The sequence below is a fragment of the Hyaena hyaena genome, unplaced genomic scaffold (genome assembly GCF_003009895.1).
Source record: "Hyaena hyaena isolate Hyena2069 unplaced genomic scaffold, ASM300989v1 scaffold_383, whole genome shotgun sequence".
Classification (NCBI taxonomy): Eukaryota; Metazoa; Chordata; class Mammalia; order Carnivora; family Hyaenidae; genus Hyaena; species Hyaena hyaena.
The window spans coordinates 1,081,228-1,222,678 of record NW_024081014.1 but is presented as its reverse complement, the minus strand read 5'-3'; the positions used below and the strand labels follow the sequence as shown (position 1 = coordinate 1,222,678).

The 141,451-nt window shown below is 49.5% G+C and overlaps 2 protein-coding genes and 1 pseudogene across 9 annotated transcripts; 2 read left to right on the top strand and 1 right to left on the bottom strand.

Moving 5' to 3' along the window:
- The first annotated feature begins 30,821 nt into the window (after nucleotides 1-30,821).
- Nucleotides 30,822-93,515, top strand: BCORL1 (BCL6 corepressor like 1). 3 transcript variants are annotated; one of them, XM_039250786.1, is made up of 14 exons: nucleotides 30,822-30,934; nucleotides 48,384-48,513; nucleotides 53,744-53,834; nucleotides 54,123-57,395; nucleotides 63,189-63,354; nucleotides 64,446-64,526; nucleotides 66,500-66,889; nucleotides 70,540-70,763; nucleotides 75,058-75,279; nucleotides 77,645-77,811; nucleotides 78,771-78,916; nucleotides 86,484-86,561; nucleotides 87,590-87,743; nucleotides 91,249-93,515. In XM_039250786.1, exons 2-14 carry the CDS (start codon nucleotides 48,428-48,430, stop codon nucleotides 91,529-91,531), a joined length of 5,361 nt encoding a protein of 1,786 aa, XP_039106717.1. In that variant the 5' UTR covers nucleotides 30,822-30,934; nucleotides 48,384-48,427; the 3' UTR covers nucleotides 91,532-93,515. The 3 variants fall into 3 exon arrangements, with proteins under 3 accessions (XP_039106717.1, XP_039106720.1, XP_039106718.1); XM_039250787.1 differs by lacking the exon at nucleotides 30,822-30,934 and adding an exon at nucleotides 31,020-31,063; XM_039250789.1 differs by lacking the exon at nucleotides 66,500-66,889.
- A 4,833-nt stretch (nucleotides 93,516-98,348) lies between these two features.
- ELF4 (E74 like ETS transcription factor 4) lies at nucleotides 98,349-139,056 on the bottom strand. 6 transcript variants are annotated; one of them, XM_039250767.1, is made up of 10 exons: nucleotides 138,815-139,055; nucleotides 138,528-138,669; nucleotides 112,340-112,620; nucleotides 108,078-108,249; nucleotides 107,551-107,643; nucleotides 105,738-105,929; nucleotides 104,520-104,603; nucleotides 104,251-104,443; nucleotides 103,301-103,678; nucleotides 98,349-102,423 (listed from the first exon to the last, which is right to left on the bottom strand). In XM_039250767.1, exons 3-10 carry the CDS (start codon nucleotides 112,409-112,411, stop codon nucleotides 101,631-101,633), a joined length of 1,977 nt encoding a protein of 658 aa, XP_039106698.1. In that variant the 5' UTR covers nucleotides 112,412-112,620; nucleotides 138,528-138,669; nucleotides 138,815-139,055; the 3' UTR covers nucleotides 98,349-101,630. The 6 variants fall into 6 exon arrangements, with proteins under 6 accessions (XP_039106698.1, XP_039106701.1, XP_039106700.1 ...); XM_039250770.1 differs by lacking the exon at nucleotides 138,528-138,669 and adding an exon at nucleotides 111,937-111,977 and having other exon boundaries at nucleotides 138,815-139,054; XM_039250769.1 differs by lacking the exon at nucleotides 138,528-138,669 and having other exon boundaries at nucleotides 98,349-102,420; nucleotides 138,815-139,056.
- LOC120244340 lies at nucleotides 123,868-124,329 on the top strand (annotated as a pseudogene).
- Nucleotides 139,057-141,451: the final 2,395 nt, after the last annotated feature.

The window sequence follows — 141,451 nt, the reverse complement described above, 5'->3', positions numbered from 1 at the left end:
ATCTCCAAGGTTCCATCTAGTTCTGAGAATGTACTACTCTAGGTCTGTGGGAATATTTAAAAAGTTGTTCTGTAGATCTTGTAGTGTTAAAAATAAGACAATCTAAGGGAAAAGAATGTGAAGACATGCAAAGTACCAAAAAGAAATGAAATACTACTTTTCGTCCATTAAAAATATCGAAGTATCACATGCCCATTGTAGAAATTTTGAAAATACAGGAAACTATAAAGATCATAAAAATCATTTGTAATCCCACCAACATAATTTACCATCATTAACATTCCAGTCTTTTAGTTGTATTTATTATATATTTTAAGTAAGAATGGAAATACGCTGTATATAACTGATCTGTAAACTGCATTTTTCAAATAACATGTATATTGCATTTTTAAATGTCAGTAAATATCTTTGAAAACATGATTGTTAGGAGCACCTAGTGGCTCAGTCAATTGAGCGGCTGACTTTTTTTTTTTTTTTTAATGTTTATCTACTTTTGAGAGTGACAGAGAGAAAGTGAGTGGGGGAGAGGCAGACAGAGAGGGAGACATAGAATTGAAGCAGGCTCCAGGCTCTGAGCTGTCAGCATAGAGACCCACGTGGGGTTCAAATCCATAAACTCCGAGATCATGATCTGAGCCGAAGTCAGATGCTTAACCGACTGAGCCACCCAGGCACCTTAGACTGACTTTTGATTTTACTTCAGGTTGTGATCTCGAGGTTCGGTTCATGGGATTGAGCCCCATGATGGGCTCTGTGCTGTCAGTGTGGAGCCTGCTTCGGATTCTCTCTCTGTCTCTCTGTCTCTGTCTCTCTCTCTGCTCCCCTCCCCCAATAAATAAGTAAAAACTTTTTTTTAAAAAAACATGATTTTTATTTTTTTAATGTTTATTTTTCATAGAGAGAGAGAGGCAGAGCGTGAGTGAAGGAGGGATAGAGAGAGAAGGAGACACGGAATTCGAAGTAGGCTCCAGACTCTGAGCTGTCAGCAGAGAGCCTCACACGGGGCTCAAACCCACAAACCGTGAGATCATGACCTGAGCCAAAGCCAGACGCCTAACCAACTGAGCCACCCAGGTGCCCCGCAAAAACATGATTTTTAGAGACTCCATACTATTATTCCATTTGAGGGTGCCATAATTTATTGCCCTATCGTTTGTTGGCTATTTAGATTGTTTATCCGTTTTCGTTATTATAAATGTGTAAATGTACTTCCTTGTGAACACCCTTTGTGAATATCTGATTTTAGGAATAACTGTATCAAGACGTATGCATATTAAAATTTTATGATGGAAACTTTCAAACATATACAAAAATAAAATAGTATAACAGACTCCCATATACCCATCTCCTAGTTTCAATAATTATCAACTAATGGTTACCCATTTCCTTATACCAATGGATTATTTTTGAAGCAAATCCTGGACATCATGTAATTTTAATATATATATTTTAAATATTTTGATATATAGTACCAAATTGACCTATTAAAAGATTTTACTAGTCTCCACTCCCACCACAATATTCACACCAGCTTTATCCACAATATACCAGTCACCACACACTAGAAACAACCCAAATGACTATCACCAGGTGAATGAATTTTTAAACATGGTATATTTATTACAACAGAAAACCTCCCAGCTATGGAAAGGAACAAACTACTGATACATGCAACAAATATGGATAAATCTCAAAAACGTGACGCTAAGTGAGAGAAAGCAGACCAAAATACTACAAAGTGTATAGCTCTATTATATAAACATCTAGAAGATGTAAGACTTCTTTATATATCAAATCTACTGCGGTTTTGTCATATATTGCAAGTGCTCCTTGCAATTAGTCCTTCTAATTTTCCTTGGAATGTTATCATTTTAAAAAAACAGAAGTTTAGGGGTGCTGTGTGGCTTAGTCCGTTAAGTGTCCGACTTTGGCTCAGGCCATGATGTCACAGTTCATGAGTTCGAGCCCTGCATCAGTGCTGAGAGCCTGGAACCTGCTTCAGATGCTGTGTCTCCTTCTCTCTCTGTCCCCCACCCCACTCACACCCTGTCTCTCTTTCTCTCAAAATAAATACATATTTAAAAATTTTTAACAATAATAAAATAGAAGTTTTTCTTTCTTTTTTTATTTATTTCTGAGAGAGAGGTGAGCCGACTGAGCCACCCAGGTGCCCCAGAAGTTTTTCTTTCTTAAGCCAAACAGGTAAAGACAAATATCATATGATCTCCCTTATATTGAAATCTAAAAACAAAACAAAACAGACTCATAGATACCAAGATCGGTGAGTGTCAGAGGTGAGGAGTGATGGGTAGGAAAAATGGGTGAAGGGGATTAAAATGCAGAAGTTTTACATTTTTATATAGCCAAATCTATATTTTTGTGTCCTTTATTGTTTATCTCTTTTTAATGTTTATTTATTTGTTTTGAGGGAGAAAGAGTACAGGAGAGAGAGAGCAGGCATGCATGTGCATGCAGAAGTGGGGTAGGGGCAGAGAAAGAGAATCCAAAGTAGGCTCCAGGCTCTCAGCACTGAGCCCTATGATATGGGGCTCGGGGCTCAGTCTCACAAATGGAACCATGAGATGATGATCTGAGCCAAAATCAAGAATCGGATGCTTAACCAACTGGGCCCCACAGTTTCTTGATTTATCATTATGGCTAGAAACTTTCCCTCCTCTCAAGATTACAGGAATATTCACCTATTTTCTTGTAGGTTGCTTATGGTCTTATTGTTTGTCATTCTTGTCAAGAATTTGACAACTTGAGCATTGTGGATAAACCAAGTTCCCACCCTGGGACCATATCTCAGCTCCACCCCTTATTTACTAGCTGTGTGACTAAGGGCATCTCCAGATTCCTTCTTTAAAAAGTGGGGACAGGGGCGCCTGGGTGGTTCAGTCTATTAAGCCTCCGACTTCGTCTCAGGTCATGATCTCACAGTTCGTGGGTTCGAGCCCCGCATCGGGCTCTGTGCTGACAGCTAGCTCAGAGCCTGGAACCTGTTTCAGATTCTGTGTCTCCTTCTCTCTCTGACCCTCCCCTGCTCATGCTGTCTCTCTCTCTCTCTCTCTCTCTCTCTCTCTCCCAGAAATAAATAAAACATTTTTTTAAAAAGTCTTCTCTAGATTTTGAGTAAGAATCTTAGAAAATAGGGGCACCTGGGCGGCTCAGTTAAGTGTCTGACTTCGGCTTAGGTCATGATCTCACAGATCGTGGGTTCAAGCCCCGCGTCAGGCTCTGTGCTGACAGCTAACTCAGAGCCTAGAGCCTGCTTCGGATTCTGTGTCTCCCTCTCTCTCTGACCCTCCCCTGCTCACACTGTTTCTCTCTCTCTCTCTCTCTCTCTTTCTCTCTCTCTCTCAGAAATAAATAAAACATTTTTAAAAATTTAAAGGGACAAATAATAGTTTCCAACTTGCAGGGTTGTTTTCAGGATTAAATGAAATAATATATGGAAAGCAGTTAGCCCAGCACTTAGCATATAGCTAGTACTTGAGAAATATTAGAGACTGTAATTGGACATTTTTGGCTTGGATTGCTCCGTATACAAACAGCCTGATGATTTGAAGTAAATCTCCATAGACACGGAAGGTAGATAGATGTTCCCTCTCATTATCCACCGGTGGCTGGGGTAGTGGGGATGTGGCCCATCAGATGCTATCACTCCCTTTGGATTTTGGAACGTCAGCATTATAGCACTGTAGGGGAGAGCAGCAATGGTTCCTGAAGGTCTCAGTAGCCAGGCATCCAGAAGAGCAGCACCAGGTCTCTGGAGGGGACCACACACTTTCAGCATCCTAAGCAAGGCAGTCCTGTGGCATGATCTTGACTGTGCTTGCTTCCCTTGGTTCCTACCCTTTTCCTGAGGCTGGTTCTTTACAGTTCCACTCACAGTGAACTCTCCAATAGCCTTCCAACAAAGTCCTTTTCTGCTTCAGTTACAATTGGATTCTATGGTTTGCAACCAAGAACCTGATTAGGTTACTAGGATTTAGCTCTGGGATTTACTTTGGCGGACGGCATGAGGTGCTAACTACCCCCCCCCCCCGCCGCCGAATAATCAGCTATCCACAAATCATTCATCAAATAACCCCTTCTTTCTCCACTGATTTGAAATGGGTGATATTTTCTGTTGAATGAGCTCTTGCCCTTAGGACTGTCCTATTGACAGGAATCCCACACCTTTCCTAGAACCCCAAAGGGGTTTGTATTCTCTTCTCCCCAAGAAAAGTGTTATGTTCTAGAACCCCAGACTGCCTGCTTGATACTGAATCCTCTGGACACATAAGGATTTCCCTGTCTTGAAACTGGAGGACTGTGTTTGGAAACATGGCTACTGACTTTAGGCCTCCCCACAGCAAGCCATGTATTTGACAAGTTTGGCTCAGATTTGGAAAAATTCAAAAGGGTTAGAGTGATTTCCCTGATGAAAAAAAAAAGAAATGGCCCAAGACAAACACCCTTTCTCACCCCACCCCCTCCCAGGCTCACTATTCTGTAATTATTCTCACCTGCGAAAAGGGGACCTATTAACCTTCCTCCAGACACAGGAGCTTAATCTGGCCTCCAGAAGCCTGCCAGTGGCTACAGTGTGTGCCTTCTGGCCTACTTTCCTGGTAACATCAAAACTGAGTTTGTAGGCCAGTGGCAGTGCCATCTCTGGCTGGAACGGTAGAAACGGGACTAGCATCCGGAGAGTCCTTAAGAAACCTCCAGCCCAGCCTTAAGGGGCAGCCTAGGGAGTGGGGAGAGGCAGAGAGAGAGGAAGATGTTGAAGGGAGACAGGAGGAGTCCTCTGAGGCAGTTGTTGTGTCCTCACAACAGGGTACCTACCACAAGGTCTGAGAATGTGTTGGCCAGCAATGAGTGGATGGTAGGGCAGAAATGCCCAAGGGAAAGGACCAATCCCAATCAATGTTGCAGGAAATAACTGGATCTGAATGGGATGGGGATGGGAAACATGTGGTTCCATGATTAATTGTATTAGGTAAATACCTAGTACTTCCAGGGTGGTGATGTGTAAAAGATAAAAGATAAAGGCGACAGTAGGCTAGAAAGCTCTTGCTCTTTATTTGTTCTCCAGCTTTGAGATACAACTGACATATAACCTGGGAGCTTTTAGAAAGGAACAGGAATCAAAACATGGAAAGAGCCTAAGTGTCCATCAACGGACGAATGGATCAAGAAGGTGTGGTTTATCTATACCATGGAATACTACATGGCAATGAGAAACAATGAAATCTGGCCATGTGTAGCAACACGGATGGACCTTGAGGGTGTTATGCTGAGCGAAATAAGTCAGGCAGAGAAGGACAGATACCATATGTTTGCACGTACAGGAGGATTAGGAGGAACTTAACGGAGGACCGTGGAGGAGAAGAAGGGGGGAAATAGTGGGGGAGAGGGATAGAAGCAAACCATGAGAGACTCTTGAATGCTGAGAACAAACTGAGGACTGATGGGTGTGGGAGGAGGGGGGAGATGGGCATGGAGGGGGGCACTTGTGGGGATGAGCACTGGGTGTTATATGGAAACCAACTTGACAATAAACTATTTGTAAAAAAAAAAAAAGAATTTCAGAGACTCATAAAATTTGTAAACTAATAAAAAAAAGAAAGGAACAGGAATCTACACAAAGAAGTATTACATGATCACTAAAATGATGTTTTCGGGGAACTTTTTTAATAATATGAGGAAATTCTTGTTATAATTTTAAGTAAAACTGCAAAGCCAAGGTATAAAATGGTATATACTGAGTTGAATAACAAACTGCATGGAAAAAAATATGCATTTAAAAAAAACGGAGGGGGGGGCGCCTGGGTGGCTCAGTAGGTTAAGCATCCGACTTCAGCTGAGGTCATGATCTCACGGTCCATGGGTTCAAGCCCCACGTCGGGCTCTGTGCTGACAGCTAGTTCAGAGCCTGGAGCCTGTTTTAGATTCTGTATCTCCCTCCCTCTCTGACCCTCCCTGCTCACGCTGCCTCTCTCTCTCTCTCTCTCTCAGAAATAAATTAAAAAAAAAACTGAGGGAAATGCGCCCAAAGTGTTAGCAGCATTTCGTTGTTTTTTTTAAAAGCATATTTATTTATTTACTTTGAAAGAGGAAGAGAGAGAATGTGAGCAGGAGAGGGCAGAGAGAGAATCCCAAGCAGGATCCATGCTATCAGTGCAGAGCTCAACGTGGAGCTTGATCCCACAAACCGTGAGATCATGACCTGAGCCAAAATCAAGATTCAGATGCTTAACTGACTGAGCCACCCAGGTGCCCCAGCATTTGATTGTTTTGGATGGTAGTTAAGTAACATCACTAGGTACCTGCAAAGTATTAAGAACCTATTATGTACCAGGCTCTGTCTTGGCATTTTACGCACTTAAATCATCACACACCTTTGCACAACAACCCTGTGTGGCAATTCCTCCCAGTTTATAGGAGTGAGAAAAATGAGGCTCCCAGAGGCCAACTAGCTAAAATCCACACAGCTCAGAAGTCGCATAATTAAAAATTATTGATTAAAAGTCATGTTTCTGCTATTCTCTGTTTTCCAGATTTTTGACAATGACCATGTGCTTTCTACCTTTTCCCACCTGTCCCTTTCTTCATCTAATTAATTGTTCTTGGGTGATGAACAAAGGGTAGCATTCTCTCCTGCTCCTCAGAATCTGTGATCTCCTTCTCAGTCCCCAGTTGTGAGCAGGGAGAGACACCGGTGATGCTGAACAGATGTTTGTGGAATCAAAGAGTGAATAAAGAAATAAATGAGTAACAATCACAAACAAATTTAATTGTGATGATGTTAACACCTTGTATATACAGGGTGCCTGAAGAGGGTTCAGCCTTTTCACTAGAATGTTGAGAAGGGCGTCATTGGGTCTACAGTCTTCTTATGAGGCTTGGGTCCCCTTGCCTTGAGGCCAGCCAGCCATATCTCAAGCGATATCCCTAGCGTTGGGGATTCTATATACTGGGCCTGCCATCCAAGCCTTATTGCTATCATGTCCCTCCTCACACTGAAATACTCCTTTGTTTGCCAGGCCCCAACTCTTAAGCAGGCTGGAGGGGAGAGAGGTTTAAGGTCTAGGAGATACTGGAAACTTAGAGCACCCTGCTAACCCTTGTCGATAACAGAGAGTTAACTGTGTTTTGCAAGCTAAAAAGGATAACAGATAAAGGAATTCACATGATTCATATGCCAATAAGAAAGGACCAGGATGGCCACAGAACACCTGATCTACTTCCAGGGACTTGGGATCTGGATTCAGAATCCCTGCTCAATGACTCCAATGGTGAGGCCAGGCATGTGATGAGAGGGAAGGGCAGGGCTACAGCAAGCCTCTGGGTGCCCCTGTTCTATACTCACCGAGTCGGTGGCCACCTCCTATCCGTGTGGGGCAGGGGGACAGGGAACAGGATAGTGACTTCATTTCCTCCTGGCATGAGCTTCCCCAATGGAAAAAGTGGACTGAGGAAAGTTTTCATTGAACTGGTAGCACTTTGGAAAATTATAGCCAATTCCCAGTAATCAGCACCAACGAGGAGCCGGCAGTAGGACCTGCAATTAGATAAAGAAAAATAGCAATGTTTACAATTCAATTTGTTTTAAAACAACAGATTTACCTTTATAATTATAAACCAGTGCAGGTTCCTACTAGAAGGCACTGGCCTGTGCTCTGGGCCTTCTGCTCAGAATAATGCCTCCACCTGCACCTATAGCCCCAGAATCGAGAGCTCTCCTCAGCCCTCCAGGCCTTGTTCAAATTCCACTTCCTCCAAGAGGCCTTGGGGTTCTTCAGTCATTTCTCTTTCCTCCATACCCCCTCTAGCACTTTTCCTAGCACTGGATAGAGCCCCTTTCACAGCTAGCCATTTCTGTCTGTGACCTCCTCTCCCTCCAGAACATAAGCTTCCAGAAGGGAGGCCACAGCCTTTCAGCTGTGTTGTCCATCTCAGCAGCACCCTGGACCTAGCACAGTGGCTGGCACAGTAGGCTCCTAGCCTTTGCCTCATTTCTTCCTGTCCGATGGAATCGACTCACCGACTTGGGGGTTGGGGGAACTCTAAAGAATGGGAGAATCCGGATTCCCAGGGCCCTGAGGGAGCCCTTGCAGCTAACAGGGAGTCGTCCTTATTTTGTAAGCTAGAAAGAAGTGTGTACCAGGCCTAATTATAGCTGTTTTTGTCATTCCAGGAGTGGGTTAGCGTCAAACCTAGCTGCATGGGTAAAGTGAGCACAGCAACAAGGGGCCCCTTTGGCAGGGGCATAGGGTCTCCAGTCCCTATTCAGTCATTGGGCCCCCCAAGTGTGCGACCAGAGAGTCGAGGCTGGGGAGGAGAGGGAAAAGGAGGGGGAGGGCTGGGCCGCACCGCCCTTCTCCCTCCCGCTCCTCCTTTCTCTCGCTGTCCCCGCTGGCCTCCCTCGCAGGCTCTTTGTCTGTCGGTCGGTCTGTCTGTCGGCTTTCTCTAGCGCTGGCTCTCCGAAGCGCTCTCTCTCTCGCTCTTGCTCTTCTCGGTTCACGTGACCGCCTGCTCTCAACGGCTCTGATCACCTCTTCCTGAGGCTGCACCTTTCGGTTGGTAACAGGAGACACTGGGTGTTGGGGGCAGGATGGGTTTCCTTCCTCCGCTTTTTCCTCCTCGCCTTCACCGGCAGCTCCGGCCACTCCTCTCCGCTCGGCCCCTGGCCCTCCACCCCTCCACCCCTCCAGCCTCTCCCAGCCCCCATAGTGCTCGCTCCGTCTCCCCTCCCCCCCCCCCCGCTCGGGGCTCCCTCCTCCCTTACTGCCAGACCTCTTTGGGGAGGGGGCTTCGGCGCGGGGGACAGACAAAAGGGCCCAGACAGACTTGGGGGCACCCTACTGCAGCTCCCCACCACGTGGCCCCCACCCTCCAGGGGCGGGTGCAGCTCCTCCGTTCGCTTTCCAACCAGAGGTCCGGGGAGTTCGCCTCCCCCTACCATCCTTTCCGGGCCTGCTTCGCGCCAATCGCTCGGCCGCGGGTGCTGAGCCTCCGGGCGCCTCCGATACCAAGGAATGTACCGGTCGCAGGGTGGGGGGACGCTCAAAGGACAGAGGCAGCTCTCTCGGTTCCCAGACTGGCGACCTGGCGCCTGAGCGGGAAGACTCGGGCCTCGCCGCTGGCAGGTTCCTGGTCTGTGAGGATGCCGAGGTCTCCAACCTAAGGAAGCTTGAGTTTCATGGGGGAGACAAACTCTTCGTGGTAGAAACTCAATAAAAAAGGATGAATCTAAAAGTGTCATAAAAGTGCCGTGCAAGAGCGGGGCTGGACCGACATCTCCGTGAACTTCTGGCAGAACTACATCGTGTTTCCCTGCCCATCTTGCCTGTCACTTAGCACTTAGCCCAGCACTGCTTCTCCCCATCCTACCAACCCCCACTGCCAAAATTTGGATTTAAAAGTGAACTCTCATTCCACACCAGGATAAAAATTTAAACAAAGGCCATTTAAGATGAAAGTTACCTAGTAAATCAGACAAAACATTTTCAAAGCTGCCTCATTGTAAACGCACACTTAGCTATTGGCTGGCGCCATGGTACTAGCCTGGCTCTAGAGACCATGAGTGTGCATTTTAGACCCTCTGTAGGGAGAGTTGCCCTGAGTCCCCCAGTTGACCACTTAAAACCAATATAGTCAATGAAACTAAACCCCCTTGGGATATTGACTGTGGCCAGAGACCTACTTGCTGCACCTTAGGCATATGCCAGGTCAATCCCACTAACAAATTACCCAAATGCTGGGAGAGGATGGGTGCCAGAAAGAATTCTATCTTTCCAGGATTTTAGAGAGGAACTTAAGCTGAGAAAGGCCCCAGGCTTGACTGGTACCAACCAGAATGGTACTTGCTTGCAATAAAACGTGCTAAGAATGGTCACCACAGCTACAATTTATTGAACACTTACAAAGTGCCAAGTACATGGTAGGCATCATATTTAATCCCAATAACAGTCTCATGTGATAGACACTATAATTATCCCAGCTTAATAGATAAGGAAAATATGGCTCAGAGAAGGTAACTTGAAGAAAGAGGTCACACACCTGGTTAGTGGCAAAGCTGGGTTTGGAATCCCGGTCTGGCCGATGTTCAAGTCCAGGCCTTTAACCACTAGATTGTCCCACCTCTTCCCCAGAAGGAAAGATTCTCAAACTCTCCCAAAAGGGACAAGGACAATTATTGGCCAGGGCACAATCTCGCTGAAATTCGCTTTTTACCAAAATGCAGGTCAACAGGGGCCCAAAGTCATCCTGCTGGCGTTGTAAATGCCGCAGCCTCCCAAATACAAGTCTAGATCCTAGATTTCTATCAGAGAATCCCAAGGACCTGTCCTATCTGCCCGTCCCCACGGAAATCCTCCCACTTCCGGTTTCTGTCTTTCCTGGGTAGTGGTGAGATTTGCAGGATGCCAGGCTAAGAGTGAGCTTCTTGGAGGCAGTGTTATGCAGGGTGGGGGTGGGCTTGATAATGGACCACCACTGCCCTACCCCCAGTCCTCCCTGGAGGGAGGACAAATAGGCCCATTGATTCGAAACTCTCCCAGAGGGCATCAGAGTAATGACGGCTGGACTGTGTGATGCCTACACCCCCGTTGACCTCCTGACTGACCCCTGCCCTGGGAGGTTCCAAAGGCCACAAATCTCTGTTGCTTGTGGGCCATGTGGTTTGTGGCTGTTTGTAGTCTCGGAAGGGAGGGGGAAATGACAGGGATAGGGGACACTGCTTCTCACTGTGCCGGGCTCCCCAAGAGAGCTAGCAAGGGGCGGGTGGGCAGGGCCCCTTCCAAACCCTGCCAAGACACACTGCAACTACTGATACGGCTCCATCATTTATTTTTGAAAGCAGCAGGGCTCTTGGCTCATTTGCATAAATGTTTGCACTGCCTGCTATATTTTGGTTTGGGAGAAGGGCACCAGGGCAGAGAACATCACATACATAACAGCTTTGTAACTGAGCCGCTTGAGCCTGCCCCTGGCTAGGTGAGCTGGCCAGCCAGCCCAAGATGGCCTTTCACCTTCTGTGCTCACTTTTGAAATCCCCTCTAAATGCAGAATCCAGCACCAGTGGTATGTAGCAATAGAAAGAGCTTGCCCCAAAGGGTAGTTCTAAGCCAGGTATGTAAGTGGATGGGTGGATAAGAAACATTTTGACTTGAAAAGGGCCAGAATCTGGACTCCTGATTTTTATTGTTCAGTAAAAACAAAAAACAAAACAAAACAAAACAAAACAAAAAAACCCAACCAAACAAAGGAAAAAACACCTATTGAGTGTCTCCTATGTGCCCGGCACTTTACTAGGCACTGAGATAACATGTATAAAGACCCTGTCTCCATCATTGAGATACTCATAGTCTAGCATGGGTGACAGAAACATTAACAGCCTGGTTTGGTGTGCCATCAGAGGGAGGATAAGAGAAGACTGCTGAGGTAGCAGTGGGAAGGGAGTGGGGACTTGGTGGGGGGGTGTGATTGTTTAATCAGAGTCTTAAGCATCAACCTCACCACCAACCACCGCCACCATCTCCAAGCTGTGTTTTAACCTCTATTACTAACTCCATGTGTGAGCTCAGCAAATGTTTAAGCTCTCTGGGCTGCTTCGGTTCTTCATCTTCAAAATGGGAGCCATAATCTGTGAAGCCAGCCCCTGTGTGTCCTGTGTGCCTTACTTCCCACCTTGCTTGGTCCTATGTCAAACATCGACCCCAGAGTGAGGGCATAACTGTTTCCTCAAGATGCAAGCAAACTTCTGGCATAGCCGGGGAGAGTGGGGAATACTGAGAGGTGGTGGGAATGGGAGATGCACTTGTGCACAGGGGATGAGGCCTCAATGGAAGATGCGGGTAGAGGTGGGGTTTAACCTTCTATTCTGAGGTAACCATCCTTACGTATCCAACCGTCTTTCCACAGCCCCTTCACTCCCCTGCCGTCTTAAAGTGGGAGCAGCACTGGGGGAGGAAAGCGGGCTGTTGGGGAGAAGGCATCTCCGGAATCGGAGTCAGGTGTCGCTTGCTCGCCGCCCCCCCGTCGGCCACTCCTCCCGCCGCATGCAGTCCATCTTGAGGACGGGAGGCACTGAGGGACCCGCTGTCGGTCCCGACCTCCACCCCTCAGTGTCTGGGATCGCCTTAGTTTTTCTCTAGAGTCGAGCATTCGCCCGCACTTTTTTTTTTAATCCTCAACGTGGCCCACCTTTCGGGTGGAGGTCACCAGTTCCGTTTTCTCCCCGCTGAGTAAAGAATAGGCTCCTTCTAACTCATCCCAAAAGACCCCCTTAGGGCTTCGGGGGGGGGGCGCGAAAGCTCGGGGCCTGCCGGGGCCGAGCCGGCCCCGTTGCCCCTCCAGGATTTCCTGCACTCTGCGCCGCGAGGTCGGCTCGAACTTCGGCCTCCAACGAAGGCAACTCGGCTTCCCCTGAAAATGCAGAAACTCCCGGCCCACACCGCCGCCCCTCGGGCCGCCTCCTCCCTCTTCCCCCTCCGCCCCCGCCCCGGCGAAGGCTCCGCCCCGAGCCCTCGGCGTGGGGGCCTCCCTGCCACCTGCCCGCTGCCCATCCCACATGCAAAGCGTGACCGCCGGGGAAGGAAGCCGAGCGCGCGCCCACACCGGCCCTGCGCCGCCGCGGCGACAGCGAGCAGCTCGCCTACTCCGTCCGTCTGCGCTTACCCAGCATGCACTTCCAGGCCCCGAGCTATCTCGGAGCTGCAGCCCCGGGGTCAGAGCGGCCGGAAGAAACAGGAAGTTTGGGACGGTCCTAGTCGTGGGGCCGGGAGTCCTAAACTGCAGGCCCTTAACTCCGCGCTGCCTCTCCCTTTCCCCCGCCCTCTCCCTCTGGCGCACTTCCCTGGGGTCCGTTTCGGGGGCTGGCCTGAACTCCAAAAATCCAGATGTGTTTGGGGGTCATTCAAGGCACACTCCCAGGGTTCCCTTCGCCTAGCATCTCCCGGCTTTATGGATCGAGCGGTGGGACGGGGAGGGAGTTCTCCCGCCCTGGTGGGGTGGTAGGCCCCGAGGGTGGTTCGCCTTCTGCCCGCGGAGAGGGAGAAACACGTTAGATTGGGTGGAGGTTGAGGGCTGCAGGTTAGTCCCCCACGTCCATCTCTTGGGCAGGTAGGTCAGAGGGAGGAACCTGGTGCCGAGCCCGGGGTTATTGTCTCCCCTCCCTCTGCTAGATAGCTTCGCTCTAATCTGCCCTCCACACTGACTAAGGCTGCCCCATTATCCTCAGCAACCATCTCATTAACGGGCACTGCTGTTCACCAGGGGCACCGGCAAGGGAGAGGGGTGCCTAATGCAGCCCTTGCCTGGGGCAGAGAACGCAAAGGCATGCCCTGCAGAAGGTGATCTCCTTCCTTTCTGCACACCCGTTTGGCCAGGTAGGTAACACTGAATTCTCAGTTCTCCTGGCCTCCCTTCTCGGTGTCCATCCCCATCCCAACCAGAGCTAAACTGGTACCAGAGACAACCTCAACTAGCACCTCTCGGCTATATAGATCAGGGTGGATCCCAGTGGGCCATGTGGATCTTAGTATGTCAGGTTGTGAAGACATCTTCCTAGATTTCCTGAGAGGAAGGGGGAGAGGAGAACGGGATGAATATTTGGGAAGTAGGAAGGTGAAGGGAAAAGCTCACAAGCTGTGGAGCATGCAACTGTCCCAGACAGTTTCACCCCCAGGCAGAAATAATTGGTCTTTCCTCCATGCTCCCGCAGCACAGTACGATTCATACTTCTATTATCATATTGTATTGTAACTACTTGTTTACATGTTTCTCCCCCTTGCTAGATGGTGAGCTCCTGGAGGGCAGAAACTATGCTTTATTTATCTCTGCAGCTCCCTGCACAGATCCTAGCTCACAAAAGGACTGTTGAATAAATGAACTAGAAATGGAAGAGATTCAATTAGGTGACCTCCAGGATCTCATTCCGCTCTAATATTCTGTGCTGCGATTTAAACATGCATCCATAGATGCACTTGCACATGTGTGAACACACATACAGAGCCAGGAGAAAAACACCATCATGGCACAGTCCCCGTGTCAGTGTAAGACCACTCCTTGGAAAGCGAATAGATGTTACATGATGGCAAGTAACTGGCCTTTTGAAAATTGAATCTCCAAACCTAAACATCTGAAGTGTCGACAGCCAACGTCAGAACTGGTTTGGCTGATTTTTTTTTTTTTTTCACTGCCCTGACTTTTTAAGCGGCCACAGCTTTGCATGTAGAAACAGTGAACATTCAGGCTGAGAGAACCCTCCGAGATGCTCTGGTACAACTCTCTTTATTTTACAGATGAGAAGGTCCAAAGTCACACAGGAGCAGAAATGTCAGTCCCGCGTTCTTGCCACCTGGAGCACGCACATGTATGACACATGTTTGTATGCGGACAACTGCCTGGATCTGCACAAGTGGCTGCTGACATGCAAAGACGTGGGTGTATGTGCCACAAAACACGTGCCACCTATATACCCGGGCACACCCTCCCCCAACATTCACCTAGCGAATGACGATGGCCCCACCCCTATGAGGCTGCCGATCTGGGAAGGGAGGGCAGGGGTCACCCTGGGCCTGGGCAGCCCTCGCCAGAGCGGGAAAGGGACAGAGAAGCCTACAGGTTTGCAGCTGTCATTTAACGTTCTCAGCTCGTCCAGCTCCCCTCGTCTCTCCTCCGTCTGCAGAGGGCGAGGAGAGGAGACATTCCGGGCTCATTCCAGTGAGCCGTGTGCACGCTGCAGGCGTGGTATGTGAGTAAGCGGCGCGCTTCCAGCTGCTGCCTTACACTTTGAGGGCTGACAGGCAACCCCCTCCCCCCAAACAAAACTCGTTACCCACCGCTGGCCTCTCTTCACATGGGCATGATTAAGGCAACCGGGACCGTTCAAGCTCTTCTCAAAAGGAGAGAAATTATGGCTTTTTCTCCACCTCGCCTGTCCACCTTTCCCTAGGGGCTCTCCTCTCTCAGACCCACCTCTAACTGGAAGCTTAGGCAGACTTACCCACCCCCACCCCCGCCTGTGGTAGCCTCATTACAACGTGCTCCTTTAACACTCTTGTGGAGAGCCTGCACCCTAATCGTTGGTGCCTACTTGTTTTTTCCCCCATCAGGGTCCTTCCTCCCACCTCCACCCCACTTAACAGGAGCATCGTCCCTTCCTTGCCTTCATAGAGTGCTTCAAAGCTCTCAAAGCGCTTTCCCATATGTGTCTTACTTTACCTTTACCACAACCTTGTAAGTCAAGTATTAGTAGCTTCATTTTACACATCAGGAGACTGAAGCTCAGAGAAGATAAACAACCTGGCCAAGGTCACACAGCTAATACCACAATCTCCATCTTTGACTACAGAGCACACACTTTGACTCGCCACTCTAATGCCCAGTTGATGTCTGGCCCTGCCTTTGGCGAGCCACCTATCTGCTTCTTTTGTACCTCCTGGCTACCTGCTGGAGGACTGGCTCTGTACACAATGGGCACTCCAAGGCCTGGGTAGACAAACCAATGATACAAACAGCTAATCCTGGGATCTGCAGGAAGGGAGAGGCGTTTACAAACTCTGGTGCTGTGTACCACCAGAGTCTTTTCAGCAGCCCCCACCCCTAATGTCTTCTCTCTGTCGTAACTTGTTCAGAGAGAGCAGTGCCAAGGCCAAAGAGAAGATCATCCCTATGAGTGTAGACCCCAACTCTCCCCTCCCCCTCTCCTTTGGGGCTTCGGAGTGTTCAGATCTCATGAATAAAGCTAATATTGGAACTGGTCATATACCAGTCGGAGAGGGACACATTGTGCCAACAGACTGCCCGGAGGCCCCAATCCTTTCGTCCTGGCTGGCTCGAACTGAGGGCACCCCCCTTCCTTTAAGAGTCTCAGCTGATTTCCCTTGAGAGCTGCCCTGCTCTGCAGCCCCCCCACCACCAATCGGACTCCCTAGCTGTACCTGGGCCCCGCCCCGACTGTCCTCAAGGGGCGGGGCCGGCCCTAGGGCAAGCTGGGGCAGGAAGTGGTTGCAATTACACACTCCCGACCCCGCACTGGCTGCCACTGCCTGAGCGACAGTGCTAACTCGGCTTGCCCCAAACATCAGTGTAGGGGGTGAAAGAGGGCTTGGCCAGGGGCTCCTGGGCTGGAATGAAGCTCCTTTCCTGATGCAAGGGAGTTTCCAAGCGTGCATAAAGCTGGAAGCCTCAATTGTCTGCTGGTCACAACCAGGGATAAAGGGAGGAGTGGGTAGCGGGTCTTTATCCCCAGCCCAGCATGGCAGCCACTCAGCACCACCATCCCTTTTTAACCTGGCCACTAGCTAAAAGCAGCTTTTCCCTGCTGTTTGCCTCCCCCCACCTCCTGCTTGTGATTGCCAGGACAGACAGCCCTGACACCTCCTACCAAAGAGGACAAGCTTTGATCTTCTACTGCTGCAAACCACCAGAACACAGTGGCTTTATATGTGCTATCACTCCCAAGTTTCTCAGGCATTCCCATCTGGGGCCAGCCCTGGGCCAGGTGGAGAGTGTGACTGGTGTGGCCATCACTATTCGTGAAGTACCTAGTAGAAAAAAAGGATAGGGGAGTTTGAGAATATTAGGCTGGGGTGGCTTGAGAACTCTCTGGGGTGGCCTTTCACTGAAAGCATCTTTAGCTCAGAAAATTGAGGCTACATTAGAGGAATGGGGTAGATGGGGCTCAGTGAATAGGCCGGAGGAATGAAAACTATATGGAGGTATGGAAGGTAATGGGGATGAGTGAAGTAGTTAGGTTAAAAAAAAAAGGGAGGGCCTACAGACCCAGTGGATATGATGTGGGCTCCTCTCGCCCTTCACTAGGATCTTCTCCTGCAAGCACCAGGTTCCTATGGTATGTCTGCACCCTGCGAAGCCTGCCCTTAGCAGTTGCCTCTGAGCTTCAAAGCCTCATTTCACATCCTACTAAAAGCTTCACGGTGCACTCCTTTCCTTGTTCTATCAAAACTCTTCCCTTCTGTGGGACCTGCCCAATCTGCTGGGTGGGTTGGTGCTCACTTTAGGGCTTTTCTCCCCATGGCACCAACTCTGGCAGAAGCCAAAGGCTTGGGGGGGCTACTGATTGGCAGCCCTTTTCCCTGGGGTTCCAGGTTCCCAGGAGTCTGGGAAGCTGAGTCATTGGCAACTTCAGGCTCCACAGACAGCACAGCAAAAGAAAGAGGGAAGAGAAAAAGGAAAAATGTGCAAAGAACAAACCAGGGGGCTGACTTTGTATTGGTTCACTCACAGCTGGAGATTACAATCAGAAGATGGTCTTTGCATATGAGATGATGATAGGACAGAGGCTCAAATCAAGGAATAGAGATGGAAGTGTTTTATAAATTATTAAGTTCTATACAGATGTGAGGGATTACCATTATTATTACCATGCATTACAAATTTTCATTTTGCTTTCATGGATCTGTTTTATTCAATACTCTATCTTTTTAAAAATATTTTAAATGTTTATTTATTATTGAGAGACAGAGAAAGACAGAGCATGAGCAGGGGAGGGTCAGAGAGAGAGGGAGACACAGAATCTGAAGCAGGCTCCAGGCTCTAAGCTGTCAGTACAGAACCTGACACGGGGCTCGAACTGTGAGATCATGGCCTGGGCTGAAGTCGGAGGCTTAACGGACTGAGACACGCAGGTGCCCCGCAATACTCATACTCTCCTTAATAGAGGTACATGACACACACAGGTTAGCCTTGGGGCTTTTGAGGTCCTGAGTAAAGTATCGTGTGTGTGTGTGTGTGTGTGTGTGTGTGTGTGAGAGAGAGAGAGAGAGAGAGAGAGAGAGAGAGAGAGAGAGAGGCAGAGAGAAAGGGAAATGGATGGGAGTGATTAGGTGGAACCCCTTCCCTCAACATTTGTCCCCTGGCAAAATAGGGCTATAATGAGCAAGAAGAGACTTGAAGGGGAGACCTCATGAATCATATGGCCAGAGAGGTCTAGGAGACAAGTCTTGTTTGCTTCTGTACCCTCAATACTCAGAACAAGCCAGGGGAAGGAGCTCAAGCATCCAACATCTGCTCATCTAATGACTGATGGAATGAAATGAGGGAGGAGTGATCCAAACCTTCTGCCTCCTTTGCTGTCACGACAGTACCAATCATGTGTAAATGCATCTCAGCTCCTTTCAGCTGCAAGAGTGTCATCCCATCAGCCACATCCCCCAAGTGCTGGTACATCCTTGCATGTCTGGGGCAGCAAGTCACTGTACCCCTGATGACTCTGCCACAACAAGAAGGCTGGTGTTCAGAAGCTCAGCACACAGTCAAGTCCACTCGCACCACACATTGCTATTTGCTTCTTCACAAGGCTCCCCAGACTCTTGCAAAGCCTTGGTACCATTCTGAACATCAATCAACAAACAAATGGGGTCATGGATGGGGAGGCACTTTGTGACCTGCAGAGCCTCACATGAATGTAAGGGATTATTGCACTGTATTGCAAAAAGAAAATTCTGATTCTCTGATGGTTGTTGTTATTTGGATTTTAGCAAACAGGAGTTTGCTACATTATAAAAAGTGTATATTAGGGCAGGGGTGTCTGCACAGGTTCATGTTCAGTGATAAGACTCATAAGTAGAAAGCTACCTAGCCAAATGGCACAAAGGGTCATTTAGATCATGCAAAGCCAGTATGGCTAAGTTAATAAAAATTCTTTGGATCTCTATCTTTTTCAATATGCTTTTATATAGGTGCTCTCATCAGATTCTCCCTACAACACTATGCCACTGTTAAGTTACTCTGACTTGAGTTCAGTAGAATAAACCACACAGTGATCTCAGAGGAATCTACTTTTGAGATTTGCAGGCTCTGAGAACTTTGCCTGGGAGAAATTTTCAGGCAGAGAAAAACATGGTCTGTGTAGGTCCTGGAAGGGCACTCCAGACATGCCAACCTTGCTCTCCATTCTCTGTCCCCACACACAGCAGCTCTACAATGCCTCCATAATGACCTCCAGACCAACAAGAAGGTTCTCTTTCAGTCATTCAATCAACAAACATGTTTTGAGTGCTTTCTCATCTGTGCCAGGCCTTCTGCTAGGCCCTGGGGTTACAAAAATGAAGAAGCCTTCATCGTTCACCATTCCTCTTTCACCTGTCAAACAACATGTTTTGTGGAATCTTTTCCCCTTCAAGACTCTCCTTGATGTTCATTTTATTCTGCCTAGCGAAGCCAGGGCTAATGGTTTTGAATCTAGTCTGGTTGTTTAATCTCTGATGGGGTAATGATGGACCCTTTTAGAGGAAGAGGCGTTCAGAACATCAGATGAGGCTCTCAGACATGGAACACAGGTGTCGCAAACTGTAGAGGAGACACAAGCCTTTTTTTTCCCCCCACACACTTGTAAAGTCAGGAGAAAAATCCTGCGATCAGTGTTGTATGGGAATGGTGTTCTTACTTCAGGTTCTGTCAGAGCAGATACTTCGGATCTGTAAGGCCTCTCTGTTAAGTCCAACTTAGGCTGTCACTTTGCAGGGGGCAGCTAAAGGGTTGTCTGTTTTTTTAATGTTTATTTTTGAGAGTGGGGAGGGGTAGAGAGGAGAGGGAGACACAGAATCCAAAGCAGCCTTCAGGGTCTGAGCTGTAGCACAGAGTCCGATGCAGGGCTCGAACCCACAGACTGTGAGATCATGACTAAGCCGAAGTTGGACTCTCAACCGGGTGAGCCACCCAGGCGTCCCGCTACAGGGCTGCCTTGCTTGTCCTCACTATATGGCCATGTGTATCCTTGCTGGGAAAACTCTGGTTAGTTAACTAGTACATTCAAGCAGAATGACTTCCTGGATTTTGGAATTTTCTAGTTTACTGAAAGGTTAATCTCCAGCTCCTTTCTTGTTTAGCTTGTTAGTGTGGAAAATCTTTCTAACACGCATGAGCCCACTTTCTAGATTGTCAGTAGAGTCCATTGAGAAACTTGATGGAATCTCTCAGTTGACTGGTGCGTCTTGCAAGATTTATCATCAATGGATCTCAAACCAGGGTCTCCAAACCCATAAAAGCCTGGGAGAGAGTCTATGAATTATGTCTGTATTTCATAAAGTTTAGTGAAACATACCTGCACAAAGCTGCAGGGGTTAACTACAATGAAGTGTTTTTGGCTTTAGCTGGAATTCAATGGCCTCAGTGTGACTATTTTGGGCTGATCAGAAGTTCTGGCAAAGTTATATGTGTATTTGATACATTTTATCTTTTTAAGTTTATATATTTAAGTAATCTCCACACCTAATGTGGGGCTAGAATTCATGACCCTGAGATCAAGTGTTGCATGCCCTTCCAACTGAGCCAGCCAGGCACCCCATATCTGATATATTTTTAAATAGCAAATTATTACTTGAAAATACATCCTGTTTAAGCAGATAAGTATTTTGAACACAGAGGGTTAAAGAGCACCAATTCTGGGATGCCTGAGTGGCTCAGTCGGTTGAGCATCCGACTTTGGCTCAGGTCATGACCTCACAGTTCATAGATTTGAGCCCCACATCAGGCTCTGTGCTGAATGCTTGCTTAGAGCCTGGAGCCTGTTTGTGATTCTGTGTCTCCTTCTCTCGCTGCCCCTCTCACGCTCTGTCTCACTCTGTCTCTCAAAAATAAATAAATGTAAAAAATATTTTTAAACAAAGGGCACCAACTCTGGAACCAGACTGCCTGGATTCAGATCCCAACTTAAAAAACTTATTAGTTAAGAATGTATAAACAAATGGTGGTATATCCATATGATGGAATATTATTCAGCCATAAAAAGGAGTGGTGTACTGATACATGTTACAATGTGGATGAACCTCAGAAACATTATGTCGGGGTGCCTGGCTGGCTCAGGTGGTACAGCATGCAACTCTTGTTCCAGGGTCATGAGTTTAAGCTCTGCTGTTAGGTGTGGAACCTACTTAAAACAAAACAAAACAACAACAACAACAACAACAACAACAAACCCACATTGTTCTAAGTGAAAGAAGCCAGAAACAAAAAGCCACAGATCATATGATTTCACTTAAATCAAATATCTGGAATAGGTGAATCAATAGAAAGCAGATAGGAATTTTCTCTGGCAAGAGGCTGGGGTGGGGAGGGAAAGGGAGCAGCTGCTTAACAGGTATGGAGTTTCATTTTGAGGTGATGAAAATGTTTTGGAACCAGGGAGAGGTGGTGTTTGCACCCAGCTTTTTTTTTTCCCTTAAAAAAATTTTTTTAAATGTTTTATTTATTTCTGAGAGAAAGACAGTGTGAGCAGTGGAGGGTCAGAGAGAGGGAGATACAGAATCTGAAATGGGCTCCAGGCTCTCAGCTAGCTATCAGCACAGAGCCCAACGCAGGGCTCGAACACATGAACCGCGAGATCATGACCGGAGCCAAAGTCAGATGCTCAACTGACTGAGCCACCCAGGCACCCCTGCACCCAGCTTTAAATGTACTAAATGAGAATGCATTTTATATTTTAAAATGGTTAATTTGTATCACATGAACTTGACCTCAATTATAAAAACTTAGTTGCTGCGTAACTTTGGGCAAGTCACTGAACCTCTCTGTACCTCAATTTCTTTACCTGTGAAAGGGGAAAATAATAGTATTTACCTTATGATATTGTTATGAGTATTAAATGAGTTACTATTTGTAAAATCCTCAGAACAGTGTCTGGTACATTCTAAGCAATGTATAACTATGTTTAATGGGGTCCATGAGGGGAAAGAAATAATAAAACCTTTGGTAGTAAAAAGTTTGGGGATCCCTGGTGAAGATGAATCAAGTGTATTCAAGTATGAATCATGTATTTCAAGGTGTAGTCCAAGAGCCCTCTAGTTTCTAATTGCCAGTAAACATTGTTAGAAATTCAGAGTATAAGGCACAACCCCAGAGCTATTCAATAAGACCTTGGGTGGGAAGGTGTTTTAGAATTTGAATTTTAACAAGCTCCCCTCAGTGATTCTTATGTATATTAAACTTTGAGAAAATTTGGTGTGAGAGGTTAGGCCGAGAGGTTAGGCCAAATGGTCATGGAAGGCGAAACAATGTTCCCTGGATTTTTAAAAAATCTAAATCCCAGGTCTTATTTTTTAATCGTCTTGTGACTTTCTTCCCAAGATGGACAATTCTTCCTCTAGAGCTCCTTGCAGTTTGATGAGCAAGAATAGATACACAAGGATACATATAAACATACAATAGCAATGTATTTTTACCAAGTTATCTCCAGCAGCAAAACTATGTGCTTTCTGCATTCAGCAAATGTTGGAAGTCCTATACTGGGCTGTGTGGAGGACACAGTAAAAGGTGGCCCTTGCCTTCCAAATGCTGACGAATTCTAAGAGACAAAATGGCTCCTAAAAAGACTGGGGCATCATGTGAGTGGTGGGTCTGAGAAGTGGTGAGTATGTGGAGAAAAGGGGGTTGGGAAACTGCATGCTGGGCAGTACTTGAGGACTCATGCCCCCATTGAACGCCTACTGTCAATCAATCCCAAAGTATTCATGGAGTGCTATCTGCTCAAACACTGCCAGGCATTGTGGGGGATGCCGCTATCTATGGCAAAGTGCCTGCCCTCAGATGGGGAGGTACTAAGTCACAGAGCACAGCAAATCACTAAGTGCTAAGCAGTACTTACCTACAGGGCCAAGAATTCAGAGGCAAAAGCATTCAGAGAAAGCTTCGTGGAAGCAGGGCTTGAGGGCTTTGGTCAGGTGGAATGGGACACAGGTGTATGCTTATGGAGAAGAGGGAGCATAGTGATGTGTAAGTTCAGTAGGCCATCTCAGCCCCATGCCAACACCTTTAAGCCCACACAGAGTCACCACCACACGCAGAGGATGTGAAATTGGGTGAGCACCCACTGAATGTGAGTCACTGAACTGGGCGCCATTCTCAATATTCTTTAGCCTCTTTGGGGAAAGAGATAATAGTTTTGCTGAAAGGTCTTGCTAAATTTTATTCTCTTGTCCTTGCCAAAAATACACCTTTCTTTTTCATTATGTTTGAATTGTGCTTTTATTCCGAGGCTTGAATTAAGCAGGTACTCCCAAGTTCTGAACTCTAAAAACTCCTCACGTTCAAAACAAACAAACAAACAAACACACACACACACACACACACAAAACAAAACAAAACAAAACAAACAAACAAAAAAAAACCCCAAACAAACAAACCACCCAGGAATGTGTGCCTGGGTGGCTCAGTGGGTTAAGTGTCTGACTTCAGCTCAGGTCATGATCTCACAGTTCGTGAGTTTGAGCCTGGCATTAGGCTCTGTGATGACAGCTTGGAGCCTGCTTCAGGTTCTGCGTTTCCCTCTCTCTTTGCCCCTCCCCCGCTCATGCTCTCTCTCTCTCTCAAAAATAAATAAACATTTAAAAAATGAAAAGAAACCTCAGCAACTACTATGGGGCATCTACTAGGTGCCAGGAACTGTTTTAAGTGCTTAACATACAAGAACTCCTTTTGATCTTGTAACATTTTCAGGAAGTATTTATTAGCCTCCATTTTATAAATGAGAAAAGTGAGGCTCAGACAAAAATCAAGGGTCTAAGGTGATACCTCTAGGAAGTGGAGGAGCCAGGATTCAAATCATGTCTGTCTAACTTTAGAGCCAGTGTGTATCCACTAAGTGGGAAGAAAAAGACTAAAGGAGGCTAAAACTTAAAACCAAGCCTTTAACTGGCAGGAAGGGAAGCCAGTTCTGGGCCTCAATTTCCCCACTATGAGATAAAAGGATTAGATTAGATCATCCATCCATTCATTCATTTACTTAACAAATACTTGTAGAGGGGTGCCTGGGTGGTTCAGTCAGTTAAGCATCTGACTCTTGATTTTGGCTCAGGTCATGATCTCAGGGTTCATGAGATCATAGGATCCAGCTGCATATCAAGCTCCGTGCTGACAGTGTGGAGCCTGCTTGGTATTCTCTCTCTCCTTCTCCCCCTTGATCTCTCTCTCTCAATAAATAAATAAATAAACATTAAAAATAACAGCAACAGGGGCGCCTGGGTGGCTTAGTCAGTTAAGCGTCCGACTTTCGCTTAGGTCATGATCTCGCGGTTCGTGGGTTCGAGCCCCGCGTCGGGCTCTGTGCTGACTGCCAGCTCGGAGCCTGGAGCCAATTTCAGAGTCTGTGTCTCCCTCTCTCTCTGACCCTCCCCTGCTCACGCTGTCTCTCTCTCTATCTCCTAGATATAAATAAAAAATATTAAAAAAAAAACAGCAACAAATACTTGTAGAAAACTTACTCCATGCCATAGTAGGGGATGTTGGGGGTGGGAAGCACAGAGAGAGAAAGGAGGCTGTAATACACAGTTGAAAAATACTGGGTTCCTTTATCCAAGGAAGTAGAGATCCAGTTGGAGAGACAGAGTGTAGAAGTGCTAAGTAAAGGGCCAAGCTCAGTGTGGTGGGGGAAACCCCTGAGGAGCAGTTAACTTCCATGGGGAGGGAATAGGGGTTCAGGGAAAGTGGCATGAAAGAGCCAGCTTGAGTAATGGTTGAGTGGAATTTCAACAACCCCAGAAGGGCATAGAAAATGATGAAGGAGCAGTCAAGGAAGCCCCTGTCTTGTTCAAAGAATGGTAGAAGGCTGGTTTGGTGAGAATGGAGGCTTTGTGAGGGGACTGGAAGGTAAGGAAGCTGGAACCAGGAACCAGGTCATGGAGGGCCCTGGAAGCTAGGTGAAGGCTTATACACTTGATTTTGTTGGCAGTGGGCTGTGACAGCCAGTTTTTCAGGAGGGCAGATGATTTCTTAGAGTTTCTTCCACCTCTAACACTGTCTGTATGATTAAGAACCTTGTTAAGTGCCTAGGGGTCTTAGGGAAGCGAGGAGGCTTGACCTCGAAAGGCCTCTGGGGTGATTTTAGCCCCCTTCCTCATTTCCCGCCTTTGGCTATAAAATCCAGAAAGGCTGTTAGTTGTTTACAGAGTTAAGTTTAACCAGACACACTGTCTCCCCATCTAGACCCAGGGCTCTTAGGGGGCAGAGAACAGGCCTTCCTTAGCATGCAGTGGGCTGTCGGAATGCATCTCCAGCAGTAATGTGCTGCAATAGGGTTCCTGCGCTTTGAGATACATGAAAAGGAAACAGAAGTAATGAATTCTCGCCCACGGCCCCTCCCAAAACATAAAGGGAAACATTGTAGAGCACATAGTGTATGTAAGTGTGTATAATTCGTGGTCAGCCCTGCTAGCCTTAGTACCAGCCTCCTTCCCCAATGTGCAAGGTTCTTTCTGTACCCTTCTCTCCCCCTAGTTTGCTTTCAACTGAGGTGGCTTAAAAATGAGCGCTTTGGCAGTCCTGAGACTCTGAGTTCTGAATGTGACTTCACCTTCAACTGACTGGGGGTCAGGGGATGAAGGGAGGACCGGAAGCTCCAAATTTGCTTCACTGACATGGTTGTCGTTGTTGTTGTCATTGTTGTCATGGTCATTGTTGTCACAAGAGCGGGCTGTTTTACCAGAGAGACAAGGAAGGCCTCTGATTTTGGAACAAAGCAGAGAATTGGAGCAATTATCCTCTGAATTAAGTCAGAGGTTGGTTTAAGGCCTCAATTAGCCGGAGAGTGCCAAATGCCCTATTTTGTTCGGTCAGCTTCATGAGGACAGAGCCCAGGCAGGTGTCACCCCTAGGTCTCTGTGCTAGGGAGGCTGGTGATGCTGATGCTGATGATAGTAACACTCGCCTGAGTCCAGTAGTTTATGGTGCACAAAATTCTTTCCCATCCATTATCTCATTTGATGCTCTGGGGTGTGCTTGTGAGAGAGTAGGACAGGTGAGCTGGTTTCCATAGTTTAGACTTGGAAGGAAGACCCAAAATACAGTACCTGGAATTGGGCTGGCACTACTCAAATGTTAGGGCTCGCTTGAGGTCCCCCTGCTAGCCATTAACAAGACAGAATTAGGATCTGGTTCTTAGAACTTTCCAAACAATCCTCTTTCAACCTTACACCAAGCTGGCTCTCTGACACTCCAGGCCTAGGCCAAGAGCTGTTATTGATGGAAGAAACAATTATTTAAAAATCTGCATGCAAAGGAACATTTTGGTATTAAATGGAGGTGCTATACCATAGTGAAAAGAACTCTGGATGTGGAGTCAGGATTACTGGGGTTGAGTCCTCGTTCAGGAACTCACTAGCCATGTGACCTTGAGCAAGCCACTCATAGATGCCCATAGACTCAGTTTCCTCAATTACAAAATCGAGGGTTGTAGTGAGAAACACATGAAATAACACAAGTGAAAGGCCTTGGTAGACATCCTGACATTGTACAAAGGTATTATTATTATTATGTTGTGGTTCTAGCTTCAAATAAAATAATCATTAATCTCTACATACTTTACAAGATTTCCCACAGCTCTCCGTACCCTGCTCCTTGATTTCCCATCACCTCCTGTAGGGCAGGAAGCGTGGCCCCCAACAGGAAAGGGCTCAGAGAAGCTAGAGCTTCAGCCAGGAAATAACCATCTTGCCCCAACCTTCATTTCGCCAGATAAATGATACAGCCAAATGGTGAGATACAGACGAGTGGGAACAGAGGTGTCCAGAATCTATTTCAGCCTCTGACCAAAGAGCAAAGTAGCCCCAAGGCCCTAAGGCCCGTAAGAGAAGTGGAAATTTAGTAATTGCCAGATGAATTAAAGTCAGTGAAGACAGCCAATTTAAATCAAAGGAGAATTGGTGGGGCCTGCTTTATCAGGCCCAACAGAGGTGATCCCCCACACCTTAATGATGCCTTTTGATTCATATGCTGATTAAAGAAATCATTTCCAAATTTTCACTTTCCCTTGGTGCAACTTAGGCCAAACACTTTTTAAAGTGTGTGTGTGTGTGTGTGTGTGTGTGTGTGTGTGTGTGTGTGAGGGGGGGGGATGCACAGGAAGATGGGAATGGCCAAATAAAACAACTAGTGAAGAAGTTCCCAAAGTAAAGTAAAATGGCAAGTGTTACATCCACATTGCTGGCAGTAGATTTTGAGGTTGGTGAGGACAAGCAAGAGTGGTCATAGAACGCCAGGCCTGAGACAACATCAAAGCCACTGCTACCTTAGTGGCTTGGCCTCCTCCGCAAAGTCCTCCTTTAAACCAGGTGAGGGAGACATACCAGGCAGGTCTCACCTGCCATCTCTAAAGTCTTTCCACTGGAGAGAAGACACCCCATAGCTTAGAGATGGAACCTCTGGTCCTGGGACAAAGGAGGGGGACAGGGAGGAGGAGGAGGAGGAAGACATTAATCCTCAGGGTTTCCTTCTAGTTCAAATGACCCTCTGGCTTCCTTAGTATAGATAAATATATAATAAATAATACCAATATATCTGAACGTAAAGATTTTTTTTCAGATTCCTGCTATTCATTTCATATTCCGTGTTTACAAAGCCCTGAACCCTCCAGGAACTGCTGGGCACCTCCCCTAATACCCTCTAGGCTGAGGCGATGCCTTTGAAGTCCCAACCGTGGGCTCAGGGTTGGAGCTGCTAAGAAACACCCTAAGACTGAAAGCAAGTCTGCCAGCAACTTCAGCTCCTTCGCAAGCTGCTCTCCTCGGAGTTAATGTAAAGTCATCAGAGTTTCAACGTGGACCGCAGTCTTCTTAGCCCTTCAGTCCTGGGGATGGCCTGGGATGTAAACACATACGAGGATTTATTCCTGCGGCCAGGCGGGGAGTCGTGAGAGTAGAGGGTAAGGGTCAAGGGGCTCAGTTTGGTGACTGAGGGGCCCGGGAAGTGGCGGGGGGCGCGGGGGAGGGGGCGGGCAGAAGTCGAGTTTTCCTGGAGTCAGGTTTTAGGGCCCCAAGTTGTGCAGGCTTCCCCCTTTACAGACCTTTCATTCCCCCCGCCTCCTCCTTCCTCCCTAGGGCCTCTCGCTCCACGCAGCCCCCCCCCTCCCACCGAAGGATGCCTCCACGCCCAGGCTAGGGGCTGCCCTTTGAGGGGGGCCCAGGGGATGTGCAGCACGGGAGGTTGCCACGAAGGGTGGGCCGCCCAGGAGACGCGAAGCGAGGCTGCGAGCCCCGGCATTTTCCCTTCCCCAGCACCTGTCCCACTTGGGCACCCAGGCTGGGGCTGTGCCTGCAGGCGGCCTCAGTGCCCGAGAGCCAGAGCCTTGCACCGAGGTCGCCCGGGTTAGGGAAGTGGGGGGCCGGGGAAGGGGCGGGGCATCTGACGGGGGCGTCCCCCCGCACGCAAGACCCCACGCCCCCAAAAACACGGAGGTTAAACGGAGAGAGAGAGTCATACATAAAGCACGAGTGAAAACGCTCACTCTCCGACCCCGAGCGGCGTTGCTCGCCACCCCCCCTTCCTGGAGCCGGGGGCTGGCCGGGGAAGGTGGCTCCGTTCTTCACCCGTGGCCAGTGCGGGGTCTGCGGCTGCCCGGAGAGGTTCCGGCTTCCCCGGGGCTGGCAGGGGGAGCCCCGAGAACTGCAGGCCCGCCCCCCCTTCCTCCTCCTCCTTCCCCTCCTCCCCCACGTGTCCTCCCGGAGCCCAGCGGCCTGATCCCAGCACCCCCGCCACCTCCCTCCTCCTCTTGCTTCGCCTGCTTCCCGGCGGCGTGGAGAAGAGCAAAGTTGCGACAACGGCCGGGGGGCTCTGCCCAGGTGAAGGGGGCGCCGCGGGGGGTGGGGGATGGCGCAGCCCTGCGGCGGGGGCGGAGGGAAGATAAAGAAACTTGCTTTCAGCCGCCCCCACCCCGCGCGGGTTCGGATCTTGCGTGGACGGAGCCCTCGTGGCGAGACGCGACAACGCCGCTGGGACCGAGGCCGGCACCGGGATCCAGACCGGACCGCGCGCCTGGGCCGGCTCGGCGGGCGCAGGCAGTGGGCCAGGCCAGCACCCAGGCAAGGGCGGGGTGGGTGGCCATACACCGGACCGAACCGGAGACTCTGGTGGCCTGGGCGCGGGCCGAACCCGGACCGGGCCGAGTTGGGTGGCGAAGTAGGACGTGGATTCGGGGGCGGGGCGCGGCTGGAGGGGGAAACCAGGCCCCGCCGGACTGGCCTGGGCGTGGGGGCGGGGGGCGAGTTCGGGGCACTTGCTGGGCTCGGGACCCAGCGGTAGGGCGGGGCGCCGCTAGGGGCTGGGCCGGACCCGCGGGGAGAGGGCGAGGGGGGGAACCGGGGGTGGAGTAGGGGCGTGGAGTTGCGAGCGGGGTCTGGCCTCGGCCGGGGGCGAAGGTAGATCGGCGGGGCCGCCAGCGGAGGGAGGGAGGCCCGCGGCAGCGCGGCGGCGGCGAAGGCCAGCTTCCGCGGAGTTTGTGCCCCGGCTTCTCGGGCTCCGGCCGCCCCACGCGCACAAATGGGGCTAGGGGACGCACTGGTAAGCAACTGCGAGTGTTAGACGGTGTTCGGCGGCGATTCCGGGAAAAGCGAGGAAAGGCACCGTCTGCAATTATGCCGCACCCCCCACCCACCTCTTAGTATCTGGATTTTGCTTTGAGGGGGCCACCGACCCTCCCCGCCACAACCCTTTCACTCTCCGGCACTCCCACCGCCTCCCCCCATTCCTAGGCCATCTGATTCTCCTAGGGGTACGTGTTTGCGGGGTGGACGACGGCGGGGCGGGGGGGGGGGCGACGGTATACATTCCCTCCCGCGGCAGCAGCCTAGTTCGTATCTTATTCCTACATGTAGCGTTGCTTCGAGTCATGTGGACATTGGGGTTTAGATAATCTAACCCCATATCCCCACCCCAAGCGATTTGATGGTTTTTAAGGAAAGGAAGGAATCCCTGGATTTCCACGCCTAGGACGAGGTTTGAGGATTGAGATTCACCCCCAGCTCACTTCCACGACCAACCCCTCTTTCCTTGTAAGCCATTTCCACGGGGATCCGAACTTTGGGGGGTGGTATTAACGTGCTTCTCTATCTCTACACAGGGTCGGCGTGGCCAAGGACGGCTAGTCTCTGAGGGAAAGTAGCAACCAGTCCAACTCGGGTCGCCCCCACCATTACTTCGGTGAAGGGGGCAACGCTAAGGAGATACTGGTGGGCAGGGACCCAGTATAAGGGAGGGGGCTGGGTAGTCGCCCCCGGAGGGACTCCATTTCTAGTAAGGTAGGGAGAAGCGAGCTTGGGCTTCAGGGGAGAGACTCTGGGGAGGGAGATGGGGGGGTGGCGGCGATGGGGGGGCGGGAAGAAGGGGGGGAGTCACGCCCTGCTAGCAAGGGGAGCCTCCCTCAGGCCCCTGGGAGACGGGGACTGAATGTATCCGTTCTGTGCTGCCCAGCAGGGGAGATCGGGGGTCTCTGGATTTGCACACTGGATCGGGCACCAGTGGCCTGAGAAAGTCAGGTCAGGGCATATGGTGGAGAGCGTTGGGGGAAAGAGACAGAAACCCCTAGTCTTGGCGCCCTGATATTTTCCCTTCCTCAACCTTCCCATTCGAGGGTCGTTGAGGGCGGGGGGGGGGGCGTGGGGCTCTTGCAGCCCCTAGGATTGAGCGCCTCCGCCTCTCCTGGGAGTCTAGCTTTTTGCCCAGCTTGCTGCAGCCACTGCTGCTGCCTCCCTCTCCGGAATCCGCTTGGTCCTCGGAGCGATCCCCTCCTCCTCCCCTCCCCTTCCAGTGTCACCGGGGCTGCTTGGCTCTGCCCCCTTCGCCGCCGCTTGCTCCCTGCTTTCGTCCCTCCCTCTCTTGCTCGCTCCCTCCCTTCGCCTCCACCTCCCCATTCCTCCCCCCTCGGCGGGTGGCATTCTGGGAGTTGTAGTCCCGTGGAGCGGCGGCTAGCGCCGCCCGCGAACTCCGCCGGACTCCACTTCCCGTCGAGCCCTGCGACCGGCACCCACTCCACCAGGCTTCGCTCGCACACACAGACACACACACACACCGCTCTCCCCCTCACTCTTTCGCTCGCCGCGGCTGCTGCCAGTGTGTGGCTCTGTCTCTCCTCCGCTTTGCCGAGCCCTCCCTTCTTCCTCTCAGTTCCTAGAGTCCGACCGCCGCCGCCGCGGAGAGAGAGGAGAAGGAGGTCGGTGGCGATAAGGGGCGGAGGGGGGGCACCAGATCGGGGCAGTATTAGGCGGGTGGCGGCTCAGAGTGGGTAAGAGGGAGCCCGGGTGGCGGCCTGAGCCTCCCCGCGGAGCCGACCCGGGAACAGGTGCGTCTTTTTTTTCTCTCCCCCAACCCCTCCACCCCTTTTGACTCCCCGGCTTTCTCGTATCCCCCCACCCGCTTCTTTCTATCTTAAGCCTTTCCCCAACCCTGTCCCTTCATCGCCCCGCGGCCGCTCTGCTTGCCCCCCGGGGGCGCCGTCCTCTTCGTGTCCCCGGACGTAGCGCTCCCTGGAGCTCGCTCTGTCCTCGCCCCTCCCTTCGGGACAGCTCCCCTCCACTTCCCACCTTCGTACCCCATCGGTGCCCTACCCTACCCCCTCCTCACCCCCTTCTCCCTTAGCCAGGTGAGACTTGTTCGCCACGATCTGAGAGCCTTCTTCCTGGCTGGGCGGGGGTCTCCATGGAAACGGGGGTCGGGTTTATCCTGGGGGGGACCATTGGAATTACCCCACTCCTAGGAAAGGGAGGTGGAGGCTACGGTCTTGTTAACTACCTGGCCCTAACCGTCCCCCCTCCAATTCAAGGATCCAATGATCGGAAAGGAGGCTGGCCAGGAGGGCAGGGCGAGAAAGGGCTTGTTTTTTTTTGGGGGGGGGGGTGGCTGTCCGTGATGAAGTCTTGAAGAGACCTGGAGAAAATACCCTCCAACCTCAGAGGGGAGGTGCGACGGTTGCTCTTCAGGGCTGCTTTCTCCCCGGTGTTGGGGTGCAGGAACCATAGGGTAAGGGGTACCCCCTAGGTGGCGGCGGGGCCTGGGTTCGGGAGTGGGAGTGCTGTGATGGGGGCAGGGGCAATTATCCGAGTCCCTGGAAAAAAGGCGGGGGATGACTTCGGAGCGCCCTGGCTCCGCTGCCCTCGCTCTAGGGGCGGGGGCCGCCGGGCCGGGCGCGGCGAGGAGGGGGCTTAAATTGAAGGAGGATGAGACGGGGGCAATTCATACTAGCCCCGGCAAGCCAGGGGGAGATCCGGCGTGCAAGCTCTCCACCCGCTTCGCGCCAGGCCTGGAGGCAAGGGGTCTGAGAGCGAAGCCGAGGGGTGGAAGGAGGGAGGCTCCGGTTACGGGGCCGGGTTTCGGGATCAGGGGCAATCCCCTAGCCCTTGAAGGAGGGAGAGGGATGGCCGCGAACCCCAGGGCTTCCTCTACCCCAAGTCCTAAGGGGCGTGAGGAACAGACAGCAGGCCCAGCGGAGCTGGATTCGAGCGGATCGTGGCTGGGGAGTGGGGGGGCTTAGTGGTGGGCTTCGGGGGGAGCAGTCCGGCGGCGGGGCGGGCGGGCGGGGCGTGGGGCTCCGGCGGGCGGCGGGGCGGGGCCGGGGCGGCGCTGCTGCCTCCGCCGCCGCTGCCGCCGCCGCTGCTGCTCCTGCTGGGGCCGCCGCAGCCGTTGCTGCCGCCGCCGCCGCCGCTTCTGGGCGGGGAACAGAGGCCAAAGGGAGTCCCGTGCCGGGGCAGAGGGCGCAGGCGGTGCGTGGTGGGGAGGGGGCCGTCCTGGGGGCGGGGGCAGAAGGGGGGTGGAGCCCCCGACGGGGGGCGGTACGAGTCCGGACGACGACGACGACGAAGAGCCCCGGGGGCCGGGTGCATGGAGGACGGGGTGCTGGGAGAAGGAAGGGGGGAGGTGGGTCCCGCGACGGGCCTCGTGGGCATGGCTCCTCGAGGTTCTGCTTCGGGACAGAGCCCTGCAGGGGCGCCCAGAGGCCCAGGAAGGAACAGAGAGGTGAATTGGACGGTGGAGGGGGCCCTCCTCGCCGGGGTCCCGCGGAGGGGAAGGCTGGGCCAGAGGGACGTCCGGGATAAGTCTGGGAGGAGCCGACCGCACCTCGGCTGGGGATTTCGTGTTATGGAGGGGCGGAAGATTGTTCTAGGGAAAGATGTGGTAGAGGGGAAAAGAAGAGGGAAGCAAACTGCAAACCCGGGAGGCCAACAGCCCAGGCCAGTGGAGGTGCCCTTCTATTTCGCCTGCACCGCCCCCTCCCCCAGTGGAAGCACTGTTTTTGTTTTATTGTTTTGAAATTTTCAGTGTTGGCTGTGGATGTGGTGGTGATACTTCTTCATTCTTGGTGTCTCCTAGAGTAGACAGTAAGGACAGGCGTCACTTGGCGAGGACGAGTCCTCGCCCAGGGTTTAGGGGCTCTTTACGTGAGAGTGGGAAGGGGGTCTGATAACTTTGTGCAACAGCCGAATACTCTCAGAGTAGTTTGGATGTCGTCCTCATAGCGTAGAAGTGGAATATAGTTGCAAAAATCTTTGGCCAGACTTCTGGAGGTGCAGTTGTAGGTTAACTGGTTGGCCGCATGGCTCTTTCAACTTAGAAAGCTATTTCTCAAAGTCACACTGCTGAACACTGGGGAGATGAACAGGGGATGCATTTGGTATTGGAAGTGGATTAGGTTGATGATAAAATCCCAAGGTTGGAAGGGACTTTAAAGGTCATCTCATTCTCTGTTTATCAGACCTGTCCTTGAATGTTGGGATAGGGACAGCTTTGTTTTGGGGGAAATGGAGCAGAGTTTAGGGGTACTCAAATTGGATGGGCGATGTCACCATGTGGTACTGAAGAGGATAGTACACAGGAAAGAAATTTGGAGGATTCCACTGGTGATTAAATGGGATAACCCAATCCCCCGAATCACCCGGAGGCTCCAAATAGAAGCAAAAGGTTGGGAGTGCAACCTGTAAAATTTTGATGGAGTAGCAAAGTTAGTAGGAAGGACTTGAGGAGTCAGGAGGAGCAAGGGGCTTGATGACTCAAGTTCAGAGAATCTGAAGGTTGATAGAGTTTAGGAGGGACATGGTTGTTTTGACTAAACCTTGTAGCTGTTGATAGGCAGACTCATCTTTTGATAAGGCAACTGGAGCGGCTGCCTTTGGGATAGATGGGGAGGACAAGAGGCCCAAGCCACAGGGCACAGAGCCTGACTCAAATTGACTTTGAGAAGGCTGGCCCTGTTGCAAGCTATGCAGCAAAGGTAGGATTCTTTCTGTTCTGGCTCTGAGAGTCATTGATGGAGGAAAGGGTTAAGGAGAACTGTTTCTTTAGAATAGGCCATAAGGAAAAGACAGTAAATTATTGGGATAGGGCAGAGGAAAGCTAAGTCCCTGGCAAGTTCTGTGGTTGGAGTCTGGATTGGGCAGAGTGGAGGGGAGTTCCAGAGGAAATGGTGGCTGCACCAAGGGCACTTGGAGATCTGGCTGTTTTGATTACCGAGAGCTGGAAGGGCATTGACTCTCAGTGGCCTAGACTTTTTTGGGGAAGCAAAGGGGTTTCCTCCAGGGGTCTGTTTGCCTTATTCTTGCTGCAGTTCACTACATAGGAAAAAAAATGTTTAGCACAGATAGCAGAGAATCTCACATGATGAGTCTGGATTATGGGTTTCAGAGAGGGGCTTCTTTTAGGGGAATAGAATTATGGTAGAAAAGGACTTGAATACTAGAAAGAAGGAAGGCAAAAACAAAAGTCAGGAAGAGGGTTTTTTAGGCAGTGAAGGGGGAAGAAAAGTGATCATCGCTGGTTTCACGTCAGGGCCAACTAAGGAAAAAGTGGAACCTTGAAATGTCCAGGCTAATGTTTTCCGAAGTAAAGTTTGAAGAACCTTTAGGTCTCTTTACACTTTCAAACCAGAATCACTAGGTTTGATGCAAAAGAGAGGATGATCTTGAGTAAAAATAGGGTATTGGAGAGAAACTGGCATGTAGGAAGAAAATACATATATTTACCCATAGGGAAATAGAGAATTTAGAGATAGTATATAGGCTAAAAAAATGCAGAATGTCAAAGAGGGTGGAATTAGGATGCAAAGGAGGAAGCTGTTTACTCAGATGTCATCTGGAGCTAGTGTCAGAGAAGGTAAAAAATTGCCTTTGATAGCCTTTGCCCTGAGAGGCCCCAGGAAGCAGAGGTTAGCTGGGATCCAGTGCTTACAAGTCTAAGCATTAGTTGTAAAATTAAGACTAAAATAAGGATACTGAATGGGGGAAGGAATTCATAGACCTAAGTAGAATGGCCTTGAAAGAAGGAGAAAGTGGGAATACACCAGTTTTTCCAGTCTGCAAGTGGGAGAAATCCTAGATATAGGGTGGTGAATTATGGAAATTCCAGAGAGAAACAGGATAAAGAACAGTGGCCTTAGAGCCTTGGGCCAGAATTGGAGGGTGGGGTGAGGGCATGGAGGAGAGGCACTAATCATGGGTTGGACATCTGGACTGGTTCATTGATTCTAGGCTGAGAGCTCCATTCGAGATAGAATAGAATGGCCACAGTGGGGTAGAGAGTTGTTTTCCAATGTCAGCCAGCATCTGGGATTGAGAGGGGAGGAGTTCATGGTTAAGTTGAGTGGGAAAGTGAACACTAACTAGAGTGAAACAGAGAGTGGGCTGGGGAAAGTGGAAATTGTTGGGGTAAAACAGATAGGAAAGGGGAGAGGCCACTGAGAATTACATAAGGGGGGGCAGGAAGACCCTAGACCTTTGAGTTTTCAAAAGGAAAGGAAATTTCTTGATGCTGGAGTTCCAGTTAGGTGTGGGTCTATGCTTGCAGAGGGTTTAGCTTCAGGATGGCCAAAGAGAGAAGTAATAAGAACTAATCTACCTCTTGGCCACTAGGATGCTAGTACAGTATTTTACATAATCTCACATACTAACTAGGCTTTATTGTCAGTTTTGAATAGTTATCCTTAAAGCAATGTAGAAACTGCTCTCTTTCTAAATTGTACCCTTTCCACTGTTCATAACTTGAAAGCAGTCTTTTATGATGAAAACTTTCTTTGGTGAAATCTGGTCAAGAGTAAAATTTAACTCTGTTTCTATTCCCATAATTCAAATGTGCTGTTCTGTTTTCCTCTTTTTCTTTTTTAAGCAGAAGCCACTCTTTCCCCATAAAACATTAAAACATGGATAATTGTTTATAAAGTGGCTGCAGGCTGCATGTCAAGGTCATAGTTTCCCTGGTCAGTGAATTGTGATGAATTTGAAGAGCAATGATTTATTATTTGTAAAATGTGGTAAATTTCAGATTTATTCATTGAGAGTATGTGAGGCAGGATATGTCTTCATTTGGATTTTAAGAAGATCTTAAGTTAAGCGTCCGTGAATAATTGAGAGTACTGAGGGGCAGCAAAGCTTTGTGTTTCAGGCTTCTTTACCGACTGTCAGCTAAGAAACAAAATTTGGTTACCTCATTGCTAAGGTATGTCTAGAAATCTTAGTGTTAGTGCCATTTAAGGGTATAGTCAAGTTTTTTTATAATGTTGGTGTCCAGGGACAAGAAAAATAAGCAGACTTTCATTTTTCCAAGTTCTATAAAGAAGTGCACAGTACGTGACTCTGATCCCCAGGATGAGTCAATGTACTCTATACCTGATCCATGAGATGATTAGGTATCTCATGATGACAGGGCTTTACTCAGTTTAACTTGGTCGCACCTTGTGTACATTAGTATCTTGCAGTGGTTCTCAAACTTTGGCATGTCTCGAATTAGCTGGAGGGCTTTAGAGACATACTGCCTTAAGTTAGAGTCCTTGTTCTTCTACTTCCTGGCTGTGTGGCAGGAAGCAATCCACTGAACTTTCTTGAGCCTCAGTGTTCTCATCTATAAAATGGAGATGATAATCCCAGTCTCACAGGGCTATGAGGATTGCACGAGATGATATATACATGGAAGACCAGCTCCATAGCAGGAGTCCAGTAAATGGCATCTATTATTACATTATGGTCTAGTTTTGCTTATTCAATGTAGTCTTTTATTTTCTCTATGGTAAACATGGTGTCAAAGTAAAAACTATCCCTAGCTCCTAAGCACTCCCCATGTATCTTGATTTTCTGTGCTCTTTCTCCATATTCCTATTGTATTAGTACATATTTAGCATTTACAATGTGGTAGGAAGGAATAATTTGGCTCACCACTGCATTTTTCCATCCACCTTTGAGGTGGAAGGTGGCAGTTTCTCTAATAGCTATGCTGTAACACTGCTCTCTCAGGATTTTAGGGTGGAAACTGAAGAGTCTATATCCAGTTGAAACTTCAGGGGACATTTTGGGCCACACGTAAAAAATGGTCCAAACCTAGTTTACTAGGGTGACATTTTAAAAAAACATTGCTTTCTGAAAAGGGCTGCTGTGTTTAATTACGACTGGTTGGGCTTTCCAGATGTCTCTTAACATCTGGAAGTTCTATAAAGGCTGGTAGATAGAGCCTGAGTCTTGCATGGGTCTATGACAAGGATGTTCATCAGCAATTGGATGGGAGAAAGCATGTCTCAAATACCTCAGGTATCACCAGACCAAACTTCTAAACACCAAAAAAAAAAAAAAAAAAAAGGGGGGGGGCTATAAAACAGAGATCCTCTCTGCAGCCAGAGTGGACTTTGGCCAACAGTCAGCTATGCCAATATAAGGAGAGAGTGATAGCTGGCCAATTTAAAACAGTACATCAGTTAACAAATTAATAATTTCTTTTTGGCTTGGAAATGCATTATAATTTTCTACCTGCCCTTCCCCAGCAGATTTACCTTCCTATTTATATTTTTCTTCAGCAGATAATAAAAGGAGTTACAGTACACACCTACTGTAAGTAGTAGTAGGAAGTCCATAAGTTGGCTGGGTTTAAAAATTAGCTGTGGCTAAACCACACTCAAATAATTGGAAGTTGACTTTGTTGTTTTGCTCTGGCCCAATTTTATTTCTATGATTGTCTTTATTGTGGAAGTAAGGAAAAGAAAGAAGAGAGAGTTGATAAGAGACCAAGGGAAGTAAAAGGCATCCAGAGACCCAGTGCTTTTTATGTGGGATTCTTGGTTTCCATAGGACCTAGAGAGGATTTTAGTTTTTCCCAGTAGTTTATTTACTGAGCACATATCGTATACATTGTATCATGCTAGACACTTGGGGGTGGCTATTAAAAGAAGTAGAAAATATCCTTTCTAGCCTTGGGGAGCTGATAGCATATATACACTCTATATGTATATCTTTGGTTTTTTTTATGTATACCTTTGAATGAGTAATTTATTTTATTTTTTAAAGTTTATTTACATTAAGAGAGAGAGAGAGCATGAGCAGGGGAGGGGCAGAGAGAGAGCGGGAGAGAGAATCCCAAGCAGGCTGCGCACTGTCAGCATGGAGTCCAGTGACGGGCTCAAACTCATGGACTATGAGATCATGACCTGAGCCAAAACAGAGTCAGACATGGAACTGACTGAACCACCCAGGGTCCCCTGAATGAGTAATTTATGTAAAATGAGTTGAGCCCATAGTCTGGAATGAGAGAATAGAAAAAAATAGTGTGATAATGGCCTTTCCAAATATTTGTGTGAGAGGTCCAAGACACTTAAAAAAAAAAGGCACAAGTTTAGTGAGGAGGAAACCTCTTTAGATGAAAAATTCCTTATCATGAGTGCAGTATACTGAAATGGAGACATCCAAGGGCCACTCTCACAGTCCATGGCATGGAAGACACAGAAGCATCACAAAAGGGATTCAGATTATAAATTATAATGATTCAACTTTGGAGTGTGAAAGACACACCAAATATTCACATGGTTCTGCTGAAGACCAAGACGGAGGAAAGTCAACTCTTATCTTTGATCTAGAAGAAATAAGAAGGGCTTTAAAAAAAAAAAAAGACCCTAGTTACTTAGCATGCCATTTTGAAGTGGCTATGCATTTTGAAAAGGACTGATTAATTTCATGATGATCTCTTAGGTTTTCTAGATATCAGTGACATCTAGAAGTTGTATAAAATCTTGTAGCTAGATCCTAGGTCTCGTATAAAGCTATGATGAGGTATTTTCCTTAAATGGAGTAAAATTACTTCCCTATAGCAGGAGATGCAAGTACTGTTTGAATAACAGGAAAAAAGTATAGTTAACGGGTAGAAAAGCTAAATGAACTGTTGGTATGAACATGTGAGAGATTAAAACTTTTGCTTTTGCCTCCCTCATTGTTGGAATTGATTACCTTTGGTCCTTTTAAGTGCTTTTGTGCTATTCTCAATTTTATTTTATTGTTATTATTTTTTTAATGTTTTTATTTATTTCTAGGAGAGAGAGAGAGAGACAGCATGAGCAGGGGAGGGTCAGAGAGAGAGGGAGTGACAGACTCTGAAACAGGCTCCAGGCTCTGAGCTAGCAGTCAGCACAGAGCCCGATGCGGGGCTCGAACCCACGAACCGCGAGATCATGACCCAAGCGAAAGTCGGACGCTTAACCGACTAAGCCACCCAGGCGCCCCTGTTATTATTTTTTTAAGTAAGCTCTACACCCAATGTGAGGCTTGAACTCACGACCCTGAGATCCAGAGTTGAACAATCTACTTACTGAGCCAGCCAGGCACCTCCTGTTCTCAATTTTAAGTAGGGACTCTTTTATTTCTGTTTTGCACATTGGAATAATCAGTGTACCTAATGAGGTACCTGAGATGGCTAAAAAATAGGGGCTGAAAATGCTCTTCCAAATCCCCCCACCCCAGCTTAGGCTTTGGATACTAGACTATATCACTCTTCAAGGGTATTGCTGCCATGTGAATAGATGACTATGAATGGATTTTGGCGGTTTTTAAACATCAAATCTCTGACTGAGTGGGGATCCAACACTAGTGGGGAGATTAAGAGGGGTATGGTTTGGATTAGAAAGGGTTTGGGTGGTTATACTCACTGAAGAGCTTCAGGGAGATTGCAAGCTCTGGTTACTCCATCGAGATAAAGGTCTCACCTCCCAAGGTGACTACTTTGGAGGTAACTACATTCATTTGAATGAGTAAGCTCTCATGTGTTTAACAGGTAGTTAAAATTCTTTTCTATCCAGTCTCATAAATGTTTATAGGCCAGGTTTTTAAACATGGAGGTACCAAGGAGTCTATGAAGCTGTCCATGCTATAGCCATGTGCAGGCAACTACTGAGTCTTCTCGCTAAATACAGGAATTAATGTATCTGGGAACAGGATGCAGTGTCTCCTATAAGACTTATCCCTTGGGGTACAACCAGTAGAAATATTTGGGTAGAAAAAAACCCTCAGGGGAACTAGAGAGTACCACAATGGATTAGTCATGCCGAAGGCTGGGATGAACAGTGCAAAGGGCCCCTTCCTCCTTTCAGTTGCCCAGCAGATTATTTCCAGTTGATTGTGTGTGGGGGGGGTGGGGTGGGGGGGTAGCATGTAGTGATAGAGAAGCCTGTTTGCATGAAGGAAAGCAAAGTAAGGTGATTGGGACTTGTATAAGGGACTCTTGAGTTTCAGGGAATGATATTTGGTTAATGGTACAGAAAGGTGAGGAGATATGGATATTAGAGGGAAAGCCCGTGGAGAATATTAGAACACCTTTATACGGAAAATCCTTAGATTGGGACAGTTTACACTGAGAGAACTTCCTCATTAGGGGGTGAAGTTTGGGATATATGATTAAGTTTTGGGATATATGAGTTGAGGATGCATGGTCGGGTGCGGCTCAGGCCTAGGGTTTGGATTCTGGAGCCAGAAGATTGTGTGGGCCAGGGTTAGGTAAGGTCTCATGATCCCCTTTTGCAGTTCTGTCCTGGCCCTGGAAATGTCATGGTGAAATTCTGGCCTCCATGCTGAAATATTCCACACTGGTCATTGGCCCCAAATCCATCATTTTCTTTTCTTTTCTTTTTTTTTTTTTTTTCGGACGCTTAACCGACTAAGCCACCCAGGCGCCCCATAAATTTTCTTTTATTTTTATTTATTTATTTTTTATTTTTTTTTTTTTACAAATAGTTTATTGTCAAATTAGTTTCTACATAACACTCAGTGCTCATCCCCAAAGTGCCCTCCTTCATGCCCATCCCCCCCTCCCCCCCACATCCATCAGTCCTCAGTTTTTGTCAGCATTCAAGAGTCTCTCATGGTTTGCCCCAAATCCATCATTTTCTCAGACCTCAATGGTGGGCTCCGTTAGGGCCAGGGCCCTGGCTAGGATTAAGGTTAGGTCCCAGGAGAAAATAGGCTGAACCCCCAGCAATGCAGTGGTCTCCCCAGAGGGCTGAGTGGAGGGGAGGGCTGAGTGGAAGGCACATGGAAGAAGGCAGAGAGTGACAAGGAGGGTAAGATCTGTGGTAGGGGCTCCATATCTAAAAGCCAGGTAAAGTTATCTTTGTTGAGTATGTGTACACTTTACTACTGAAAACACCCATTTTGTGGGACACCTGGGTGGCTCAGTCGGTTAAGTGTCCAACTTTGGCTCAGGTCATGATCTCATGGTTTGTGAGTTCAAGCCCGGCATAGGGCTGTCTGCTGTCAGTGCAGAGCCCACTTTGGATCTTCTGTCCCTTTTTTCTCTGCCCCTTCCCCACTCACATGCTTGCTAGCTCTCTCAAAAATAAATAAACATTAAAAAAAAAAGAAAACACTGATTTTGAAATATTTTGACATCTCTCCTGAGGCATTTCAGCAAGTAGGTGGGAGTCCTGGCCTCTTCACTTTGGCACATTGGACGTAAATGCCAGTGGTCTCTTGGAACTCCTTGGGGTTGTTTTAGGTGTGCTTTTCCCAGAGTGTGGTAGTGGGCTGGCCTCTCCTTTGATTCCGTGAAGTTTGAATGTGAATAGCTCTGTCTTATGGGAGCTTTAACCAGAACTCTAGATTTCTGTTGGAGCAATAGGTCCCAAACTTGGTTTTCTTTACACATTAGTCATCACTGACCCAGCCCTCCTCCTTAAACTGTCTACTGGCCACGCCTATCCTCTTGAGGACAGATTCAGGGCCAGGCTTCAAGAAGAATATTTTCCGGCTCTTTCATTTTTTAAAATTATAATTGCTTCCAGGTCACCAGACAATGTGAACCAAAAGAAGCCTGAGAGAGTACTACCAGATTTAGTTTGAGACCTTCTTAATCTTGAACTTTTAATTTATTGGCTAGATGGTAAGAGTCCAACCATGAACAAACGGGCAGGTTTCATGCTATGCCTAAAGGGCCTGGTTGTATCCCGTATGTTGTTCTGCACAGAAGGGGTCTTTGGCCACAAAGGAAGCTACATGCTTCTGGGGAACTTGTTCACTGGACAAACACACCATCTGGCCATTTTCAAGGTTAATGTTTTACCAAGGTAAAAGGCATTTTGTCAGATAGATGCTGTATTACCTTCTTTTGCGTCCTTCTCTTCCTCATATGCACAATGACCATACTTTTGCTTGTAATTGTTGTGAAATCTGCTTGTTTTGGCATCTTCATTTCAAAACAAAACAGAAAATGTCTACCTAATCTTCAAAATCTCCTTTGAGATTTTAGAGCTGCCTATCCCCCATTACCAGCTCCCCCTAACCCTGACATGGATTATAATTTGATGTTCTTCCCCTTTTGATAACATATTCTCTATAAACTTTTCTAAAATGTCTGTGTTCAGTGCTTCCTCACAGTGTTTCAGTTTGGCCCATGATGGTGAAATATTTCAGGTTCCCCTATTTCACTTTTTCTCTTTTGGTTGCTTTCTTCTGTGGGCCTGTTACGCCTTTTACACCTGCCCTTTCTTCTGGCAGTTATTTTTTTCTTTTGGATTTTTGGTGGGGGGAGAGATCTCTGCCTCATTATGGTTTGTCTTCTACTACCTGCATGCCCTCAGCTACTGTTTTCACCATTAAAAATTTTTTTAATGTTTTTTTAAAATTTATTTCTGAGAGAGAGATAGAGACAGCGTGACTAGGGGAGGGTCAGAGAGCAAGGGAGATACAGAATCTGAAGCAGGCTCCAGGCTCTGAGCTAGCTGTCAGCACGGAGCCCGATGTGGGGCTTGAACCCACGAACGGTGAGATCATGACCTGAGCCAAAGTCAGACACTTAACCAACTGAGCCATCCAGGTGCCCCTATTTTCACCATTTTAAAGTTATTGTTCTCCTATTAGTCCATTTTCTTTTTGGTTTCCTCTGTTTTGTAGTGTGGTGATTATGGCTGACTACCTCTTCTCTGCTGTCCACTTGCTGGATTCATCCCCTTGGATGTTGGTCAGTCCTCCTTAAGTGTGCATCGGTATGCCTGCTTAATCAAAAAATTGTATTTATTTTTTCAGCCCCACTATCACTTTGTGTTGGCAGAGCATGTGCTCTCCTTTGTTCTCACTATGAATTGGATGTGTCTTTTGAGTGTCTACTCCCAAAGTAGGGGTTGCTCACAGTGGTCCCACTGCCTTCCAGGCAGTGACCGGCATTTGATTCTGGGGCCATGCAGCTGTTCATTTCTTAACAATTACATGGCTGTGGTATCTGGTAAAATCCTTTGAGGTATTTCATATCCTTGTACCCGTGCTTCCTGGGTCACTCGGGATTACCAGGTTTCTTCCAAGTTCCTTTTAGGAACTTTGCCTTTAGCCTTTGATGTGATGGTTCCCATCAGAGAGAGCAAGAGACGGATTGAGAATGCACACCACACACAAGTGCAGGCTATGTGAGCAAGAATAAGTCGGCACACAAGTGTGTATGCCAGCAGAACCTACCAAGTGTGGTATGTCTAAGATTTTTCCTTTTTGCTCACCTCTCCTGGAAGGCAGTGTATGGTAAAGTGGTTACTAATTTGATTGGACATGATAATGATAAAACAACACCCTGGGCCTACCAGATTAGAATCTCCAGGGCTGAGACTTATGAATCTGTATTTGGAACAAGGTCCTTGGTGATTCTGGCTTGGGAAACATTCATGTACATTGGACATCTTGACTCTTCCAGTCCTATGTGGACATTGACACCATCAGTGCCTCTTTGGAAGTTCCCTTTGCTTACTCTCTGGCTTGGGAGGACCAATTTTGCCTTCTTGTGTAGACCACTTACCTCACTGCCCTCTTGCCCGTGCTTTCTGCCTCTCTCCTCCCCTCCTTCGCAAAGACTATAGTTAATAGCAGCTGTAGGCCTAACATAGGAAGAGGGGTGCTCTGACAAATTCATAACAGAAGAGTGGGAAGCCAAGAGTTAAGCAAATATTCTGTCTTCCAGATCTCATGAAAATAGGGCTGCCTTTAGGTAGTCCTAAAGTGTGTGACATTGTCTGGTAATTATTTAATTTTCTTTTATTTTGTTGGCTTTCTTGTTTTTGTTTTGAGGGATCTAAAAACTTTATCTAGGTGATGATATTTTATATGTTCTGTTTTCAAATGCTGGGATTCATTCCCCCCCTCTGATTTCTGCCCCAGGCCCTACAAACTACTAATACCCTTTAAATAGAACAAAAATAAACCCAAGAGTGAAAAAGCAGTAGAGACTGACTTGTATTTGCTTTCTACAGATATTCAGATAGGCACTAAAACTCAAACTTTGTGTTAAAACTCATGGCAAATGTGACCCCTTTAATTGCCTGATTCTTCTAATGCTTCATAGGGCAAAAAGATTTTTAAAAAGTACATGGTGTATCAGTCAACGGGCTGAGCTGTTGTTTCTTAAACTGGGATATTACAAGTTAGTCTAAGCAAAAGTCACAACTTGATTGACCAGGATGTGCAGGGATGGGATGGGATCCTGGTGAACTGATGTGAAGCAGATAGTCGATCCATTTGTCTTACCACTTGTTGAAATCTTTCTAAAATCATGTGTTAACCCACATAGCTGTCTTAGGAATGTTAAGGATAGTTTTTAGAGAAAGGTAAAATCATGAGTCTCATACAGATGTAAAAATGAACATGTGTTAAAAATTTTATTTTACTCATTTGTCATCCAGGGAACCAGACAGATGTTCTAGCTGGTTTAGAGAAAAAGTCCAAAAGAACAAATTTATATGGAGTAAAGGAATTGAATTGCAAATGGAGGCAAAACTGGTTTTTCCACAATGGGGAGGGAAGTCAATCCAAACTCTATGGGACAATACAGAGTTTGCATATCCATCAGTTACCTACAATTTATAGAGGTGCAAAACAACTCCAAGACAATGAAGTGTGCTGGAATCAAGCAGCTGCGAACAAAGTGCTATAGGTAACACATAGTGTTTTCACTGAAGTCCAGCCTTCTTTCCTATAGTAAGTAAACACTTTCTGGGGGGTTGATTTTGCTTGTAATTTGTCAAGGTCATCACCTCAATTCTCATCCAGGATTCATGTCCACATAACATTCATTTACTGAAGTACTTAGTATATGTAGGACATTGCAGAGAAACCAGAGACAGAAATGATGGTATTTCTTACCTTAAATAGTTTGATTGGTGGGGGAGACAGACATGCCACACTCTCAACTAACCACACTGAAGAGGAGAGTAAGAATCAGTGCTGTGGGAGAGGTCCGAATGCAACGAATGCAGTGTTTGAGGAGAACCAGAGAGGGAAGAGTTAACTGACCAGGGGCTAGGGCTGTGGAGATGACATGATGACATTTAAGCCAGACTTTGAAGGGTGACACAGAGAGGAGGAAGGGCACAGGAGAGGCCATTGCAGGGTAAAGAAACAGCAAAGTCCTGAAACTGGATGGTCTGTTCAGGGAAGGGTCTGGAGCTGGAACAGGGAGGTGGCGGGTAACATCAGAATGTGGCCGAAGAGGAGACCAGAGGAGGTTTGAGGCCAGGTCTTGGAGGGCCTGGAATGCTGTGCTAAGAAATTTGGGCTTGATTCTGAAGACAGGAAAGCTACTGAAAGCTTTCGAGGAGGTGGGGGTGGGGGCAACATGATCGAACTGGTGCTTTAGAAGATAAATTGATTGTAGAATCAAGAAATTGGAGGCAGAGGGACGGACCAGTTAAGAGGCTATTGTAATATTCTGCGTGAGAGATGATGAGGGCCTGCATCAGGGTGGTGGCAAGAGGGGCAGGAGAGGATGGAGATGGCATTATTAAGGCTTGACTCCTGATTGGCTGTGGGAAGTAGTGGGGGGAGAGAAGGAGTTGAAGACAACACCACTGAAATTTCCAGGCTGGGGGATAGTGGTGCTATTAACTAAGATAGGAAACACACTGGGCATGGAGGAGCAGGAGAGCAGGTTTATGGGAACAGATAATGAGTTTGCTTTGAGACACATTGAGTTTGAGGGGCTTGGTGGACATCCAATTAACAGCGAGTTGCTGGCAGCTGGAAATTCTGGTCCAGGTCTAAGGAGAGAGGTCAGGGATGGAGATACAGATTTGGGAGTCTTTGGTACAGGAAGGGGAGAATTGCAACTGAGGGAGCTTAGGAGCTACAGAGGAGAAGGAGCAGGGTGTGTGCATGCATACACACACACACACACACACACAAACACACACACAAGTGGAGTAGGGGAGAGCCAATGAGAGCCAGACCAAGCTGGAGAGACAGAGATAGAAAGAGGGCAAGAGAGACAGAGGGAGACAGAAAGACAAGAGAGGGACACTGAAAGCTGAGGCGTGGACAAAGAGCAGAGGGGAGGAGGATGCAGGGGGAGGGAGGAAGGGAAGGAGGAGGAGAGGGGGGAGAGAGGGGAGCCTGAGGGAAAATGAGGATGAGGAGAGAAAGGGGGAAAGGACAAGGGCAAGAGAGGAAAGAGAGGAAGGTGGAGGAGTGCAGACTAAACCAAGAGAGATTGGAGAGAGGGGAAGAGGCAGGGAAGAGGGGAAGAGAGAAACAGCTGGGAGAAGAATTGGGGAAGAGGGAGGTGAGGAGGAGTAATAGAGGGGAATAGGAAAGAGAAATTGAAAGGGAATGGGAGAGGGGGGAGAGAGAGAGGGAGAGGAGGAGGGAAGGAGGAGGGTTAGGGAGAAAAAGAGGGAAGGAAGGGGAAGAGATGGGGGCTTGCAGGGGTGAGGAGAGACCAGGAAAGATAAGTGCTAGATTTCTAGTGTAGGTGAAGAGAAGACCCTGGAGAAGCCAGCAGGCACTGTGTCAAGAAAGCCAAGAGAGGGGCAAGTACAAAGAAGGCAAGGGCAGAAGTATCCTGCAACACAGACATGGGGAGGAGGGTGAGCACAGGGAACATAATGGGGGGCTGTGGCTCCACTGTCCTTGTACTGCCTGTCTCCCTTGCTTGGAGCCTCTGCTGTACCAGCCACCGGGCCTGGCTCTTTCTGATCTTATTATGCAGCCTCCTTCTCTAGGACCTTTGCATAGGCTGTTCCCTCTGCCTGGAATGCTCTTCTGCCAGATATCCACACGGCGCACTCCTTTGCTTCCTTCAGGTTGTTTAAACATCTTCTCAGCAAGACCTATGCTCATTACCCACTTACAGACTGTAGCCCATTCTGCCCCCGCCACTGTCGCCATGGTCCTTAGCTGGTGTTATACCACCTTGTAACATAGTATAACAGGAATCATTTCACATGTGTATTGTCCATCTCATCCCACTAGAATACAAGTTCCACGAAGACAGTGATTCTTGGTGTTGTTTGGTAATTGTTGAATCCCCAGTACCAAGGACAGTGCTGGCATAGAGTAGTAGCTCAGTAAATATTTGTTGAATGGATAAGTGCTATTGTGTTGAATGTGGACAGTCTCTGAAAATTATATAAAGAATGAATGAAACAAACCCCTGATGTGACTGTATTTTACTGACTTCTTGGCAAAGTGGAGAATAGCAGAAAATTCTGATCACTAGAGGGTTCTGTTCAGTTGAGCTGTGATAAAAAAGACCTTAGCTAATAAGTTAATTCAAGAGTTTAAGGGTCTTAAGACAAGCTCATTGGGTAAACCTAAACCTCTTTTTCTTGATGCCTTGTTTTCTCTAGAAGGTGAATTGGCTGTGCAGTGGTTGTCAACAGCGACAGCTGGATGTTAGCTGCTGAAGGGGGTGGTAGGTCATGGGGATGACAAGACCAATAGAAAGGGACAAGGACAGAAATGTGTGGTTTTTCATGGACCATTTTTTTGTTTGTTTGTTTGCTTGTTTGTCACCAGAGTACAAGGAGTATTGCATTTGATTTCGAGGGAACTTTAAACCAGCTTAGATATACGTGTTATATCTATATAACTCCCAAGTGGAAATCAGAATAGAGTATTTTTGAAGGGCTTATAAAGAAATTGTGTGCTTCCTCTGGAGAACTTAAATTGGTACGTCACTCAAATACTTCAGTACCCGTGGATTAGAGAGGTTTGAGAAAAAGATCCCCAGTAGTCTTTCAACGCATTGTTCATATATGGGAACAAACCTCTAATTGCAGTTGGTTAGGCTAAATGTGTGTGGAAAAATATACTGTCATCTTGTTTGTCTGGAATAGATTGAATTTCCTCGAACACTCAAGCATATCTGTCTTTAACGTAATTTAAAAATCGCTCTAGGTGATTAACAGCATCTTCATCAGCATCCTGAAACCTATGGATTCCTGGAAAGCTGGGGTGCCCTCATCCCCATTTGGACCTTAATTTTCCATGGCAGGCTGCCTTGTGGGAGAGACTGCTTTAACGTTTTGGTACTATAATTGCCTTCATTTAAATGTTTCCTTATTAAAGGTGGTTAAAAGCAGCTGTCCCTGTTACGAGTTTTGATTTTTCGGAGTTCTTTTTCCCCAGGGGGAGCGGCCACAGCAGGTCCTGTCTGGTGGTGAGTGGCTGTCATGATCTCGACAGCCCCGCTCTACAGCGGCGTGCACAACTGGACCAGTTCTGACCGGATTCGCATGTGTGGCATCAACGAGGAGAGGTGAGGACGTTGGGAAGGTGGCTGTTGCTGGCTTCCAGTGAGTGGTACCTACTCACCAAAGGTGCAGCTGCAGCGGGGCCCGGGGAGGGCCCCTGGGGAAGAGGCTTTGGTTGCTACTTTTCTTGAGATGGGATGGTGCTGGGACTGTGTAAGTGCCCTGCTTTGCCATGCCGTCCCTGTTCAGATGAAGGTGAGGAGGCCAGCAGATGACCTTTGGCCAACTTCGTTAAGAACCGTCAGATTGTGGAGTAAGGGGAAGCTCAAGCGATTGCAATTTTTATTTGCTGCATCCATGTTCAGTGCTCAAGGATACGCATAGGATATTTTTGGTCCTTGATCTAAGCCTGGAAGAAAGGCAGTTTTATTATTCAGCTGTATACTGGAAACTGTTAGTGGGTATTCTGGTGATCAGCGCTTTCCTGCCTCATGAGGCTAATGATGATTCGCAGCGAGATCCTTATGAAGTATCTCAGGAAGATCAAACTGCTTAATGTAGTTGTCATATGAAACGAGAGTTGGTGATATGTGTGTCTTAAATTTTCTGTTCACCAAAATGTTTGGTTGACCAAACTATGCCCTTTCTGATCACTCCCCATAGGAAAGACACTCAAAATGGCCTTCAGATTTTATATTTGACTTTTGGGACCCTAAGCCAAAGAAACAGCCATGTGTGATAGTTGGAGTGCCTCTCTCATTTTTACAAAAGCCATGCTTGCTGGTGTTTAGTTGTTGTTTCAATCCATCAACTGTTCAAATCCAAAAACATCAGAATCAGATCAGTCCTCTAGAATGAAGAATGCTATGGCTTTTACTGGGATTCACATCTGGTGTCTCCTTGGGTAAATCTTGGAAATGTGTGCATGGGTGTGTGTGCATGTGGGGGGATGTTGGTAATTTCGAAGGGTAAAGGAAAGGACGTCTTTGTGTGTATCTTCTTTTTTATTCTGCTCTTGACAGAAGTGTGTACTTGTCTGAGGTTCAGGTTAGGAGAATAGACCTTTTTATTTTTTTTAAAGCCATTAGTGCCTAATAGTTTAATGTTCTCTGTGCTGAGGAACAAGTTAGAGATGGACTTAAAAGGAATTTAATTTTATAATATGAAAGACAGGACTAAGGAAAATAAGACAAAACTCCTCTCAGATCTGCATTAGAAAGATATTTTCTTTTGCATGTGAAGTATGTCCTTAGATAATTACTCAGAGATGAACTGGGGGAAGGAGGGTGGTGGTTTCGATTTGTGTAAGCATTCACTGGCAACTCGTTATAAGTAGTTGAGGCTTGGATGCAGAGATCTGGATTAGAGCCTTTAAAAAATCAGTGGACAAGTTACCTTGCTTCATTGTCCATTCTAAATCCTTGCTGAGAAAGGAACAGGAAGTGAGTCCCAAACCTGACTTTCCCTCTTTATGGACCTTTCTTGGGATGTTAAATTACCAAATATGCCTAGTGGTTAAGATGACCTTTTAAGCATTGTCACTTCTGATCTCATCTACCCTTTATTGTCACCTTCCTCTATACAGTCTAGGCCATGCTGCAGCTGATTTCCAAGATGGGATCCCACCTTATTTAAAAACCATCTTCCTCAGCCCTTTACAACTGGTAGAACTTAGAAATTTCTGGTGTGAAGCTGCACAAGGGGGTTAACTCTTAAAATTGTTTGAGAAACCTGCCTAGCTTCCTCAGGTGCAGTTAAGGACTATAGGAACAGGGGCAGGGTCTTTCTGCGAGCCCCAGATAGCTGACTCTGTTTTCTTGCTTGCTTGCTTCCTTTCTTGTGTCCATTCATTCCTTCATTCAACAAACATTTATTAATTCCAGCAAGAGCAAACCAACAGTCATGGGACACTGATGATGAGTGTTATAGAGTGGCATGTACAGGTCTTGTGGGAGTCTAGATGCAATGGCAGACTTCCTGGGGGAATAAGGGAAGGAAGGAGGGCTTCCCAGAGGCAGTGACATCTGAGTGGGGGCTTGAGGGATGAGTAGGAGTTTGAGGTGAGGGTTGGTATTTCCCACACGATGTGTTTGGAGAAGACCCTGGCTGGAATGAAGGTGGTCTTGGCGTGTGCTGGGACTCAGGCGGGGAAAGTCTGCAGGGGATGGAATCTAAGGAGCCTGATGTGTGTGGTGTGGCCAGGGCCCAATGGGAACTGAAAAAGGTCTGGATGGACAGTGGTGCCAGCCCTTAATAATTAGGAAAACGGCCCTGAAAGGTTATGGCCATTTCTGGTTTAAGTTCAACAAAGCCTTAAGCACAATTGCCCAGGGTCATCTCTGTTGGGAAGAAATGGTGGGCTTTTTTTTCAGTCCTGATTGAAGTCTGCTTTGACCCCTGCCCCCTCCTCCCTGCCGCCTATACCCTCCTAACCTTGCCTGGTTGACCCACTTCTTTTTGTGCACCCCTCCCCTGCAAGCTATTCCTGTCCCAGGCTCTTCTCTCCATGGAGCAATTTAATGTTTGCTTAGCTTTGCATACCCCTCTCCTCTGAGGATTTGAAACGTGGCCACACGACATTTTCCCAGAGCCTCAGGGACTAGCACTCAGGCACGGGTATGGCCGAAGTGGCCAGGACTGCTGCTTCCACTGCTGCTGCCACCTTCAGAGTCTCTGGGCCTGCAGGCTGGCTCTTCTGGTCTCTGGTGGCTGCCTTTGAGGGTGGGGTTCCGGCATTCAAGGTGATTTTATTCAGGGGGGTGGGGGAGCCCAGCAAGGGCAAGGAGTTGGTATACAGCTAGATTCCCTTTCTTTGGTTGGCAGCCCCTGCCAGTGGGCTCCCCAGCCCCTCAGGTGGGGTTGGCAAGAGGAGGGGCACTGCTGTTTGTTTTGCCTTGCCACCGTCCTCCTTCCAAAGCCATGCTGGCCAGTCCAATTGAAACATGTTTCTCCCTGGCCCAAGGCTGGGAGTAGGCCTTGCTTTTCTGGTCTCCCAGGAGCTGATGTCAAAGTATGTTTTCCCTTTCCTCCAGGGCCCCCTTCCTCCCCTTCCTCGAGACCCCTGACTGCATCTCCAGCCCTTGTCTGTCCTTACAGTCATTTCTGTTTGTCACCAGCAGTCTTTGCCAGCAGTGGAACCCTCCCACTTCTGCCAGCCTAGCGGCATTTTAAAGGGACCAGACGGACCTTTCCCCCCTGGTTAGCCCCATCTGGAGCCCTGAAACGATGGGGAGACGCTTATGGTGATCGCCCTTGCCTTTTTAGCCTCTCTTGTCCCAGGTACAATTTTGGAGTTCATCACCAATGCCCGGTTCCAGTGAGAGGAAGGGAGTTAGTAGGACCCTCCCCATTTTTGTGGGGGTTGACTGCAGGCTCTCTGACTGTCCTAGGTTAGGGTGGCTTATGAGGCAGACACTGGCTTCTTCCCGGGCTGTTGCAGAGCTAAGACCCAAGGTGGTCCACCTCCCCAGAGGCACACAGAGCATTCCTGTGCTTTTCCCCTTGGAACTGCACCCCGGCACTTCTGCTGGAGCTTTATTCTTGCACCCAGACCTTCCATTCAGCCACTCACATGGGCTCTTGCCCCATTAGTGTCTTCCCTAGGGTAGAGAGTGAATGTACCCAAAAAACTACATTTCTTTTTTTTTTTTTTTAATATTTTTTATTTATTTCTAGGAGAGAGAGAGAGAGACAGCATAAGCAGGGGAGGGTCAGAGAGAGAGGGAGATACAGACTCTGAAATTGGCTCCAGGCTCTGAGCTGGCAGTCAGCACAGAGCCCGATGCGGGGCTCGAACCCACGAACCGCGAGATCATGACCTAAGCGAAAGTCGGACGCTTAACCGACTAAGCCACCTAGGCACCCCCCAAAAAACTACATTTCTGGTGGGTATTTATCCTCTCTAGAGTCTTTTTAAAAATTTTAAGAGGGAGAGAGAGAAAGAAAGAGAGAGAGAGAGAGAGAGAAGCGCAATCAAGCTTCTTGCTGTCAGTGCAGAGCCCACTGCAGGGCTTGATCTCACAAACTGTGAGATCATGACCTGAGCCGAAATCAAGTCAGATGCTTAACTGACTGAGCCAGCCATGTGCCCCTATTTTCTAAGATTCTTACTCAAAATCTAGAGAAGACTTTTTAAAAAAAATGTTTTACTTATTTCTGAGAGAGAGAGAGAGAGAGAAAGAGCAGAGAGACAGCATGAGCAGGGGAGGGTCAGAAAGAGAGGGAGACAGAATCTGAAACAGGCTCCAGGCTCTGAGCTAGCTGTCAGCACAGAGGCACAGAGCCCAACACAGGGCTTGAACCCACGAACTGCGAGATCATGACCTGAGCTGAAGTCGGACACTTAACCGACTGAGCCACCCAGGCGCCCCTAGAGAAGACTTTTTTAGTAGGTTGGGGTTCAGTTATGTTCTTCTCCTTTGGAACTCAGCTCCCTGGTGTTCAGCCCTTCCCTTTCCAATATACCAACTTGAATTTGGAGTCTGTGGCCTTGCAGGCCTCCCTTTGGGATGGGAGTGGATGAGGGGAGAGTGGGGAGCTGGCAGTCATGGCGTGCAGGCAGGGATAGAAATTTAGGAGGGCAGGCACTGGCTGGAGTTCGGTGGTGCTTTAGAAAAGGAGAAGAGGTGCCCTGGAGGGAAAGAAGTCGTGCCCTTGAAATGCCCCCCAGCACCCAGTGACCTGGTGGCCTCAAATCAGTATCATTATGTGTCCTAATAAACGTGTACCTGCTCTCGGCAACCCCACCGGGTGAATAGGTGATGATTCACATTTAGTACATGACACACAATGGAGGTGGTTATTTGTTTTAGAAAAGGATTACCCTTATGATACCAGCAACCAGCTTCCCTTATAGACTTAAAATAAGAGTGTACTTAAGAGAAAACTCGTTTGCACGCCTTTTGAGATCTTCTGTGATTCACCTCTCCCCCTTTTGGCAATGCCCAGTACATCCTGGACAGTCACTTTGACGTGTAAGCTCCAGGGACAAAGCAAAGGTGCTGGGCTGTCCTCCGCACTCCTGGTGAAAGCCCCAGAAAAAAAAGGATACACAGCCCAAAGAGGGGAGTCCAGTCAGATTGGGCTCCCTTGCAAGAATTTGCAAAGCCGGGCATGGAGACTCTGGCTTATGACTTTGACCCCTCCAGTTCCTTGTGTTGTCCTCCCAGCCACCAAGGGAAGTGGGACAGGAAGGTTTTATGGGAACCCAGGCAGACAGGAGGTGTTCTGCCGAAGGTGGTGGTGGCCCAAAGGCTAGGCCTCATGGCTCTTCTCTGGTTGTGTCTCCCATGCTAGAAGAGCACCTCTTTCTGATGAGGAGTCCACGACAGGTGACTGCCAGCGCTTTGGATCTCAGGAGTTTTGTGTCAGCAGCAGTTTTTCCAAGGTAAGGGGCCATGTGGAGCCACATGTCGCCCGCCAAAGGGTGGAGCCAAACTGCCCGGGCAACGTGCCCAGTCTGCCATCCCAAGAAAGGGGGCAGGAAGGAACAGGGTATTTCCCAGGAGTTGCTGTATGTGAGACAGAAATTGGCCAGCTGCTCTTTGCTTCTGCTGAGACCCGGTTGGTCAAGTTGCAAAGAGGACCAGCAGTCACCTCTCGCGGGCCTTGGGACACTTGCACCATCCACAGCGAGCTAGCTAGCTAAGACGGGCACGCTGCTCTGTCGTTGCAGGTGGAGCTCACAGCAGTTGGAAGTGGCAGCAATGCCCGGGGGGCAGACCCAGATGGCAATGCAGCAGAAAAACTTGGGCACAAGTCAGAAGACAAGCCTGATGACCCTCAGCCAAAAATGGACTATGCTGGGAGCGTGGCGGAGGCCGAGGGCCTGTTAGTGCCACTGAGCAGCCCCGGAGACGGGCTCAAGCTTCCCACTCCCGACAGCGCTGACGCTGCCAGCAGCAGGGCAGACTGCTCTTGGGCTCCCCTCAACACCCAAATGAACAAACAAACAGACTGCTCAGCAGCTGGGGTGAAGGCTTTGGACTCTCGGCACGGTGTTGGGGAGAAGAATACTTTCATTTTGGCAACTCTGGGGACTGGAGTCCCTGTGGAGGGAACCCTGCCTCTGGTCCCCACTAACTTTAGTCCGCTGCCAGCCCCCATTTGCCCCCCAGCTCCCAGTTCGGCTTCCGTCCCCCCATCTGTTCCAGATCCATTCCAGGTTCCCCTCTCCGTCCCCACCCCTGTGCCCCACTCTGGGCTCGTTCCCGTCCAGGTCGCCACCTCGGTTCCAGCCCCATCCCCCCCCTTAGCACCAGTCCCAGCTCTGGCTCAGGCGCCACCGTCAGTGCCCACGCTCATCTCTGATTCGAACCCACTTTCGGTTTCAGCCTCCGTCTTGGTGCCCGTACCAGCTTCTGCTCCCCCCTCAGGTCCAGTCCCCCTGTCGGCTTCAGCCCCTACCCCCCTCTCGGTCCCGGTGTCGGCTCCTCCCTTGGCTCTGATCCAGGCCCCCGTGCCCCCATCCGCCCCAACCCTGGTCCTCACACCTGTCCCCACTCCAGTTCTGGCTCCCATGCCCGCGTCCACACCTCCGGCGGCTCCCGCCCCTCCGTCAGTGCCGATGCCCGCCCCAACCCCATCTTCTGGCCCACCTTCCACCCCCACCCTCATCCCTGCCTTTGCTCCCACGCCGGTGCCCGCGCCCACCCCAGCCCCAATCTTCACTCCGGCCCCCACACCTATGCCGGCCGCCACACCGGCTGCCATTCCCACCTCTGCACCCATCCCAGCCTCCTTTAGTTTGAGCCGAGTATGTTTTCCTGCAGCTCAGGCACCAGCTATGCAAAAAGTACCCCTGTCCTTTCAGCCAGGGACAGTACTGACCCCGAGCCAGCCGCTGGTATATATCCCACCTCCGAGCTGTGGACAGCCGCTCAGTATGGCCACACTGCCAACCACCCTGGGAGTCTCCTCCACTCTCACACTCCCTGTCCTGCCTTCCTACCTTCAGGACAGGTGTCTCCCCGGTGTGCTGGCCTCCCCAGAGCTACGGTCTTACCCATATGCATTTTCTGTTGCCCGGCCTCTGACTTCAGATTCTAAGCTGGTCTCTCTAGAGGTGAACAGGCTTCCCTGTGCTTCCCCGTCCAGCAGCACCAGCACCCAGCCTGCACCTGATGGGGTCCCCGGGCCTTTGGCAGATACTTCCCTGTCTACTACTTCTGCCAAGGTGCTTTCAACCCCACAGCCTTTGCTGCCAGCCCCCAGTGTGAGCTCAGCCCCGCCACACCCTGCCAAGATGCCAGGTGGTGCCGAGCAGCAAACAGAAGGGACTTCCGTCACCTTCTCTCCCCTCAAGTCACCTCCGCAGCTGGAGCGAGAGATGGCGTCTCCACCTGAATGCAGTGAGATGCCCCTCGACCTCTCCTCCAAGTCCAACCGCCAGAAGCTTCCATTGCCGAACCAACGCAAGACACCCCCCATGCCCGTGTTGACCCCTGTGCACACCAGCAGCAAAGCCCTCCTCTCCACAGTCTTGTCTAGGTCTCAGCGCACAACCCAGGCTGCTGGTAGCAATGTCACCTCATGCCTGGGCTCCACTTCCTCTCCCTTCGTCATCTTTCCCGACATCGTGAGGAACGGGGACCCAAGCACCTGGGTGAAGAACTCAACTGCGCTGATCAGCACCATTCCTGGCACTTACGTGGGGGTGGCCAACCCAGTGCCCGCATCCCTGCTGCTGAACAAAGACCCTAACCTGGGCCTCAGCCGAGACCCCCGCCATCTCCCCAAGCAGGAGCCTATCTCCATCATTGATCAAGGAGAGCCCAAGAGCACTGGTGCCCCCTGTGGCAAGAAGGGTAGCCAGGCTGGGACTGAGGGACAGTCAAGCACAGTCAAACGTTACACCCCAGCCCGCATCGCCCCTGGGCTACCGGGGTGCCAAACCAAGGAGCTCTCTCTGTGGAAGCCCACAGGGCCAGCAAATATTTACCCACGGTGTTCAGTTAACGGGAAACCCACCAGCACCCAGGTCCTGCCTGTTGGCTGGTCACCATACCACCAAACGTCTCTGCTTTCCATTGGCATTTCCAGTGCTGGGCAGCTGACCCCCAGTCAGGGGGTGCCCATCAGGCCCACCAGCGTTGTTTCTGAGTTTTCTGGTGTGCCATCTCTCGGCCCCAGTGAAGCTGTGCATGGACTTCCAGAGGGGCAGCCGCGGCCTGGGGGCCCCTTTGCTCCAGAGCAGGACACTGGCACAAAGAACAAAACTTGCCGGATTGCTGCCAAGCCTTATGAAGAACAAGTCAACCCTGTCCTCCTGACTCTCAGCCCTCAGACAGGGACCTTGGCACTGTCTGTCCAGCCTAACAGTGGGGACATAAAAGTGAATCAGGGGCCTGAGGAATCAGAGAGCCACCTCTGCCCTGACAGCACTCCTAAGTTGGAAGGTCCCCAGGGAGCTTGTAGCCTGAAGCTGGCAGGAGACACGAAGCCTAAAAACCAAGTGCTGGCCACCTACATGTCCCACGAGCTTGTCCTGGCCACCCCCCAGAACCTGCACAAGATGCCCGAGCTGCCTTTGCTACCTCACGACAGCCGCCCCAAGGAGCTCATCTTGGATGTGGTCCCGAGCAGCAAGAGGGGCTCTGGCGCAGAGCTCTCACAGCTTGGAAGCCAGGTGGACCTGGGGCGGGTGAAAATGGAGAAGGTGGACGGTGATGTCGTCTTCAACTTAGCCACCTGCTTCCGTGCCGATGGCCTCCCAGCAGCTCCCCAGAGGGGCCAGGCTGAAGTTCGGAATAAGGCCGGGCAGGCTCGAGTGAAACAGGAAAGCGTGGGTGCCTTTGCCTGCAAGAACAAGTGGCAGCCAGACTCGGTGGTGCCCGATGGGGCAACTGAATCTCTGCCGCCCAAGAAGATGAAGTTTGGCAAAGAGAAGGATGCTGAGGAGCAGCAGCCACAAGCCAAGATCATAGTCCGGAGTTCCCATGGACCCAAGGTGAGTGCTGGGCTGAGGTCGAGGGCAGGGCTGGGACACCAGAGGTCTACTTTGTCCTGCAGATGTCAGCCTCCCATGGCAGTATTCTTGAGTAGCTCTGTGAACTGAACTGATTGGAAGACGTGTAAAGTGAATAATGACCTGCTGTCCCTTTCTAAGCCACATTTTCCATATATGGTCTTTTAGTGTCACGAGGGGCTTGTATTTTATAGGATGTGGGAAATGATTTTGTCCCTGAGGCCAGGGAAGCCATTGTCCCACACGACGTTGGAGAGCCAGAAGGGATTGATGAGGGAAATCAATTGATAACAGGCTTTTCCCACATGACCATTCTTCCTTTTTCTTTTCTGAGATGACTGCTGGCCTTGAGAACTTGGGATTCTCAAGGGGAGGGAAGGGGCCTTGTACAGGGCTGTCCTCTGCACCACTGGGGGTGCCTGCTTAGAATAGGCTGGGAGTTTTGTGGGGCTGGAGCCAATTCTGCTTCTGGGCTCATTTGCCAGTTTCCTACCCGCCCAGTGCTTGGTGGGAGGAGCAGCTTCAGGTTTCAGCCCATTGCGAATGCGGTTTGTAAGGCAGATGGGTGTCTGCATCTGGGTTCTTAATGGTGGCAGCGTTCTAGGCAAAAAGATGGGCCAAGAGGATTCAGTTTCGATCCAGTGGTACCCCAGAGGGGACCCAAAGGCTGCTGGTGATCCAAGAAAATTCTTGAAGCACTTGAAGATAGGGCTTGTCAAAAATATGGAGCAATTTAGGGGTGCCTGACTGGCTCAGTCAGAAGACCATGTGACTCTTGATCTTGGGGTCTGGAGTTCGAGCCCCACATTGGAGGTACAGATTATTTAAATAAATAAAACTTTTTTAAAAAAATAAGCAGTGATTTCAAGTTATGTTAAGAAGCCTTCAAATTGAATGTTGATACACACTAATGAACAGATATCTAGCCAGAGTGCCATGAATTTGGGTTTGTGGCAGAAACTCTTAGTCTTTTTTGGACTGTAAAGCATTTTGAGAAGCTTGTAAGACCCTGTCCACAGAAACAAGACCTCAGAATTGTGCCAATAATTTCAAGGAGTTCTTGGGCCCACCCCCTCCACAAAGCCAGCCCATGGACTCTGAATTAAGAACCCCAGGGATAGAGCTTGAGTGGGTTTTCTCAGTGACCACCTCTGTATGGCAGACATGCCAAGTAGGAACACAGGTCATGACATAGTAGAGCATATGTATAGCATTTACTCAAGTAGCTGTGATTAGTTCTTGGTAGTAATAAGGATAATAATTCAGGGGCACCTAGGTTGCTTAGTTGGTTAAGCGTCCGACTCTTGATTTTGGCTCAGGTCATGATCTTACAGTTTGTGAGATCGAGGCCCATGTCGAGCTCCACCCTGACAGTGCAGATCCTGCTTGGGATTCTTCCTCTCCCTTTTTCTCTGCCCCTCCCCTGTTCATGCGTGTGAGCTTGCATGCCCCCCCTGCCCTCTCTCTCTCAAAGTAAATAAATAAGCTTTAAAAAAAAGAACAGTAGGGGCACCTGGGTGGCTTAGTCGGTTAAACGTCCAACTTCAGCTCAGGTCATGATCTCACGGTTCATGAGTTCCAGCCCTGCATTGGGCTCTGTGCTGATACCTCAAGAGTCTGGAGCATCCTTCAGGTTCTGTGTCTCCCTCTTTCTCTGCCTCTCCCCCACTCACACCCTGTCTGTCTCTCTCTCTCTCTCTCTCAAAAATAAACAAATATTAAAAAATATTTATAAAAGAACAGTAATTCTTGTCATTATATGTATTATTGATATATATGTATATGTATATATATGAATATATATGTATATATGTATATGAATATATATGTGTATATCTATCTATCTATATATATATACAATATACTGAATGCTTTCTACAAATATCATCTAACTTAATCCTTACAATAACTCTATGAGGTGAATGCTATACCCAATTTAGAGACAGGAAAATGAAGGAAACACACTGAATGGGTAAGTTACTCAAAGTGAAACAGCTACTGAGTGGCAGAGCTAGAACTCAAACTCCAGTCATTGGCTCCAAAGTTCATGTTCATCTTCAGCTTTGCCACACTATCTTCTCTCCTTACGTATAGCTGTTTCACTAGCCACTGGCAAGTGTTTGTTGAGTGATTGCTACATGCCAGTCCCTCCCAGGCAGTGCGATACATCTTCAGGAGGGCGGCACAGTGTTTTGGTGAGGAGTATACTTTCTGGAGCCAAGCACAGTGCCCAAGTTTAAATCTTGGTCCTACTTTTCCCTAACTGTGTGGTTTTGGTTTAATGACTTAATCTCTCTGGCCCTCAGTTTCTTCATCTGTACAATGAGACAGTAATAGTGCCTCCTCATAGGGCTGTGTAAAGATTAAATGAGATGATGTTCTGAAATATCCAGAATAAGCAAATTGATAAGGGCATAAAGTAGAATAGTGGTTGCCTAAGTTTGGAGGAGACAGGGAAATGGGTATGGGGTTTCCATTTGGGGTAATGAAAAAGCTCTGGAACTAGATGATGGTTACACGACTCTGTGACTACTAAAAACCATTGAATTGTAAACTTAAGCAAATGAATTGTATGGTATATCTGAATAAATTACCTATCAATAACGTTGTTTAAAAAAAGGGTAAATGAGGTGACATATATGAATGCTTAGAACAGTGCCTGGCACATAGTAAGTGTTCAGTAAGTGTTTGTGGATGCTGTTGTTGTTGTTAGTATTGCCAACAAAATAGATGCAGTCCCTGCTCTCATGGAGCTTATGTCTTGCAGGAACTGTGATGACAGGCTGGCACTGCCCCCTATTATATTAGATGAACAGTTCATTGCACCCACTGACAGATACCCAGGTCAGAGAATAAAGTTACAAGATCAGGGGCCTTGCAGCATCCCTTAGCAGCTTCCTATAATGATTTACTAAATATCCATTTTAAGGGGAGACTAAGTAACTCAGATCTCTATTTTCTTGTCTTCCATTTTCCTGAGAAGGAAATTGTTGATAAACAAAGTAAGATCAGGGCTTCATTCAAAACAGCCCCTGTCAGGGTATGGCCAAGAATCAGAATAGTCTCCTGTCTCCTATACCACCTGCCCCAAGGCCTCATGGAATTCTGAAGGGCTGGTTGAATCATCAGCAAAGGAAGAGTTATGCTTCATCTGGTGCTGCGTGTGTTTTATTGTCTTGTCATCCTTTGGAAAATTCTTTGGAAAACCTTTCAAAACTCTGTTAACCAGAACATTCATCTTACATGGTTTCCCCAACCACCCAACTTTTTGCCTAAGTTGGAGCATGCAATATATTTTTACTCTCAGTGCTGCCCTTGCAGAACCTACAGACAGAAATCCATTCTAGATGTTCTGTTTTACTTGTTTTTGTCTGTCTTAGGGAATAAAAGTTAATGATCTGCACTTGAAAGAGCCAGCTAAAAATGATATTCAGAAATAAATAGGACATGTTCAGATTTATATGCATTTAACTTTATTCCCCCAACTTAAAGTGGTCTTTCTCTGGCCATTCCTGAAGGTGCGATTTTAAGCCAACAGTTCCCCATCTTTCTCTTTCCTCCTCCCCATCTTTTCTCTTTCTTTGTCCTAACACTTTGGTGTGTAGGAAGTAGCAGCGAGCAAAAGGGGGGAACTAAAACTTGAATGTTTAGCTCAGCCCTCTGCTAAGTAAGAAGCAGGAGTAGTTCACAGGATAGTAGGAGTCCCTGGAATTTGGTGGGGAATGGTGACTCCCTGACCCTGGAGAATTGAGACGCCCCCACCCAACACCCCAGAAAATGTTCTATTGATAAGACATCTACCATCCCCATAGCTGGAGCTAGACAGTAATAACCTTTTAGAAGGTGGCATGTGAGTCTGCTTAGGGGAAAGACTACTCTTCCTTTCTTCCTAGGGCCTGCTTTCATTGTTTCAATGTTTTGCTTATTCTGCACGCCCTGGATGCTAGAATACTAGAAATCCCTACCTTGCCCTATTTCTTGTTTGGTGGCATGGAGAGACCTCGAAGCTTGTGAGGATATGTGGCTGTTAGGCTGAGAGAGTTCTTGCGCTGTGTAAGCACATCCATTGTGCCTATCCAAGAGAGTGGGCTGAGCAGAAACAGTGGAGGACATGAGCAGGGAAGGAGAAGAGCGAGAGCTGCTGTGGAGAGGCCCAGGTGGGAGCCAGGAGCCCTAGGCCCCAGTCCCATTTCCACCAACTTTCTCACTGCAGACACAAATGAGCTAATTTTTTTTTTTTAGACTTTTTCACACTTATTTTTTTTAAAAATGTTTATTCTATTTTTTTTTTTACAAATAGTTTATTGTCAAATTAGTGTCCACATAACACTCAGTGCTCATCCCCACAAGTGTCCTCCTCCATGCCCATCCCCCCCTCCCCCCCACATCCATCAGTCCTCAGTTTTTGTCAGCATTCAAGAGTCTCTCATGGTTTGCCTCTCTCCCTTTCCCCCACCATTTCTGCCCTTCTTCTCCCCCTTGTTCCTCCGTCAAGTTCCTCCTAATCCTCCTATATGTGCAAACATGTGATATTTGTCCTTCTCTGCCTGACTTATTTTCGCTAAGCATAATACCTTCAAGGTCCATCCATGTTGCTACACATGGCCAGATTTCATTGTTTCTCATTGCCATGCAGTATTCCATGGTATAGATAAACCCCATCTTTTTGATCCATTCGTCCGATGATGGACACTTAGGCTCTTTCCATGTTTTAGCTATTGTAGAGAGTGCTGCTATGAACATTGGGGTACATGTGCTCCTATGCCTCAGCATTTCTGTATCCCTTGGGTAAATTCCTAGCAGTGCTATTGCTGGGTCATAGGGGAGTTCTACTGTTAGTTTCCTTAGAAACCTCCACACTGTTTTCCAGAGGGGTTGTACCAGTTTACATTCCCACCAACAGTGTAGGAGGGTGCCCGTTTCTCCACATCCTCGCCAGCATCTCGAGTTCTCTGATTTGCTCAACAAATGAGCTAATTTGTAGATTTGCCTGGTACGTGGCAGTCACACATGGGGCTGTGTGTTGCCCTGGACAAATTTGTGTAACATCTTTGTCTTGGAGCCTCAGTTTCCTTGTCTGTTCAATGGGGATGATAATAGCTTCTCCTTTTGGGGTTATCAGGAAGATCAGATCAAATAACAGAGAAGAGAACATTTTGAGATGTTGACAGTGCTGCGGCACGTAAAGTAACATTATTAATAATACCTCGGCCTTTTCATTGTCTTTCGTCAAGTATGGGGAGATTTGAATTGCTCCTTTATCATGCCTTTCTTCTCACCTTCATTGAGTCTATTTTCTGGTATTAAATTACACATGGAAATAGACTGTTTTTCTTCAGTTGGCCTGGACTAAGAATTGTTTTCAATTGGTGATAGTACCATTCTCAGTGAAGTTATTTGAGCAATGTAGTCAGTCACCCATCTTGCTAAAGAGGCATTTTTGTTTTCTGCCCATCTCTATTGCTGTTTGCATGGACCTCACCTTCTGGCACCTTTGAAACTGACTTCAGGTGTTCACGGTGCTTATGAATGCAGACTCTGTAGACCTGTAAATACGATGGGGTGTGGATATCTATAGGGATTAGCTAAGCCACTGAATTCAGTCCGGAAAAGCCTCTGTAGCCCAGTGTGGAAGGCAGCAGGTGGCCCCTTCCCCTTGCTCCCACCTGGGCAGCTCATGTCCACGTGTCCAGTGGGGGACCAGACTTCCCATTGGGAAGGCTTTCTTAAGAAGCAACACTGACCTCAGACCTAACTCTCTCTGCCTTTCCACAGTGCCGGAAGCCACCTAGTGACCCCCAGGAACCCACCAAGAAGAGCCCCAGGGGGGCTTCAGATTCAGGAAAAGAGCACAATAGAGTCAGGGTAAAGCACAAGCACCGGAAGCCAACAAAGCCGGATTCCCAGTCTCCAGGAAAACGAGCTGATGGCCACGAGGAAGGTAGGCTCCACAGGTCCTGGCCCCCCCTGGGCTGAGCTGCAGAGGGCTCCCTGGGGGCAGGTTAGTGGTTGGGGGTGGATAGCTCTGGACTGCCCAGAAAAGTCCAGAGAAAGACTCCCTCACTATGGAAGGGAGTTGTAATTTATACCTCTGAAATCAGAAGGAAGGGCAAAGGGAGAAGGGGCTTATTCTCTTCCCCCTGGTCACTAGAATAAGGTACACTCTGAGGACCAAAGAAAGTGGTTTTCAGACAGACAAAAGTCAGTCCTACAACAGAGTAGCCAACCCATTACCCTGCAACGGGTCTAAGGTTAGAGAAGAAACAGGCTTCATGAAGACTGAGACTGAAACAGCAGGGGGGAGGTTCATTACACCTTTTTCTCTATCTTTGGTATATTTGAAAACTCCCATTATAAAAATTTAAAAATTAATACCTAGCTAACTAGCCATAAGGGAAATCCTAAACCCTTTACTTAGGGACACACAGTATGTTTGGAGTAGGGAAGTATGTACTTGACCTGTACGCTCTGTCACTCCTAGTTCCTTGGTGCCCTCATCAGAGAGAGCTGCCCAGGCAGTGCCGCAGACAGTAGCCTGTTTTCATGGCCTTGCCTGTCTGACATGACCCGCCTCTTCCTACTCTGTTCTTATATGGGAGTGTTCCCTTGTCCACTGCTCCCTGCTCCCATCTTCCTGCTTCGCTCAGTTCTCTAAGATCCGTTGAGGTTGCCCTTCTCTGGGACCTGCTCCAGCTCACTTATAACTTGGTGGAGGTGCAGAAGCCCCGTAGTCATGCAGGCAGCCAGGCCTTCAACTTTTCTGGCATGCTGGCAAATCGATTCTGTACACAGCCTTTTTTGGAGTCAGCAAAAATGACCCAACTCCCAGTTTTCAGAAACCACCGGGCAGTGCTCCTTCTCTAAGAGATGCATGTAGGTGATAGCACAAAGAGAGCTAACAGATGCGACCTGGGGAAAACACAAGACCCGCTCCCCCTTGATGTTTCCATCTGAGGCCCTCAGGGTGCTTTCAGTCCTTTGACTCTGATTGTGATATTTCTACCTTCTGCCCTGCAACCACACATTGCTCAGGTTCCTTGGAGAAGAAAGCAAAGAGCAGTTTCCGTGACTTCATCCCTGTGGTTCTGAGCACGCGGACGCGCAGTCAGTCTGGTGAGTGAGTGAGTCTGAAGCCGTGGCCCATCTTGGCACTTCTCTGCAAAGAGAGATAGAAATCTGGTGGAGTCATTTCACCACTAGTCCAGGTGGAGAGTTGGGAATCTGGTTCACTGTGCTAAGATGCCCTGCTCCTTGCAGAGACAAGAGAGCCCAGGGTGGGGAGAGGGTGCATTGCCCGCAATTTTAGGACTGTTTGCTTAGCTCTTCCTAACAGGGATTTGACATCTCTTGTTGGCAGCCGATGGTGGAAAGAGGAAAGGCCTGTGCCGCTCAGGAAAATTGACCCGCTCCACACTTGGGCCTCTCATGATTATTGGAGCCAGTCTCAGGCACGGACATATAACCTTTGGGTTTATTGCCCTATGTGACAGGCGTCAACAAAATTGGAAATGGTCGTTGAGTTATCAGAACCAGTAGAATCACATTTGGTCCCCTGAATTTGTATTCAGTGTCTAAAAGAAGATAGCTGCTCCCAGCTACCACTATTGTCTGCTAGCCTCCATGTTAGTTCATAGCCCTGGAAGTGGTTGCCCTGGTTCACCCATATTTCCATGCAAAGTGGATAGAATGGGGAAGCAGGGCACAGTGTAAACTCATCTATCTGACATTCTATTAACTGGCACTCAGCACATGGAGAATGCAGTGATAATTGGAGCTCATAATGACGACCTGGAGGCCTCGCAAAATCCTGAAGTGTCTTCTGAATCATCAAAGAGTGATTACATTATGCCCAGTCCCGTTTTACTGTTAAACACATTGTACTGTATTTGATTCTTTGGAAATTGGTGATCCCTGTGTGATCTCTATGGTGATTCCATATTAACCAGAATATTAGATTAACCAGAACACTTCGTTCCCTGCCTGGTCTGTATATGGAAAGTTTGCTGGATATTTGCTGTCTTTGAGTGGTCTGACTGACTTGAAGCTTTGGTTGAGGGATGTTCTCTTTGCCTCGAACCATTTCTTTCTTCTGCTGACCTCACTTGTGTTTGGGGATTGTCAAGTTAATAGTGAGTCCTTGGGAGAAAGATGGTGGTGTCTCAGAGCTGCTTCTAAAGAAGACTGTCAGATCTGCAGTTGTGCTAAAACCAGGCCAATTTAGGGTTGTACTTTTGTTGTTAGCAGAGTTGAAGGAAGGGGTGTGGATGAAAATGGCCTCTCGGCCAGGGGGTGGGGGAAGGCAGGAAAGGTACCCTCATGCTGGGGTTGTCTGGGAGGAGGGGGATGTGCCTGCCCAATGGTGAGGAACAGCTGCAGAAGGGAGGAGGGGGGGCAGGGAGAGAGCTCCACCCCTGGACTCTTGGCCACTCAATAGGAGGTGGGGTCAATGTAAGGGAAGAGGGCCTGGTAGAGGAGCATCTGGGTGGGACTAACTCAGGCTGTGTCACAGGAAAGGACTCCTTGCTTTGCTTTTCCTGAGACTCTTCTTTTGTGACGATTCTGCTTGTCCAGGGTGGCTTTGTCAGAGAGATTGGTGGTCACTTAGTGGGCAGGGGTGGGGGTGCCATGCCGATCTGCCCTCCCTTACCCGCCACTGAACCCTAATTTCCCAAAGGGCAGAGACCTGTGGCCCCCACCTGTACCTCACATAATGCTTGGCGTCTTGTAAGCACTAAGAGTTTGTGCATTGAATTAAAGTCACAGCAACATGGATGAGGAAGGGCATATGTTTTGGATACTCGATATTTGTGTGGTATATTGAACTCTGTAAAGTGCTTATGGGCAAATTATCTCATTTGAGCCTCAAAACAGTCCTTTGAGGCCAGTAAGGCAGAGAACAGTGTCCCCGTTTTAATAGAGGAGGAAACAGAAGTGAAGGAACTTTCCCAGAGCACACAGCTAATAACTGGCAGAGCCTGAACTTGAACTCAGACCTTCAAGCTTCTAATCCAGGGCACTTGCTTCGACACCGTACTCTTTGTCCTTTGAAGAGGTACCTGACCGTCCTCTGTACATCCCGTCCACAGGAAGCATCTGTAGCTCCTTTGCTGGTATGGCAGACAGTGACATGGGAAGCCAGGAAGTCTTCCCCACAGAGGAGGAAGAAGATGTGACCCCCACCCCAGCTAAGCGTCGAAAGGTGAGAAAGACCCAACGGGACACTCAGTATCGCAGCCACCATGCCCAGGACAAGACTCTCCTGAGCCAGGGCCGCCGGCACCTGTGGCGAGCCCGAGAAATGCCCTGGAGGACAGAGGCTGCCCGGCAAATGTGGGACACCAATGAGGAGGAGGAGGAAGATGAGGAGGAAGGCCTGGTGAAGAGGAAGAAGAGGAGACGACAAAAGAGCCGAAAATATCAGACTGGGGAGTACCTGACAGAGCAAGAAGAAGAGCAGCGGCGGAAAGGGAGAGCAGGTAAGGCTGGCTGGGGGCTGCTGCCCCAGTGAGCTGCTGTCACTCGTCCCCAAACCACAGTGACTCTGGCTTCTGGGGACCCTCGGGCATCCTGGGTGTTCTCACCTCTGCCTTCTCTTCGCCAGCCAAAAGTCTCTGCACCCCTAGAAACCTGGTGCTATGAGCTCCAGCTGCCAGAGGTGGTCACTCAACTCCAGTCCCCAGGTTTTGGCTTGGGGTTGAGATTGAATGAGTTTGGACTGACCTGCAGGTGAGCAGAGGGCATGAAGGCCCGAGCCCTCCAATTTCGTGTAAAAGTCTGAACCTGTGAACAAGGCCACGGTGGCATCCTTGGCATGGGACAAGTTGATACCAGGGAGTTCCCTGGTTGGCTTGAGGGAGCTGGGTCTTGGGAGGCTGGGTTCTCTGTCCTAGAATCCTGGGTTCAAGAAGAAAGAGGCATTCATTGGCTGCCTTTCCTGGGATACCTTCAGCCCCTTCACTAAAAAGAAGTACAAAGTTTCCTCAACTTAACAGAAGAACTTCAAGTAGAAGCGGGCACATTACTTTCTCAATTAAAGCTACAAAGGTTATTAAGAGGCAGAGTGAAGCTTTGAGGTGACCCGAGGTGGCATCATTTTTGTTGGACCTGAGTTGGAAAAGCAGGCAGCCCAAGGAGAAAACCAGGCTCTCTTTGCCTACGTCACATACCATAATATGCAATCATGGACTGTCACCAAGGCTAATATCAGTATGTTCTGCTAAGTACTGTTCGGACTCATTTCTTTCTTTCTTTTTTTTTTTTTTTTTTTTGGTCGGTGGGGTGGGCCCATTTCTGTAGTGGATTTCCAGATGAGCAAGAAGTGTATCTCTGGGTTCCATAAGAGCATGTCTGTCTCTCACTGTCTTTCTCTGACTTCTGCCCTTGAAGCAACAACTGATTGTCTCTGATAAGGTATTTATCCTGAGCTAATGGGAAACATCTACATTCTCCCTGTTAGTGAGCACTGAATACCTGCCTTCTGAGGAGGCAGTAGATTCTGGATTTACTGTCATGCAAAGGAGGCCAGCCGTCATTTCCGGCTCTGTTTAAGCAGAGATATATATGGTACCATTCCTATGCTTCAGAGAGCAATTGAGCTAATTTTCCTCAACTGTGTGAGAGAGCGGGGATAATTTTCCCTTTTTCCTGCCAGAGCCATAAGGGATTGATCAAGAAAGAGGTGTCAAGCTGTTGGTCTCAGCTGCTTGTGTTAGGATGAAGAAGAGCTTTAGTATCACCCAGTCTTTTCTAATGAGAGCTGGTTTCCTAGAAGATTGGGCAGTACTTATGGAACCTACTGCCTTTGGAATCAGAAGAACCTTCAAGGCGACCTGGTCCTGTTTTCCACCCAAAGCAGAGATCTCTACAGCACTGTGGACAATAGCCTTTACTTAAACACCTCCAGGAGTATGGAGAACACCACTTAGCAATACATCTTATTTGATTTGGGGGAAGCTTTAGTTGTTGGAAAGTAGGTCATTCTCCCTCCGTGTGTGTGTCTAACGGTGTTGAATCGAGGCTCTTGGCTTTGGCATACAGTTTGGATACCTTCTTCCAGATCTAATGGTGACCTCTTCAGGAAGGGATTGCCTGGCAAATGTCTCTTCTCCAGAAAGCTCTGATCCCTCCTAGTACTACCTATCTTTCAGGTTGACATCATGGAGTCAGGCAGAAGCCAAACTAGACAGGTCACCTTACTTCTGTCTGAGTGTCATGACCTTCCCTTTTGTTCTGGACTTGGGTATCTCCCATCTTGACCTGCAGAGGAGATAGGAAGAGCCACTTCCACTCACACACCTGCTACTTCCACTCTGTTTCTTTCCTGCTACTGTGAAGTTCTTGCTCCACTACAATTTATTCAACTCCAGAACCCTCCCTGCCCTGGGTAAATGGGTTAAGGGGCTGCTGCTTTCCTGTGGCAGTGAATGCTGTAATACGGCTTCCCCATGTTTGCTGAGGTCCTCCCTCATAAGGCACCATTCTGTTCCTTCCTCTTTTGCCTCAGCCCGGGCTTGTTGCATCAAAAGTCCTGGTTTAGAATGTTCTGGTTAGAATTGCTGTTAGAAGCTATCTAACACCATAGTTCATGGATAGGTGTGGGGACCCACTGGTGGGTCAGGGCTAGTTGGGAGAAGGGGGTTGCATGATAGCTGGCCTACGAGCTGTGTGTAACCTGTAGCCAGTTCCTCATACTCTAGTGATGGCTCCCACATCTGGATTTGCCCTTGGTAATGTCACATGTGAGAGCACATGCCAAGGTCAAGGGAGGTGAGTTAGAACTCTTGGATCTTGCTCAACCCCCTTGTTTTCACAAATTGGAGAAACTGAGGCTGCAGCTATTTGTTTCCAGACATACTGATCTTCTGTCGTGTACTGGACATGGTGGTCAGTCCTGTGGGGGAAGTAAAGAACACATGGGCATGGCCCTCCCTAAAAAGCTTGCGATGAAATAATGTGGTAAGGATGCCTCACTCTTTATAATACCTTTTAAAGGGGTTTTGTGTATGTTACTTCATCTAATTTTCCCACCGGTCCTCTGATGTGGATTATATTCGGACATTGAAACTGAGGCTCTGGGAGATTGTGACTTGCCTCCAGCCAATTATACAGCTAGTGGTCAAGCCCTACAGACCCTACAAGTCTGTCCTAATGCTCATGTGTAGGGGGGATAGATTGGGTCTACCCTTACCTCTTAACTAATATTACTGTTATGTGCCTCTCAGGGATTGGTGCTCTAGATTTGGAAAGAACTGTCAAAATCACAACCACACTTTTCTTTAATGTTTATTCATCTTTGGAAGAGAGGGAGGAAGACTGAGTAGGGAAGGGGCAGAGAGACAGAAAACAGAGGATCTGAAGTGGTCTCTGAGAGCAAAAAGCCCAATGTGGGCTCAAACTCATGAATCCCAAGATTATGATCTGAGTGGAAGTTGGACGCTTGACTGACTGAGCCATCCAGGTGCCCCACAACACTGCTTGAAGCAAGGAAGTACTTCGTCTAGTGAGCTGTGGCTAGAATTAGAGATGGCGCCCAGTGTATTCCAGTGACTTGCGACTGCCCACCAGCTAAGTAGGCCTGCGGCACCTTCTGGTTTCAGGGAGTTTCTGTGGCTTTGATATTTGTGTCCTCAGAGAGTGACCAACCAGGCTGTCAGGTGGGTGAGCTGAGGCTATGAAGGAAGACATCTCTGGTTACTCCCCACCCGGGTGTGCTTCATACTTTGGTGAAGCAGAGCCACTAAATTTGCTTTCATAATGGAATGGAGAAAGAGACAAAGAGTATGGGGGAAAAGCTGAAAAGAAAGTTGTGACTTGCTCTGGGCTATGGGGGAAATCGTTTAAAACTACCCTCATCTTCGGTACAGCCAGATGGGCCGCCCCCTGCTGGCAGGTTTGGGAGTCATCAGCTGCTTGGAGTGGAGGGACTTTGATGTTGAAGTATGGTGTCCATTTGAGAAGCATTTAGTGGAATCATCAGCACCACACTATCACATACTGGTAGCTGATAGTTACACAACTTTGCACTGAGATTCTAATCCCCAAAGCTTCTGATTCATCTTAGAGGAAGGCATCGCTTTTCTGTGTTCCATTTCCCTGACATCCATTCTTTCCTGTTTCTTGCCTTCAGATTTAAAGGCCCGCAAGCAGAAGACTTCCTCCCAAAGTTCGGAGCACCGCCTCAGAAACAGAAACCTTCTTTTGCCCAGCAAAGCCCAGGGGATCTCGGATTCACCAAATGGTTTCCTCCCGAATAATCTGGAGGAGCCAGCCTGCCTTGAAAGTTCAGAAAAGCCATCAGGAAAACGAAAGTGCAAGACCAAGCACATGGCAAATGTCTCAGAAGAGGCAAAGGTACGTTGCCAGTGAGGGAAGTTGGGGTGAGGGGAGCAGGCTAGGGCCTCAGGCTTTCCACAAGCTCCTTGATGAATGGTCCTCTGAGTGAGTGACTGGATGGAAAGGACCAAATTAACCCATATTTATTCCAGTATTTTGAGCTAGTCCTAGAAAAATTGGGGGTTGCATTTGAAAAATGGAAACTAAAGTTATAGCTAACAATAAGAGTCTGTAAACTCTCAGGTTTGGCTCATGATGGCTTTTCTTCAACAATCTTTGGATCTCCTTTGAGTTAAGGAAGAGTTGAAGAATATGGCAGGATGTTAGCCTGAATAGCTTGTTAATATCCAATCAAGAAGCTTTTGTCTGGGCTTAACTCACTTGAAACCAATCAGAGAGCTTTCTGAATCAATCAAGGTAGAAAACAGCTTGTAGAAGCAAGGATGTTGATGTCCAGACAAAGGTTGCTTGGGGGTTGGGCTGAAGGAGCTCTAGCTGCCCTTCCCCACACCCAACTCTCCAGTTCCTTTGCTTCTTGGCCCCTCACCAATCAGTAGCCAGGCCAGCATTCTAGAACCCCTATTCATAGTTGACATCTTTTTTTGGTCTGATGTTCACAACATTGGTTTTAAGTTCCACATTGTACCATTCGAAGAAAAACCACGTGGTCCTCAGTCTTCCATGAGCTTTACATTTGAGAGAAGTGAATGGGGTGCCTGCGTGGCTCAGTCGGTTAAGCGACTGACTTTGGCTCAGGTCATGATCTCACAGTTCGTGGGTTTAAGTCCCGCGTCGGGCTCTGTGCTGACAGCTGGCTCAGAGCCTGGAGCCTGTTTCAGATTCTGTCTGTATCTCCTTCTCTCTCTGAACCTCCCCTGCTCACGCTGTCTCTCTCTCTCTCTCTCTCTCGCTCTCTCGCTCTCTCTCAGAAATAAATAAAACATTAAAATTTTTTAAAAAAAGAAGTGAAGGTCCAGGTTCAAACGTATAACCATTATATATATTTGTCATCGGCAACCAAAAAAGGGTCATATTGGGTTTGTTTGGTGGTTGTAACTTTAACAGCTCTTTCCAGCTCCAGAGCAGGGATCCCTGAGTGGCACTGGCAAAAGGCAGGAGACTCAGGGGCTCATCTCCCCCTCCTTCCCCTGTCCCCCTCCCTCTCCTGGAATCTGGTTCCAGCTTAGACAAGGTACTCAAGCCTATTTCCTCATCTTTAAAAATGGAGATGATACTCCATGTCCTTTCCATCTCACAAGGGTGCTTGGGGAACAAAAGGAGGCAATGGATGTAAAAGGCTTTGATAACCGTAAAGTGCTCTTTGAGGTTGGTGTGCATCCTCAAGCTTCAGGTTGAGGCAGGGATGAGAGACCAGAGGCACAGAGTGGCAAGGTAGCAGTGACCATTCCCTCAGACCCCCAGAAGGGCGGGGTGGGGGAAGGAATAAAGAAGTCTGGTCTGTGCTGAGTGTTTCCGTTCACATGGTTGTTCTTAATTCCCACAGTGGCTGTAGTCACTGTTGTCCTCATTTTTTGGTGAGGACACCAAGGCTCAGGGAGGTTAGGGGACTTTCAGGAGGTTACTCAGTGGTCACGAGTGACAAAGTTGGGACATGAAGCAGGCCTGACTGCCGCAGCTCTTTCCACATGCCTCTACCCTGTGAATGGGTAGCTTCAGTCTGTACCTGGGAGACACCAGGGGAGGGTGTGGCCAGGCAGGGATACACGGCAACCCTGAGCAACTCTGCTGAAAGGTGGGTATCCCCTTCCTCTTCCCTGCTCCTCCCCAGACACTCAGATGGCCCTGTCCCACACAAAGGTGACCAGCCGCCTGACGTTCAGCAGCACACGCTGATAGTTGTGCCTGGTTATTCTGCCTGGCAGTGTCCCTCCCAGAGAGGTTTTGTCCCTTCACGGGACCTCCCTTTCTCCCTCTAGCCTTTCTTTTTCTCCCAGTCACCACCACCGGCTCTGGTTGCCCCCATGGCATAGTGCTTTGTAGTGAGAAGCAAGGCGGGGGGAGGGCGGGGGATGTGCCCGCAACACTAAAGCTGGGGCGTTGGCCGAAGGCTTCTTCCTTCTTCCCACAAGGGCTCTGAGCCAGGGAAGGGGAGGGGGACCCCATTTGTTCTTGCTCCCCCCCTCTCAGGCAGCCTCCCTTGTCTCTGGCAGCTCTTGCCCCCAGAGGAAGAGTTACCCTTTGGCTCCTGGCTTGGCTTAGCAAAAACCTAGGCACTTTACCCAGCATCTTCCAGTATTGCCATTATATACCTCTACCCTCATGGCCATAGAGCAACACTCTACACTCATAGCCAGTGCCTTCCCACTAGTGACTGTACCTCTCTGCCTTTTTGAGATGGGGATGGATAGCAGCTCTGGTTGTCTTGGGATTTACCAGAAGAAACAAATTGCCCTGGGTTCTCAGCTTTTCCCTGCTGACATTCCTTTCCTGGCTTCATGATTTTCTAGGCAACTTTTCTGTGTGCTTAGGGCCCTGCACATAGCTGGCTTGAATCAAGTCAACAGATGTCTGTTGTGGTGATGTGTCCAGCCATGGGTTAAGTGCTGTAAGGAACAAAATAGAAGATAACAATATGAACCCTGCCCCCAAGGAGCTTAAAACCTAGCAAGGGAGGCCAGACTTGTCCATGAAACAGTGGAAAGAAAAGTCAAGCATTAGGCACCAGATTATTTGTTTCAGGCTAGGTGTTCTGGGTGTACAGAGAAAGAAGTCTAGAGCATTGTAGAATGTTTTAGAAGACATAGGATTTCAGTGAGACCTTGATAATGCTCTGAGGGATTTGGCTAAGTGGTGTGTATTAGTTATCTCTGGTGGTGTAACAGATTACCCTAAAACTTAGCAGCTCAACACAACAATAAATGTATTCTCTCCCACAGCTTCTGGGGGTCAGGAATTCATGAGCAGCTTAGCCAGGCCTGGCTTGGTGTCTCCCACGAGGTTGTAGTCAAGGTGTCAACCATGGCTCCATTACCCTGAAGGCTTGACTAGGGCTGGAAGGTCCGCTTCCAGGGCGGCCCCCTCACGTGACTGGCAAATTGATGCTGGTTGTTGGCAGGAAGTCTCTTTTCCTTGCCCCGTGGGCTTCTCCCAAGGACTTTTTGAGTGTCCTCATGACATGGTAGCTGCTTTCCCCCAGAACAAATGATCCAAAAGAGAGGAAGGCTGAAACCACATTTTGTCTTTTAGGAAGTAGCCTTGGAAGTCACACACTGTCATCTTTGTAGTCTCGTATTTGCTACACAGGGCAACCCTGTCCAATGCAGGAGGGGGCTACATACGAGCACAAACATCAGGAGGGATCATCAGGGGCCATCTTAGAATATGATGAAGGCAAAGTCTGCTCTCTGGTCACCCAGTGATTAATGTCCCTCTCACATGCAAAGTGTACCCACTTTGCCCAAGTGGGTCTCCCAAGGCCCCCCAAAGTCTTGTCCAAATATGACATCAGCTCCCAGTTTAAACTGTTTTTTAAATGTATTTATTTTGAGAGAGAGAGAGCAGGGGAGAGGCAGGGAGAGAGGGAGAGACAATTCTGAGCAGGCTCTACATGGTCAGCAAAGAGCCCACTGTAGGGCTTGATCTCACAAACTGTGAGATCATGACCCGAGCTGAGATAAAGAGCCAGATGCTGAACCAACTGAGCCATCCAGGCACCCCAGAATAAGGTCTTAGTTTAGAATCTCATCATCCAACTTAAGTCCAGGTGCAAATGAGGCTCCGGGGGTCTGGTTCCTTGAGTACAGTTCCTTGAACACATTTCCTCCCCATTGAAGACCCCACAAGGGAGAAAGGGAAGCTCAGAGAAGCTAGGCCTTCATGCAGGTCTTCGCACTAGCGAGTGGCAGAGGCAAGATCCCAAACCAAGATCTGTCTGACTCTTGCACCCAAGTGCTTTCCACCACCCAGGCTGGGCTTGAATGCAACCTCGGGATGTGATGTGGAGGAAGGTGAGAAGAGGCTGGGGAAGGTTTGAAGGCAGGTTGCAATAAGAGTGATGGCCTTGGCAACCATGCTTAAGTCAAAGAAGTCTCCAGTTCTCTTTACTCTCAGTTTGCTTTTGCTTATTTAGAAGTAGGACTTGTAAAAACCTCATCAAAGGGATATTGAGGCAGGTAAAGAGAGCATGCAGAGTGCTTGAAGGAAGCTGAGATATCCTCTCAATTTCTGATTTCTGAGCCCTTGGTCAATCATTGGTTTATGTGGTTGAGGATTTGAGCTCCTCAGCATCTGCTCACTGGATAGGAACTGGTGGGGGCCTGTGCTGATATGGGACTGCATCTGTGCTTTCCAGGGCAAAGGTCGTTGGAGCCAACAGAAGACGCGATCTCCCAAATCACCCACCCCAGTGAAACCCACCGAACCATGCACACCCTCCAAGTCCCGAAGTGCCGGCCCAGAGGAGGCCTCCGAGTCACCTACAGCCCGGCAGATCCCCCCAGAGGCACGTCGGCTCATAGTGAACAAGAATGCGGGCGAGACCCTCCTGCAGCGGGCAGCACGTCTTGGCTATAAGGTAGGGAGCTCCACGCCAGCAGGATGCCACTGCCCAAGCACCTGTGGAGAAGCTTCTCCTCATTGGCTCTTCTGTGGCCTGGGCAGGGCTTTGTTTGGGGTTTCAACCTCGACTGGACTCCTTCTACTGCCCAGATGGCCTCTGGGGCCGGCCAGCGTGGTATGTGGGAATGCAAGCTCATGTGAATATCAATTGGGAATGAAAATAATTGGAATGGTAACACAATATCGATAATCCAACACATTCCTAGGCCAGAAGTGGGATTTTGACATTGTCTTGAATTTCTCTTTGTGCTGGCTCCCCAACTCAGAGAAGAACAAGGATGATCACTGCTCTTAACATTCTCCCGCTGCCCCCATTTTGGCTCCCAGTAGAAGAGGAGGCAGTAGTGTATGGGGGGGGGCTAGGTTGGGCTCTCCTACCGTACACTACTTCCCTATGGATTGGAAAGGAAGCTGGCATTTATTGAGTACCACTTTTGTCCTATTAATAGCTCTGATTGCTTCATATCATTTCATCTCACCTTTAACCTGTGGAGGTAGGTTTTATTAGCCCCGTTCTACATGTGAGAACATCAAGGATTAGCAATGTGAAATGATGTGTCCCTTACTTACTACTTCATCTGTATGAGCTTGAATTCTCACCAAGGTCTTTTTGATGCCCAAGTACCAGGGTAGGGTGGAAGCCTGACTCAGTGACCATAATTAAATTTTGTTGGACGTTTGTGTTGATAGGAACTCCTTGACCATGTATCTTTGCCTACCACACCAATTGTTTCCTCAGGATTTGCTCTTAAGGGTGGAGCTGCTGGGTTATACAGTAGACCCTGATTTTTTTTTAAGGCTTCGAATAATCTACAACTGATGCATATAAAGACAGCTGCACTTCCAGCCAGGCTGGCCGTCACAGGGGAACTGCCTTGACAGCGTCTCACTGGCAACCTGCCCATCTTTCTTGAGCACCTAGTGTGGGGGCTGGGATAGGTGCCAAGGGAGATCTAAGGAAAGAAGATGACCAACACCTGACCTCAGGTTTAACCTTGTACCTAGAGCCAAACTAGCAAATCGGGAACCATAGGGGAACCAACCAGGGCAGGGTAGGAGCAGTCTGGGCAACCTGTCATGGAAGGGAGGGAGGAGGAATATGAGGCCTGAGAGAAGAGGCAAACCTCTGCGCTGGTGAGGAGGGTAGGGGGCCTTGCGCTCTCCTGGGTACGGGCAGCCTGATAGTTCCTGTATCCAAGAGACAGCACCTCCAACACAGGCACACACTCACTCACATGTTCACTCACTCACTCAATTGTCCTAGCCAGACAGCCTGCGAGCCAGCTGTCAGTTGGGATGCCTGGGAAGACCATGTCACCAGGACCTGACAGAGGCCTGATGATAGGCCCCTGGTAGCTGCTGCCTGCCTCTTCCCCTCAGAAGAGGGGCTGCCTCTCCCCTCCCCCTCAACATATTCACTAGCTTCATTTCAGACTACCTTGGATGCTTCCAGTGTCAGAGTCCCATCTCTAGTCCTATCGTGTAGCCCAGGGACACTGATCATTACTATATGTGAATGAATGACCACACTGGATTATACTTGGAGCAATCCTGATTGGAGAGGAGGCTAGAACTGAATGCTCTGGCATAAACATCCAGGACTAGTGCTTAAAACAATTAAAACTAGCATCCAAGGATAGTACTTAAACCAATTCTTCTTTCCTTATTCTTGAATCACCAGAGACTGTGCTTGCCACCACATGTCTCATTTCTGTGGTCTGGTGCTACCTTGCAAATCTCCAGACTAGGAAATCAGTGCTCAAGGACTTGAGGCCTGAGAGTACGAGCTGGTGGTAGGCAGGTAAGCCTCTCTGAGGACCTCATTCTAACAACCCACACCCAGATGAGGGAGTATCCTTGGTGATAAGAAATGTCTTCCCGCTGCTAAGAAAATAGCACAGAGTCAAGGCCGTTAGAATGGACCTCAGGATTGACTTTGGTAACAAACGATTTTGACACTTGTTTGTTAGTTACCGCAATAAGACTTACTCTTTGGACATTTGGAGAGCTTCAAAACTAACTGGAGTGATGTCAAGAATTAGGCGTCTCTTGGGGCACCTGGGTGGCTCAGTCGGTTGAACGTCTGACTTCCACTCAGGTCATGATCTCACAGTCCTGAGTTCAAGCCCCATGTTGGGCTCTGTGCTGACAGCTCAGAGCCTGGAGCCTGCTTTGGACTCTGTGTCTCCCTCTCTCTGCCTCTTCCCGACTCATGCTTGTTCACGCTCTCTCTTTCTCTCTCAAAAATAAATAAACATTAAAATTTTTTTAAAAAAGAATTAGGCCTCTTTTTGCTCATGGAGCTCTCCCTGTCCCCACAGGACGTTGTTCTCTACTGCCTTCAGAAAGATAGTGAAGATGTGAATCACCGCGACAATGCTGGCTACACAGCCCTGCACGAGGCCTGCTCCAGAGGCTGGACGGACATCCTGAACATCCTGCTGGAGCATGGGGCCAATGTGAACTGCAGCGCACAGGATGGCACGAGGCAAGAAGGCTGCCCCCTGCCCTCACCCCCACCCTCAGCTCTGCCCCTCACTCAGAAGAGCTTGCTGCAGCCTAGACCTTCACAGAACACCAGGCTACACATTGCAGAGAGGCCTTGTCAGGAGGTGTTTGAGGAAGACAGCTGCAGACTGTAGAGGGAAGTGGTTTACAGCAGGGGTGTATGAGTTCCTGGCTGGCCTGTCCACATTGGTAACTAAGGGCAGGTTGGGGTCATCTAGGGATCATCCCATTAAATGCAGCTTTACCAGTAACACCACTCAGGCATCCCTCAAATCCTCCTGGTAGCACATCTATCTCAGGCAGCATCTTAGGCTCTAGGAACCAGGAGGCTGACCTTAGGGTAATGCCCCAGATTTGATTCTTGATTTGATGTCTGTACACTTGAAAAAAGATACCTGCTCGGTCTTAAAGAAATTGTACCCATTCCCTTCTATCAGAGGGCCTACCTCCTGAGGAACATTGAGACATGAGCTGCATATCAAGTGGGGGGCTTGGGTCAGAGGACGCAGGCTCTGCTTGGCTGCCACCTGGTGCGGGGAGCCACTCTGCTCATCCCTGCTCCAGAGTAGTCATCCAGATCTTTCTGTTCATACCCTCACCATCTGCTTTAAGATTATCCTTGCCCTAGGGCCCCGTTCTCTCCCAAATTCCAGAGCTACAGTGGAGCTACATGGTACCCGAGGGACTGTCCCAAAATGTAGGGGGAACCTTGGAGAGCGAAATGGGAGTGGGGGGAGGAGAAAGAGGCACAGAGAGAGGAGAAGGAAGTAGGAAGAAATGATGGGGGGTATAGGCCAGAGGTGGTTTCTCTGCTCTAAGTCTTACCCACATTATCCTAGGATCATCTTATTTTATTTTCCCCTGATGAAGTAGCCTGAGGCCTAGACACCTAGGCTCCCGCTTGGGCTCTGTTGTCCTCATCCTGTTTCACCTCTACAGGCCAGTTCATGATGCAGTGGTCAATGACAACCTGGAGACCATCTGGCTCTTGCTCTCTTATGGGGCTGACCCCACACTGGCCACCTACTCGGGACAGACAGCCATGAAGCTGGCCAGCAGCGACACCATGAAGCGCTTTCTCAGTGGTAAGCACAGCCCAGGCTTGAAGCCATCATCCTTGGGGCTAGCCTCCAATTCCTAAACTCGTGAGGAGATATTCTTCATCTCCCTCCATCTCAACTCCCATGAGAGGCGTCAGCCCTCTGCAGGCTTTCCTTGAAGTGTCTTAGAAATCTCTATGCACTTTAAAAAGCCTAAAGGTCTACTTCCTCTTGTTCCAGTGCTATGAGTATCCATATCGCATGCATCCTCTTCAGGGCCATGGTAGCTCACAGGGACCCACTTCCTAGCTAGGTATGTCGGGTAGGCCTCCTTGTGAGGCAGCGGCCCGACTGATGGATTGAACTGGGGGCAAAGTGTATTGACCCATGTTTTGAACGGGTGTTAGTTACAAAGAAATGACACTTAGCATTTTGCTTTTGTTCTTGAACTTTCTCCTTGTTGGTAATCACAGTGGAACCCTCAGGACCCTTCCTGATGCTGTATTTCTCCCCCCCTGCCTATGGTAACTGATGTTCCCTCTGCACCCCCCTGAACCTTTTTTCTTCCTCTGTCATCTGGCCCCTTTGGAAGAGTGTGTGGTGTTCAGGTCCATGGCAAGGGCCACAAGCCAACATGTATTTATGTTCTTATTAGTGGACAGCCAGTTTGCCTGCAGTTAGGTAGCTCTGCTGAGTTGGGCAGCAGGGACATGGGACGGGGGGAAGTCCAGTGTGGGCATGCCCACTGGAAATCTCCTCAGACCTGACCTCTGAATGATGGAACTCTGCCTCCTTAGTGATATCACAGGTCAGCCCTTGCTCTAGCAGTTTCTTCTTCAGACTGCCAGAGTGCCCGACAGAAGGAGCTACTGGCAGTTGTCTCACTGACCCTCTGTAGAGGCCTCATTGTTTGCTGTTGAACCCCTTTCAGACTGGGAGCTTATGGGACCAAGGGTTTGCTCAAGGCCACTCACTCTCACTCTGGCTGTGGCCTTAGTTAGTCCTGAATCCCCACCTCCCCATATATAGTTCTGGGCTCCCAACCAGGAAGGAGATCATTTATTCGTTGAACAAAGGTTAACTAGGTAGCTGATGATGGAGGAAGAAACAAAGGAACGTGAACTAAAGGTTCCTGTGGAAGGAGGACTAGGTGGGAAGCATCACCTTGATACTAATAAAAGCCAAGGGATAAGCAATGGGAAGCCGTGGACAGAGGCCTTGACTCCTCCCTCAGCCATCCTTCATCAGGTCCCTAGTCAAGCCAACCAAACCCTGCAGTCACTGGTCACTGCATATAGGCCTCATGCCTCCCAGTGACACCCAGCCCTTCTAGCTAGGGGGCAGGACTGACTTTTCCCTCCCCTCAGCTCTGGGGCTGTCCCAGGCCACTGGCCGTGAAGGGCCGAGCAATTTGGTAATGCTCATCCAGTCATTTGTCCGAAGCCAGTCATGACTCTTGCTCACTGTAGCTGCACCATCATGGGGGCTCAGGGCCCCTTCTTAAATACCATGTGCCACATGCACTGTCTTATACATACACGTCTGCAGTCCAGCTGATTCCCAGAAGAAACTAGCACAGATGAACATCCAGAACTTCCCGACATGATAAAAGCACTGCATGAAGCTCTGTCTCTGACCAAGAGGTTTAATCCAGGCCCTCTCTGCACTAGAGACTGTCCTCCAGAGGGGACCCTCTGGATCCAAATAAAGCCATCTCTGACCACCTTAGTGCGCAGATAAACTCTTTTCTTTCCCGACCTCTTCTCCAGAATTCCAAAGGAATTAAAATATTGAGACCATTTTCAGTAACTAAAAATTTAGAAACAAACACATTTTTATCTCTTCTTCCCATTTCTGTTAGCTAATCCCAGCTACTAGCCAGCCTTTTGATGCCTCCTTCAACTAATCTGAATGCCGGCTCACGTTGCAGAGTCAAGAGAAGACTTAACTTTTTTTTAAATAAAGATTTTATTTTTAAGTAATTTCTATAACTAATGTGGGGCTCAAACTCACAATCCTGAGATCAAGAGTCGCATGCTCCACCAACTGGGACAGCCAGGAACCCCATGAGAAGACTTCTCTTAATTCTGACACTTTGTAGCCTGTCCAGGCCAAACACCTTCACTCAGATTTTGACATTGTTTCTCAACTTCATAGGCACAGAGCTACAGCTTCATAATGGGGGGCGGAACTGAACAGAGTGTTGGAACAGGGCTACCTCTTTTCCATGCAAATACCAAGTGTGCTCAGATGCAGATCTCTGTCTCCTGTTTGGGAAAGTGCTAGCAGCACCTGGCCCTTATGCCCCAGGGAGGTGCTGGCAGGGGTCAGTGGGCTCCTGAGAGAGGGAACTTGGGCCCATAGGCTGTTTTCGGGAGATGAGAAGACAATACTCAGTTTTTGTTTTTGTTTTTTTTTAATTGAGGTGAAAATCACCTAATACAACTGTTTGGAAGTGAATGATTCAGTGGTACTTAGTGTATTCACAATATTGTATAACCATCATCAGGGGCTCAATTCCTTAAACTGAGTATTTCTCTTTTTTATTAATCACAGCCACCCCCCACCCCCACCAGATGTCACAGAACAATTGGACAGGATGGTCTAGTGCCTGGAGGAAGCACCATGGGCTTGGAAGTGTAGGAGGCATTTCCCTCACTGCCCACCTCCCCAGCCCCTAAACCTGGATGCATTTGGGTGGACCTCTGGATTTATTTATTTTTTTAACTTTGCCTGTCGTGCAAAGGTATTTAAAAAACTTTTTGCTTTTCATCCCCAAGCATTTGCCTGACCAGACTCTCTGTAGATTAATTGTCTTCTCCCTCCCCTGGTGGAGATCCCACTGGGCAGAAAATGAAGGTGAATCCCTGTAGAGTGCAAAGGGCTCCATTTTCTGCAGGTGGAAAAGATGAGTGAGAACGTCAGTGTTGTTCCTGGTGTGGAGCTTCCTTCTCTTTGTGTAAGGCTCCTGTTCTGGAAAAGTCTGGGAATGAAACCTTCTTTTAAATACACAAAAGAATGTCACTATTTACAAGTATCCTGTAGTGAATCCTTTAGCAAAGCAGAAGATGCTCGTAATTCATCTGGGTTGTAAATATGTACTTTTCTGTATTGAGTTGGCTTAAAGTAAGGCCTGTTTCTCCAGAAATCATGAAGGATGCAGTGGCACCCCTTCTATTCATCCATCTATGCATTTATTGAGCCCCAGTTAGGTTTCCGGTACAGTGCTGGGTACTGGAGGTCAAAAAGCGAACCCTTTCTCCCTCATCCTTGGGCTTGGGGCACCATGCCATGCAAACTGTCCAAGAAGCCTTTGGAAGACCTTCTCCTTGGACCAAATTACAGGCAGGCATGTGACTGATTTGCCTTTGACCCTTTGAAGAAAAGAATAATACCCAGGCTAGTCAAGGGAAAACAGATTCGTTTTCATCTGTCAGAAAGAATGTGGGGGCCGAGGGGAGTTGCTGCAGTTTGGTTTTGGGGCATCCGAGGAAGGATCAGTACTGCTTTTTCTTCCACTGATGAAAGAGTTAGCAGTTTACCACCCAAGGTCACTGAATCACAGGTTTTTGTTTTTCCTGCCAGAGACTTTTGCCGTATCACCCCATGTCGAGGACCACTTGTTTTCTTTCTTTTCCTCTCTCCTTTCGAGTCTCTCAGTTAGTGACTTGGTTGGAGGACATAGGGAGTGGTATGATGGGACCCTGAGAAAGACAGAAACTCTGCCAGGGTGACCACTCACCTTGAGTACTTAAAATTTTTCTTTTATTGAGGTGAAATTCACATAACCTAAAACCAAAGCTATTTAGAAGGGAACAATTCAGTGGCATTTAGTGTAGTCACAATGTTGTGCAACCACTGCCTCTATCTAGTTCCAAAACCTTTTCATCACCCCCAGAATGAAACCCCAAACCCATTAAGCATTTGCTCTCCATTTCCCCTCCCAGCCCCTGGCAAACACCCATGTACTTTCTGTCTCTATGGCCCTGCCCATTCTGGATATTACGTATAAATGGAATGATACAGCATGGGACCTCTTGTGTCTGACTTCTCTCATGTGGCATCATGTTTTTCAAGGTCCATCCATGTGGTAGCATGTTTCAGTACTTCCTTCCTTTTTCTTAAAGTTAATTTATTTATCTTGAGAGAGAGAGAGAGAGAGAGAGAGAGAGAGAGAGAGCTGGAATAGGGGAGGGGCAGAGAGAGAGAGAAACCCAAGCAGGCTCCATGTTGTCAGCATGAAGCCCGATGCAGGATTTGAACCCATGAACCATGAGATCATGACCTGAGCTGAAATCAGGAGTCAGAAGTGTAACTGACTGAGCTACCCAGGCACCTTGTACTTCCTTTTTGATGCTGAATGGTATGCCATTGTACGGATCTACTCCATTTTCTTTATGCCTTCATTGGTTCATGGGCATTTGGATTGTGTCTGCCTTTTGGCCGTTGTAACTCGTGCTGCTATGAACATGTGTGTAGAAGCATCTGTTTGAGTACCAGTCCTCGGTTCTTGTGGATATATACCCAGGAGTGGGATTGTGGGGCTGAGGGCACTTTTTGGTGGAAAGGAGAAGAATAAAGGACTGAAATTTATTGGAGGGGCAGGGGACAGTCAAGGGAAGAGGAATATCCCTCTTTGTCCCTATTGTACTTGAAGGCTTATAAGGAAATATGACTGGAAGGTGCGCCATCAAGCAACCGTGGGAGCTTCTTCGGGCACGCAGCTCATAGGCCTTCCCAGACAATTGCATCTTTGCTCATGCCCATGCACACTGGGCTGCCTCAGAAAGGCAAATTCACCTGCAAATGACAAAGACTTGTTGTCAGTGAGGAGAATTAGTGGAATGTGCCAGGGGCTCTGAAGGCAGTCCCTAGAGAGGAGCCCCAAGAATGTGGTGAACCAGGGCTCTGATGGAATCCTCGTGTGACCTCCTGGGAGACAGCAGTCCTTGGAGCACATGTGTTTTGGCATGCTGGTTAAGCAGGCTTTAGGTCTTGCCTCGTAGTAATTCCTCCCTCCCTCCCTGTCTTCCCCATATGTTTATTTGCTCTTACTAGGTGGCAGGCACCTGGGCTCAGGCCATGGAAAGACAATGATGAACAACACAGACATATTCCCTGCCTCTTGGAGACTTATGATCTCATGCCTTCATCTCCCAGGACACCTAGCACAAGGCCAGGCACAGAATAGGCACCTACCTAACTGACAGATGCTTTCAGGAGAAACTCCTTCCAACTCTCAAGGGACACGGGGTCCAGAAGAGCACAGAAACTGGCAGTCATGACCTCAAGAGTTTTTTGTGGAGTACATAAAAAAGATCTAATGTGCGTGACTAAAGGTTTTCCACTGTAGCTGCTCAGCCATTATTTTGAAAGCTTTCTCTTGCTGCCTTTTCCTACCAGAAGAAGCCCTTCATCTCCTAGAAGGTTGCTAAAAAGTTAGTTCTTTTCGTAGCTCACAACAGCTAATAGGCATTTTTGCTGACAGACTGTGTGACCCAAAAGGGAAGTATATTGGAGTGCGGTGGTGCCTTTCATCGGGGGGAGACTGGCTTTGTGCCTTTAGGAGTGGCCACCAGCTTCCTCCTGGGATTTGGTTTCCAGAGGGCACCCTCACATCACCTGTGCCCTTTGGACTCTCTCCCATACTTCTGCCCGGGTGTCACCTGAGGGCTGGTAGCAACCATTATAGAGCTAAGTCAGCTTGCCAATTGTGCTGGGTGGCATACTGCCAACCACTGGGGCATGTGCCTACAGATACCACAGTTGAATTTGTCATGAAAACCTGTCTTTTGTACATGTGGGGCTGAGAGGTGAAGCAGTTCCACTAGATGATGCTTAGCTAGGAGACAAGGAGGCAAAGGGTGACCTGACGTCTAGCCTCTGATCAAGTAAGCAAAAGGTGGTTAAAAATTTGTTTTTTTTAGTGTGGCAAAATACTTACAGCATAAAATTTATCATTTTAACCTTTTGTTTTATTTTGCTTTTTTTTATTATTTTATTTTGTAATTTATTTTTGAGAGAAAGAGAGAGACAGAGAGCAAGAAGTGGAGGGGCAGAGAGAGAGGGAAGCCCAGAATCTGAAGCAGGCTCTAGGCTGCACACTGTCATCACAGAGCAGGATACAGGGTCAGAACTCCCAAACTGAGAGATCATGACCCGAGCCGAAGTCAGACGCCCAGCCAACTGAGCCACCCGGGTGCCTCTTATTAACTCGTTTTAAAAATTTTTTTTAATTTATTTTGAGAGCGAGATTAGAGAGCAAGCAGGGGAGGGGCAGAGAGAGAGGGAAAGAGAGAATACAAGCAGGCTCCACACTGTCAGCATAGAGCCCGACCTGGGATTCAATCTCACAAACTGTGAGATCATGACCTGAGCTGAAATCGAGAGTCAGATGCTTAACCAGCTGAGCCACCCAGGTGCCCCCTACTATTTTAGCCATTTTAAAAAGTGTACAGTGAAGTGACATTAAGTGCATTCAGAATGTTGTGCAACCATCACAACTACTGAGTTTCAGAACTTCATCACCTCAAAAGGAAACGCTGTGCCCATTAGGCAGTCACTTCTTGTTCCCTCCTAACTACCCATATGCTTTCTGTCTCTAGATTTTCCTGTCCTGGATATCTTATATACACGGAATTATATAGCATATGGCCTTCTGCGTACGGCTTCTTTAATTTAGTATAATGTCTTTAGGGTTCATTCATGTTGTAGCATATGCCATTACTTTGTTTTTTATTATAACTGAATAATATTCCATTATATGGATGGACCATGTTTTGTTTATCCCTTCATCAGCTTAACAACATTTGGGTTGTTTTCACTTTTTTGGCTATTGTGAGTAGACCTGCTATGAACATTCATTTGTGTATAAGTTTCTGTTTGAACACCTGTTTTCAATTCTTTGGGGGTATATACCTAGGAGTGGAAGCAAAAGGTTTTTATGAGGGTAAACTTGGCCCTCTTCCCCATGTTTTTCAAAGATGAAACAGAAGGAATTCTGCTTCCTTATCTTACTTTGAATTGGAGAGATCCTGATTGGCTGTATGAACACTGTGACCTGCAGGGAATTGAAATCTTGGGACAGGTCTGAGATTGTACTGGGAGAGTCCATTCCCTACAACATTAAAAGCAGGGATCCCAGACCTAAATGCCTCAGGCTTATCATGTAAGAGAGCAGAGCAGGCTGGGTGGGGATTATTGAACCGGAGAACGTACATGTCGCCTCTCCCTCCGGCCAACTGTTGACATGCAGGAATGTGGGACGCTGTGTTGCCAGATTTTCTGATATTTTTTTTCAAGAAGAGTTGGAAATCCAAATTTTTTGGTGAAATCTCTCAATTTTAAAATGTTTGACATTTTTTATTTTTATTTTTTGGTTTAAAACATTGGGGCAAACCCCAAGTGGTCAGTGGGTAGATTTGGGTCCTGGCTGCTGGTTGGCAACCTCTGATTGACAGCAGGAAATGTATCTCTCCCTGTTAGCCCCCAGACACGCTAGTGGTCCTTCCTTCCCTTCTCCCATTCTCCTAGCCCCATATAGACGTACTTTGTTTCTAGGCCCTTCTCCAGCCTACCCTCCTTGTCTCACTGCCTCCTCTTCTTTCATCAGATCACCTCTCGGATCTTCAGGGCCGGGCAGAGGGTGACCCTGGAGTGTCCTGGGATTTCTACAGCAGCTCTGTGTTGGGTGAGCTTTGAGTCGGATTCCTCCCATGCTTGTCTGTGGCTCAGAGATGGGGGATTGCTTTGGGTTTCACGGATTCTTCTCAAAGACAGGAGTGACCCTGTGGGGGCAGCCTTTCTCCACTTGTTAGTAACTTATAGACCCTTTCAACCAAAACATTAGCCCATGTTCCCCCTAGACTCAGAATACAATGGCCTAAACCAGGGATGCCACAAAGCCACCCCTCATTAGCCCTCCACCACTTATGCCCTGGTTATTGTTTTTATTCTCTCTCTTCCAAGTGCCTTTCTCCTCCCTTGCTTTGTCCTAACCCTGCCACAAGCCACTGTATTGCATTGTCATCTCTTGTTCACACTCAGGAGAGACCCAGCCCGTTACCTGGTCATGATCATTCTTTCCCTGCCCTGCCCCCACCATGCACAGTTTCTGAGACAGCTGCTGCCTCCCAAGCCCTTAGCCTCTACCCAAGCTTTCCTCTCTTGGAAGCATCTTTCTCTGTGGCAGTCAGCTAGCACTCATGTCTGGGGCTGGGGCTGCAGGTTGGGGGAGATGGTCAGCCCTAAGCTCTGGGGAAGCTAGAGCTGGGGAAGGTTGGGATGGAATGAAATATGCCACACCCAAACACGTAGCCAGGGAAGGGGACTGGCTGAGCAGCCCCTCAGGGCTTCTGAGAGCCCTGCAGGCACGGCAAGTGTTTCTACCTTGCCTTTGACTGCTGGTAGTATCATTGGGCTCCATCTCCAAAGGCCAAGCGGCTAGTCCTTCATATCAGCCAGCTGTTTTCCAACCAAAAGGTGGAGTATGATGAATTTCTGGCCAGAAACTACTGTCTTCCAGGGACAGGACTTTCACACGCCCTCCCAAGGATGGGAGCCATGGGATCAGCAAAACTTGGCCCCAACTAGGGGTCTGTGAGCTTATTGTTTATGTCCTGATCACCCGTCTCCATGCCCTTTTATCTTATTGGAGCATTTTTTCTTCAGTTTTGTGCATGTAGCTAAGTCCTCGTATCCCATGTGCTCTCCTTACAGAAGAAAAAGATGGCTTTGCCTGTGACCTCCTACATAATCCTCCTGGGAACTCTGATCAAGAAGGAGATGATGTGGAAGAGGATGACTTTATGTTTGAGCTCTCAGACAAGCCTCTTCTCCCTTGCTACAACCTCCAAGTGTCAGTGTCCCGTGGGTAAGTGTCTAAGGGATCTATAGGGACTGAATGCCAGGATCCTGGCAACCCCTGGCCTGCCTACCTGGGAAGGGTGGTGTTCTCCAGAAGGAAGCAGACACCTGGAGAGCACATGCTGGAGCTTAGGGAAAGCTGACATATGACCAAGACTAGCCTGACTTTACCACCCTGATTAGTTACATTCAGAACAGAGGCTGTAAGCTCTAGTTATATTGACTGTATGTATTTCCAAACCCAAAATCTAGTTTCACTCTCTGAAGAATTCCACTGCTGTTCCTTGATGTAAGAGATGATCTGGGAGATGTTTGAGCTGATGAACTATTAGAATCTCTGGAACATTTCTGTGGTTTCTGGGAACAGCCAGACAGAATATTTGAAATTGAGATTCTTGGAAAAGCTAGCACATATGGTTACCATAGCTAAGAGGCTGCTGGGGTCCTTAAGTAATCCGCAGCCTGCTTTATTGTAGCCTTAATGTTGGCAAGAGGATGGCCTCGGTACTGTCATCTCAGATCACTGTGTGTATTGTTAGCAGGCATCTCCCATTTTTGGATACTAGAATATACCTGACGCTTACCATTAGACCGAACCCAGTTGAATCTCGATTTGAGGATTCATAAGGGACTTTGACAGCCTGCGGGACCACGGTCCTTGTCAGCTGTCACCGGATGGCAGTGTGTGGCAGTGCTGCTCAGGAGGATGCGGAATGAATTGTCCTTTTGTTCTCAGCCTCCACCATTAGGTGTTTTCTTCCTCTTTTCCGATATGTTTGTAGGCTCTCTTAAGGATACTTTTCCTTTGATACTTATTTTGGAAACATCAGACCCTGTCTTTTTTAAAAAAAGTGAAGGCACATGAAGTGCACATGGTCGAGAGAAGGGTACATAATGGATTAGGAGGCCTTCAAGTGAGTCCCTCAAGTTGACTACTCTAAGCATTCACCATCCGGCCACCATGGTTTCTTTGCATCCCTTCCCCCAGGGGCTGATAAGAATAAAAATAGCCTATATGATGACACTAGTTGGGATCAAGTTTCAGGGGCTTTTGGTCCTTATTCTTCTGGGCATCAGCTGATCCCTGAGGGCGGGGTCGGGCCTCTGAGATATAGTATTGCACAGTTAATTAATTCCTCCAGAGTATTCAGCACCTCCTTCTCTGAAACCAGATCTTGGGCCCTCGGCAGTAAAAGGACCAGGCTAGTATGTGTGAGGTGTGGACGGAACACAGGGCAATCAAGAGCCATGCGCCACCCAGCAAGCTGAGCAGCAGGCAGTTTTTCAGTTGAGAACTTGGTACGGGAAAAGCTGGTTTTCCTGACATTACATCCTCCCAGTGCTCTTCTGAATCTGCCCTTGCCCACAGCTGTAGCACACTGTGAAATGCATGTTCTTCAGGAAGTAGGAAGGGTGTAGAATGATGACCCTGAGGGATGGCTGGGTTCAGAAGTGCCTTCAGAATCATCCAAGCAAGCTGAATTCTGCTCACCAAGTGTTAATGTTCTGAGGGGTCTTTTCCATTCTTCCAAAGTGATGGTCCAAGGGTATGGTGTCTGTAGTCCCTTTCTCTGAACCCAGAGCACTCCATTTCCTGGTGGTGTGAGTAAAGGGGTTACTGTCACTGGGAAGAGCATTGCATTTTAGGGAGAAGGGCTGTGGGTACGGGTAGAAGTGGTAGGTGTTGTACAGGACACTCAGTTCTTTTTTTTTTTTTTAAGTTTATTTTGAGAGAGAGAGAAAGTGTGAGCAAGTGGGGGAGGGGCACAGAGGGAGGGTGAAAGAGAGAATCCCAAGTAGGCTCCGTACCCTCAGCACAGAGCCAGACGCACAGCTCAAACCCACAAACCACAAGACCACACCCCAAGCTGAAACCAAGAGCCGGTCACTCAACCAACCGAGCCACCCAGGTGCCCCAAAAGAAAACACTCAATTCTGTAAACATGTCTTCAGCAGGCACTCCAGGTCAAAACCCAAGGGCCAGAATACAGCCTTCAAAGAATCTCTAGTATAGAGGAGGAGAGACAAGTATACGATTAGTTCTAAAAAAAGACAAAGTGTCCAAAGCAGATTTATTATTATAAAAATTTCATGCAGTTCAGAAAGGTGTCGAGTGAATAATGGAAGTTCTAGTACACCCTGAGCCCCCATTCCTGTGCCACAGAGAGAACCACAGTTTATATTTCTTTTGTATCCTTTCTGAAACGGGCTGTGTTTCTAAGTATTATAAAAGGGATATGAACCAAGCCCATGAGACTGTGGAAGATGGGACAAACAGGCAGTTTCATGAAACGGGAACCCATTTCATGGGTGATATGGTGCCTGAGCTGGGCCCGAGAGGCGACAAGGATGGAGGGCCAGCCACAAGCAGAGGCATGAGACAGACAAGTTCAGAAGGCGGGACTTGTCCTTCAGCAGATGGCTGGCACTCGGTGGGGTGGGAGGGTATACTGTGTGTGTGAGTGTGAGTGTGTGTGTGTGTTATTGGGGGAGATTGAGCCAAAGAAGTTGAATGGGGTCATGTTTGAAAGGTGTTGCTATAATATCATGGTAAAGAATGTAGAGGTTTCTTTGCTGGAGGTACTGGGGATCCATGGAAAGCAGTTTAGGGAGTGAGAAGGTCAGATTCTCTTTTTTAGAAAAGGGATAGTAACAGATGCAGTGAAGGTGGGTGGGGGTGCGGCAGGGAGACTCTTGGCGGGGGGAGACCAGTTAGGAGGCTGATGCAAATGCTGCGGGTAGGACAGGGCAATGGCCAGGATGGACAACCTTGGAGACAGAACCATCAGCAGGAGGAGGCGGCGTCTCTTCCTAGTTTAGTCCAAGTGAGCACGTGGCCCAGGACCAGCGTCCCCGGCACCCCTCCCAGCTGTCCCCAGGCTGCCGCCCAGGCCAGTCGGGTGTGCTCAGCAGAGTCAGACTGGCTGTAACGTGAGCTCTGGCCCTGCAGAAACGATGGTGCTGCCGCTGGAGAAAAAAACTAGTCTAATGCATTCCAGAGCCAAGGAGAAATGCCTTTCAGATTACCCGCAGTTTAGGCCTTTCTCCATAGCTCCCCGTCTGTTGGGGAAGGTCTTGGAGAACGAGAGGCAGGGGAAGCAGGAGTGTGAACAGGAAAGGGAAACCAGACAGGGTAGCAGGGCTCAGTGGGGAAAGAACTGGTCCCAGCAGATGGTAAATTCCAGGTCACGGGATGTGGGGAAGGCCTGGGGATGCCTCCTAAGAGTTTTGGGTTCTAGAAGGTCCCTTTCCTTCCTGCTCCCACTATATTAAAGGGAAGAGGTCAGTCATGGGTTGAGTGCTCATGACTGAGCTGAAAGCTGGTTCAGCCAGTGTAGGCTAGCACAGATTTCTGCCTCAGCGACACCGAAGGAGCCCATGGTTTAGTTTGAGGTGGGGTGGGGTGGGCAGGTAGCCAAACTGGCAGCCTTCCTGGGCATTTCAGAGTGTTCCCAGCACCCCACTGTTTCCCCGCAGGCCTCTTCCATAACCCCTACTCTTGCCTCTTCTAGGCCCTGCAACTGGTTCCTCTTTACCGACGTCCTGAAGAGGCTGAAGCTTTCCTCCAGGATCTTTCAGGCTCGGTTCCCGCACTTTGAAATTGCCACCTTGCCCAAGGCTGAGTTCTACCGGCAGGTGGCCTCCAGTCAGCTTCTGACCCCAGCTGAGAGGCCCGGAGGCATGGACGACAGATCCGCCCCAGGCTCCTCTGAGACTGTGGAGCTGGTGCGGTATGAGCCAGAGCTACTTCGGCTCCTGGGGTCTGAGGTGGAGTTCCAGCCGTGGAACAGTTGACCGGGAAAACAGCCCCTCCCTTTTCTTCTTTCTCCTCCCAAATTAACCCTTCCCCGCCTCCCAGGTCTTTCCCCCACCGAGCACCAGACTGCAGAATGAGGCAATAATACGGACCAACAAGAAGCCGCCTTATCAATGCCAGCATTAGTGACTGGATTTTTTTTTTTCTGGTTATTATTAGTTCTCATCTCCCTGTCATCGTCATTGTTGTGGTTGGTGATGGGGGTGGAAAGCTGAATTCCACATCTGAGGGCAAGAGGTCCTGGGGATGGTGGGAGGTGGCGCCAGGGTCCCTTGGGGTGGCCTCGGCCTGTCCAGAGGAGAAATGAGAAAAGGCCAAATCTCTGAGCGCCCCCTCCGTTCCCCTGTGTTCTTCTGTCTTCCATAGTATTTATTTTATTAGTATTTAATTTGTATTGTTTCATTGGTTTCTGATAAGTCTGTATCACTGTGACGATTTGAGACAACTTGTTGTATTGAGGGACTTTCTTCACCTCCTTTGTCTTTCTTGATAAGCTCTGGAGCTGCCCCCTCCCTCTGACAAAGTTACTCCCAGGTTTGTTTTTACCCCAGTAGGGAAGGGGTCAGGTGGGGCGGGGGGGCCTGAGGACCCTGACTGATGAAGGTGGCTGGTGCTGGCCCGGGGCTGGGGGGGTGAGGGTAATCCTGAGGCTTTGGTGCTCCCCCCGCCATTTTTCTGTTTTACCACCTGCCCTTCGCAGCAGCAGCCCTACTATCTGGAGATTAGTGTTTCTGGGGAGGGATGGATTGTGAAGGTGGGGAGCTAGTGAGTCACTGTACTTGGGGAGAGTTGAGAATGGGCCTGAAAGCTAAGGTCGCCCCTCCTCCTCACACTTCCTTCACTGCTCCCCTCAGAGTGCACAACATGGGCTTGATCCTTGTGTCTCCCCCCCCCCCGCCCCCAGCCCCCCTACCCATTCTGCCTTTGTCCCTTCTGGATGCTGAGCCTCTCAGCTCCCAGCCCTTGCCCCTCACCTCTCCCCCTTCCCAGACTCAGCACCACCTTCGTCTCTCCTCCCTGCTTCTCCCTCTGCCCCCTATTCTCCTTTGGAATCTGCAGAGGGCTCTGGGATTGATGGCCAATTGTGAGATCCAGGTCTCAGCTATTTCCTAGCTGAGGGCAGGAGGCTGGGCTCCAGCTGGGCTCCACCCGAGTTCCACTCCCACCTCGCCTCAGGACCTGGGGCTGAGTGTGGGGCCCCTGCCTGGCCGCCCTCCTGGCCTCCAGCGCTGGGTTTGTTTAGGGTGAGAGAGTGAGAGAGAGAGAGAGAGAGAGAGAGAGAGAGAGAGGAGCTCGGGCTGTTTCCCTGTCCCTGCCCCCTCTGTGGCATTGTCTTTCCTACTCTTGTTCTTATTTTTCTACCAATTGCTATTTTTTCCAAACAATCCTTGTAGAGAGTATGTACCATCTAAAGGCAGGAGGGCCTCTCTATGGCCGGCTCTGATTGGAGATGGTACAGTTTTATTGTACAGGTGCTAAAACAACAACAACAAAAGAAGAAAATGGAAAAAAAAGACAAAAAAAAGGCAAAAAAAAAAAAAAGCCAGTTTGAGGATGGGACAATCTGTTCTCTGGAGACTCCTGACCCATGCAGGAGATTGGTGGTTATTTTCTTTGTATTGTGTTTGTTCTTTGTTCCCAGGGGGAAGTTCTAGGCCCCCTTCTGTAGGACTGCTCCCCACCCCCACCATACTGCCCAGTTGGTTTTGAACAGTTGTTCTCCCTTTTAAAACAAAAAACTATATATATATATACATATATATATATATATATATATAAAGTTGAGGGGTTTGGGGTTTTAATTTTTTGGTTTTGTGGGGGGTTCATGGTATTGTGTGGTTTATTTTATGTTTGCCTTTACCTTTTTGCATTTGGGTGTGTATTCTGGCTGCCCTTTATGTTTCATTTAAGCAACTGGCTGTGGAGTCAAAAACACTTGCATACTGAAAACCTGCGTCAGGGCTTCTGTCTCCTGTCTTTTCTCCCCATACTGGTTTTTCTGTGGTTAAAGCAGATGGGTGTCCTGATGAAGTCAACGGGAAAACCCTGATCCTGCCTTGCAGTTTGGGTACAACGAGTGAGGACAAAATGAAGGGGCTAGCGAACATTTGGGTCACTGGGGCAAGATCTGGAAAGAAAAGACAAGGCAGGGGCACATCCTGGGTGGGGGAAGTGGTGGGGAGAATTGAATACTTGCATCGGTTTAGGTGTGTGTGTGTCTGCGGTGGCATGTGTGTGTTCCTTGTTCGCTATAGGGGTAGCTGCAGAGCTGGAAGGAGAGCCCTCTCAGGCAGCTATAAAGAATGATCCTCTTTAACTCAAGGAAATCACCTGCCTGCTGCTCTCTTGCCCTGGGCCACCCACATCCACATCTGACTGCACAGTCTTCTCACTGCCCTCACTGTTGTTCCCCTGCCCTCCCACCCCCTGGCCACCCACACGGTGCAGGCAGTCCACGGTTCTGGTTTCCTAAGACCCAGCTACTATGGAGGCAAGATGCCCATCCTATATTTTACACCTTTTCCCACTTCTGAAAAACAGTGGTAGAAGCTCCCAGTTCCTTTTGCCTGCTGGCTTCAGAACATACCTGTTACTGTTGGAGGAAAAGGGGATGTTGGACAGGCCTGGGATGTCTCCCTGTGGCTAAGTCTCTGGAGAGCCCTGTCCATGCACAAGTGAGGGGATCTGTGGTTCTGGCCATCTGGAGTCTAGCCATCCCCAGGAGCCATGTATGAGCTGCTCTTTGCTCCAGCCCCAGGAGCATGCTTCAACCCAGGTCTTTCTGCCCAGATGGAGGAAACTCCATCCCTTTGAGCCATGGCATTAATCTTCCTCATTGGCCGTTGCTCACTTCCTGATCTTGATGCCTGTAGAATACTTGCTTTCTCAGGTTCCTAAACAACCCCATAGCAGTACTGAATTTAGGTCAATCCTCTGTTTGGAACTTGGAGTGAAGAAATCAGACATGTCAATAGGTCATGAAAGCTATGTGGTGAGTGCAAGGATTCAGTTCAAAGGGCAAGGACACCAGGGTGGTTGGAAGGACTCACCGAGAGAGGGTGCCCAGGTGACACTTAAGTAGAAAAATAGGAGTTAGGGGTGTCGAGGAAGCATCTCTGGACTGAGGGGCCAATCTGAGCAAAGGCTTGGAGACAAATGAGGGTAGTGTGTGTGGGGAAACTACAAGCCACTTCAGGGTCATTGCAGCTGGAAAGGACAGATGGGGAAGGAGGGGGCAGGAGCCCTGCCAGGCACGCCAAGGGGCACGGCTTGGATTTTTCCCTTAGATGATGGGGAACCGTGGGAAAACTTCAAACTGGGTAGCGATAGGGGTATTTTTTGTTTTTGTTTTTATGGTAAAAATGTGTTGGAGGTGGGCCACAGAGGAAGAAAGAGATTCAGGCGAAAGGAGGAAGGGAGAGTGGTAAGGTACTATAAGGATTTCTAGTTAAGGCAGGAGGGAGATGCCATGGGCAGAGTCAGAATGACTCCAAAGACAGGGCACCTAGGTGGCTCTAATGGCGTCTGACTTCAGCTCAGGTCATAATCTCCTGCTTGAGATTCTCTCTCTCTCCCTCTTTCTCTGTCCATGCCCTGCTCTTTTCAGTCTCAAAATAAATAAATGAACTTTATTAAAAAAAAAAAAAAGACCCCAAAAGAATAGGTGAGGGTCCTCTGGGGAGCCATGGACAACCCTGGGCTTCTGGGTTTGGGTGTGTAGGGTACACACACCTCTTTATTTACCTGCAGAAAGGAGGCAAGTTAAAAGCAAAACCAAACAGCAGTTCCTTGTTCTCTTGCCTTTGGGCTCCTTTCCCCACACCTTTCCTAAATACATCTCATTGCCCCTCGGCCAGAGTGGGAAGACCAAAGCAGGAGGTATGGGTTGTGATCTGAAGTCTTCATCCCTGCTCCAGATTTGGGTGATCTCCTAATCCTTCCAGTGTGTCCTAGGGGAAGGGGCCAGCTCCACCACTTGCCACCTAGGCTGAACTTGGGTGAGAACCTAATCTTTCTGACTCTTCATCGCTCTGTCTGCCAAATAGTGCTCAATTTACCCACAAGGGAAGAGAATCATACTGAGTAAACCTGGCCGTTTAGCTGAAGTTAGTTCCTCCTACATGCCAAGGTCGTGGGCCAACAGTTACTGATGGTTTTACCAGAATGTTCCTCTTTGGGGTGCAGGGTTAAAGGGAGGCCCTGTTCAACTCTCCGTATTTCCAGAGAAGGGGTCATCCGCTATCTGTGCACCTCTATTTGGGTCAGAGGGGGGCCAGTTGGGCAGCAAACTGCCCCTTCCACATTCTAACCTATAACAGGGAAGCTTGTTGAGTGTTTTACTGTGTCCAGCCTGCTAAGGGGTGTGTGTGTTAGGGGAGAATAGGGTTTGTGTCCAGCCTGCTAAGGGGTGTGTGTGTGTGTGTGTGTGTGTGTGTGTGTGTGTGTTAGGGGAGAATAGGGTTTGTGTCCAGCCTGCTAAGGGGTGTGTGTGTGTGTGTGTTAGGGGAGAATAGGGTTTGTGTTCAGCTTGCTAAGCTGTGTGTGTGTGTGTGTGTGTGTGTGTGTATGTGTGTGTGTGTTAGGGGAGAATAGGGTCCGCCCCAAAGGCAGCCTGCTTAGCTGCCAGGAGGAGGTGCCTGTGCTTCGGCCTCCTGGACCCCTCAGCGGGCGGGCCAGGACTCCACGTGTTCCCCTAGACTCCAGGTTTCTACCGCGAGGGGAGCGGGCGCGCCGCAGTGTCGGGGGCAGCTGGGTGCGGACCCCTCCCCAGCCTGCCACCAGCCCTGCGGGAGCCCAGGCTCACACCAGAGCTGGCGGCCCGGGGCCCTCCGGCGCCAAACGGATGCCGATGCAGTAGGCCTCCTCGATGGCTCTCCGATTTCAAGGCACTTCGTGGACTTGCAGCTATAGGCAGGCCGCGGAGGGGAGGCGGGTCAGGCCGGGTGCCCCGCGGCGAATAGTGGAAGCGGAGGCTCCCTCCGCCACCGGGGAAGATCCGCAGCCAGTGCGCCAGGCCGGGTCCGCCGCGTGCTCACCTGCCGGTCCCGGAGGCTGGGGGAGGGGGCAGATGGGGGGCGGGGCGAGGGCGCGACAGGCCAATGGGTAGAGGGCATTCAGACCACTGCTGAATTCTCCCGGGAAAGTAGAGGGGTGGAGTGCAGGGGGAAGTTCTAAGCTCCCGAGCAATGGAAAGCCTTGGTGGTGTCTGGAGCCGCCCAGGGACAGTTGGGGGCACAGGGTTAGGACAGAGGACGGGAGGGCGCCGGCCCCACCCTGGCCGCCTCTCCCTTCCGGGGCTCTCCCGGGCAGACAGCCCACCGTCGCCAGCTCGACAGCGCCATCTACTGGACATTGGTCCCCACGTCCAGCGCGCCTGGAGCCGAGACTCTTGGAGGCTGCGACCGCCTTGGCTTCTCAGCCCTGAGAGGGAAGAGAGGGGGATGAGTTCTCAGCCCTCAGACGGATGGGAGGGTGTGAGCTCACTCACCTCGGGTCCAGCCACTTTAACACGAGAGACAACCACCTCTTTAAAAATACGTTATGGGGGGAACACTTGGGTGGCTCAGGTCGTGATCTCGTGGTGCGTGGGTTCGAGCTCCACCTCAGGCTCGGTACTGACAGTGCAGAACCTGCTTGGGATTCTCTCTCCCCCGGCCCTCCCCCACTTGTTTTCTCTCTCTCTCTCTCTCTCTCTCAAAATAAATAAATTTTAAAAATAAAATAAAATAAAATAATAAAAATACATTAAAGGGGACACCTGGGTGGCTCAGTCGGTTGAGCATCCAAGTCTTGATTTTAGCTCAGGTTGTGATCCCAGGGATCTAGCCCTACTCCAGCCTCCATGCTCATTGTGGATTAAGATTCTCTCTCTCTCTCTCCCTCTGCCCCTCCCCTGCTCTCTTTCTCTCTCAAATAAAAACAAATATGTTATGGGATCAGAAAAACCTATGATGGTACGAATAACTTCTTGTCCCGCTCTTTCCATGGAGCCTGACATTTCTACCACTCCTTCCCAGCCAGAGATGAGGAACCAGTTCTGAAGCTGTCCCAAGAAAGGGGGTGGGAAGAGGCCCCGGGTTCAGGAGTCCCCAGTGGCTCCTGGTGACAGCAAGGCACAGCTGGAGGCAGCCCAGGCTCCTCGTGGACCCTGTTAGGAGGAGGGCGTGTAGACCTGAACAAGGAAGCAGCTGCCTGCAGTCATATAAGGGGCCAAAAGGCTGTGAAAGCCCCTAAGTATGGATTGTCCTTCCCCTCCCACTTTTGCCTAGCACAGTATAGGGTTGAAATCCCTATGATTAGAAACAAGACTCATTCTTTCTTTCCATAAACATTTATTGAGCACCTACTGTGTGCCAGGCACTGTGCTAGGCGCTGGGGATACATCAGTGACTAACACACAGTCCCTGTCCTTGAGGAGCTCACAGTCTATTAGACAGGCAACATACATAAACACATAGCTAAGGAGCTACCGTGTGCTAAGTGCTACATAAGAGGTATACACAAAGTGCTGCGGGAGCCCAGACGAAGGAGGGATACATCAGCTGCTAGGGGGTAAGGAGCGGGTCTCCTGACTCCATTACACCGTCTTCACAAAGGCAAAGATGTTGTTGCCACATGACCCTGATGAAATGAACCAGTATCCTGAGGATCTCCTCCGGCCCTCTCCCATAATTAGATCAGCACAGGTTAGTTGACCAAATTAGCTACTTTAACACTTTGAATTAGGAAAGAAACTGGACAGGGAAGTTTCTTTAGGGGCAGGGGATGTTCAAAGTAGTAACAACTCTTGTGTGCTAAGGCTAGGGGGGTGGGAGTGGGGACATCATGACGGCACTGAGCCAGGGAGGGCCGGCCCTGGGCAGTGGAGCACCTAGGGTGAATGTCTGTGCAGAGGAGAGGTCAGAGGTCACCAGCCTCAGACTTTGGTCCCCATCTCTCAGCAGCTCAATTAGTAACATTCATTAGCTGATGCTCACTCGATGGTTCATAGCTTGCCCCGCTCTGTGGATGGTACAGTCCCCCCGCCCCTCAGAAGGTGGCACCCTAAATGGGGAGACTAAATAGGCCCAGGTCATTGAAGATTTAAGTAACAGTTTGTGATAATAAACAGAGGAGATATCACAGGCTGTTTGTGATCAGTTGCCAAAAGAGTGGCAATTGTCGTGAATTTCAAATGAAGAACTCACTAAGGGTCTGGTCTGGGGAGGCAACTTCCATGAATGGAGTCTTAAAGGATAGATACGATTAAATTGATACTAACAGGGTGGGAGGAGCATCCGGGTTGAGCAGAACCAAGTAAAGCAAAACCACCGAGGTGGGAAACTTCAAACAGAGGCAAACTCAAAGGCCGGGGAATCCCTGTTTGACTGGAGCAGGACCCCGGGGGTCAGGGAAGCAATGTGAGAGACGACTAGGGAAGTCAGCTGGGGCCTGATGGTGAAGGGCCTTTGCCAGAAGGTCCAAAGACTTGGGACCTTCCTTTTGGAATTACTGCCTTGAATCCTTAAATGTTCTCTCCTCCCTCCTCCAGGACCCCTGGACTGCCTCGTGGTTCAGCAAAAAAAAGGGTTAGTGCCCAGCTGCCTAGAACAGATTGGAGGCTAAGTATTTTGAGTATCACCCCTACCTGTAGACAAAGAGGAGCCATTGAAGGCTTTTTAGCACAGAAAGAATAGGACCGGTGCCCCGGGAAGATCTGGAGAGGGGGACAGGTCACACTATGGTGTGTTGATATGTCTGGGAAGGGGAATAAGCTCTGGGTAAGTCTGAGCTAGGCTGGAGGCTCTGGGAATGTGGAAGAAAGGCTAGATTTCAGAGACATGGCAAATGGCCTGGACTTCAGGAGAAGGGGGAGGGGACAGGGTCAAATGAAGGCAGCCATCAGATGGCTCTGAAATGTCAAGCTTAGAAGGTCAGAAAAATGGTGGCACCTTTAACAGAAATAGGCAAGTCATTACAGCTTTTTGTTTTGGGGGAGGAAAGATTCTGTGTGTGTGTGTGTGTATGTGTAAAGACTTTCAAATCCATTTTTGATAGAGGGACTGTCTTTGAGGCATGATAGGCATCTGGATGGAAATGTCCAGCAGGCTGCTGGAAACATAAGCGGGAGCTGAGGAGAAAAAGTGAGAGCCGCTGCTCTCGATTTCAGCCCCACCCCCAAAGAGCCAAGCCAGAGCCAGGAGAGTGGCTGAGACCCTTGGCGGGCACCCACATTTAAAGTGGCAGATGTGGGGCCAGCACAGGTACAGAGGGCAGCCCAAGAGCCCGGCTACTGCAGGAGGGGGCGGGAAGTAGTGTCACGAGCCATGAGGGCTCACAGGGACTGAGAACTGTGTAGAAGACACTTGATGTCACCGTGAGGGTTCAGTGACCTTCAGATGACGAGTTCTATGGAGCTTGGGGGGGGGCAGGGCCACCCCTAATCCATGCAGCGCCTTTGTGCAAATTTTGTTTGACAGGTGACTCTTTCTCGGGATGTTTCACTTTCCATTATTGGGAGTTTGTCGTAAAAAACTGATTATATTAGAAAAAGGCATTTTAATGCCAAATGCTGGAACTTGTAACAAATATACCTGCACATCCATATATGTTTCCTTTCCAGAGAGAGAAGGGGGAAGAACAAGAGAGCGGGAGAGAATGATAGGAGGCTTGGCAGTGACCAGAAGGAGAGAGAGAACAACCTGAGGAGGTAGTTAGGTCTAGTGGATAGTTTTATACTGAGGACACAGCAAAGGTCCTGAGGCACTGATTCACATTAACCAAATTCACCAGATCATATAATTGTTTCTGAGGCTGACGATGTGTCTTAACTCTTAGCCTTGCCCCCCAAATTTCACAGGAGAGAGGCAAGCTAATTCAAAGGGGAAGGAGGAGTTAGGCGGAGGGTTTAACTTAAGACAGGATCAGTTGAAACTTCCCCAGAAAGAGGAAAGATGGAAGCAAGGAACCATGCAGAGACAGGAGAAGTGTCATGGGGGCTCACATCCACTGGCTCCTGTCTCCTTGCTGCAGGAGGAGTCAGGGCCAGGTGCAAATGAAAGTTGGAGATGAGTGTCAATGGTCTACTCGAGGTCTGCGGTAGCCATTGTGGGGGTGAGTGGGTTGGCAAACCTATAAGGTGAGTAGAAGGCAGGCTGAGCAGTGGGCACACACAGGCAGGGACGGAGGCAGAGCCAGCGTGCACCACAATACAGCTGCCCCAGTGATGCCTGACAGATGGGAGGTATTGGGACAACATTTATCAAGAGGGAGACCCAGATTAGATCAGGGGGACAGGCCAGCATGCCAGCGGAGGCTGGTGTTACAGCCCATGCCCTCAGCACAAACATTCAAATAATTCAGCCCCTGCCTGGGGACTTTCTATCTGGGTCTGACCTTGGCCCTTCTAACTGCATCTTCCCCAACACACATGCCCACTGAAATCCTCGTGCCCTGGACCTGCTCCAGCTCTGTGACATCTCTTTCAATTTGGGGGATCCAGCTTGTACTTCAGAGCAACTGAATCTCGGTTTGTACAGAGGGAATTAGAGAATGGTTTCCCTTAAAAAAAAAACAAAAACTCCCCATCTCTGCAGCTGACCCATAGAGACACACACCCTTGAAGACCTCACAGCTACACCCCCATCCTCCCCAAAGAAACAGAGATATAGACCCATGAGTACACACAAATACATACAGAGATATTCACATATGGGATAGGAAATTCCCTGTGGAGGAAATGTAGACGGTGAAATATAGCCCCACAGAAGGACTCTTCCCCGGGAGCCCCTGCCTCAGCCTGGCCACAAACTTCTCAGGAGGTTTTCACTCCATCACCCAGTCAGCCCATTACCCTGACAAAAGCATATCCCCTAGTGCTTTTGAAGGCCATGGTCTGACGCCGGGGATGCTCAAACTGGGCATGGCTTGGCTGTGATGATACCAGGCAGGGGTCGGGGACAGGAGATCTGGTATATTGACATCCCACTGAAAAGTAAGGGCAGGTGTGCTGCTTCAGTCAGTCTCTGCTACACGAAGTCCATATAAAACTGCTGCTCAACTTTGCCTGGTGGGACACACCTCCCCCAACCCCTTCATTTATATGTCACGGGGCTCCATCTTAATAAGAGAAGTGGGGTTGAATGGGGAGAAGGGCGCTGGGGTTGGGGATCTGGTCAGGAGGCTCCCAGATGTGGTCACATTAGGTTCAGCCATAAACAGGGACCCTGAGCCTGAGGAGAGCTCAAGTTCAGCCACTGGGGTCAGCCCAACAGTGGGGCGGCTGGGAGAAGAGAAAGTCTGGTTCCCTGGAAGGGAACCCCTTGAAACCACCTGGCTTGGAAGTGGCTGAAGGTGAGCCCGATCCCTCAGGAGCTCCCTCAGGGTCTCTTCAGGAACCAGCAACCCCTCCATGGGGGCCCCAGTCACCATGCCCTGCACATATGAGGAGGGCCTCAGTGGCCCCTCCTTGACCGCAGGGGCTGCTGTGGCACTGGAAGTCCTGATGAAGGCAGCAATGACAGTCCCAGGGCCCTGAGAGCTGGGCCCTGCTGCTCCAGCCCCTGTGACGGAGGATGGCGCTGGGTTGGTCGGACGGCTGGCCCCAGCCAGAAGTTGGGGGAGACCACTAAGAATCAGCGGAGCCCCTGGTGCTGCCACCTGACTTTCTTGGAAACTGGTGTTCAGGGGGAAGGAGGCCTGCAAAGTGAAGGTGTCCTTGAAGGTCGAAGCAGGTGGAACACTCTGGAGAACAAGCTGGGTTGAAGCAGTAGTACTGGCAGGAGGCCCGTTGGTCAGCACTGTGGTCAGTGGGATTGTCTGCAGCGTCAAGGCTGAGCCTGACCCCACAGGGGCCACTCCTAGGTGGATGTTACTGGGCACTGAAGAACTACTGAGAAGAAACAGAAAACAGATTTAGTTAAGGCAGGAGGCATCTCCCAACTGGCTAGGGAGCAGGGCAGAGGAGGACAGAGCTGAAGGTGTGGCTTCTTTGCTGCTGGACCGGCCAACACCCACTGAGTACTTAGTATAGGTCAGGAATCGTTCTAAACGACTGGCATCGGTATTTCACTCAATCTTCCAAACAGCCCACAAATTGAATAAGATTAATAATCTGATTTTTACAGCTTGAGCAAACGGAAGCACAGAGAGGTTATGTAACTTGCTTTAGACCACACAGCTGGTCACAGGGACCCACATCTAGGCTTTCTGACCCCAGAGCTCATGCTGCTCACCACTCCGCTCTATTGCCTCACGTCCTCAGGAGAGCACCTCACCCACGCCATTGTGGCGAGAGCGACATACACATAACTCAATGCCCAACCTTCTCAGAGAAAATTTGGAGGCACTGAGCATGGGAAGAAGTAGCGAGAGCTTTCCGGGTAGCCCTGGAGGGCCTGAGGGAAGCAGAATGGGCGTCTCTGTAACATCCTCCATTGTGTCTTTTCTGGAATGGAGGAGGCTTGGGGAGATGGGCCCAGATGTGGTGGTCCCTGGTGGCTGCTTGGGGAGCGCTCTGAAGTAACTAGAACAGCCCCAGCTGGTGACAGAAGCTGCCCAGGTCAAGTGCTGGCATTGCCATTATTTTAAGGTGTGACCTTGGGCAAGTCACTTTTTCTCTCTTTACCAACAGGTGTGCCCCACTGGCTTCCCACGGATTCTGGGAGGGTCCCGTGAGACTGGAGACACAGCAGAACTCCGCAGGAAGTTGAATACTCTCCCCCAACACGGTGCTATGAGAAGACCTGTAATGGCTCCGGAGCCCTTACCTCACGGCTTTGGGGAGTTTGGCCTGGCTCTCTGGGGGAGGGGCAAGCACGGCGGAGGTAGTAGGGATCTCCTCATCTGCAGACAGTCCCAGTTCCAGATTCGCAGATGGCTGTAAGCCAACACTCTGAACCTTTGGCTTTTCCCAGGAAGGGCCTGCCTTGCCCTGGGGAGCAGCTCTCCCTGAGACCCTGGAGCTGGCTCGCCTAGTGGTGCTGGCGGAGGAGGTGCAGGGAGTGGCGGCCTGAGGGGAGGCCGCCGTGACTTCACTTCTCTCATCCTCGTCTTCGATCACCACCAGGTCCTTGGGCATCTCCTTAAACTGGTACACCAGCCTCTGCCCTTCCACTTTGGCAAGGATGCCTCTTTGGTAGTAGTATCTGGGGGATGAGGGCCAGGGGGTGGGGGGTTAGGCTGGGACATGCCACCCTCCAGGGCAGGCCCGGCAGGAGGAGGGGGGTGGCTGGGCAGCCAGATGGGAGCTCAGGACAAGGGAAGGGGTAAGGCCAACTCTTGGACTTGGGAGGCTTTTACGAAATTTCTGAGATCTCCCCCTGAGGACACCAAAGGGCCATGAAAAGGGGTTTAAATGCTAGCTCTGCCCTGCCTTGGGGCAAAGAACAAGGGGTGAGTAAAGGGGATGGGTGTTGGGAAGCTCAGCTGTCCCCCGGCCTGAAAGTGGGTAGCTCGGGTCTGTCTCCCAGGGTGTCAGGCTTGCAGAAGGCCCTTCCTGCGGATGGGGGGCCTTAAAGGGCTCTTCTGCTATAAAAAGAGAAAAAGACGGGGCAGAGATATAGGAGGGAGGGGACTGTTCCTCCCAGGGGTCCGGGAACAGGCTTAGGGGCAAGCACGTGGTAGCGTTGGGAGACCCTAAGGCAGGAGGGATGTCTTGGACAAGGAGAGGAGCTCGGTAACCCCCTGGGCAGGGATTCAGTGCGCCAGCAGCTCCTACCTTAGTGCCCGGCCCATCGTCTCATAGTTCATGTCAGGCTTGTTTTTCTGCTTCCCCCACAGCTTGGACACGGCTTTGGAGTCCACCAGCTTAAAGATGCCTTTCTCTCGCTGGGTCCACTTGATGTACTTGGGGCAGGTATTCCTGTCTTGCAGAAGTGCAAGGAGGAACTCCCACAGATAGATGGTGCTGCCTGCGGAGGGGCACGTGGTGAGGGGTGGCCCGGGCCCCCCAGCCTCCCTCCCACCTCACCTGGCTCCCGGCCGCACCTTTGCCATCCTTAGATTTCTTCCGAATGGGGATGCTAGGGTCAGTGACTGGTGAGGTACTGCGGTTGCCCTTAGTCTTCCGGACTGTGAGGGGAAGGCAAGAAGAGGAGGAGGTGGAGACCGTGATGAGTGCTCCAGGGCTGACTCCCGAGACGGAGGGCCTCCGAGCAACTCGAGTAGGGTGCCAGGGCAGACAAGGAAGAGCTGGGTCACCAGTGCCAGAGGCCCATGATCATCCTCCACAACCACAGCCCTCAGGTCCCTGCACTTGCCCAATGGCCCACCCTCATTTTCAGGCCCCAAAGTTATACCAGAACACTACTGTGATGCGGGGAAATGAATGTAGTGCTTCCAAATGAGTCACCTTTAAAAGAACACAAATGGCCTTGCCTAATGTTTGAAATGAAAAGGCAGCCTCGGGGCGCCTGGATGGCTCAGTCGGTTAAGTGTCAGACTCTTGATTTCAGCTCAGGTCATGATCTCACGGTTCATGGGTTCCAGCGCTGCCCTCTTTCTGTCTCTCTCTCAACACCTCCCTTGCTCATGCTCTCTCTCTCTCTCAAAATAAATAAATAAACATTATTAAAAAAAAAAGAGAGAGAGAGAGAAAGAGAAAAGGCAGCCTAATGGGGCAGCTGTTGTGAAAGTAAGTGTGACGCTGAGGCTTTGATTCCCTCACTGACAAGGCAGTGGCAACCAGTCATTGCCTGAGGAAATCAATAACACCGGGGTTTGGGAAAGCCCAAAGTCCTCTCCCACATATGACCCCAGCTCCACAAGCTCGTAGACAGAAGATAAGCACACAGGCTGAGACCTCTTTTATAGGCAGAGGCCCGCAGATGGCCAGGGACTGGCCAGGGGGCCAAGTCTGGTGTCCGAACACCAAGATGAGGATTCAAACCATCTGGGATCGCTGGCATTTCTGGAAGAGTTTACATATATGCTGGGCCGACAGCAGTGGCATGGGAAATGTCAGGCCAACCGATGAGGCCACATTTTACAGAAGGAAGGATGTTTCATCCATCCCTGTCATATGAGAGCTGTCTTCTTAATGTGCCTATGAGCCTTGACCCACTCACCCCTTATAGTGTCCTGACCCCTTGAACACACACACACTGAGCCCCCTTGAACACAGACACACACACACACACACACACACGCGCGCGCGCGCGCGCGCGCACACTTCCCCTCCCCATCCCCCACCTCCGTCTCTCTTACTTCTCTTCTTTGATTTTCCAGTCTTCTTGGCACTTTCCTCTCTGGGGACCTTCTCCTCCAGACAGTGTCCCTCCTGGCCATCAGTGTCACCCGCCCTGTTCAGGGCATCAGGCTCAGAGACAGGAAACAGGTAGTTGGGCAGAGTGGCAGCTGGAGCAGGGTCTGAGTCAGGAAGCATTTCGGAGGTGCTGACTGCAAGGAGAGAGGCCTGACATGCCAGAGGCCCGGGGCAGGGTGGGAGTGTGGTCTCCCAGCACTGAAAAGAATGGTAGACTCCCAGGGAGGGCGAGGCACCATTCCCCGCAGCCCCAGATTCAGGATACACCTGAAAATGCCTCATGTGTCTCACACCATGAGGAGAGGAAACATCTGCAGGGCTGTGGGCATGAGCTGGCCCCAATCACGGCTGCCACATTTACAGCCACTGCTGGTAGTGGGGAAGTTCCAGGCGACACCCAGGGTAAAGGGCCACCTTGATTTAGTCATTTGCTTTTTTTATGACTGGAAGGTATCATTTAGCCCAACTCTTCTGTTTTCCTGATAAGGAAACTGAGATCCAGAGATGGCAGGGCATGTGTCCAAGGTCACACAGCAAGCTGGTGCCTCGTACATGCGGGCATTCGGTAAGTATCTGCTGAAGCCTGAGGGTATATTAGTGACAGGGTGGGCAACAGAAATGCTAGGACGCTTAATTTACACCTTCAGGCTTTCTTTCCCCCACTGGATCCCAGCATCTGCTTGGGAAGGGGCAGTTAGGGCCAGGAGTCCTCCTGTCCAGGAGTCATGCAAAGGCCTAAGGGGGAACTGGAGGAGGAGCCTGCCTTGGGGGCCTTCTGGGGAGGTAGGGGCCAGCCTCCAAGAATAAGGAAGACAGGAGGGGATTTCAAGCCTGGTGCATTTCTAAATAAGCCACACCCAGCACAGTCTTCCTGGGAGCTGGGCCAGAGAGCTGAGGGGACTGAAGAGTCACTCGGGCCAATCATAGTCACCCTTAAAAAGGAAGGAAATTCTGACATACACCACAACATGGACAGACCTTGAGGTCATTATGTTAAGTAAAATAAGCCAGTCCCCAAAGACCATGACTTTGTGACTGCGCTTGTGTGAGGTCCCTAGAGTCGTGCAATTCATAGTGGCAGAAAGTAGAGTGGTAGCTGCTACTTTCTGAGGGCTGAGGGGAAGGGGGCAATGAAGAGTTAGTGTTTAACGGGCACAGAGTTTCAGGTTTGCAGGATGAAGGTTCTGGAGATGACGGTGGTGAGGAACGCACAATACAAATGTACTTCGTACCACTGACCTGTACACTGAGAAATGGTTAAGGTGGTCAATTCTACATTATGAGTATTTTAACACGATTTAAACATTGGAGAAAAGAAGTCACCCTGGCCAAGTTTTCCTTGCCTAGGGTGCCCTCCTGTCCCCTCTGTTCTCGCCACAGCTCAAGAGCACGTTTATATGTGTGGCCGTGGCTGTGGGTATGTGTGCCGTGTGCACGTGTGCCTGGCCATCCAGTACGTGGATATAGTTGTTTTCAGTGGCATTTTTTTGTCACCTTGAGTTAAGCCACCAGGGTTCAAACTTACAGATCTTCGGGGCGTCTGGGTGGCTCAGTCAGTTAAGCGTCTGACTTCAGCTCAGGTCATGATCTCACAGTCCGTGGGTTCGAGCCCCGCATCAGGCTCCGTGCTGACAGCTCAGAGCCTGGTGCCTGCTTCAGATTCTGTGTCTCCCTCTCTCTCTGCCCCTCCCCCGCTCCCTCTCTGTCTCTGTCTCTCAAAATAAAATAAAAGACATTAAAAAAAAAAAAACTTACAGATCTGCTTCTCATCCAGGATGTCGTTGGGAGACTCAACGTTGAGCAAGACTTCAGTGGTTGACATGGTTTGTGAGGTTGCTTCATTGTCATCTGGTTCCAGGTTCCATGATGTGGGGTTGACAGAGGGTGTGGGGCAGGAAAAAAAGTTCCCTCAGGGCACAGGGCAGAGGTAGAGCAGTCATCAGGGCCAGCCCAGAAAATGGCGCTAAGAGGCCAAGGAACACTGGGAAGGGGATGGTGTGCCACCTACTGTAACTCTCCACCTTTTCTCTACACTCACCTCAGCTGGTCTCCACTCTTCCTCATCCCATTCCATCTTGAGAGATCACGGTTCCATTTAGGTGGTTTCCTCCTCTATGAAGTGGTACTACCTTTTGCTTGTCCTAACTGCCCCATCTAATTTCCAACTCTTGCAGGCCTTGCCCTTGCTGCGTAAGGTCACTAGGAGCCATTGTAGGCTATGATTCCCTGAAGACAGAACCACTTTCTCTTCTATATCTTCCCTACCCAGGAAGGAAACAAACCTGCCAGCAAAATACTGCCCTCCAGGATCTGATCCTGTGCCATGCACAAGGTCCCGTCTGTTATGATACCATTGTGAGCGTCGTCCAGCTCCAGTCCTGAGTACAGATGCAGTAATTCGGGGTAGGGTACCTGTTCCACGATCACAGCTGGGAACACCGAGGGGTCTTCCAGCTATGGACAAGATAGGAGTCTGGTTTAAGGCTTGCCTGCCTCTACCAGGAAGCCCTGCCTACCAGAATCTGGCCTTTCTTGAATTCCTAATTCTTAGAACCCTCAGGGCTGTCCTTTGCAGGATGACATTGTTCTGTGTCCAACCTCACTAGGTGATGCTTTGAGTGGATTCTTGATTAACAGAAATGGGCTATCTCTGTACCACCTGCACTCAATCAAGGGCAAACAGGTTTTTTTTTTTTTAATTTAAATGTTTATTTATTTATTTTGAGAGAGACAGAGCTGGAGAGGAGCAGAGAGAATTCCAAGCAGGCTCCGCACTTTCAGTGCAGAGCCCAACATGGGACTCGATCTCATGAACCGTGAGACCATGACCTGAGATGAAATCAAGAGCTGGATGCTCAACTGACTGAGCCCCCCAGGCACACCCAGGACACACAGTTTTAACTGGTTTAGTTCTGGGTTAATCCTTGGCCAGGGTTAGTGCTCAGTCTGTGAGAAGGGTTAGGCTCATTCTCAGGCCAGTGGGAAAGCATTAGTCAATGGCAAGAGTGAGGGACTCAGCCCTCAGTCAGGGTTGAGTATCCAGGATTAGGGGCTCAAATTATGGACATCTTAGGGCTCAGTCTCTAGGAATAAAGACAGAAGAACAAAGGCATTATATAGGTAAGAGGTTAGAGCCCAGTCCCTGTCAGGGTCGGGGAGAAGGTTCCAGTTTCCAGCTTGATTCCCTGGGTGCACGAGGATACTGTTAATTTGAAAGGGGGACCCAGGAGAAGGAGAAACAGGTTTTTGGAGAAAGAGAAGAGGAAGAGTGTCTGGTCTGGATATGGTACCTTTGAGATATTTAACATGGAGATACCTATCAGAGGGTAAAAAATATGTGTCCAAAGGCTCAAAAGAGTGGTTGCTAAATCCCTTAGAGTGGATACAATCATCAGGATGAGAATTTGACTTCTGGGGGACATAGTTGTTCTAAAATCAAACAAAGCTAAATGAAAAAGGAGTGTGATTGCAACTGTCTTTTTAAAAATTATGTATAGAAGGAATCATACCAGAATGATTATAATAATTATATTTTTATTGTGGGACTTTGAGTGACTCTTCTTTTTCTTTCAAATTTTCTGCATTTTCCAAATTTTCTTTCATGAGACTTAATTCTACCTTCATGAAAAAAGAATGAGAATGCTCAGTTCTGCCTAATGTTCCTGAAGGATCTAGAAAAATAAAAATTGATAAAAACGACTTTGGGTTTGGCTACTGGGCAGTGACCCTGGCTAGAGCACTCTCAAGGGAGTGCTGGGGCCCCAAGGCACATTATAACAGATCTCAGGACGAACTGAGGTAGGCAGTCGGGTATCAGGATGAAGGCCATGGAGTTCAGAGCTGTCTGTCCAATATGGTACCCACTAGCCATGGGTGACTATTTAAATGTAAATGCAAAATATGTTTAAGATTAAAAGTTCAAGGGCACCTGGGTGGCTTAGTCGGTTAAGTGTCCAGCTTTGACTTCGGCTCAGGTCATGATCTTACGGGGTTCATGAGTTTGAGCCTTACATTGGACTCTGTGCTGTCAGCACAAAGCCTGCTTCACTTTGAATTCTCTGTCCCCCACTTCTCTGCTCCTCTCCTGTGTGCACGTGCACCACCCCCTCTCAAAAATAAATAAACATAAAAAAAGAATATCACCTTGAAAATAAGTTCAGTCCTTTAGTTGTAATAGCCATAGTTCAAGTGCTCCATAGCCACATGTGACTACTGGTCCAATACTGAACAGGGCAAATATAGAACACTTCTATAAAAATTCCACTGGATTGTCCGGATCTAGAACCAGACTCCCTGGGTTTGAAACCAAGCTCGGCTACTTAGTTGCAGTGGGACCTTGGGCAAGGCACCTAATCTTGCTGTGCATCGGTTTCCTCTTTTATAAAATTGGGGTGGTCATATTAAACAACCCCATTGAGTGATTTAAACAGATCAATGTGCATAAAGCATGTGCATCAGGGCCCGGTATAGAGTAGGCTCTCATTAAGTGTTTTAGGCATCAGGGACTTCTAGGAGACTAGTAATGCTTTATTTCTTCACATGGCTGGTGAGTTCATGAGTGTTCTTTTTATAGTTATTCCATATATATATATATGTATGTATGTATTATTTGTGCACTCTTTTGTATTAAAGATACATTTTTCAATAAAAATTGTTTCCTAAAAAGAGGGAACGAAAGGAGGTAAGAAAATAAGCACAGAGGGTGGAGACTATACTAATGAGCAGAAAGGAGCTAAGAAGATGGTACTTTGAAGTAGGTGAGTTGAAGGGAGAGAAGGGTTTCTTTCAGCATTGGAGAGACCCGAAGATGTTCTAGTTTGAAGAGATGGGTCTGGAAAGATTTAAGAGAGACACGTTGGAGGTGACCAATGGTTTGAGGTCTTGGAGGCAGGAGAGAAGAGATTAAGTATGGGTACCAGATAGCCCTGGAAGGAAGAGGGACACTTCTTTCTCCTGGGCCAGCAGGAAGGAAACAAGAATGGTGATGTTATCAATAAAAGGGAGAAGGGAGGGAAACTGAGTGTGTCCTTGGCTTTGAACTTCTCTGTGGATTGGAGGAGAAGCTGTCTGCTGAGGGTGGAGGGGCAGGTGTTGGATTGGGAGGGAAGAACAGCCTCCATGAAGAACAATAACGTGGGTCACTCAGTTGGTCAAGCATCCAACTCTTGATTTTGGCTCAGGTCATGATCTCACGGTTCATAAGTTCGAGCCCCCCATCAGGCTCTGTGCTGATAGTTTGGAGCCTGCTTGGGATTTTCTCTTTCTCCCTCACTCTCTCTGCCCCTCCCCAGCTCATGTTCACTCAACTCTCTCTTTCTCAAAATAAATAAATAAACATTTTAAAGAAGAAGAACAGTAACAGTTGCTGAGCAGACCAGAAACAAGCAAAAAATGACTAGTAGTATTGATAACTCAGGTATGGTTAGAGTTTTCTCCCCTTCTCATTCCATGATGCCTTCCATGAGACGAGGCTAGGCACACCACAGGTGTTGCATAAAACTGAGCAACTTTAAGTTAAGACACAGCGGGACAGAAAGGACAATGTGCTCAAAGTCCACTAGGGGGCAGCCTTTGGTAGGCCGCCAGAGGTTGGACACCGTTTTCTATCCTCACAAGCATTTAGCATAGAGAGCATCAGTGTTAGGCTGCGGTGCCCTTAGAGACAATCCAACTGGATCTCCTCTTGGTGAAGATGGGGAGATGGCAGCCAGATAAGGTAGAGGACAGGACTTGCCCACGTTACACTGTGGCCAAACTGGGATGGGAACCCAAGACCCTTGACTCTTAATCTTCTGTTTCTTCTACTGTACCTGGCTGCCTCTCCCCCAGTTTGTAGAAGGAGAGGAGTAGAGGGTAGCAATGGGTGTGCCAGGACACCCTCCAATGAGTACAGCTAAGTTCATGGAAAAAGTGCTCCCTTAGCCCCAGTACAGAGCAAGAATATGGAGCAGTGGGGACCTAAGCATCGGAATTCGGTCTATTTTCAAGTCTCCCCCACCAGAAAACCCCATTTCCAGATCTGAATCCTCAGACTAAGGCTGAAAAGATGGTTATGGGAGGGCCCATCGGCCATACTAGAGATGGGAGTGTGAAGGGGGGAGGGGTTGGTCTTTGCCCATGGGTCCAGGTGGCAGTGCTTACCCTTGCTATGTGGTTGTCCCAGCAGCTTTCTCATTGTGACACTGTGGTTTAAGGGAAGGGGACAGGAATGCACATGAGGGCCCAGGTACACCCGTGCATTCAGCCCATATTGCTGACTGACTGACACCATGCTGACCGCATGGTGGCTGCACATGACCCAGAACTGCACACGGGCACCCGGCTCACGAAATGACCACCCATTGACTACTGACTGGCCACATGAGTGACGAGCTGGTGCACAATCTGGCTGGCATGCAGGCCCAGTGGCCTGGACCTAGTAGGTGTTTGAGCAACGTTTGCTGACTGGTTAGCTGGGCGGCTGGCTGACTTGCCCTCTGCCTGCCTGTTTGTGTCTATCTGATTGTCTGCCTCGGTGACTGGGCTCTGTTCTCTGGGGCCATACCTGGTGGATATCATCCATCCCGTTGCTTGCAAACTCAAAGATCAGGTCACTGGGCTGTAGGGTAATAGCCATGGTGTTTTCTCAGAGAGCCGACAGCAGCATTCGCTGGGCCCTCTGGAGCTGTGGGGTTTTCTTGATGAAGAGACGCTGTTCAGGTACCTTGGAGCTTAGAGCCTACAGCCCAAACTACGGTAAGATAGGGGGTGTAGAGAGCTGGAGTAGGTGGTGGCCTAAGCCAGGTTCAAGGCTGCATGCTGGGTTGGGTCAATCGCAGGAGTGACCTGTGGAGAAAGGAGACACAGGCAATGAATAAGTCAGCTTCCTTGAGATTTGTTCCCACGATGGCTGTTCAACCAGAGGGACCAAGGGGGCTTGCCCGAAGCAGAGGACAATGGGAGAAGAAAGGGGAAGAAGAAAAGAGGCAGGTAAAAAATGAAGGAAAAAGATAAAGTTAAGGGAGTTACCTCCAGTGGGAAGTGGCTGAGCCTGTGTCAATCTAGGTCACCAGCATCTGCACCTGAACTGGCCTTGAAGCTATGCAGCCTCTCTCCCTTCTCTCCTGCCTCCTCTGGAGAAGGTGACAGATAGAGGGACTTTGGGCTCTCTCTACCCTGAAGATTAATCCCCAGGGTGTGGCCACAGGGGAAATCAGGGCACCCCATCTGGCCTTATAGATGGAGCAGCAGTATGAAACATCCTTAAAAACCTCTTGGCTTGGAAAGAATCGTGTGTGCAGGGGGAGAGGGGTACAGGTAGGGACACATGGCTGTGCCGGGTGCTCTTCTAGACTCTGCCTGGCTCGGTCTACCTTGAAAGTGGAGCACTTAGCTCAGAAGGGCAGAGTCTAGAGAGGAAGAAACATCTCTCCGTGGGGGTTGTGTTGTCAGAGCCAGCAGCTCTCTGGGAGGGGACTCTCGGCCTCAGCCACGCCCCCGATAGCCCTGATACAGGGGAACAGGTGGGGCACATGCCCTGCACACTTATTGCTGCCCCGACACCACCGCCATCCGCTGGAGAGGATGGCTTCTGAGCCTCGGGTGGGTCCCTGCTCTTGCTTCAGCTTTGCTTTCAGTTTCAAGACTGAACTGTCACCCTGGGAACTCTTGAGGAGAGCCCCAGCTTGGGGAGGGGCCCACAGAGCCTTCCCCATCCTGGGAGGCCAGCTCAGGGCCTCCCTCACTTTTCCAGGAAACCTGTCTGCTGCAACCCACACATCCCTCCTCTGCCAGGTGCCTCCGGAGCTCACCGAATGCACCTCAGGCACACACAAGGCACGCTGGGCCTCCAATTGTCTCCCATGCTTGCTGCTCTTCTACGTGTTGTCTGCAGCAGCAGGGACAACCCTGAGGCCTACCTCCCAAAGCCTAGCTCCCGCTGCCATGGCCCCCAGCTAGCCTGCTCTGCTCCTCCGCTCCCGAACATGCGGGCTTTTCCACCTCCAGGTACCACATCTTTGACCCTTCTGGTTGGTTTTCATGGTACCCTTGTGTGTGCATACACGCAGTGGGTCTACGAACAGCCCGGTTCAACCAGGAGCCCCTGAAGAACTGGGTCCACACACCACAGTCCTAGCGACACATTTGATTCCTACCTCCTTGACACACCTTTGCCAGTGCAAGGGTGGCAGAACCTTCTCCTGGCCCAGAAAGAAATGAGGAACTTCGGAGAGGGGCAAAGGGGAGGAAAGGGAGGAGGACCATGGGTGACCTCTCTGATGACCGCTCTCCCCCACAGGAGACACCCAGGCCTCTCCCACTTCCTTTCCGTTAGCCCACAGGGTTGGCTCCGCCCACTCCCCACCCCCACTCCTACCCCCGAACCTTTCCACCCACCCCTAACAAAAACCTTTGAGAAGTCACTCAACTCAACCTGGCAGGTCTGAGTTTCCCTTTGGGTGAGGGAGACAGCCCTTCTAGGATGAAGAGGAGGCCCTGGGGAAAATATGGTCTCGGCCCGAGTTCCACCCCTTCCGCCCCCACCCTGCCCCCACCGGGCCCTGCCTGTGACCCTGTCTCCAGTGGCCCGCCTGAGAAGCCTCCCAGGGCCATTTATGCTTGGAAGGTCTGTCTCCTGTAGCCAAAGCGCCCCAAGGCCCGCATTCCACAGCTCCCCGCCCTCCCTCAGGCCAGCTGTCTGCCCCCAGGAAGCATTCTCATACTAATCAAATGAAAGGGATCACTTTCACCTAATCCCACTTTGTCTAAACATGAAACTCTGGTGTCTGCTCCCTCTCCCCCCCAACAAGGTCATTCCCCGGCAGCCCTTCTCTTCAGGTTTGCTCATCTCTTTGGCCTCTCTTGACAGATCAGCACTTCTTGTTCACTGCTGCTCGCTGCCTCTGCGGACCTGGCCTGCGCCTTCCTCACCTCCCCCATTAGGCAGTGACTTCCTTGAGGGCAGGGGCAACTGTCTTGGTCATCAGTGAAACGTTACCATGCTGCACTGTGCTTGGCATGTAGCGGACACTCAATTTATGTTTGCAGAACAAACACATGAATGAATTAATGAATGAGCGAATGAATGAATGATACTGGTCAGTCAGTACCAGTGAGATGTGTTTTCTGGGTAGAAGTATATCTGTGCGTACATTGTTTTTGGAATGAGTGTTGTGTACTCTGACTTTTGAGAGAGAGAGGGAGAGAGAGATGTGTGCTCTGTGTCTGTGTTACATCTGTGTGTTTCTGCACTGTAATTTACAACGGGAGTTTTCACTGTGGATGTGCACACGCACTATGGATTTACTTGTGTGCGGTGTGCATGCACATGTCCCAAGTGTGGGGATGTGTGCATGAGACCCTCTATGGGCCAGCAGAGCCACAAGCTCAGTGGTGGGTTCCCCCTCCTCCAGTCCCGCCTATCACAGAATGACAATGACAGACAGGAGCTACTGCTGCCACCACTGCCGCTTCTCAGGAAGACAATGCTAGCAGAGAATATGTATGTGGCTCATGGGTTCTTGGGGTGAGCCCCCCAAGGTCCACTCTGCTACGGATGTGGTGGGAGAGACAAGGCAGCACCGCATTGTACTGGATGGGATCCTTGGGCATCTGTGCAGAGAGGTTTGAAAGAAGAGACTAATGTAATTGCACTCTTTAAGTATCAATACATATAACTATCTAAATTCAGGGTTGGGTTGGTGCAGGTTCTGCTGACCCAGGAATGTGAGAATTTCAAGGCTGTGGCACCCAGCACCCAAGGCTGATCCTGGTGTCTTATTCTGCCCAAGCTGCGACATAAAGCAAGTAAGGTGAAGGGGTGTGGAGGAAGTAGCTGTCCTACTCTTTTGGCCAAGGCTAAGAAAACTCCCTTCCCAGCCACACCATGAAACCTTCCAGTCCATAAAGTTTTGCCCCTGTCCCCTCAGATGTTTGAGGATTTGAAAGTGAGAGGTGGGGAGAGGCTTATTTGCATGCTCACTCACTCTCCCCAGCAGAGGAGTGTACCCCCCCCCACAAGTCCCTCAAAATAACCTCCCTCTCCCAGGAACCTGAAACCAAAAAAAAAAAAAAAAACCACCACAGAAGGCCCGCCCTGCTGGAGGCCAAGGAGGCCTGAGAGGCCCACACCGGGGGCTCTCCTCTCTGGTGTCCTTTCAGAAACACTGAGGCCCAGCTCCAGGGGCCTAGAGCCCTGGATGCTGCCTTGATGGTGAGTGGGGCGCGAGGTGTGTATGCACAGACATCCGGCTTGAGCCAGAGACAGGCCTGGGAGGTTCCCCCCCCACTCCCCCCCACCCCCCCACTCCCCCGTCATCGTACAGATCACAGCTGGCTCCAGTCAGAGTCTGCTCCCAGGGTGGCGAGACCTCCACTCCCTTCACTCCCCTGGAGGCCACTGCAGGATCCCTTGCTCCCAGGGCCTTGTCCTACTTGCACTGGAAGCAAAGCGTCTGGAGAGCATATGGCTCTGGACACCATGTGTGTGAGTGAGCGAGCGAGCGAGCGAGCATGTGCCACAGGAGGGAGCAAGGAAGCCAGGCCGTCTACATCCCCAGCCTGCAAATGCACACCTCTGGTTCACTGTGGTTCTGACTGCATTTCAAAACCAAAATAGCAAAATAGAAGTGGTTTGGGCTGCTTCTGCGTCATCACAGCTGGGCCCCCTTCAGAAGTACAGACCCTTTCTGGGGCTGTCACTGGAGCGTGTCAAGCGGTGTCCAGCACCCACCCATCTGGGCCTCCTCTGCATACAGGAAGCAGCCCCTCTGTGAAAGCCACATCCACAGTCTCCGTGGAGTGAGTTTAAATCTACACCCGTTCAGCCACCAGCTCTGACAAAATCGCTACTAACACCCATGGCATTTTCACGCACGCCAGGAAACATGGGGGCCAGATGGTCAGCCAGGCCACAAAGCAGAGTTCTCCTTCTCCAGTTCCTCATCCTCTCGGAGCCAGCCCTCCACTCCTGACATACCCAGTCCTCCATGAAACCTTTCTGGAATTCTCTGGAAAGGAAGTGACAATTTCCTTCATGCCATTTCCCACTCCCTCAACGCCCCTCCCCCACAACCACAAACAAAATGGAAACTACCCCAGAAACAGCTGTACCCTCTACTTCAAAACAGCCCCTCCTCTGGCTAATAGTCATCCAGAAGCAAATTTGCATGCTGCACCACGTGACCACTAGTGTGTATTTAAGAGACAGAGGGCCAGAGCTAGGGGTCCTGTCTGTAGCTTTGGACAGAGCCAAAGTAACTGATCTGTGGGACCCCCCACAACCTTGACCCTGGTCTGTGAGCCAAACCCTTCTCCTTGAGCAAATGCGCAGTGAAGGGGCCCCAGCCACAAGTATTTTGTCAGCTCTTTCTCCTCTATTCCTTTCTTTTCACCACCCCCTCCATTCAAGATGAAATCAGGAAGAGGGAGGAAAAACATAAAGGTTTTGCAAGCTCTGTTGGTTGGGGTTTCTCTTTGCTTATTTACAAGAAACCCAGTTTCCTTCCTTGGCCCTCGGTCACTGCCTGCTTCCAGTGTACGGCTTGCTACAACTCCGATGATGAGGGAGGCCCAGAGCTCATCTCCAACTGCTCCACTCTTGACTGTACCTTCTCAGGCCCTGAGCTGTCCCAGTGGAGGGGTGATTAGGGCTGCAGGAAGTGGCAGGTCCCCTCTTTCTCCAGGAGACCCGTAAGCTCACTCATGGTTTGTTACATCCAGGTTGAGGCCCTGGAAAAGGCAGCCATCTTTCTGGGCTGTGGTTTCTGTCATCCTTATAGAGGGGGAGGGCTGAGGGTAATCCAGGTTTAGCAGATGCTCACAGGGGAGTCTCCGGTGAATGAAGATGGTGGTGGGAAAGCACTTTGGAAATTAAAAAGCACTCATCCAGATGATGAGTTTCAAGTGACCTCCCAGAGAGCAAGCAGGGCTTGGGGCCCCATGAAGGCCCCAGAAGTCCCCCATTGGCTCTAGAACATAGACAGGGTGGGGCTCAAAACTTCCAGTTGTTGGCTTTCGAAGGGCCGGCCCCTTGCTGGGGTTGGGGGCTCCTCGGGCAGGGGCAGGCTGCTCTGGTTGGAGCAGTGCTCCCAGGCCCCTGCCCTCGCTGCCTTCACCCTGCCCCAGCCTTTCGGTTGTGGTTATGTGGCAAGAAAGGCTGTACAGAAGCCCCAGAAGTGGGGAGCAGGGTCAGGGGGAAGGGTTAGGGACTGAACCTATTCGCGTGAGAAAGCCAAAAGAGCACCCCCTGGGGGTGCCTGCAGCCACCACACCCTCATCTCTACCGCTGAAGGGCTGAAGGGGCCCCACGAAGAGAGTCACTAAGCTCTTTTGGGAAGTGAGGGGCAGGCCAATGACAAAGAGAACGCACCACGGGAAAGAAGGCGAGTCCAGAGCAGCTACTGAACCCCAGTTCGGTGGGCTGCCAGTCAGAGCCTGGGAGGGGACCTCAGAAGTCCCTGCAGATCATAAGAGTATGTGTCTCCGAGGGAGAAGATTCAGCTTTGCCTTAGGGTTTAGGCAGGTCACCTTCCTCCTCTGGGAAAGGGGACACCCCCCCGCCCCCAGCTCAAAGCCTTGTCGTGCAAGGCCAGTGAGTTCATGTGGGTGAAAGCTCTGTTAGATCCCAAACATGTTTTTCAATTTGCTGCTCTGATTGGTGTCTTTTTGGCTATAGCCACTCATCAGATATTCAGCATATCTTTACCTACACGGACAGGAAGACAGGGACATGGGGGTGGTGGGATGAGATGAAGGCGAGGGAGGACATAACCACAGCCATAAAACTCATGGGAGAGAGAGGAAATCAGCTTGACTGTGGGGGAGGGAGATGGGCGGGGGGGGGTCAGGGAAATCAGTTGGATAAGCGCATAGGCCCCAGATCCACCAGGTGGTGGGACTTGAATTGGATATACACAGCGACTGGGAGTTCCTGCAGATTCTCGAGCAAGGCAGGACATAAAGCAAGCGGTTCTTTAGGTAGGTCCTTTTGGTCTGAATGTAGGAGTGGAGTGGATGGAAGGAGATCTGGTGGAGCAGCTGGAACCCAGGAGGTGAAGCCCAGAGCCTCCCCAAGAGAATAAAATGACCGAGTGTGGGGTAAGACAGTAGTTGTAGGGACCCTAAGACGTGGAGCCTGTGGTAAAGAATGTTAAAAGATAGGAAGTGATTGGGACAGGAAAGATAGCAGGAGAATGAACTCAACTTGGACCGTTGGAAATTGGGATTATCTTGGAAAAAAAAAAACCCAGGTGGAAAAAAAGAGAACCTGGACAGTCATTTTGCTGCACACACAGACACACAGACACACACACACACACACACACACACACACACCCTGCATCAGCAGGAGGGACCTCTACAGGCCTTCAGTGACCAAAGGAGCAGGCCTGGCCTGAGGCTGGCAACCTGGATACAGTCCTGTGGCAGAAAGTGGCCTGTGATGAATGAAATGTGGCTTCCAAATGGCACACACCCCACCCCCGCCTCCAGGAAGCCCTGCTTGCTTCCATTGGTGGGGGTCACAGAAACACTGACCAGAGACTAATTAAATTTATTAGTGGGTGTTTAGAAGCTGGGGCAATCTGTGGCTTGGCACCAACAGGATATTAAGTCAGATCACTTTTATTGAAGGGGCAGTGTTCTTTGTCAAAGCCCCTGCCAGCGCGTGTCCTAGAAACGAAAGCAGAGGCTCCTTGCTCAGATCTGGGACTCCCCCAGGCAGGAGGGGCTGGGCTGGGTTTGTCACCTGCTCAGGTGGCCCCTTCCAAGTGCCCCATTCCCCCACTGGCCGCTTCCCAGGCCACCAAAAGCAAAGAGTCATCCAGTGTTGCCTGCACAGAGTGGGGGTGGGGGTGCAAGGCTGAGGTGGAAGGATAGCCTATTGGGGGGCAGGTAGACAGGGAGGGCAGCTTCAGCTTTGATGTTACTGTGAACCCCCGGGGTTCCTCCTTCCCCCTTACCTACACTACTCAAAGCCTTTTTGTGACTCAGAGTCCCACGATATCAAAGTTAAAAGGGACCGGAATGAGCATGGCATCTATCTCTCCAATCATCTAACTGGAGACACCAAGTTCCGGAGGGAAGAGAAATGACTTGCTCAAGGTCACACAGCCAGTCATTATGACTCCCAGGTGACCGTTCTTCCTCCCCTCCTCATTGTCTCACAGTATCCTCAATAAAGCCAACCCTTCCTTCTGGTGAGAAGAGACAGCAACCAGAGACCCAGGGCTGGCAAATAACAATGAGGCCACACAAGTGCAGAACACATTTAACTTTTGCAGCAACTTCCCCACCCCCCCTCATGCCTTTGCTTACACTGTGCCCTGGGTCTGATAAGCCCTTCCCCAATCTCTGCAGCCCCAATTCCCCCACAGTATTGAAGATCTGAAACAAATGTCACCTCCTTTCCACAGCCCTACCTCCTTCCTCCCCACCGAGTACATTCTCTCCTCCTCCTCCCAAAACCTGAGCTTGACTTCTTAGACCAAAGTATGGGTTGGCAAACTATGGTCCACATGCCAAGTCCAGCCTACCATCTGTTTGGTATGGCCCATGAGCTAAGAATGGCTTTTACATGTTTTAGTAATTAGGACAAGAATAAACAATAATATTTCATGTGAGAATTACACGAAGGTCCAATTTTAGTGTCCATGAATAAAGTTTTATTGGCATGCAGCTATGCTCACTGGTTTACATGTTGTTTGTGGCTGCTTTTGCATTATAAGTTGAGTTGCTGTGACAAGAGTTCATATGGGCCACAAAGCCTAAAATATTTACTATCTATCTTTTGCAGGAAAAATTTACTGGCTCCTGGACTAAAGGCTTCACTCCCCCTTCAGTGTGAACAGATTAAGTTCATTTCTGAGAAAAATGTCACAGAGCACTCAGAGGCACCAGGAGGGAGGTGCAGAACACCAAATACAAACTCAGCAGGTTGTCATCACAAAGAAAATCCGGGCCCTGGCTCTGGCCATGGTGCGACCTTGGGCAAGTCACTTCTGCTTTGTGGGTCCATTTCCTCAGCTGCACAATGAGGGGGTTGGACTGGAAGGTCTACGGCCCTTTCTAGTCCTATGGTTTAGAGTCAGCAATCTGTTGCATTTCCAACTCATGCAGTTTTGTGCAGGCACAGTCTTGATCATTTTCTCTCAGAATTAGAGCTTACAGAAGGTTCCCCTGCCCAGCTGTGGTTTTCCGCTGCCACTGTGGGCCCCCTCACCTCATAGTCACCTGCCCCGCCCCACCCTTCCCTTCTAGCTGACCTGTCTGCCCTTCTCTCTGAATTCCTCTCCCATCAAAATAGAGGTAGTTTCCTCAGAAAACCCCTCACCCCTTCAATCTTGTGGGCCAGGAGCATCATTTTTTGTGGGGGCAGAGGCAGGGAAAGAAGGACTCTCAGCTCTCCCCAGCCTCCCAGGGCTCACAGCAGACAAGCAGTCAACCAGGGGATAGGACCAGCTCTTACCGCACCCCTGCTCTGCCAGAGGAAACAGCCCCTCTCTGCCACTTCCTGTCCCAGGGGTTTGAGCAGTTTCCCCTTCAGGGCCTGCAGGCCCTCCCGGCCCCGCCCCTGCCCCACACAGGTCAGAGAGTGCAGAGAGGAGGGGCCCTGCGGGTGAGGGGGGAGGATCCCTCACAGGAAGGCTGAGGAGATAGCTGTCTATACAAGGGGACACCCCAGCAGCTCCACTGCCAGCCTGCATGAGGACTGGGAGGGGTTGGAGCTGTTGCTGCAAATCCTCTCTGGTTAGTGGATGAGTGGGTTTATCACTTTACCTAGCTATCTGTCACCTTGAGGGGGCGGGTGCAGAATGAGCCAGGCCTTGGAGGATTGGATAAAAGACCAGACTGTATGCTCAGGTCAATGTCCACTTGGGGCTCAGCCCCAGGTGGCTTGGTATGGAGGGATGTGCTGAAGCAAGAGCCTAGGGAAACCAGGGCGACAACAGGGGTTAATTGGGAGGGGCAGGTGACAGGGAAATCAATGCCACTTCACAACTTTGCATAATTTTGTCCCTAGTACCAGTGGACAGAGACAACAATGAAGAGCAAAGTACAGTACATGTGGGTCAAGGGTAGCAGTATTTTCTGGGTGATGGAACAGGAAGCTATCACATTCCATACCTGCTACTGACTTGTTTTTTTTTTCTTTTTTTAAAAAAGTTTATTTATTTTTAGAGACAGAGAGAGCAAGTGGGAGAGGGGCAGAGAGAGGGAGAGAGAGAATCCCAAGCAGGTTCCGCATTGTCAACACAGAGCCTGATACAGGGCTCAGTCTCATGAACTGTGAGATCATAACCTGAGCTGAATTAAGAGTTGGATGCTAAACCAACTGAGCCACCAAGGAGCTCCATACCTCGTACTGATTTGCTGTGGTGACTTCCCCTTGTAAATACCTCCCAGTTGCCCTTGCAAAGTGGGGCCCCCAGAACTGGGGTGATGTGCCTGAGGGATCCTGCAGGCATGTGACCAGCTCTGCCAGGCCCTCCCAAAGCAGTGGGTCAGACAAGCACTGGAAGCCCGAGGCCCTGGACCTCTGCCCAGTTGGTTAGAGGTACGTGATGATGGTTCTAGAAGCCTTGACGCCTGGAATGGAGGGCTAGTAGTGGATAGATATGATCACTTTGGTCCCTCGTGTTAATATTGTTTCCATCTGAGCAGCAAAGAGAGAAGTTAAGGGGACCCCTAGACGTGATGGTACTGGGTGAGGCGACAAAAAATGGACGGAAGATGATCTTGACACCTCTCTCAGCTCTGAGACTTTTGCTCAGTTCTTGTGACTTTGGCCGATAGCCCTGCCCAGCCAGGCCTCCTGTCAAGAGAACAGTCTCTTTTCCTTCTCCTTCCATGCACCCCAGGGCAAATAGGCCCCAGTGCCCCAGTGATAGGGCCCCACATAAGCCTGCTTCTCCATCCCTACCATTTGGAGTGAGCGCTACGTCACAGCTGGCATGGGGGATGCCAAGGAAGCCTTGGAGACAACATCTGGAGGAGCACCTGGGCTCCTGCCAGCCCCTGCCTACATCTGCAGCGCAAACCCGGGGCCAGGGTTTGGTTACAAGCTCGACTCAAAGCTGATGGCACGTGTTTGGAAAGCTCATCTAGAACGGGCAGAGTGGGTGGAAGCACTTGAGGGCAGTGCCAACTCATGGCAAGTGCTTGCGGGGTTGGCATGGATCTGAACTAGCAACGGCCGCGATGGCGGGTGTGGCCACTGTGGTCTTGCCACGGGCCCATTGGGGGAGGAGCGGAGGGGTGTGGTACTTGTTTAAACGTGGGTAAAATTTTCTTTTGTGTCCTCTGATATCACTTGAGTTTGTTCCATCTGCATCTGGGGAAAGGGGCCAAACAGGGGTTTACATTCATTCTTACAACATCCTTACAAAGTAGCTAGTCAGCGGCAGAGCTGGGGTTTGATCCTAGGTTGATTTCCAACTACTACACTCTTTGAACGTTGTTTTCATCGAACTCTCTTTTGGTAATAATCACATTTTAATAGTTCCATTTTATTTTATTTATTTTTTAAAATTCATTTTGAGAAAAACAGAAAGAGTGTGAGCATGCGTGTGAGTGGGGGAGGGGCAGAGAGAGAGGTGGGGGGTGGCGGAGAGAGAGAATCCCAAGCAGACTCCACATTGTCAGTTCTGAGCCCAATGTGGGACTGGAACTCACAAACCATAGGACCATGACCTGAGCCGAGGTCGGACGCTTAACCGACTGAGCCACCCAGGTGCCCCTTGATAGTTCAATTTTAAAAACATCAGAACTGAGGCTCAGAAAGGACTAGGTAACATAAGCAAGGTCACGCTGCCCATCAAGAATGGAGGCAGATGGGACGCCTGGGTGGTTCAGTTGGCTAAGCATCTGACTTCGGCTCAGGTCATGATCACACAGTTTGTGGGTTCGAGCCCCATGTTGGGCTCTGTGTTGACGGCTAGCTCAGAGCCTGGAGGCTGCTTCAGATTCTGTGTTTCAGTCTCTCTCTGACCCTCCCCTGCTCATGCTGTCTCTCCCTCTCTCAGAAATAAATAAAACATTAAACAATTTTTAAAAAAAGAATGGAGGCAGACCTTTTCTCCCGCAACAGGGAACATGGTGGACATTCAGACAGAGGGTGCCTATCAAAAGCAGCTGACCATCTTTCAAAATAGGAAGAGGGTCCCGCTTGGAGGCTCTGGCAAGAACTCCCATAATGTTACAAAAACATTGGTCTGGACTTCAAGACGCTTGAGGCCATTAAGGGAACCTGAACAGACAAGAAGTGACCTTTTACTGGTAATGTCTGTGAGGGCAAATTCTATCTGGCATGGCAAGCAAGATGAAGATGCAGAGGACCACTGTCATCCACCAACACTTCTTCCACTACATCTGCAAGTACAACTGCTTTGAGAAATGCCACAAGAACACGTCTGTACACATGTTCCGTTTCAGAGACCTCCAGATTGTTGATATTGTCACAGTGGGTGAGCGACAGCCCTTGAGTCAGACTGTGTGCTTCAAATGCTTAAGGTCAGCAAGGTTGCCAGCACCAAGAAGCAACTCCAGAATTTCTGAGACTAGACATCTGCCCATACTTCTAAACAAAATGAAGTGATTTTCCTAAGCAGATAAAAAAAAAACAAAAACAAAAACAAAAAAAGAAGGAGAGGCAGAACTCAAACCCGGGTCTATGTGTCGTTGATCTCAAAGTCTGCGCCTTTTCCACCGTCCCTTGCTGGTGACCCTTTGCTCAGGTCCCTACCTCAAGGCTTGCTCACAATACCCAACTTTGAACGCTCAGAACCTCTGTGATGCCCCTTCAACAAAAGCTTCCCAGGTCTGTGATCCTTCCCTCTCAGGGTCTCAATCTCAAACAAAGCTCCATCTAATAAGTGAATCCTAACTTTCTAGACCAAGTCTGCACCAAAATCGTGACAAGTTGAGCCCCTGTGGCCAGCTCTGGAGGAAGAGTACATGGAGTAGGAGGCTTCCAGCTCTGTTGATGAAGGAGGCTGACTCTCTTTTTGTACCTCAAAGGACCCAGTTTTCAGAGAGTTCCTGGATCAAGGCCTGGAGTGGTCATGTCATGGTCCCTGCCCCATAAATATACACTTGCTCTCAGCTTACACATAATGTAAGTCTGGGTTCTTATCTCAGGGTGTTGAGTCATTCACATGGTTATTCAAACATTTATGGAAAGTCAGCCCCGAGCACCTCATAGATGGCAGGCCCGTGGCCAGGGACTTAACACCAGGCCCACCCTATTCATTTCTACGGTAGGGTCTGTTCTTTTTTTTTTAAGTTTTATTTGAGAGAGAGAGTGCATGAGCAGGGGAGGGGCAGAGAGAGAAGGGAGACAGAGAATCCCAAGCAGGCTCTGGGCCACCAGCACTGAGCCTGATGCGGGGCTCAATCCCATAACCCTGGGATCAGGCCCTAGGCCGAAATCAAGGGTCAGATGCTCAACCGACAGCCACACAGGTGCTCCTGGTACGGTCTCTTCATCTCTAAGTTCCCAGTAAGATGGGTTAGCCCATATGCCTAAACAATAGTGCTGAGTTTCTCTCCCCAAAATATATCTACAACAAATATCTTTCCATAACTGAGGCCCAGAGGTTGGCAGCAAATGGGGAGTGATTGCTAATGGGTATAGTCTCTTTACAGCATGACGAAAATCTTCTATAATGGACTGTGGTGATGGATACAACTCTATGAATATACCAAAGCCACTGAACTGTACACTTTGAGTCTATAATTGAGTGAATTGTACGGCATTGAACTAAATTGAATGAAACTGTTATTTAAAACAAACAAACAAACAAACAAACAAAAATGAGGCCCAGAGAGGGGCAGCAGCTCACTCAAGACCATGTGCAAGTTGACAGAGCAGCTCAGGCCAGACTCCAGGTCTTCTGATTTCTGATTTTGAGGCTCTTAACTTCTATCAGCATCCTCACAAACCTAAGCAAGGATAAATGCCAAGGTTCAGTGAGCATGCAAAGCAGGGCCAGACTTTTGCATGAGAATTGGTGGCTGGACCTTAAGCAATAAGGTAGGCAGTAGAAAATGTTGTAGACCAGGGGCTTTCATTTAGGTCTGCCATGAGAGTCACCAAGTGCCTGCCCCTCTCTGGACCCCATTGTCGCCATCTGTGAAGTGAAGTGAATGAGTCTGATGATCCCTGAGCTGTCAGCACAGAGCCTGAAGTAGGTCTTGAACTCACAAACCAGGAGATCATGACCTGAGCTGAAGTTGGACACTTATCCAACTGAGCAACCCAGGCACCCCTGGCCCTCTGAGGTTCTAATTATAAACTACTGCAAGATGAAATTGAATGGCATGTCAGATGTGTGCTTCTTCTCCGAGGGCTGCGGGAGGTCTTGGACACAATTGGGTGTTTCAAGTGATGCTCCTCACTGATAGTGATGACCAAGACTTTCCTGTGAGAGTGAGATTCTCTCAGACAATTCCACTGCTGAGTTTCTCCATGGGGGTGTGGATAACTTGGTCCTTATATCCCCCCACCAGCAGTGATAGGTGGGAGAATAAGCCATACTAGAGACCCAATGATCATGTCCTTTGGAGATGTCAGACACCAGGTTCTTGGCCTGGTGCCCAGGCAGCCCCACCTTGTGCTGAGCTTGCCTCCTTGGTGGAGGGAGTGATTGCTGATGGCCACCGGTCTAGTCCCTGCTGGACAGGATGTTTCCACATCAAGCCCCACTTCCTGCAGCGAGGCCTGGGCTCCGGTTCCCCCCTTCTCCTACCATCTGGTCTCCTGTCCTCTGCCCCCTCCCCTTGCTGGGTGTTTACAGGCTGTCTTATCAGCCTGGGGAATCTGGGCCTCACCCAGCTGGCTGCCCCGCCCCGCCCAGCCCAGACAGTCTGCCCAGGGCCCTACCTTCGTGGTTTCGCCACTACAGGCACATGAGTCTGGAACCCCCTAGCACCCCTGGCAGGCAGGGGGCGTGGATGAAGTCTTGCTGCCTGCTAGAGTGAAACCTGAATATTTATAGTGCTTTATCCACCTTGCCCAAGCTGGGGGAGGGCATGCATTCTTTGTATATTGTCATCATCTTTATCTGCAGGCTATGGGGACAGGAATGAGGTGCTTGGGTCACTGAGAAGGATAACTTTGCCCCGGAGGCCTTGACGGCTCTTCTGTTCTCAGCCAAGAAAAGATGAGCATGGGCAACACCAGGTTCGGAGAGTACAGACGTGTTTTCTTTTTTCTAACTGAGGAGAACTGTAAATACTCCAAGCTAAAGGTGGGACAGAATGAGGGGTCACGGGCTGAACCTGGTGGAGAAGGGAAGGCTGGGGAGCTGTAGGGACGGCCTTAGCCAATTCATGGTGACGTCAGAGTTTCATAAGCCCCACACTGTCTCCATCCTACACTGGGATCCACTCACCCACCAAAGGCTAAGATAAGGCCAGAGCTAACTAACCACTGAATAAGTTCAACAGCTTTCCCTGGGAACATAAGGGCTTAGATTTTTCCATCAAATAAGTTTGAACCAAAGAGGGGACAGGGATGGGGACAGAAGGCAAATGAACAAGATGCAGGTGATGGATATGCCTTCCAGCACTTTGGGGTAATCTCCCGAAAGTTCAAGTTCTGACCTGTCCATAAGCAGGTCTCACAGGGACAGGCCCTGCTTGCTAAAGCTGACCAAGCCCCACACCAGGAATCAAAGCCACAGTCCAAACCCAGCTCTTCTTTCAGGAGCTTTCGTATTGTTTGCTGATAAATCAGTTAAAATATATTTAGCCTGGATGGCTCAGTGGGTTAAGCGTATCACTCTTGGTTTCCACTCAGGTCATAATCTCATGGTTCGTCAATTTGAACCCCGCATCTGGCTCTGTACGAACAGTGCAGAGCCTGCAGAGCCTGCTTGGGATTTTCGGTCTACCTCTCTCTCTGCCTCTCCCTCATTTGTGCGCGCGCTCTCTCCCTCTTTCTGTGTGTGTGTGTGTGTGTGTGTGTGTGTGTGTGTTTCTCTTGCAACATTCTCACTTAAGATAAAATGCCGTACTTCAAAGAAATTTATGAGACTGTGTCCTTCTAGGCCTCTGGGATAGAATTCAATAGTTTGGGGCGCTTGGGTGGGAAAGTTTGGAAAGACTCTACTAAGACAATTTCGCCATTAATGGGCTATGTAACCACAGGCATGCCAAGTCATGTGGCTCTCACAGACTTGGGCCTTCTGCCCCGCTCTGCACTATAGATCTCATGCTGCCCAGCGCTCTTCTGACTGACCGCGGTAGCAGTCAGGACTCCATAAGCCACGATCCGATCCCATTTCCCCAGGAATGACTTCCCCACCACTCTGAAAAATTACAAACCATTTAGTGTAAATGTGTTAATGGGTGACGTTAGGTTAATGTGTCACCTCTCTCCTTAACACATTTCACTTTAAAAGGCCATCTGGAGCTACCCTACCCTAACCTAAAGAGTGGCTCTGGGGGTAGGGGCGCCTGGGTGGCTTAGTCGGTTAAGCGTCCGACTTTCGCTTAGGTCATGATCTCGCGGTTCATGGGTTCGAGCCCTGCATCGGGCTCTGTGCTGACTGCCAGCTCAGAGCCTGGAGCTTGTTTCAGTCTGTGACTCCCTCTCTCTCTGACCCTCCCCTGCTCACGCTCTCTCTCTCTCCTAGAAATAAATAAAAATATTAAAAAAAAAAAGAGTGGCTCTGGGGCAATAGTGGGGGCAGACCAGTATGTGGGCAAGTGAGCCAGGAGAGTATTTCTCAGTGGTGCTGCCTCCTCTCAGAGTATTAGCCATGGAGTGATCTGGCCTTCACCATCTACTCTCCATGTCTGTGGTGGTGAGGAAGCTGTATGGAGTGAATGCGAAAGCCTTGGAAACACTAACAACCAGGCCTGGTGCAACAGAAAGCCCACTTGACTGGGAGTGAGGAACATTAAGTCCCAGCCCATGGCTCTGCCTCTGCCTAACTCCTCCCTCAGCCTTTGAGCCGGCGCCAACTCCTACTCCAGGGCACACATTTAGATCTATGGCTGTGGCCATACCAGCTGTACTCGGCAGAGCTTTACAGTTCAAACTCATCTGCTTGGTTTCCAAAGGTCCTTCACAGTCTGACCCCACCCTACCTACTCAGCCTTATTTCCCATGATTTCCCAACTCAAGCCTGGGCTTCAAGCCCAGTGGTCTCCTCATGGTCCCCTGAGGGAACATTCCAGGCTCATTCACAGAGTTTCTCAGGCTTGCCATGCCCTTGCGGCTCTGTTTTGGTTAATCAAATAATGCCCATCCAACAAGGTCCCAACCAAGGTCCCCAAACCCATGGAGCTGGTGATACCCTGATAACTAGAGTGCACACCTATGGAGGCCCTTTTCTAAATGCTCACAGCCCAAATTCGACCACAAGATCTCTTAATGCCACACAAGCTTGAACTGCTCTTTAATTATTTCATGTGTGTATCTTGTTTCCCCAATAGGTAGTCAAGTCCATTGGACCAAGGCCTAGCTCATCTTCTCCTGATTCTAGCACAGGTCTGAGCATTCATGAATTAAGTTCGTGTGAAGTCTCTGTGCAAGTGAGATCTCTAAAATAGATATCCCAGGTCCTGACTGATCTGAGAGCCACAATCTAGGGGTGGCAATAGGGATAGAGTTAGGGGACAAAGGTCTCCAGCCTCAAACATTACTTGTCCTCTCTTGCTCCATGACTCTGTTTAGGGAAACACATATTAGCTAGAGTCATTTATTCCAAGCTGCATCAAGAAGGCAGTTGATGATCAATCAGGTCATCATCAAAGCATTCTCTCTTTGTACAAAACCACAGTGTTTCCACCCTGGGCATATTGGGTGCTGATCTGATCACTGGACCCTCTGGAAAGATTTCATGATTCTGGATCATATCTAAGACCTAAAATGATTAGAAGAATGGGGAGTGAGGATAACTATATGAAAACAAGCTTTTCTTAAAAAATGTTTATTTTTGAGAGAGAAAGGGGTGACAGGCAGAGAGAGAAGGAGACAGAGGATCCAAAGCAGGCTCTGTGCTGACAGCTGCGAGCCCAATGTGGGGCTTGAACTCACAAATTTTGAGATCATGACCTGAGCTGAATTTGGATGTTCAACCAACTGAGCCACCCAGATACCCCGAAGACAAGTTTGTTTGTTTGTTTGTTTTTAGAAGAGACCTTATGTTGTCTAGACAGGAAAGGTTAAGAAGGGATACGATTGGCATCTACAATATGATGTATGGAGCAGATAATTATGGGCCCAGTCACCAAAATATGGTTTGTAAATGAAGGGCAAATAATAAATAGTCCTATTTTGCAAATATATAAGTTTGTAAACTTATGGAACTCTTTAGTTGAAGAATATCAACGAAAAGATTAAGCATCTTCTTTTTTAAAACACATGTATTTATTTTGAGAGAGACGAGAGAGAGAGAGACGGAGAGAGAAAGGCAGAGAGAGACAATCCCAAGCAGGCCCTGTACTGTCAGTGCAGAGCCCAACATGGGGCTTGAACTCACAAGCCATGAGATCATGACCTGAGTCGAAATCAAGAGTTGGACACTTAACCAACTGAGCCACCCAGGTGCCCCTAAGCATTTTCTAAAAGAACAGTTACATCAGAGTCATGCATGGTTATAAAATAAGATCACAGAAGTACAACCAAACATATCTATTATAACAATTACTGTAAATAGGGTAAATTCAAGTGTTAAAAGAAAATGATATTGACAATCTCATTCTAAACTTCATATGGAATCGCAAAATAATTAAAATAGGCAAACACAACTTTGAAAAAGAATAAAGTTGGAGGGCTAACACTACCTGATGTCAAAAATGATTACAAACGTACATTAATAAAAAAGAAACCTAGCATCGGTGTAAAGATAAACAAATAGATCAATCAGCGGGACAGAATACAGAGTCCAGAAATAAGCCTACACATATAAGGACAGCTGGAGTAGCCTAACAATAGCTTTTTCAACAAATGGTACTAGAGTGATTGGATATCCGTACATAAATAGAGAAAAAAATGAATTTGTTTTTTTTAATGTTTGTTTATTTTTGAGAGAGAAAGAGAGCATGTGTGGGGCAGGGCAGAGAGAGAGGTAGACACAGAATCTGAAGTAGGCTCCAGGCTTTGAGCTGTCAGAACAGAGCCTGATGTGGGGCTCGAACTCATGAACCATGAGATCATGACCTGAGCTGAAGTGGGTCACTTAACCGACTGAGCCACCCAAGCGACTTGAGAAAAACGAATTTGAATTCATAACTCGTGCCACATAGAAATAAAATCACTCAAAATGGGTCATAAGGTCAAAATGTAAAACCTAAAACTATAAAAATTATAAAAGAAACCATAAGACAAAATATGTGACCTACGGGTAGGTAAAGAGTTTTTAGATACAATACCACCTGCATGATCTGTAAAAGTAAAAATTGGTTAGTAGGACTTCATCGATATTAAAACCTTCTGCTCTTGGGGCACATGGATGGCTCAGTCTGTTAAGTGTCCAACTTTGGCTCAGGTCACAATCTTGTGGTTTGTGAGTTGGAGCCCTGCGTCAGGCTCTGTGCTGACAGCTCAGAGCCTGGAACCTGGAACCTGGAGCCTGCTTTGGATACTGTATCTCCCTCTCTCTCTGCTCCTCCCTGCTCACGCTCTATATTTTCTCCTTCAAAAATAAATAAACATTTTTTAAAGTTTTATAAAAATTTTAAAAAACTTCTGCTTTTCAAAAGATACAATGAAGAGAATGAAAAGGCAAGCCAGAGACTCAGGGGAAAATCTTTACCAAGTACGAATCGTCTAATAAAGGTCTTGTATCCAGAATGTATAAAAAACTCTCAAAACTCAACCAGAAAAACAAATCTATTTTCAAATGGGCAAAAGATTCAAACAGATACCTCACCAACAAAGATATATTGGTGACAAATAAATACATAAAAAGATGTTCAGTATCATCCATCATTAAGGAAATACAAATTAAAACCACAATGAGATACCACTACACATCTATTAGAATGGCCAAAATTAAAAAGACTCGCTGAGTGTTGGAGAGGATGCAGAGCAACCAGAACTCATACACTGCTGGTGGGCATGCAAAATGGTACAACCACTTTGGAACACAGTATGACAGTTTCTTACGAAGTTGAACATACTATTATTGCATGATCCAGCCATTCCAGTCTTAGTCCAGTCCAGTCCTATTCAGCCAAGGCAAAAGGACATATATAGCCATACAAATATTTGTACACAGTTGTTCACAGAAGCTTTGTTTGTAATAGCCCAACATCTGGTGGGAGAAGCCACCAAATATCTGTTGACCAATGACTGGATAAACAATGTATGGTATGTCCATACAACGTGATGCTATTTAGCAATAGAAAGTAATGAAATACTTATGTATATAATAACAACATGGATGTATCTCAAATATGCTGAGTGAAAGAAGCCATACAAAAAGAGAGAATATGCTACATGATTCCATTTATATAGAACTCTAGAAGATGCAAACTGTTACAATGAGTCATAAATAAGCCATGGAGCTCTAATGCACAGTATAGTGAATATAGGTAACAATATTGTATTGCTATCATCAAACTTGCTGCCAGACTAGAGTCTCTTACTCCCACACAGTCTTGAATTGCTCTTTAATCACTAAAAAGAAAAGATAATGATGTAACGATAGAAGTGCTAATTATCATTACAATGGCAACCATATTACAATATGCAAATAGCCCACTATGGGGCTAAGTATGCGTATTACTAAAGTTCTAGAATTGGGTTTAGATCCTTCAGAGGTGGGGGCTGGGCCTGCCGTGGTTTTCTTTTTTAGGATCAGCGTGGCGCCAAGAAAGTGGTCACCTAATGTAACAGACAGGTGTTTTCTGGGCATGGATTCTCACAGAATCAACAGAGCTGAACTAGCCTCTTTTTTCCTCTGGGGGCAACATGGGAAAAAAAGACCGATTATCTCCTAAATCTATGTCTAAGTACCTCCTTGCTATCAGGTCATCAGGAATTTGGGGAGGTTAAGACTAATTGCCCACTCTCCCATCCCCCAAGGCTCAGCAGTTCTAACCTGAGAGGCGGAGACAAAGGCACTGAGTGAAGTGGCTCAGGGGATGTCCATGGGTGGTCTAATTTATCCTGGGCAAACACGATCCACTTAATAGCAGATGTAACCTCCAAGGTACTTTCTGGGAGGCCTCTGGAAGGGGGAGGGCTCCCAGTCCCCTGGGAACTCTTCTGGGCAAGGGCAGTGCCCCAGCTCCAACCCAAGGCCTCTGGGCATTGGCCCCTCGGGAATGGACGCACCATCTAATTCTAGTAAAAGGAGGGAGAAAGTGAGCAGCGGTTGGCTAGTTGGCTACCAGAATTCTACACTCAGCAGGGTAATAACAACAAACTGAAGGTTGCTAAATACTTGTCAGGGATGGAACATGAGGCCTTCTGTCAGAGGAACTAACTTACTCTTATTCCTACAGCAAATGATACTCAAGATGAAAGTGGCAAAGAGATAAAGACGGTAATGTGAATAAAGACACTGAAGACCTGCTTTTTGCTCTTCACAGCGCTATTCCTGCCACTTGGAAAGACTACATGTTGCACACACACATCTTCTTCTGTATCCCCTCCTTCTCAAGTGTGATGGCCAGAGCCAATAAAGGGTTAGCAGAAAGATACGGGAAATCTCCATCTCCGTGTCAGGAATGGGTATGGCAGGCCCTCCCAGTACTTCCAGAGAAGCAGTTTATTCCTGTAGTTGGCAGAGTCAAAGGTGTGTAAACGGGTAAGTGACAATGACAACGACGACGACGACGACAGTGGCAGCCACAGGAATGTCTATGGGCAGCTAATGTCTATGGGGCAGTAACTATACGCCAGGCACCGTGCTGAGCCTTCACATGCCTTATCTCATTTAATCCCCATTCCAACCCTGGTAGGTAGGCACTGGGACCCAGAGTGGTTAAGTGACTAGCCCAAACTTACACAGTTAGTAAGTGGCAGGTCTGGAATATGGACCCAGAGAACCTGTGCTCTTCCACCTTCTAGACAACACGCTTCACTGGAAGCTTCATTGGGTTAGGCTGGGAGAAGAAAGGAAGCTTCTGGAAGGGCAGATGGACTGAGAAGCAGGAAGTACCAGCACTGGGACAATAAAATGGTCCATCAAGAAGGTGGGAACCTAAGGCAAAGCTTGCTCAACCTAGGCAGGCTGCTTAACCTCTTTCTTCTTGTTGGTTTAAGAAACATTACAGCACTTTCCCTTGCAGACCCTCCTGCATGAAACACTTTTCCCTGAGCTTCCTTCTCCTCTGATAGAAGGCTGGGGTCTCTGCCAAGAAACTCACCTTAGGACATGACTTCCCAGCCAAGAAGTCAGGGCACTCTGGTGTGTTCCTGTGGTGTTGCAATGTGCTGGGGAGGGGGCAGGGAAAGAGGGCAGTGAGAGAGGGAAAATGATGCGGGGGAGGGGGGATATGTGTGTCTGGGTGTTTTTCTCCAGTTAAAGCCAACAAGAGCCAAGTTCCCCTCTACACTCAGCAATGGGAGACACAGAAGCAGTGAAACAAATATATGGCTAGTCCTTGCCCTTGCCTGGTGGTCTAGGCAGAAACCTTGTGGGACTCTCTAGACTCTTTGGTTCCCAAGCTGGCTGAGGAAATGAAAATCTTTGTCCTCCACCTGAACCTCCAGGCTTCCAGAGCAATCCCAGAGCTCCAGGGAAAGGTGGGACCCAACCAGGCCAAGCTTGCTGTGAACACCACTGGTGTGTCAATCTTCCTGTGCCTTTGATGTCATCTACCTCTCTTTCCCTCTCTTCCCTAGGGCCTGTGTGTGTGTGTGTGTGTGTGTGTGTGTGTGTTCGTGGGGGTGGGTAATTCAAAATGAAATCCCCTCAGGTTGGGTGGCAAGGAAGCCTGCCTACCCTCTGTGTCTTATCAATACACGCTGGGCTCTAGGTCTGCGCCAGCCACTTTCTATCTCCTGGAGGGGAGATCGGGGTTTGCTCTGAGCCACCCACACTCCCTGACCTGATCTTTTATGTGACATGCATTTACCAAACAATTATCCAGACTTCGAAGGTCAGTCTGTGGCAAGGGAAGACAGAAAGGCTTTTCTCCCTTTTCTGCCCAGCCAACTCTCCCCCGCACCGCTCCCCCCTCTTCAAGGTCTAGCTCCATGTGAGCCTCGGCTCTCACAAAGCCTTCCCTCCCTCCTCCAGCTGCCAACCTCAGAGCTCTGGCTGCCTCTGGACCCTGCTCTGAGGAGCACAATTAGCACCTGACCAGCCACTGGCCAGGCTGCTTGTCCTCACCTCTGATCGTTTTAGTGTCTTAGTCATCTTTACACCACGACCTACTTCGCTGTCTCCTACACAGTGCCTAGCACGGGTTGGGCACACAGTAGGTGTTAATAAATGGCTGTTGAATTGAAACTCGACAGCCCCTATGAGGTCAGAACCCTCACGAGCACTCCGACCAGCAGTTCCTTGGCAACCAGCACCAGGGCCTGAGCTATAGAACATTACTGGCGCGGCCACTATTACAGGCCATGCGAGGCTCAGCGGCCAGAGATTTGCAGACAGGTTGGTGTTGATGAGAAAAGCCTCTGACCTCTAGGAAAGTGCCCATGGGATTCTGGGTACCTAGAATGAGTTTCCTTTCTCCCCTGCAGAACTAGTTTTCAGCCTGAGAACCACAAAGGGAATAAATTGGCAGGGAAGCCAGAAACCTCTTTGCAGCTTAGAAATCCTGGAGAGATAACCAAGCCCAGGTTGGGGTCAGGCCCAAGCTTGAGAAAGAAGCCTGCCAGGGGCCCTTCCCAGCTCAGCAGAAGATCTCTAGGAGGTGGGGGTGGCATGGCAGAGGGCTAGAGGGGTGTTTAGGGGTGGCCCTAAGTAATGCCATCCTGCCCTGGAACCCAACAAATCATGCCACAGAATGCTTGCCACCTGCAGCCCACGAAAGAAGCAGGTCTCCCTTTCTCCATCATTCATCCAAATCTCAAGGCAATTCCGGGGGTGCATCCAGAGCAGAACCCAGCCAGAGCCCCCAGGCAAGGAGAAGCCTCCAAGTCTGGGGTGCTTGGGTCCTCACACTAGCACAGGTATTCGAGCCTGGCTTTGAATTATGCTTATTTATGTAGATGACCTAGCCACTCTCCCTGTCTCCCACTCACACCCCAGACCCCAACTCTGGCCTGCAGCAGAAGGTATACACAATCCTGGAAGGCATGTCTTCTTCGCCTCCATATTTTCCTCACTGCTACTTCACTGATACCTGTTACCATGACTGGCTCTCCACGAATGTTTGCTGAGTAGAGTCTGTTTTAGGCACTGTATTAGAAAATATCATAATCCCAGTTCGTGTGCTCACTATGTGCCATACACTGTTCTAATAAGCAGCTTATATGTATTGGTGTACCTGACCTTCAGAGCATCCTTATGAAGTAGGGCTCATTTGACAGATGAGGAAACAGAGGCATACAATTGACTGGGATCGCATAGATAGTAAATAACAAAGCTGGGGTTTTTTTTTTTTTAAGTTTTTATTTATTTATTTTGAGAGAGAGAGAATCCCAAGCAGGCTCCACAACACCAGGGCAGAACAGCCCAACAAAGGGCTCTAACTTATGAACCACAAGATCACAACCTGAGCTGAAGTCAGATGCTTAACCAACCGAAGCCACCCAGGCGCCCACAGAGCCGGGTTTTAGACACAGACAGTCTGGCTCTAGGGATGGAAGGTAAAATGAGAAAGTTAGGGGGTGGGGGTGGGGTGTGGCAAGGCCCAAGGCCAACCTTAGAAGCAAGGATTTCCCTGGGAAAGCAATCCCCTCAGCCTGTACTTGGCTGGGCTTCTTTAGAGACAAAAGCCCTGAATTTTGCAGCCTAGGGACATATTGGATATTCTATCAATCAGGCCTATGAATGACAGACCACAGCACCCTCATTTTTAGATCCCAATATAAGAGAAGACAGAAGTCACTGCGCCACCACTTAGCACTAGGCAGGGGGAGAGTGGATTTCAGGCCCCCAGCTTGTCCAGGGGTGGGCGCCAGTTCCTGAGCAACCACCGAGCAAACAGTGTAGCAGTGGGAGAAATGCCAGACATAGTTGCAAACAAGCCACTCCTTCGGCTCACAGCTAGAGGCTGGGTGAGGGTGGCAACGTGGAGCCTGCTCAACACCCCCCCCCCAAAAAACATCCCAGCCTTTGAACCAAACCCAGCCCCAGAAATAACCCACATGCAAGACACCCTCTTCCCCACACAAGTCCTCTAAGAGAGTTAAGTCCTTCACTTAACTCAAGACAGTTCCCCCACTAAGCTGTTCCTGCTCTGGGTCCACTGAATCAATGGTCGAGAAAACGCCTTAGAACCATGGAACTGCTATAACCATGTAACTGCGTGGAGGGATTTGCATTCTTGCTCGGCATACGTGTTCCCTAGGCATTTTTAGTGCCAAAGTGTCCTGTCTCCCCAAAGGGGAGAGCTAGATCTGTTCCCTTCAACCCCCTCCAACCTGGCACTCAGGCCAGGGGTCAGCTTGCAGGGGGTGAGTGCCCAATGGGTGTGCCCACCAGCTGTTGGGGCCAAGCAGTGGTGGCTCAGGCCCTGGGGTGGTGACCTCACTTCCGCTCCTACCTCCCCACCTCCCTAGCACTCCTCCCATTTGAGGCCCCACCAGGCCAAAATCGAGAAGTCCAAGGTTAACTGTTCCTCCCCACTTTAAGAGCTAATTAAAATGATTAGCCACAATGAACTGTCAAACATTAACCAGAAGAAGCTGCAGGACCAGACAGGCCTCTATCTGGGGTACAGGGATGAGGGGCAGGACTCAAACTGCCATCAAATCCCATGACTGGGGTGTTGGGCGGGGGGAGCTAGGGATAACCTGGCTGAGCTGACCTACCAAAGGGTCAGGAGGTGACTGTGGTGAAGAAGGCCATGTACCTACACGCAGTCATCAGGAAAGGGCAGCAGAGTTAGGGTGAGGTAGAGGGACCAGAAATTCATGAAGCGGCTACTGCCTCATTAGTTCCCCAAAACAAGGCGCTTGCCGGCATGGCACCCCGCGCCGTGTATCTGCTCTATCCCCTTGCCGGGAGCAGAGGAAGAAACCAAGAGGCGGGAGAAACCGGGAGAGCGGGAACGCGGGAGCGGGAGGGCTGGCGGCTTGCTCACACGGAAACTCTGGTCCCTGCCAAGAGGTCTCTATTTTGGCGATCCAATTATCCAAGTCATAGGTGTGTGTGTGTGTGTGTGTGTGTGTGTGTGCGCGCGCGCGCGCGCGCCACATTAGTGTGTGTGCGTGTGTGTGCGTGTGTGTGCGTGTGTGTGCGTGTGTGTGTGTGTGTGTGTGTGTGCTTTACTCTAAGGCGCCTGGCCCCAGAGGCCCCAGGGGCCGCCCGATCAATCTGGCAGCCTTGCCACTGTGCGGTCTGACCTCTCGCCCTCCAGCCTCAAGCTTTTGGGGGGCTGCTGTCGCGATCGGCCTTGTCAGGGAACCCAGGTTGCCCGGGTCGCTGGAAAACTGGCCCCCCGCCCTGACTGGGGAATTCGATTCCGTTTCTAACCCCGGCTCAGAAGCCCCGGTTCCCCAACACGCACGCGGTGGGGCGAGGCAAGGGCGGGACTCAACACGCCGCGGCTCTCCCACCATTCCCTGGGCCCCCAACTCTACACGAAGGGGCCCCGGCGCCCCTGATCCCGCCCTCGGGCAAACTTTTCGAGGTTCCCAATGGCTCGAAGAACTGGCGCCATCGACGTACCTGAGGCCGAGTGGGCTCGGTCGCCGGGCTGGGATCGGTCGTTGTGGTCCCTTCCCCGCTCCAGGGGCCCAGAGGAGGGTCCCCACCCACGCCAGCTCGCCTTCTCCCTTCGGAAGCCGGGCCGGGCCGGTGGCGCCGGGACCTCGGCGCCGGCGAAAGGAGAAGTGGAAGTTGAGCGCGGCGCCCTGTCGGTCCCCGCGGCCGCCGGGGCCACCGTTCCCCTCCCTCCTTCCCTCCCTCTTTCCTCCCTGCCCGCCTGCCCCCGCGGTCCCGCGCCCGTGACTCACCTCGGCGCCGGGGCAGGCTGGTCCGGGCGGGCAAGGCACAGGGCTCTCCCACACGTCGCGCCGCCAATGGCAAGTTGGAGGGCGAGATGCAAATACCAGGTGAGACGGCGGCGCCCCTGATAAAAAGACTCCGGGGGGTGGGGTGGAGTGCGGGGGGGAGCTGGGTGGCCGCCGGAGACGGCCAGGCCGAGGGAGGGGGCGGCGGGGGAGCCTGGGGAGGGGGCGCGAGCCGGCGGAGACCTGCACTGAGACACCCGAGCGAAAGGGGAAATTGCACTAGAGACACACACGTCCCCGCAGGCGGCGGCTGGGGCGGGCGCGAAGGAGGCAGGGCGGGAGGGAGGGAAGAGCCGGAGGGAGGGACCGACGGGAGGGACCGCGGGCGGGCGGGGTGGGTGAGGGAGCGAGGGAGGGACGAGGCGTCTTGGTGGAAACAGCGCCCCTCCACCCCCGGCCCGCCGCGGTCGCCAGCACGGCAGGGGGAGCCGTGCCAGGGGCCCGCGCGGCCTCTCCTTCCCCTCGCGGCTCGCTCGCCCCCGGGGACCGTGAGAGCAGGGCTCCAGCAGAGCTCACGTTGCCCGCCCCTGCCTTGGTCAGAGACCCCAAGTCCGCTGGCGCGTGGCGGGTGCAAGGGCTCTCCTATCCCTGTTCGGGCCATTCCCGGCGAGAGCCCCCCACCCCCCCATGCCCGGGAGAGAAATCAATTCCCAGGGGACCCCAGGGCGACTATGTTCAGGCCCCTCGCGGCCTGCACACACCACTCGCTTGACGCCTTTGGCTCAGACGCTTGCACTCCAGGTTATTGAGCGCCTGCTGTGTGCGAACCTGGCGGGAGGGCGGGTGGAGCGCGTGGGTGAGGCCAGGAGATGCCCAGAGGATACAATTCGGGAGCTATATGCCAGACATCGCAGGATCCTGGGCCAAATGCAGCGTCGTGCACTTGGGGTGGCTGGAGAGTTTGGGGGACTTCTTAGGGAAGTCGAGCCTATGGCTCCTGGTGGGGGAGACCAAGAAGATATGAATCAGGGGAAGGGCTGGGTGGGGGGGAGTAGGGCTAAGACAGCAGGTGCAAAGGCAGCCAGTGATGAGGTGCTGGGAAAAAGCTCAGGCTCCCCTTCTCTCCAAAGCTAAGCTGCCCTTCTTGAGGCATCCACTTGAACTCCAGTCTCCCATTCCTTCTTACCCTCCTTCTTACCCTCTCCTCTGACCTGCCTCACCACCATAAAAGCCTTCAACCCCCACCTCGTCCCACAACTAGGAGGCTCTAAGAAGGAGATGGCTGGAAATTGTCACTTCTTATGGCTCTACAGGTTCTGGAGGATGGGCGCACTCAAGCCTCAGTCCTTGAAGCTCCTTGGCAGAAAGCAGGAAAGCTGAAGGGGTCCCAGAGGAGGACGGCTTTCTGTGGGGTAGAGGTGGCCAAAGGGCCTGAAGTTCAGGGACCTGTTCAACCATCATCATGTCTGTTTCCCCAGCCTTGGGAAAAGATGGTCCCTGGCACAGGACTTGGGGACGAGTGGTGGTGGATGATGGTGGGGAAGGCAGCTGCCAATTACAGGTTTCCAGGGAAAAACCTAGGGACTGGACTGGGGCACTGGCCCTTCAGATCTCTTGCCTACCTATAGCCAAGTCCCTGAAATAAGCGCCAAGAGCAGATTTCCACTTTTTTTTTTTTTTTCTTTTCTAAGTGGGCATGCTCTCCCCGGGAAGATTCCGGATCCTGGAGCCACATCATTGTCTGCTGGTCTCTTGGAGCCGTGAGGCTCCCCCTCGAAGTCGAAGTCATGGGAGGTCCCAGCCATCCCTACACCCCCTTTATCTTGACCTTGAAACTCACTAATGGACACAAGCACACATACATTTCCATTTTGCTAAGAGTTCAGTGGTCTTTAACATCAGACAGGCCTGGGTTCTTAGTCCAAGTGCACCATTTATCAGCTGTGTGTCTTTGGGCAAGTCACTTAAACTCTCTGAGCCTCACTTTCCTTATTTTTAAGTTGGGGATAATAAGAACCTACAACAAAAGGCTGTAGTGATGACTGAAGGACATAACCCATGTCTATGGCAGTGCCTGGTGTCTAGTAACCCCCTCAATAAATAAATGTTGGCTACTTTTAGTATCATCCTTATCTTCACTGCACTTTTCTAACCCAGCTCTCAGGAGAAAGCCTGATAGGCCCAGGCCAGAAACTGCTGAGGACTAATGGTGGATCCCTCCTATGAGTGTTTGTGGTTTAAACCAAATCTGAAGCTTCAAGGTATGGTGAAGCCAAAGGAGAAGTCTTTGTCTTGGGAAGGGCAAGGAGAGAGGTCAAGCACTGTGTCAACCAGCTAACAGTGACTGGCCCTAATAACTGCCAGTGACCTGAAGCCCACTTGTGAGAATCCCGTAAGCTCCCACCTTCCCCAGCCACTCGGAACTAACCACAGCCCAATAATCTGGGAGTTGCAGCCAAAGGAACCCCATCCCCCTTGATGAATATCTTGTGCTGACCTCGCCTTGGGGAGCCATGGGCCACATGAATGACTTTCCTGGCTCCCTTGCTCCAGGTCAGCCAGGCTGCCCTTCCAATGACCTTGCTGCTCCCCAGACTGCCAACCCTTCCCCACCTGGCTTCCCGCTCTTCCATTTACCCA

Excerpts from the sequence above, each read along its gene's own strand:
- BCORL1 (XM_039250786.1), top strand. The coding sequence starts at position 48,428 with ATGATCTCGACAGCCCCGCTCTACAGCGGCGTGCACAACTGGACCAGT. Across the intron at positions 53,835-54,122 it reads TCAGCAGCAGTTTTTCCAAG|GTGGAGCTCACAGCAGTTGG; the intron begins GTAAGGGGCCAT and ends CTGTCGTTGCAG. Across the intron at positions 78,917-86,483 it reads CATGAAGCGCTTTCTCAGTG|ATCACCTCTCGGATCTTCAG; the intron begins GTAAGCACAGCC and ends TTCTTTCATCAG.
- ELF4 (XM_039250767.1), bottom strand. The coding sequence starts at position 112,411 with ATGGCTATTACCCTACAGCCCAGTGACCTGATCTTTGAGTTTGCAAGC. Across the intron at positions 107,644-108,077 it reads GGGCAGTATTTTGCTGGCAG|ATGACAATGAAGCAACCTCA; the intron begins GTTTGTTTCCTT and ends ACCTGGAACCAG. Across the intron at positions 103,679-104,250 it reads ACGATGGGCCGGGCACTAAG|ATACTACTACCAAAGAGGCA; the intron begins GTAGGAGCTGCT and ends CTCATCCCCCAG.